Below are 144,179 nucleotides of genomic sequence, written 5' to 3'. Positions count from 1 at the left end.
CTCCACCCAGGGTGGAAGGGGCCTCGCTTCCTCCATTAGCATCACAAGAATAGGACAAAGGTAAGGAGCCAATGCAGGATGAGGGGCCTTCAGGTGAGCCATTAGGTGAATGAGAGACCGACTTCATTCTCCTTCATGATGATGATACAGATACGGGTCCACAAAGTGCCAAACTTAGAGAGATCATGCAGGAGCAGCAATCAGAGATCGAAGCCTTATCCCTTGACTTGGAGAGGGCTAAGTGGACCATGAAATACTTGGAGTAGAGGAACAAATAGCTTGAAGATCAGCAGGAAATCACGGAGCTGCAAAACATTCGCGAGAATCGCCAAGCTGCGTAAAGGAGAAGAGTTGAGCTCACGTCATTGGAGCAAGAGATGAATGAGGATCGGGAGGCCAATCTCGAGAGAGTTAACATGCACCTAGAGAGGCTATTGGACAAGGCTGACAAAGACCATGCATTGCTGAGACACATGGATTTCCACTACATGGCGCGAAACAAAGTGTGCAAGGCCCGAATCAGGGATTTGAATGCGAAATTGAGGAAGGCAATCAAGAAGCAAAAGAGGCAAAGGGAGCTCGATCGTCTTCAAATATTGGCTGAGGCCTCTTTAGCCCAGCATTACACTTGATAAGGAAGCTCCAGCCCAAATTTCAAGAAATTTGGGGCATTTTTGGTATTTTTGGAAATTTTTGTGCAAAAAACAGGGTTTTTCTCCCTGTGTGCTGCGCCACGTGGCGCGCGCTTACAATAGGAGGCTCCAAATGCAAAAACGTTTATAGTTTTGGACTTTTCATGGAAAATCATGACTTTTTGTGCATGGCCAAGAAATTTGGGCAAGTTTTGAGTCCTCAGGAGGTCAAAAACACCCTAAAAATGACCTCTCTGCCCCTAATTTCACACACAGGAAGCAGTCCTGGGAGATTGAGGTTTTGGAGGGGCAAATGGGCACCAAATTCAGAAATTCCACTTGGGTTGGAAAGTAGACAGGTATGGCTTTCCAACAAGAACACTTGCACGCAATTTGGACTTCAGAAGGTGCCTCAAAACTAGCTCCAAAGTGGTGCAATGCATACAGTTTTTGGCGCGGCGCACAGAGACCCAAAGGCCAAAATCACTCCCACTTCGCGAAATTTAGATTCGCAATTTTCTCCAAGTGGGCCCGCTCATTTACAATAAATTTTTCCTGGCATGAAAGGAAAAGTTTAAAAAACATTTTCGGCTTCTATCCAAGTGGCCAAATGAAGGTGAACAGTCACCCAAAAAAAAAATCTACGCTAATGTTTGCTTTTTTCTAATTGGTCCTCATAGAAAATTAAATGTAACTGCTGATGGTTGGCTTTTCATTCCCTGGGTTGATCGAATTTCTCATGGCAAGGCTTATTTATTGTATTGAGAGTCATTTTGTAAAGGGTTGAAATTTCTGGGAAACTGTGGGAGAGAAACCCAGTCACTCACTGTACATTTTGACAGAGAATTAATGAAAGGTTGCAGCTCTAGTTCACGAGATTCCTATGGCGTGAGTTTAGAAAATGTATTTTCTTTATGTTTCATATGTATTTCGTTATGTTTCATATTTTCATTCACATTCGTTTCCAGTGAAAGCTTTCTAGGTAAGAAAAGGTAGAATTCAGTGTACTGCTCTGCCTTGGGATAGTTTTCACATTCTATGTTTTCTTCTGTTGAAAAGGATTCATGTATTTATGCCCTTTTCACACTCTTAAACAATCTCTCCACTTCATATTATTTCGAATCTAATTGCTAAACTTTCCGCCTGTCTTGCCTCACGAAATAATTTGCATCTTTGAGTTAAATTCTCTACTCATGTTGTTCCTTGGTCCCACACATCCGAGAAAACTCAGTCATTCATCAAATTACCTCTATCACATTTATTTACCTAGCCTAAGATCAGTATTCATTTTTGAGTCATCTCATACCCTAGTGTTTATTTTCCTGAGTGTGACCTGAAGAGAGCCCTCTCTTGTTCTGGTAGGGCTAGCTACCAGACTGAGCGTGGTTTGTGGTTACCCTGAATTTTTCCTTCCTTCAGCCTAAGGCAGATTTAGGTGCTAACATAGTGGCGACTCCGCTAGGGAAACTCGAATTTCTTTGTTTGTTAGTCTTCTCCATTGCGTAAACGGTAGGCTTAACCTACAAACACCCCATACTTTTGATAATTCTAATCTTCCGGATGATAAGTTTAGGATTTGATAGGCTGAGTAAGTTGTTCATGTCCTTCTGATTTTTTCGAAAATAGTACGATGGCTTCAAGACAATATACCAGAGCCAATCCAGATCCAGATCCTCCTAATATATACGAAAACCCCAATTTGATTCCAAGACTCCTTCGTCAAGTGAGCTCTATAACTCCCGTGTTCAAATCCCATTCATGTCCTGACGTTTTTGAGTATCTTGAAGAGCTCGAGTTTGATGAACGATTTGAAATATCATTGTTTGAGACCAAATCCGAAAGGGCTGTTGACTCTACTGTCCCCAATCCATAGTTTCTTGTAGACCTAGAAACTGAAAGGGCTAACCAGTCAATTGATAATTATATTGCGACACAGCTTCAAACTCAAATTGTTAATTCCCTACAAACTGCACACACCCATCCAACACCTCCAAGACCAAACCCACCAAGAGTGATGGCTGCCCGTTTTGCACCTCTTGTGCTGCCTCAAGTTCTAGATGATATGCCCGCAGATTATCAAAGCAAAATCCCTTTGTTTGATGGTGCCCCTCACAGCGTTACCACTCAGCAACATGTGGACAGAATGGCAGATTTCTATGACCTTCATGAGATCGATGCAGAAAATGTAGCAATGAGACTCTTTGTACAGACATTTGCAGGTGAAGTTAGGAAATGGTTCAAAGGTTTGCCGGTTGCACGTATCGCTACCTTAGCCAAACTAAAAAGACAATTTTTAGACCACTGGGAAGTGAAAAAGAATCCTCTTCAAATTCTTGCTGAGTATGAGCAGATCAAACGAAACGCTGGTGAGTCGGTCCAAGACTACTGCATTAGATTCAATTCCATTTATAATGAAATTCATGATCATCTAAGGCCACCTGTGGGACTAGCTATGATGAAATTTCCAGATGGTTTTGATGTTGACATGGCTTATCAACTGAGAGAGAGAGAGCCGACCACAATGGAAGACATGCAGAAAATCGCAATCAGCGTTGAAGCAAATCTGTTGTCCAAGAGAGCTAGAGCAAAAGCAAAAAATAAGGTCATAGTCAGGAAAGAGTCTTCCTTGATGGATCAGTTACTCAAGAAGGTAGAGCAGATGCTTGAAAGGGTGAAACTCGACAAACTTGAGCCACAAGTTAGAAATCCTAACTTCCGTGGCGAGCAGTAGCCACAATATAGGATAAGGCAGAGAGATCATCGAGCCCAAGATCAAACAGCACAACAGCCAGTACAGACACCTCTTCAACAAAATTTTGTGCACGGACTGGAGTCTGATGAGGAATGGAAGGTAATAGGGGAAGAGAACCACTTCTTTACTCTGGATGATCTGCCTACTTATATTACTGAAGAGGAGGAGTATGCGGAAAGTTCAGCTGCACACAAAGACGTAGATTTCATTCTAGCAAGTGACACAGTTTTGGAAGAAGAATCAGAGGAGTATCAAAGAGGCTATATGAATGCTCTATCCACTCAGCTGCGTCAATATTCACTTAGAAATAGAGATGTGCCAGCTAACCCAATTCAGAAGAGGAAGGAAGTTTTGGCATCAAAGAATGATTCGTCAGTTACACAAAAGAAAGGCAAAGAGGCACTTGGACCTGACAGCAGCAATTCACCATCAGCAGAAAAATCAAATCAGCAAATTGTATCGAGAGAAAAGGAAAGGAAAGAAGTCCCGGTCAAAGAGGTAGAAAAGACTTCCATCTTTAGTTTAGAGAATGAAATTTCTAAATTGAAGGTATCCATTCCATTGACTGAAATAATGAAGAACAACAGTTATAGAGGGCAAGTTTCTAAAATTTTAAATTGTGATCCAATGTCTGATATGGTGAATGTCGAAGATGATCAACCCAAAATGATTTTTGGGCCAGCATTGAATGGTGAGTCTCTAGATAATGATGTGCCACCTTTTTATATCAGTTTAAGATTGCATGATTTTGTGTTACATAATGTTATAGACATTTTTGGGCACTGCAACCCCAATCATAAATGTCCATAAACCAAGGGATCTTAAGTCCCTAAAAGTGTTGTTCCAACCTCTAAAAGAACAAGGTCAACTGATTACATCTTCTCCCAGAAGTTCTCCATGAAAAACTACTCAGCACTGGTCAAAACTGGACCATCTCACCTGCTCCATCGTCAAAGTGTGCTGCATCCCACCTAAATACACACAGGAGGTATGATGCATCTTGAAAACCCCTTCTATGGGGTGCAATGGGCGAGAGTGGACAAATGGCAGGGTCAATCTGCAAGGTGGAGGATCATGGAATCTTCTAGAAACTTCTCCTGTGACACTTGCCTCTCTGCATTCGCCCAGGGATGAGTAAGAGATCATCAATCTCCAAGTGGATTCAAGAACTATCAGAGAGAGGAAACTAATCAAATCTCAAAAGCTGACTCACCCCCCTTACAAACATCTATATATGGATCCCTCATCCCAGAGATCCACAGGCTGGAATTTTGTATCTTGTAAGGAAGTGTTGTTGGTTTCTTGGTGCAACATCATAGTGTTGGGTGATCTAAGCTTTTCATGAGGTGAAGAAGGGCTTCTTGCTGAGAGGATGACACTGGGTCAGAAAAATTGGTTGTAATCCTCTTTTCTTTTCTTGATTACCAATAAAGCTATTCAAGTTTTCCTCCACATTCTTGTATGATTGATGATATATGCATTTGTGTGGTCAATATATATCTGGTCCTATGTTGTTTATGATAATAGATCTATGTTCTTGGATAGTGTTATGCTGCTTTGATTCTACAGGTGCTCTTTGAAGCTGGGTAGACGAGGAAGTGAGTGGTGAAGATCTATCAGAAGGGAGAGGAATCAAGCAAGGAACCAAGCGCAAGATAGAGGTTGGTCTCCTTTATTCCCCTCTTATCTATTTCTCATAAAGGAAAACGAAAGCAGTTTTAGTTTGTTTGTTTCTAAGGTAGCTACTAGCCTTAGTGGGACTAGCAGCTTTACATAGACACTAGATTTCCCGATAACAAAATGGCGACTCCGCTGGGGAGCGAATAGATTGTTTGTTTATCTACATTTGTTTACTTTATAAAATTACAGACGGAGCCTGAAGTCAAGCCAGCTAGCCTTCGAACTGCATTTGCTATGCAAGTGCAAAGTAGATCAATGCTACTTCAGTCTATCTCCGGGTTTTGTTTATGAACTGAACAATTGATTTACAAGCTCTCTAATTGCCCTTGTGGTGGCTCTAGTAACCTCTTTAGATCTACCCCTGTGATTGATTTACTGATTACCACTTGCTCGGCCTAAATCCCTGAACTGAGCTGCAAACTGTGACCTGGAACCTAGTTAAAGTCTTGTCCCTGGTTAAGCACACTGTCTCTTCTGTGAACTCCAGATGCATCGCACTTCCTGAGTGTAGTAGGTGCGCTGCATCTCTTTTTCATTGTGTTATAGGTGCGCTGATCAGACAAGGCCTTTCCTACTCCTAGATTTTGGTTTCTGTGTTCACTCTTTTCAGCTCTATTCAAGAGTTTTGCTGCCTGTAACCAGTACACCTCTGTTGAAACCCCCTTCCTTGCCATTATTCCGCCTCCATTGTGCAAAGGACTGTAAATTTTTTTATGTATTTTGAGTCATTTTCAGTTCTCCTTTACAAAAAAGTAGCATAATTGAACTGTCGTTTCTTGATTTGAAAGTGTTGCAAGTGTCGTTTTCAGTCATAGAAGAGAATCTGATTGTTCTTAATAGTTGATTACACTATTACTCTTGTATTTGATTTGAATTAGTAGTTTTTCAAGTGTCGAAAGCAAGTTTTCAATTCCAAATCGCAAAGTGTCGTCATTGTCTTCATTTTGTCTTGAAAAGAAACTTGTTAGTAATGTCGCTTTGAAAAATAATTCAGATTTGCGATTAGCTTTCTTTTTATCATTCACACAGTAAGAACGCTAAAAACAAATACATGCATGTGCATTTGCATTTAGATTGTTTGTTGGTTTGATTTAGGACAGTGCATATAGTGTGTGCTCTCTGCTCTTTGTTGAAAGAATGTCATCTCTCTTTCCTTAGTAGCTAGGATTTTCATTGCAAAAAGAAGACTAAACGACTGTTTATCATCTTAGATTGCATTTTAGGAATTGTACATCTACTTCACGCGGTGAACATGAAAGGAAAATTTCTTAAGCAAGATCAACTGTAAAATAAATTTAATGAATCTAAAAACACTTTGGAACCTAACGCACAACATTTAGAAGTCTAGGCTAGAGACGTATTCTGGCGTCGTAAAGCCTAGTAACTATTTTTTTCATTGATGGTTGGCTGATTCCTCCAGTTTGAGATGATAAGTGCCAGTACAGCTTTGTGCTCCCACGTATCGTCGAGTATATATTGGGAGACCACAATAGGCTTTATCCTTTATCCATAGGAAGCCGTGTCTACCGCCTTATTGATCGCAATGCACTGAACACAACATTCGGGAAGATTGACTGTCGTACCATAAAAAGTATTCTGTAGTTTTGCGATTAGTTTGGTAATCCCTCTGTCTAGATTTCCAGAGCAGTCTCTTTCGTTCCTTTTCAGACTCCTTAAAGGAAAAGTTCCATCTGAGCACTTGTCACTTCAAGCTCATTAAAAATCGAAGGCAACTAGAGTCATCTTTTGTTTTTCTCGACTCTTAAAAATAGAAAAAACAAGTTGTGTCCAAGCTTCTAAAATTTATTTTAATTGGAATAAATATCACCTTTCCTAAATTGGTCTTATGTTGAGAAAAATGGAGCCCACCAACCAAGGATTTCCCCTTGCAGGAAATCCTAGTCCTTTCTCCTCTTGGGGAGATGTTGGTGCACCCCATATGGCCACATTGTCGCTTCCAGGATTGACAATTGGTTTGCCCGTATGGATTTTCTCAACTTCTGTCGTCCAGAACACCGTGATTCCTGAACAATCAAGTCACCAACTACACGATACCAAAGTCACCCCCCAACCCTCTACTTCGTCCAATTCTTCCTCTCCTCCTTCCTCTTCGCTTGATGAAGCTGCTAAAGCCAAAAATCAAGTAACTGAGAAGAAGAAGAAGGAGAAGAAGAAGAAAGAGAAGAAGAAGAAGGAGCCAAAGGCGAAAAGGGGTGACCAGGCATCGTCTAGCGAAAATCCACACACTACACCATCCAGGCCTAAATCGCCATGTGTCATTTGCAAAGGAGACCACTATCATTGAGATTGTCCTTGCATCCCTCAGATCTTAAGGGACTGGTCTCCTCGTTTGCACAATCTGGTGTCGTCAACCTCTGATGATCATGTTGAAAGTACATCGTCAACTAGTGAAAGTGAAGCCCCTGGACAAAAAGGAAAATGTAAATTTCCTTGTAAACTATGTGAAGGTGATCACGCCGTCCATCGTTGTCCCTTCTTAGATAAGGCTAAAAGAGTTTTGAACGACCGTCCGTTTTCATCGTTACGGCTCCCTCCTAGATATAAGAAGCTCTTGCCAAGTCCATCACTAGTTGAAAATCCGGCTGACACGCCCTTGTGGTCAGTCGAAGCATCTACCATTGAAGATAAACCATCTGAATCCACACCAGACGAAAGTCAAAAGTTCGAGGCGGCAGTTGACCTGGTCTTGCCTTCAGAGGATCCATCTTCAGATGATAAAGTCACCAAAGAGAACAAGAATGACACCATTCAAATTATCTACGTAAGCACAGACTCCGATGAACATGGGGGCAGTCTACCCATTCCTTTACCACAGGAAGGAAGTTCGTCAGAGTCATATCCGACCGTCTATTCGGTCCCACCTCCAAGCAACCTGGTTGTTTCCTTCGATTGGAATCTACTAGGTAGACCTTGTTTATCGGCTAGCATACCATTTTGAATCATTGCTCAAATATATAGAATGGTCATGGCCGGTACCATAATAGATGAATGGGCTTCTATGAGTATCCTTTCCTCAACTACTTGGAAAGCGCTTGGTTCACCATCGCTTTTGCCTGAGATGAGAAATCTAACAGGCTTTGACAAAGGAACCAGTCGACCGTTAGGGATCCTTCCCAATGTGCCGATAACATTGAGAAGGAAAACCGTTCACATGAACGTAATGGTAGTCCAAGGACCCCTGGATTATAATCTACTCCTTGGACAAGACTATATTTATTGCATGGGAGCCATTGTCTCCTCACTCTTTAGAGTAATGTGTTTTCCGCATGAAGGAAGAGTGGTCAAGCTCGTAGACCAACTTTCATTCCCCAGTTCACACATAGCAAATAGTCATATACCATCCCTGAATGGTCTTTTCACGCAAGGAATGTCTCATCAATCCCCAGTCCGTCCACCTGATGAGTGCGAGTGATTCGGAGGACATGACTGAAACCCAGGGGGCATGCACCCTGGTCTGCTTCGGCAGGAAAACTTCAGGTATAGGGTAGGTTTCCGCGAAGGATATATGACTAGTTTATGAGATTAAAACTGGAATAATATTCCTCCGTCAAAGTTATGTGAGTGGAGGCGTCTGCGCCACTCACCTTTGTCTATTTCGGTAGACATCGCCGAGGAAGTGTTTTATCCGCAGTACGGATAGAACAATCTTTGGTAACTTGGAAATTTTTCGCTATACCTGGGGGCATGCAAACCTTTTGGCATGCAAGCGAAGAGCGACCATTTATTTTTTAAATTTGTAGGTCCTCTAACCCTTTAAACTCATAGGATTGGTCGTCTCCTAACTTGCATAAAGAAAGGATGCGGGGCAAAGCTTTGAAAAATGTCGTTTTATGTGAGACATCCTTATTATACGAATGGATTATTCGAGTAGTTTTAAAGCGGAATTCAAGCTCGTTAAAAAATAAACATAAGAAATGAGCAAATGTTCCCCAAAGTTTAAGCTCATTAAAAAATGTACCATTTTCCGATAAATAACCATTGTGAATGTATTGCCATCAGCCTTTGAAGCCTTGGTCGTGTTCTCATCATCACCTCCACTTTATTTTGGCTGATCATTTACCTCCATTTTATTGTTTACCCCTTTTGTGGAAAAACTGCGAAGAGTGATCCTGCTAGCCATCCTTGTGACACTGCCGTGATTGGAAATTCCAAACCTTACCTAGAATCAGCTGCTACCCGAATTTATCACTCGTTCCTCAAAAAATGAGTCTCCTTTAAGCTCTTTTCAACTGACTCGTAAAATATGAAAAGATTTCCGAGCGATTGGCCTCTCCAGCTCCTTAAAGGGACCGGAAGTGCTATCCCTCTTTTACATTTTAATATTTTTGGACTTGAGGGATTATTACACAAAAAGATTGAGCGCTTGTTTTGTTCGGCTCATTAAAAGTACCGAAAATTCATCCCTTTTGTATTATTTTATACTTTTTCGGACTCAAGGGATTATATGACGAAAAGGGATTATTGGAGTTTTATTTACGTCCCTTTTTCAGACTCTCTAAAATTGATAAGGACCGAGTTATCCTTGTCGTTAAACTCGTTAAAACCAAATAGCGACAAACTTGTCCATAACAGACAAGAACGAGTTTCACTATCGCTAGGCTCGTTAAAACATAGCGATGGGTTTGCTCGAAGGGAAAATTATAGAACAAACATATGTTATCCTCCTCAAGCTTGACAAAAATAAAGAGGTACTGGTCAGCAATGACTAGGGAAAAATTGGGAAGAAAACTTGAAAAAAACTTTATTGGTAGCAAGTCGCTCTTCAACATGACACTTTCACTCTGCATCCGAGTCGGGTTGGGTTGTTCCATTCACTGGTCACATCACCATGGTTCCGTCACACCATCCATATTTGGGGTTAATGCTACCAATCCATCATGTCAGTGTCGCCGATATGTTCAAGAGAAGTTGCTCAGAGAATTCACCTGTGTCTCACCCACTGCAATGCATTCACGCTCCATTCTTTCATGACCGCCACCCTGAACCTTATATCACCAGATCGTTTTCACCTCCATTAAAATCATTTGCTCCATTCCGTGTCATTGATGTGGGATTCACTAAGGCCCTCCTATGACGGATCGCTTCTTATTGACATCAGCTCATTATCCAAGAAGCCGATCTAGGAACAACCCTTTCAGTACTTTGAAGCTTGCATGCCTCAATGGCAAGTTTCTCACTTCCGGCGATAGGTTTACATCAATGGCCTTCGACCGAAAGATTTTGCGTGGTGTCCGACGCCAAGGCCCTTATTCACACCGCGTGAATTGTACTGTAGTACCTTAAGGGTCATCATCATTATTGGTGATTCCTCTCGTGCCTCTCAACAACTTACATCATTGGCTGGTAATCAGGCGATGTCCTTCCATGTTCGACTCCAGAACATCCCTCACATGGATCGACTTGTACTTCGAGTGAAGATCGAATGAGATTGAAGACCCCGGATCTAGTTTCATCCATCTGGGCTGCGATATATATTCAGGAAAATAAAGACATCGAATGTACATCATTACTGCATAGATAATCATCCAACCTAAGGGATGATGGCTTTACCAGAATCATCAGTCTACACTCAGATGATTGTCTGTCTTATGTACATGAAAATGAATTTATAAAGTTGAGCATGGGAATGCCCGCCTCAGCTAGATCATGAAAATATTATGAAGATAATGTATTGTATTGTATCTTATTACAGGTCTCCTTCCAGCTTGAAAGAACTTCAGATCCTCATGATAAAGCATTTCACCCGACATCAACAAATTAACGACCTCATGCTTTAGGGGGCAACTGTTATAGACATTTTTGGGAACTGCAACCCCAATCATAAATGTCCATAAACCAAGGGCTCTTAAGTCCCTAAAAGTGTTGTTCCAACCTCTAAAAGAACAAGGTCAACTGATTACATCTTCTCCCAGAAGTTCTCCATGAAAAACTGCTCAGAACTGGTCAAAACTGGACCATCTCACCTACTCCATGGTCAAAGTGCGCTGCATCCCACCTAAATACACACAAGAGGTGCGATGCATCTTGAAAAGCCCTTCTATGGGGTGCGATGGGCAAGAGTGGACAAATGGTAGGGTCAATCTGCAAGGTGGAGGATCACGGAATCTTCTAGAAACTTCTCCTGTGGCACTTGCCTCTCTGCATTCGCCCAGGGATGAGTAAGAGATCATCAATCTCCAAGTGGATTCAAGAACTATCAAAGAGAGGACACTAATCAAATCTCAAAATCTGACTCACCCCCCTTGCAAACATCTATATATGGATCCCTCATCCCAGAGATCCACAGGCTGGAATTTTGTATCTTGTAAGGAAGTGTTGTTGGTTTCTTGGTGCAACATCATAGTGTTGGGTGATCTAAGCTTTTCATGAGGTGAAGAAGGGCTTCTTGCTGAGAGGATGACGTTGGGTCAGAACAATTGGTTGTAATCCTCTTTGCTTTTCTTGATTATCAATAAAGCTATTCAAGTTTTCCTCCACATTCTTGTATGATTGATGATATATGCATTTGTGTGGTCAATATATATCTGGTCATATGTTGTTTATGATAATAGATCTATGTTCTTGGATAGTGTTATGCTTCTTTGATTCTACAGGTGCTCTTTGAAGTTGGGTAGATGAGGAAGCGAGTGGCAAAGATCTATCAGAAGGGAGAGGAATCAAGCAAGGAACCAAGCGCAAGACAGAGGTTGGTCTCCTTTATTCCCCTCTTATCTATTTCTCATAAAGGAAAATGAAAGTAGTTTTAGTTTGTTTGTTTATAAGGTAGCTACCATCCTTAGTGGGACTAGCAGCTCTGCATAGACACTAGATTTCCCGATAACACATAATGCCATGTTCGATTCCAGAGCTTCTCACAATCTCATGCCCAAGGCTATCATGGATAAGCTGGGTTTGGACATCACCTAGAAATACCATGGTCTCTATTCGTTTGATTCCAGCAGAGTAAGATGTATCGGGCTCATCAAAGACTTGGTTGTAAGTTTGGATCAAATCCCAGTGAAGAATGTTTTGATGGATATTGTTGTAGCGGATATTCCTCCCAGGTTCGGCATGCTTCTTTCCAGGTCTTGGGCAGCAAAATTGAAAGGGACACTACAACTAGATTTCTCCTATGCAACAATTACGGTGTTTGGCCAGATGAGAAAACTGTATTGGGAACAAAAAATGAAATACATGATTACAAGCAAGGAGAAACCCATTAATCATCCAATTAATTATGTACATGCAGATCTAAAGTCTTTTGTTTTGTATTCAGGTAGTTTTAATGATATTGATAGTCAGTTAGTAGAAGGAGAAAATATTCCAGGAATACTATACAATTTCAGAGAAGTTTTGAAGAAAAAAGGACGAGAACAGCAAGACACCATTGAGAAATCAACTGAAGGTAATGGACAGCAAGAAGGAAAAAACAGAGCCAGCAGAATTTCAGCACTTGGAAGGAGAAGAAGAAGGTTTGTGGACCATGGATTTCGACGGTGCAGTGGGAAATGATGGTGCTGGAATTGGTATTTGGGTACGCAGTCCTTTCTCCGCCCCGAACAAGGTGCCTAGTAATGTGCGGGTATGCTCCTACAAATTAGCTTTTGATTGTTCGAACAATGAGGCTGAGTATGAAGCTCTGATTGCTGGCCTAAAGATTCTAACAAAGCTGAATGATAAGAGGATTGCAGTATATGGTGACTCCGAATTGGTGATTAAGTAGGTCAGAGGCGAAGATCAAGCAAAGCATCCTCGGATGCGGGCTTACCAGAATGCAGTTCTAGACATCCTAAAATTATTTTCAGAATATACCTTGACATGTGTGCCCCGTGTTCAAAACAACATTGCTGATGCTCTTGCTAAGGTAGCCAGTAGTTTGAGATTCCAATGAACTCCAGTAATAAATTTGAAATCCATGTCAAGCATCGTCCCACTGTCCCCGCTAATCAGAGATATTGGCAAGTCTTCCAAGATGATGAGGAGATTGATGATTTTCTGCAAAACGAAGGTAAGTTCAAAAAGACCTCAATTGATGAAGAAAATGATGATGGCAAAGATGAGGTGCAGATCAATCAAATGGATGTGTTGCAGCTAAAGGATAACATCATTCCTAAAGGCTTGATACCTTTAGAAGAACTCTTTGATCAAGATGATGTAGCCCGCAAACCAACATTGCAACCAACAAAGAAGGGTGTTGAAGAGGTCAATATCGGAACAGCTGCTAATCCTAAAATAGTAAAATTGTCTAAAGCATTGCCACAAAAGATGAAAGACAAATACATCAGTTTGTTGTCTTCATTTGCCGATGTGTTTGCTTGGGACTATTCTGACTTGAAGACATATGATACCAATATAATTCAGCACACTATACTCATTAAGCCTAATCTGAAACCATTTAGACAGAAGTTGAGAAGGCTAAACCAAAAACTGCTGCCATCAATTGAAAAGGAAATAAACAAGTTGTACAAATCAGGAATCATCGTCCCCATCAGATTTTCGAATTGGATTTCCAATTTGGTGCTCGTGTGAAAGAAGACAGGTGAGATTCGCTTGTGCATTGATTTTAGGAATCTCAATAAAGTTTCATTGAAAGATAACTACCCACTGCCCAAAATGGATCATATACTTCAGCGAGTAGTTGGAGCATCTCGTATGTCACTACTTGATGGTTATTCTGGATATAACCAAATTTTTGTCCATGAAGATGACTAAGACAAGACAACATTCACCACTCCATGGGGAACTTTTCATTACGCTAAAATGCCTTTTGGTTTGAAGAACACAGGTGCCACCTTTCAGCAGGCAATGGATTTGGCTTTCACAAATGAGAAGGATGTCTTTTTGGTTGTATACCTTGATGATCTGATGGTGTTTTCCAAATCTGATGAAGAACACATGTATCATCTGAAAACTGTCTTTCAAAAGTGTAGAAAATATGGTCTATCGTTGAATCCAAAAAAGAGCTTGTTTTCCACGGAGGAGGGCAAACTACTTGGGCACATCATCTCAAAAGATGGCATTCGTATTGATCCAGCGCGTGTGCAAGCAATTCAGCAAATCGATCTGCCCCGGAATAAGAAGGAGATTCAATTGTTCAATGGTAAAATGAATTTTTTATGCCGCTTTGTACCTAATGTTGCTGAGCACCTAAGAGAGATCACAAACATGCTTAAGAAGGACAGCCAAGTGAAGTGGAGGGAAGAGGCTGTAAAATCTTTCAATTTAGTCAAATTGGCTCTTTCCTCAGCTCCAGTTCTAATCAGCCCGGAATACAATCAAGATTTTATATTGTTTTCATTCTCTTCGGAGCATACTATGGCAGCGGTGTTGATGCAGAAAAGAGATGATCACGAAAAACCAATTGCTCTCTTCAGCCGAACTATAAGAGATGCAGCCTTAAAATACAACATCATTGAGAAGCAAGCCCTCGCACTTGTGAAAGCATTGAAAGATTTTCGGGTATACATTCTGCATTCTCATATTTTGGCTTATGTTCCTAACGCTGTTGTCAAAGATGTTTTAGTGCAGACCGATCCGGAAGGAAGACAAGGCAAGTGGATTGCAGCTTTGCTGGAATATGATGTGGAAATAAAGCCCACAAAGCTTGTTAAAGGATAGGGATTGGCAAAGTTAATGGCCGAATCAAACTTGCACACCTTAGACATAAATCTGATCGCTGCTATGTCCGATGAGAATGAGGAAGGTTCGTCAATTCAGGTATCTGAAATGTTTGCTCTTTCTCCGTGGTATTCAGACATCATATATGTGCTTCAAAATTTGTCACCACCACCTGGCATGACTAGAAACAAAGCTAGAACTCTCAAATTAAAGGCTACCAAGTTTTGCATTCTAAATTCTCCACTTTACTGGAAAGATCCCAGTGGCGTTCTTTTGAATTGTCTGGGGGAAGAAGAAGCAAAGCAGGTCATGGAGGATTTCCACGAAGGAGATTGTGGTGGTCACCTTTTCTGGAAAACAACAGCAAATAAATTTTTGAGAGCGGGATACTATTGGCCGACATTGTTTGCTGATGTATATAAGGTTGTCAAGAGCTATCATAAATGCCAGATTTTTGAAGGAAGGCAGAAATTACAGCCTTTGCCGCTTAAGCCCATTGAGGTGAGTGCCCCTTTTCAGCAATGGGGGTTGGATTTCATTGGTGAAATTCATCCCGCTTCTTCTGGTCAACATCGATGGATTCTCACGGCAACAGATTACTTCACGAAATGGATCGAAGCAATTCCCACCAGACAAGCTACAGATGCGGTAATTATTTCATTCCTTGAAAATAACATCTTGTCTCGCTTTGGTTGCCCGAATAAGTTAATCACTGATAACGCAGCAGCTTTCAAATCAAAAAGGATGGTAGAGTTTTGTCATAAATATCACATCATTTTGGGTCACTCAACTACCTATCATCCGCAAGGCAATGGATTGGTGGAGTCCTCTAACAAATCTTTGGTCAACATCATTAAGAAGCTGCTGGAAATCAACAAGAAGAGCTGGCATAAGAAGTTGGTCAATGCACTTTGGGCAGATCGAGTCAGTCAGAAGAAATCCATTGGTATGTCCCCCTTTGAGCTTGTGTATGGAGTTGATGCCTTGTTTCCTACCTCTCTCGCAGCCCCGATAGTCAAACTTCTTCAAGAAGCCGACAGTGAAGATGATCCTATGCAGAGAAGATTGAATCAAATGATCCATTTGCAGCAGACCAGAGAAGAAGTTTTCCAAAACACATCCAAGTTGCAGGAGAAAATTAAGAAAATTTATGACAGAAAAGTGAAGGCGGACAAATTTCAGCTAGATGACGTAGTACTGAAGTGGGATGCAAGGAATGAGGAAAAGGGTAAGCATGGTAAATTCGAGAATCTCTGGAAAGGTCCCTTTAAGATTGCAGCATATCGGGGTCAGAATGCCTTTCTTCTGAAGGAAATGAACAGGGAAGATTGTCCAAGAGGGCCAATCAATGGTCGGCTGCTCAAGTGGTACCACTTCTGAGTTGTTTATGCTGTTTCCATTGTCACTATAAATACCATTTTATTTCAGTTTTCGTTAGAGTTTGTCAAGTCAGTCTTCGAGTCATTTTAAGATCAAATTTGAATCAGTTTCTCGGTCATTTTGGTTTCATAATTGAGTCAGTTTGAGTCAGGTTTTAGTCAATAAATGAGTCAGAGTCTTGTGTTGTTTGTCAAAATAATGACTCCATAGCCCAATGGATGAAGGCACTGTCTGCTCTCCCAAAGATCTGTCGTTCTTGGCACCTCCAAGGAGCTACCATCCCCCATTGGAGCCAATGTTAGAGTCAGTCTTGTCAGTCCTCCGTCAGAGATCAAAACTCTTTCTGCATTTCATTTTTAGGTGTCTCGCTCCATTCACTCAGCTGCATTCCGCTAGGGGCATGCCATAATCTGACGGAAGGGCCTTATCATTCATTCCCCTCATGTCTTGTACCTGCTAGCTTAGGTCTTTTCATCAATGTGTATTAAAGTCCATGACAGTCCATGTTTGATCTTTTAATGGACGAGAGTCATTTCGGTCATTAAGTCTAAGGATTAGTCATTTGGTCTTCAAACAATGTCCAATAAAGCCAGCAAGGCCAGAGGGAGGCTCTTATAAAGTTGTGATTCAAAGATTTTCATCGTCATGTTGATAGATTACGACTGTTCTTCAAAACTCTGTTTTGAAGAAAAGTCAACAGTTTGTCATTTGTAATAATTTTCAAAAGTTTCTCAGTGGATTTCTCCAAGCGTAGCCCTGGTCTCCTTAGCCAAATTCCATGTCGGCTACCCCTGCAAAAAATTGCCAAAAATTTCATCATTTTAGTCAAAGAAATCAAAAGGAAGTGTGAAAAGCAGAGTTGTATTAATTGTGAAAAAGTGCCAAAGTGAAAACATTACAAAATGGGTTTTGGAGGAAGAAAAAATCAAATCCAACTCTTGCAACATATTTCTCCAAGTTATATAAATCATTTGTGTCAAGTTACATTCATGAAATCTTATAGCAAAGTCGAATTTGGAGGTTGAAGAACAAACTGCAGTTTGAAAAGGCCGTGACTGTGTTAAAGGTTGGAGCGCGGCGCACAGGTGGAGTGGCGCGGCGCACTGGGGATTTCCGCCCAGTGTTAATTTGAATGGGCGCGACGCACATAGAGAGCATGGCGCACTGGGTTCTTGGCGCGGCGCACACAGTTCAGAGCCCGAAATTGTGTCAAATCTTTTCAAATTTCTCATCCCTTGCGTGGAGTTGTCAGGTAGGGCCTTCTATTTTGACATTGCTTCAGATTTTATGATAAGAGATGGTGGTGTAAGGGTGATAAAGGTTGAAACAAAAATTCATACCCAACACAAACAAATTTGCTGCCAGGGTTTCAGAGCTCACAGTTTTGTCACCAAGGACTCTCCTCCTTCCCCATTCTCCCTTGTTGCCTCATTTCCTACCCCCCCACCAAGTTGATCAATCCTACATTACATTCAACATCCCAAAACCCTAGCCCTTATTAAAATTTCCTCAACCCTATATAACTAATCCCAAACCCTAAACCTTATTCCCATATATAAAATCCCCCTCCTCTCCCTAATTAAAATTATCCCAATAATTCTCATTCCTCAATATTGTTTCCCCTTCCTAACAATCCCTAACAGTCCCTGTTGCATTTGTTTTTTCCCTTGGTGGCAGAAATTGAAATACAACACCAAAAAGAGTAGTTCAAGCACAGTTCATACATAGCAGCCATCTTGTCTTCAAGGTATTTTTTATAGCAGTCATGGCATCTGAGCATTCATCAGACTATGAGGTGGAAACCCAAAGTGACTCTCCCTTGGAAGAACAGGCACCCCGGAGGCCTCATAAAAGTGGCAGACATGTTAGAGAAGAACCGACCACCCTTACAGAATTGCAGGCCTGCCCTCTTGCTATGTCATGTTTTCAGCATCAGTCATGCTATGAGTTTTGTCAAAAGGTGGCTAGTGTCCAATTTCATCATGAGTTGGCTCATCTTTTTGTGTTGCACTTGCACGAAGATCAAGCTATCTTGGCGGGTGTCACCTTCACACTTACACCAGAATCTGTCTCATTAGCAACCGTATACCGAACATTGGTGAACCATGGCACAAGAAACAGAAGATTGACCGGCAGCATTATGAGCCATACATCAAAACTAGTTTCTTAAGGCATCTCAAGAGAGTGTTCCCATTCTGATATCTGAAGGATGAATATGCTCCACTAATGAGATTGATCATGAAATATTTCAGCTGTGAGGGATGGTTCTCTCGTCTTTATGCTTACCACGTTAGGTTGCTCATGCATTTCACCAGGGTACGGATGAGGAACATTTCGTATTTCATTTTCCAGAAAATAGAGAGGATGACCACCTTTATACAGCGCAAAACACCTAAGCAGCAACTTAACAGTGTCTATCATTTTGCTCTTATAAGATTTTGGTGGTCCATCAGCTTGGATTGCAGGGCATCACTTGGGATGATTTCATCTCATGTGATTTATTCATAGCTTCAAGGGAGTATCAGAGGTTAAGCATGATGGTGAACCTTATCATCGGTATGAGCGCCATGAGACTGCTAGTGTGCCAGTTTTCATCACATATCAGAAAGGCACCAGACGTTTGTTTGCAACGGCAAAGCGAGTGTTATCTCCACTCGGGGTGGAAGCGGCCTCGCTTCCTCCATCAACATCACAAGAACAGGACAAAGGCAAGGAGCCAATGCAGGATGAGGGGCCTTCAGGTGAGCCATCAGGTGAATGAGAGATCGACTTCATTCTCCTTCATGATGATTATATAGATACGGGTCCACAAAGCACCAAACTTAGAGAGATCATCCAGGAGCAGCAATCAGAGATTGAAGCCTTATCCCTTGACCTGGAGAGGGCTAAGTGGACCATGAAATACTTGGAGTAGAGGAACAAATAGCTTGAAGATCAGCAGGCAATCATGGAGCTGTAAAACATTCGCGAGAATCGCCAAGTTGCGCAAAGGAGAAGAATTGAGCTCACGTCATTTGAGCAAAAGATGAATGAGGATCGGGAGGTCAATCTTGAGAGAGTTAACATGCACCTAGAGAGGCTATTGGAAAAGGCTGACAAAGACCATGCATTGCTGAGACACATGGCTTTCCACTACATGGCGTGAAAAAAAGTGTGCAAGGCCTGAATCAGGGATTTGAAGGCGAAATTGAGGAAGGCAATCAAGAAGCAAAAGAGGCAAAGGGAGCTCAATCGTCTTTAGATATTGGCCAAGGCCTCTTTAGCCCAGAATAACACTTGATAAGGAAGCTCCAGCCCAAATTTCAAGAAATTTGGGGCATTTTTGGTATTTTTGGAAATTTTTGTGCAAAAAACAGGGTTTTTCTCCCTGTGCGCCGCGCCACGTGGCACGCGCTTACAATAGGAGGCTCCAAATGAAAAAAAGTTTATAGTTTTGGATTTTTCATGGAAAATCATGACTTTTGGTGCATGGCCAAGAAATTTGGGCAAGTTTTGAGTCCTCAGGAGGTCAAAAACACCCTAAAAATGACCTCTCTGCCCCTAATTTCACACACAGGAAGCAGTCTTGGGAGATTGAGGTTTTGGAGGGGAAAATGGGCACCAAATTCAGAAATTCCACTTGGGTTGGAAAGTAGACAGGTAGGGATTTCCAAAAAGAACACTTGGGCTCAATTTGGACTTCAGAAGGTGCCTCAAAACCAGCTCCAAAGTGGCACGACGCATACAGTTTTTGGTGCGGTGCACAGAGACCCAAAGGCCAAAATCGCTCCCGCTTCATGAAATTTTGATTCACAATTTTCTCCAAGTGGGCCCACTAATTTACAATAAATTTTTCTCAGCATCAAAGGCAAAGTTTAAAAACATTTTCGGCTTCTATCCAAGTGGCCAAATGAAGGCAAACAGTCACCCAAAAAAAAAATCTACGCTCATGTTTGGTTTTTTCTAATTGGTCCTCATAGAAAATTAAATGTGACTGCTGATGGTTGGCTTTCCATTCCGTGGGTTGATCGACTTTCTCATGGCAAAGCTTATTTATTGTATTGAGAGTCATTTTGTAAAGGGTTGAAATTTCTGGGAAACTGTGGGAGAGAAACCCAGTCACTCACTGTACATTTTCATAGAGAATTAATGAAAGGTTGCAGCTCTGGTTCATGAGATTCCTATGGCGTGAGTTTAGCAAATGTATTTTCTTTGTGTTTCATATGTATTTCGTTATGTTTCATATTTTCATTCACATTCGTTTCCAGTGAAAGCTTTCTAAGTAAGAAAAGGTAGAATTCAGTGTACTGCTCTGCCTTGGGATAGTTTTCATGTTCTATGTTTCCTTCTGTTGAAAAGGATTCATGTATTTATGCCCTTTTCACAGTCTTAAACAATCTCTCCACTTCATATTATTTTGAATCTAATTGCTAGACTTTCTACCTGTCTTGCCTCATGAAATAATCTGCGTCTTTGAGTTAAATTCTCTGCTCATGCTGTTCCTTGGTCCCACACATCCGAGAAAACTCAGTCATTCATCAAATTACCTCTATCACATTTATTTACCTAGCCTAAGATCAGTATTCATTTTTGAGTCATCTCAGACCCTAGTGTTTATTTTCCTGAGTGTGACCCGGAGAGAGCCCTCTCTTGTTTTGGTAGGGCTACCAACCAGACTGAGCGTGGTTTGTTGTTACCCTAAATTTTGCCTTCCTTCAGCCTAAGGCAGATTTAGCTGCTAACAGGTTGCATGCCTTTATGATGTTATCTTTCCCACAACTCCTCGGGATGATATCATATGAGCCATCTGATGCAAAGCCTTATTAACCATCCAATCTGCAGGCATTCAAGTCCCTTCGGGATCAGAAGACTTCAGACTAATGTGAGTTACAAAGTCGGGGTGAACCACATAGATGATAACTGGATGAGCGTATTGATGACATGGCGAATGACAGACAGCAACATGGCGGGTGACATGGATGTTGCAGCTGGGAGTGCAGAAGTTCTACATGGAGGTTGACAGGGCATCGATAGAGCAGTGGTGATAGGATGGCATGGAGTGGTGGTAGAAAATGGAGGCCGACGTGGCGGGGGACACACATCAACTTTCCGCGCATATTTGGAATCATCTTTTGAAACCACCCAAGGTGTGCGAAGAGCCTATCGTGCTGACACGTGGCTTCTCTACACTACCTCCATGTGCTAACCTCCATGTAGGTTGGAAGCGTGGGACACCTTGGGGCGTTGTATGAGAAAGTATCTCTGACATTTGTCTGGGTAGCACACATCTCTATCGGTGCCCTTGCCCGTTGGTTTTTTTTTTCTCTCGACCAATGTGCCCATGCTGGGCATGCCCGCCTGTTCCTAACACCCATGAGTTATGGAACGTAGTGGCCCAATTGCGTGCGCCCATGCCATAGAACTACTACTGGCACCCATGCCATAGAACTGCATTTGTGGATGTTATTTTAGACCCCCACCTTTGGTCTTGAAGATTCTTTGCAGGGGCGTTGCATCTGTCACCAACAACTCCATGGGGGACAACAGCCCCTACAGTCTATTGAGAACTTGCAATTACAGTGCCTTCCAACATTAGGTTATGGAATCTATTCCTTGAGAGAAGTGTATTCCTATGGCTTATTGGAAAAATGCAAATACAATGCATAACACCAAGGAGTAAGATGTGAAATTTTTTTTCCTATCACTTTTTTTTTTCTGCACTTAGGTGAAGAAATTATTCAAGAACTTTCTATTAACACGGTTCTCAAGGAAATCTCTCTCAAGTGTCTCCAAATGATAAATATTGTTATCAAGAACTTCTTGCACTCGAAATGGCCCAATCGATATATTATCAAACTTTCCATGCTTGCCTTTATAAGGTCTGATTGAGTCCCATTTCAGTGCAAGGTCTCTGACTTGTAGGTCACGTTCCTTTTCCCTTTTAACAAATACAACTTTCACCCTTTGTTGGTGGGCTTCAAATTTACTCAAGGCCTCTTCTCTTTGTTGCTAAACTTTTATCATCTAATAGATTCTTTTTTGCATGGGGCTAACATATAGTGTATCATCTTGTATCAACTTCATTATTGGAAAAGTGAGATTCAAAGGGAAGAGCACATCCATGCCTTACACTAGCTGATAAGGTGAGGTGTCGATAACTCTATTGGTATTGATTTTGTTTGGCCACAGGGAATATTTGAGATTTTCATCCCAATTATTCTTGTTCTCGTCTAACATTATCTTATTAATCCTTTTTAAATTCTTATTATATGATTCTGCTAGTCCATTCCCATGAGGATAATATGTTGTGGAATGCATCAATTCTATATTGTAGTCTTAACATAATTTCATCACCTTGAAATACTTGAAGGCCTAAACATTTTCTATGACTATCTTTATGGGGCATCAAAATCTAGAGAGAATGTTGCTTTCCAAGAAAGCTATAATAGCCTTCTCCTCAACTTTGTGGGTTGGAATAGCTTCTACCCACTTAGTAAAATAGTTAGTGGCTATGAGAATGCATTTGTGTTGCATGTTTGAATTCATATGTATCTCTCTAATGAAATCCAATCCCCATTTTCGAAAAGAATCTTGAACTTTGATCAGCTTCAGTGGTAGAGGTTGAAGCTTTTTCTTCCCTTGAAACATCTAACACTCTAGACAAGCTCGAACACCAACATTTGTATTTTTGAACAAACAAGGCCAATAATATCCTGCTCTCAAGATCTTATGAGTCATGACCTTCCATGAGTGATGTCCCCCGCATACACCTTGATGGAGTTCTGAGATGATCTATCACACTTGATCTTCAGTAACATAAGTAAAAAGATGATGGTAGGTTTCTTCCAGTACAAACCTTCATCCAAAATGTAGTACTTGATTTCTTTGAATTTCAAAGACCTACATTTGGGTGTAGGCAGTTCACGTGAACATTCCAAATTTTGTAGGAAGAATTTGATATCTTGATACCATGGAGAATTTTGGAACTTTGAGAGGTCCTTTAGGAAGGGATCTTGTAGATTCCTTCCATCCAGTGGGAAGGGTTCCTATGTATTTCTTCCTACTAGAATGAGAGGTTATTTTGGATTCTCTCTCTTAAGATGAAGAGCTTCTTGTGGATTATCCTCTCTGCATATATTACAAACATCTTCATTGGTACACATTCCCAATGTAACATGATTTGACTCAGTGAACAATTTGGATAATCCTTGGCCCCTAACTAGCTTGGTAGGCTTCATCTCCAAATCACATTCTTGTAGATTTTCTATCCATTTGACTCCTCGACCATCACTGTCGGGTTGAATAAGCATTTCCTTTACTGTTATAGATGGCACATACATTGTTACATTGGAGTGTAGTATGTATTCCCAAAAGCTTTGTAATCTTTCACCATAGCATAAGCCTTCTTTTCCAAAATAATATATTTCAACTCTGCATCTCTCAAGGAATGGATAAAAAACTTTGTAGGTTACTCATACCCTTCTTCATTGTTTTGTAGAAGGACCATTGTGATGGTGTGCTCAGATGCAAAGAAGAAAATCTAAAATTCCTTTTAAAAATTAGGACTTGCTAAGACCAGAGCCTCCATAATGGCCTCCTTGATTTTCTCAAATGATTATCGTGCTTCTAGATTCCACAAAACCTCATTTTTTTTAGCGTGTATATTATATGCTTCAAAAGTTCTGCATAATTTTCTATAAATATGCATAAAAAAATGATCTTCCCCAAGAATTATAGGACTTATTTCTTATTTCATGAGAGACCAATTTTTGTAATGGCCTCTACTCGCTCAGGGTCAATTCTGACACTTCCCTTCGAGACAATATGTCCCAACAACTTCCCTTCTTACAAAGAAAAGAATGACTTCTTAGGACTCAAGGATAGACTAAATTTCTTGCACTTCAAGAATATTTGCCTTAGGTGCTGTAGATGATCATCATCTGATTTTGAGAAAATGGTCATGTCATCTAGATAGATAAAAATGAACCTATCCCTCTCTCCAAAAAATGTGATGTCCATAGCCCTTTGAAAGGTGTCTCCCACATTCATCAACCGAAAGGGAATTTTTTCATACATAAAGGTACCCCACAGTGTCGTGAATTTGGTCTTATCTTTTTCATTTGGATGCATTTCTATCTAATTGTAACCTAAAAACCCATCCATCATTGATATTATGGATGATCCTATAACCTTTTGGAACAGGTGATCCATTTAGGGAGGGGATAGTTGTCTTTCCATGAACATTGATTTAGGGTTTTGAAATCCACATAAAGTCGAATATCTCCATTGTTTTCCTGAATTGATACCCAATTAGCCAACCATCATAGAATATCTCAGTGGGACAATAATCTTTCTGTCTAGTAGCTTTTTGATCTCATTTTCTATTGTTGGAAACAATATGGGGTTGAACCTCCTGAGTTTCTACACAAAAGGCTTAGTATTTTCTTTCAATGGTATTCTATGTTGAATAATAGAGGTGTCATAAGTTTTCAAATCTTTGTAACTCCATGCAAAAACATCTTTAAATTGTTTAAAGAACTCGATGTAGCTCTTTTTTATGTGGGTTTCAAAGACTTGGAAATTTTTACCTTTTGTGGGTTCTCTTCTATAGTGATGTTATGTTCTTCGACATTTTCAACCACCAACCTAAAGACTAGCTTGGCAGGCACATCATTATGATCGAAAATCTGCTCAAGAGGAACCAGTTCCTTAGGAATGAAATTATTCTTGAGTTGAATTATGTCGTGACATCCGATATGATTTAGGAACTTGTTACTATCCTCTTGGCCACATTCTTCTTCTTAGTCACCCTTAGATTTTTCATCATCAGAGTCAATGTTGATGGCTTAAAACTCATCCACCAAGGAATGAAATTATTTTTGAGTTGAATTACCTCGTGACATCCAATAGATTCAAGAAATTGTTACTGTCCTCTTTTCCATATTCTTCTTCTTGGTCATCCTCGGAGGTTTCATCATTGGAGTCAATGTTGATGGCTAAAAACTCATCCACCAACTCTAGGAACCTTCTTAGCTATTGGTCATCCTCAAAAACTTGCCAATGTTTGACATTGTTTGAAACAGAAGGTTTGTATCACATTTCCACTTCATATTTCAACTTTGGTTTAGGAGGTGGCCTAAAAGTACTTGTTGTGATTGCTAAAGCATTTACAAGTTGATTATCTTCCCTGCGCATAGTTGTAATGTTAAAAGAATCAAAATAATTCTCAATAATATCCCACACAGAGTTTCGATATGATCTCATACAAGGGTGTTTAGTGGTGTAGACATTTCTCACTTGTAGGACTACTAACTCTGAATCCCCAAATGTTGCAAGGTTTTTTACCCTGTTTAATATGTTGTCTCCAGTCCTAGAATTAATTCTTCATATTCGACAACATTTTTAGTGGAATCAAATTCTAGTTTATAGGATAATGAAATATTTTGTCCCATGGGTGATATTAGAATCACTCCTACCCCTGTCCCTTCTCGGGAACATGCTCTATCAAAGAACAATTTCCATATTGAACCCAATCTATATGTCTGTTCTTGTTTAGTGAGGGTTGATTTTGTCTCAATTATTAACTTAGGGCTAACTAATAGGCTATAGCAACCCATCAATTCTTCTACAACATAAACCGGTATATTCTTGGACTTCTCCATCACTAATGACATACAACAACTTGGCTTCATGGTATAGTCTTCTTTCTTTTCCTCTAAAAACAGGTATGGTGGCGTATGATAGGTCCATTTAGAGAGTTCCTCCCAGTTTCTCTGCCCATGATCTTGAAAGTAGCATGTCATATGAGGCAGGGATATCGGCCACCACTATATCCATGACTAGAATCTTGTTTGGTATCTGGGTGAGGGAAACCACTAAATCCTTAATAAGGCCAAGACATTTCACTCTCCTAGAATCGAATGAGTATAGATAATGATATGGTTTGGTAAATTCAACCATGACCGACTTGGGAATAAGGTTGTGAGATGCTCTTGAATCTAGCATACAATTGTGCAGTAGTTTATTGTGAACATTCAAGGTAATGTAGAAGGGAGGACTATCCTCATCTTGTTCTTCCACGTGAGGTTCACATTCCACATAAGGGTAGTCTTCTTGTATGTTCAGAGTGTCACTGTGGGTGATTTGTTTGGAAGGGATTACAGTTTTCTATATTAACGCTTGATAGATCATATTTTGCGTTAATTCTAATAAAGGAGTAGGAACTTTGATCTTGGTCAACTCTTGCTCAAGATTGAAAAGAGGTACTAAGCTTTGCTTTGCCTCTTTACTTGGGTGAGTGAGTGGTGGAAAAGGAAAGGGGTCCTTTTGTCCCTCTGGTTCCTGAGTGGAGCTCAGGTTCTGGCCCTGGGTATTCTTTCTCTTCTTAACTGGGATCTCTTACACTCTCTTTGAGGGTTAGGGAGGTGGGATACTGTCACCTTGAATCAGTTTGGGATCAGGTGATGGAACTACAGGCTTGTTTGGTTTTTTTTAGGACTCATACTAATGGGTCCTCTTTCTCTAGTTCGTAGTTCATAATTCACTCTAATTTCCACCATAACGGAGTTAATAATATTTTGATATTGGGATGGTGGGTTCTCATAATCTTCATATGCCTCAAAATCATATGGTGTATAATTATCTTGTGTCATAAGAGAATGTGTGTAGTCATTTTTTTTGATGTAAAAAGTGGGATTTAGATCTCCTACCTAGTTTATGTCCTCATCCTACATATTCTCATTAGGATATTCGTTATTCTATAAGTTGAGATTTCTCCTTACACAAGGAGGTTATATGGGTTGTTCTTAAGGCATTCTATCCCTATTCATATGTTGGGGATGGGATGGCTTGCAGAGTAAAAGGGGGTTATGAGGAGGTTCATTAGGATTCTTGCTCAGTCCTTTAGCTTCGATCTTGGGAACTTTGTTTGATAGGCTTCTGATCAATTGATTCATTTCCTTAATTTTTTCTTTAGATGGGTCCTTATGATAAGTTGGATGGTCAAAATCTTATTTTTTTTATTCTTGCCGTTGTCTTAGTTTCCTCCCCTCTTCCTTTATGGGCCATGGTTCTCCTTTGTTGTTTCTTCCCTTCTCATTTTTCCTACCATGGTTGGATTTCCTTTAAGTTGCATAAGATTGCATGTCTTATAAGTTCCTAGGTCATATTTCCCTAAGCACGACAAAGAAATCTTGCTCAAAGAAGCTACAAAGTTCACCATGGAAGCAATAGGAGTAGGTTTATTCTCATTTGGGATCTTGTTGTAGAGCTTATTGAATCACTTTTTGAATTCTTCTACATTTTTAGATGGCTTTTTCTTTACCAACTAAATTTCCATGAGGTAGTACTAAAATTCCTTTTTATCACCCCACTAAACACAAAATGTCCTTTCAAAAGCATCCGAGGAGTGTAATGAGTTAGTAGGAAGTGTGCGAAACCATTTTCACATGTCTCCCTTGAGGTTTTATACAAATAACCTCATGAAAATATCCTCATCTTGTAACATGAATTTGTCAGTGAAACGCACTAATATGTTCTTCAACAGTCCCTCTCCTAATTTTTAGGAATGTCATATAGAACCCAAGGAAAAGCCAATGGGGCATACCATGCTTCCACCGAAGCCAACAGTTGATTAGGTTGGTTAGGTTGATTGTGTAGTTTACCTTCTCCAACCATAATGTGTTGTAAAATCACATCCATAGTGGCAGATGATATCATAGTTTTGGTTTTCTCAGTTGTTTTTGGAGTCTACTTTTCATATTTATGTCTAGGGTTGAGTGACTCAGGGAGATCAAGTGTCATATTTAAAGGTATGGTGTTTTTATGCACAATTTTGAAACAAAGCAGTTGAGTGATTATTGTTCCCCAAGGTGGAGATGGGATACCAGTTGTTTGACTCCCTAAGGGTTCATCCCTAAATGTTTTGTTATGTTAGTTTGAGTCATGCACAAAATGCTCAGTGTCAAAGATGAAAGGTGTTAAATTCTAATCTGGATTACTCCAGATGTGTCTCCTTGATGAAGCTAGAGTGTGAACATGTGTGATGAAGAGGTGAATGCTAAAATGATGGAAATATGACTAATAGAAATGTGTATAGTAAACAAAATATTACAATGGAATTCATCTTAGTCAGTTAGTCGTTGTAGTGGGTGGTGAGTAAGATGATTGTAATGCAATTGGCATGAAATGAGGAATTCATATAGTGGAGACACCAAGTGGAATGCACAACTAATGAGTTTAGACTTTTTCCACCACCAAGGTCTCAATAGATGTCGTTCTTCCCAGGGAATGAATTCAAATCATCCCTGACAACAACGCCATGAGATGTTAGGGCCCCAGAATCACACTACATTGTGTTGTAGTGCATAGCTTGGGAACCTAAGTGTGATCTTATTTATTTCGTTGTTCTTAAAATTATATCTTAAATCTGTGTATAGGGCCATTTGTTATTGTAAATTTTCTTCATTATGTTTGAGACCTTTTGACTTCAATATACTAGTTCATCTTCCTTGACATAACGATGGTAAAGAGATAGGATGGCTCAAATGTAGGCAAATAAAATCATGTATTTCAAATGTTATTGTGAATATTTTTTGTTAATGACTATCTAATTCAAACCTGAACTCAATCATTACAGCAGAATTTGATTTGATGTTCAAGATGCATGAATTTAATTTTCCCCCATGAGTGTCACAAGAAAATGAGAATAAATAAATAATTTCATCATAACCATTAAATGAAAATCTCTATGTAGCCCCAAGGGTTAGCTCAATCGGTCAAGCCGGGGCCTCGCCAATGGGAGGTCACAGGGTCGAAACCCGAAAGCCCTTGGGGTTAGGTCTGTGATGGCCGAGGGGTGTGACCCCCTTCGGGTGGGGTCCACTCTAGAGACTTTCGATCCTGGACGTAGCGGACCACTGACCATGGTATCCGTGAACCAGCAGTGAAAAAAAAAAAAAAAAAAATCTCTATGCATATTTAAATCCTTTTTGTAATCAAATGTGAACATATAAATCCAGCAAAATCAAAATCACAATTATTTCGAGAAATCAGTTAATCATTCCTATTTAACATTTATGACATGTTCTCGAAAGCAAGTGATTTAAGCATGTTTGAGTGTTCTTCAAATTCAACTCAATTTTTATTACTTTTTGAAATATGTTTGGGACTCAAGGTTGAGGGAAAACCACTAGACATTAAAATGCATTTGTTGGGCTGCATTTTCACTGATCTTAAGTGGGAGCATTCATAACCCTTGGGTTTGGCATAAAAGGTTGTAAATGTAAAATATAGATGAGAGATGGAGAATTAGGCCTTACCCAATTTAAAGGAGTAATTAAGAATTCCTTTAAATCAACTAAGACCTGGTGGACAATTGAGCAATTAAAAATTCATCCATCAGAAAACATAGAATTTTGAAATTTACCATTTTCTTATAAAACCCTTGCAAGAAATATCAAGAAAGTCAAGATAATATTCAAAATATCTTGATATATATTGAAAAAATAAAAAAAAACCATCATACTAATGCCATAATTCATTCCATTTAATAATTCTCATACAATTCTACACCATTTACACAACAAATTAGGTTTTCAACTCAAAGTACCATGGAAATTCCATAAACTTGTATTTAATTGGTATTAAAATTCTATTGTGGCAGCTACAACACCCTCCACAAAATTTTCCTATACCCAATTTCAAAGCCTTCCTTGATCTTGTTGGTCATTGTCGCAAACTTTGAAACTCATTTCATTTGTTTTCTTAGAGTCTTGTGTTCCCCTTTGCAAGATGGGCAATGTGTTTTATTTTAGCATGTTGGTTGTCATATCATGTGTATAAGCCCATTCTAGTGGTTCTAAGAGGTCATATTTATGCAAATGATTTTTTCTAACCTTGTAAGTACCCATCACACTCATTTCCAAAGTTTTGAGCATTGTCGCACAAGTGTCGTCACGGTTGCCGCAAAGTACATCTTTGGTGTCACACTTGTCGTAACTTTTCATAAAGTTGTCGCACAGAGGGAAATACTTTGTTCATATGTCTGGATGATCTATGTTGTCCCATCATCAAATATTATAAGCGTGTGATAACATTCAAAGTTCATCATCATTCACACCGATCTCACTGATCCCACACTTAGCCATTTCTAGAAAAACTTCACGACCGGGCAACCTAACTTCACAAGGCCTCCCCTGAGTTGTGAACTAAGAAGTCTCTGTCCTTTATTTGTGACCTTGCTACTTGGCACTATGAAATACACATTTCCTGACTCCCAGGACTACTGCACTGCACAGTTTTTGTGCCCAAGCCTCGACCTTCACCTCCAAAATTGCGCAGTCATTCCTCCCAACCCAACCTAAACTGTGCACTGTGTAATCACAGGCCTCAAGCTCATCCCCTAAGCCCTTCAACTTCATAGCTCTGCAGTAGCCTTACCTCCCTTGTCCCCCAAAACTGTGCATTGTGTCCTCTCAGTGCTCATTCCCTCAACCTATCCCACTAGCTTCCAAAACTATGCAGTATTGTCCCCCAGCCCAGATTAAACTACGCACTTCACAAACACAAGCCTTAAGCTCATTCCCTGATCCCTTGAAATGTGCATCTCTGCACCATCCCAACCTTCCTTCACTCTCAGAAATATGTAGTGAGCTCTCCTAGTGCCCATCCCTTCAGCCTATCCCACTAGCTCTAGAAATTGTGTAGTCTTGTCCCTAAGACATGCCTAAACTGCGCAATACACATCCTCAAGGCTCAATATTTTCCCCTGGTTGTTGGAAATGTGCATTGTACAATTATTGGGTCCATCTTCCCAGCCTTTCACTTGTTATGGGCTCATTTGTTGGATCATAATGTATCATCTTAGACCAGGGGGCTTTCGGATTGATAGCATCTCCTCATGAGTGAATTGCAGAAACATGTGCCCTATCATGTCATGACAAGATGATGAAGAAGGAAAAGGAGGGACACTAGTTTGTGACCACTAGTCAATACTTGAGATCATTGAAGATTCCTCATTACCAAGTCAGTAGAGGTGGAAACTCTTCAAGAGGATATCCAGCACTTAGCAACAGTAATGACTTGAAATTACCACATCATCAAGCAATCCATGTCAGTAGTGTCATGTCATGAATGGTCATATTCCACCTCACTATTGTGGATCATGTATATTGTATACAAAATGTATTGTAAAGTGGAATTCCAAAGGACACGCATGGAATGTAAAGAGTGATGTAAGTTGAAAATTTATAGGAATTCAAACAGTCACGAGGGTAGTCAAAGAGTCACTCTTGGTTATATATACTCCCTCATTGTATGAGCAAAGGACTTTTCACCTTAGCTACCCCCACAAGGCACTAGAGAGACATTTTAGTTTTTTTGACGAGCAAGGAGTGGCTCCAACACTCCACTATTGGAGCTAGTGATGTTAATTGTATACAGGTGTCTTGTAACTTTTACTTAATAACAAAGCCTTCAAGGCCAGCATGTTCTTCATGCATGGATTATGGATATTTGTAATACTATTCTATGAATGTTTATAATTCATGTTTTCTTTCATCTGTGCTAAAGTAGTTGAACTATTTCGGTTATTTTGGTACTTATCATATTGAGAATGTGTTGTAATTTCTATTATCATTGTCACATCCTCATGGACTATTCCATTGGATATTAGACATATCTTCCTCATCATATTGGTTTCAATGACCATCGCATCTCTATGGAATATTCCACTTGATGTTGTACGGACCCTTCTTGTTCATGTGTGTCTCTACTAGGGTGGTACTACTACCTCTCTCTTAGAGGCTCACTTCTCCTCCCCTCCACAGTGAAAGAACTTTGACACACATATGATTGAACACTCACCAAGCACACCCCCTTTCTTTTTGAAGGTGCATGTGAACTCCTCTCTCTTGCTGATAATTAGATCCAAGGAATATCTATAAGAATATATGGCAACCAGGTCAATTTTCCAAATGGGGCTCCTACACCAAATAGTGTGAGGTCTAATTAGGACTTCACATCAAGGAGACTCCTTGGTTGATGGATTTCCAGCACTGTCAACAATGGTGATAGAAGGAGGGCTAGATGGCAAGATGAGCCCGTTGAATCTGGTTAGAACCTCTTGTCTAAAATGGGTCATACTCAAATCATACTCCTAGGGTGTTTCTCTAATTTTTCCCTTTATCAATTTTAAATTCCCAATGAGCCTCTCTATCACTTATCCCAGTTAAATTTTGATGGTGAGGATGGAGCATCCATAACCAAGCACATTTCTGATTTTCTTAAGTTTTGTGAATCTTACGAAATCAATGATGAAGAGTTTGCTTATGTGATTTTCTTCCTCACCCTTCAAGGTCGTGTTAATGGATGGTGCCATACCTTGCCACCTCCTTTCATCTATTCCCTTCATCAATTCCTTGGGGAGCTTCATCAATCCTTTGATAGGTATAATTACGAATATCTTTTTAAAATAATCAATCTCTTAAGGATGAAGCCTAATCAATAGATTGAGGATTTTTTTGATCGATTCCTTCACCTTTTTTGTGAAACTTATGAAGAAGACATGAATCAGGAATCCTTGAAGCAAGAGTTTGAGTACTTGGTCGTTATCTCTTTACATGGTCAACCTAATCCCCCTAATTTTCCTACTTCCCCAACTCTCGTGAGTCACGAGAAACCTCTAATTTCAGAGGAGGAACCTATTATTCTGTTTGTTCCTTGTCCTCCTCCATTTCTAGTCCCGATGTGGGTGCCTCCTTGCAGTGATTGTGAAGCTCGGAAATTTGCAAATCAAATTCATAATCCACCTTCTCATTCTTCTTTCGTTTCTCATAACTCAAATTCAATGGAGGAAATCCTAGAATGGCTCATGAAGCCCATGGGGAAGACTAACTTCCCCATTTCGCAACATGATGATACTCTAGCCTCCAATCTGATCTAAATTTCCATGATCCTCTATCATCTACATGCAATTTCTCTATGTACTATGATCTACCAGATCAATCTACTCCACTAGCTAGCCTTTCACACTCTCTTGATTTTCGCGTTGTTGGTTCAAATTTCGATCAGATACAAGGTAGTAACTTTACATAGGTAGAGGAACAGGAACGTGAATATGTTTTCAATCCTTCTTCTATTTTCAAAAATCCTCCATGTGAAGATGATGAACTTCCATTCTTAGATGATTTTCAATATGCTAATATCGGTAATGAATCAAATATAATTAATTCTTTCAATCAATATGTAGCCTTAGGCAAAAATCATTATAATGATGATGACTTTATTGATGTATGTAATCACGAATGCCTAGGTGCATCAGCTGATATTTTGGTTTTTCATGAAGATTTTACTTTGGATCCAGAATCTGATTCAATCAAAGAAGATGTGCTTATCAAAACTTCCTCTTCATCTCACTATCCCTTGTGCTCTACCATCTACGATGCATCTACTTGCAATGGGGGTACTCCATGTTCTTCAAGTCCATCATCCAATGAGTTAACCTCCCAATTGACACAATTTGGTGATAGTATCCACGATGCAAATGATGTTGAGAATGCAACAAGATGATGGAAATTAGTGGAAAGGAGTCGCCTTCACTAAGTGGGCCCGCAGGCTATTTTTGGCGCAAAGTCTATTTTTAGACTATGTCTATTTTTAGACATATGGATCATGGTCTATGAGTTGCAGGATGCTATTTGTGGATGATTGGTCATGTTGGTAAAAATAGATGGACTTCTATTTTTAGACATATGGGCAGAGTCTATTTTTAGACTGCTAGGCTAAAAATAGAACAATCGAATATTATTAGCTCATAATAATATTTGGACTATAAACATTATCTTATCCTCTTGGAGCACTTCAGTTTGAGCTACAGATGTGGCACATGCAGCTGTCAGAAGGAAATATGATTTTCTTATGGTTCAGTTGAGCTATTGCATGATGGACTTCAGTTAGAACTCAAGTGATTGAGTTTGGTGGAGTTGAATGAGGAGTTGATGGAGTTGTGTTCAATTTGACTTGGTTGAACTAGTTGTATTTAGTCTAACTGCAAAATACACTAGTGATGAGTGATGTGAATTAATTGTTAATTAATTCACTAATTATTAACTCATAAAGCAACTAAAGAATACATCAGTTAACTGAGTGCATGGACAGTTCAGTGGAGATAGGTGTTAGAGGTGGAGATTGCTATCAGTTGTAACTATAGTTGTGCATGAGATTTGCACAATCAATGGATTGAGTATTGCCAATGGGGATTGTGTGGTTCAGCCAAGGAAAATATGAGTTTGGATCAGCCATTCTCATCTATTCTCATGCAGGATTGCGCAGTGGAGGCAGGCAAGCAGTGGAGGAGATTTGAACCTGTGATTGATTCAGATCTGAGCTAGTTTGTGTGTAACAGATGGAGATAGTACTGAGTACTTGTGAGGAGTATTTTGCTATGTATTGTTAAATTTTCTCAATCATTATAATATACAGATAGAGTGGGGTTTTCAACTGTATGCTTTCCCTGGGTTACATACTGTGTTGATATGTGTTATTGATGTGTTTCAATGTGCGTATGCGAATGTTTTGATTTTGCAAATTGATGATCAACGTAGAGGAGGTTATGTATTGTGCATGCATTCTGCAATAGTGTATAATCAGGATAATCTTTGTGAATAAGTGTGATATTATTCAAAATTTCTACAAGTTCTTCAACTCCATGTTCTTCAAGTCCATCATCCAATGAGTTAACCTCCCAATTGACACAATTTGGTGATATTATCCATGATGCAAATGAAAACAATCAAATATTTGAGTACTCTGCCCATCCCTCATCATCTCTTCACTTACATGAAGACAACTCTTCAAATTAGCTTTCTCATGAAATTTCCTCGATACATTTATATTTGAATTTGTGATCAGAAGAACCTTTCAACTTGAGTAATCTGGTTTTTGAAGTCGAATAATTTGGTCAAACCAATCACGAAGATGGTTGACATTCGATGAGCAGTGGTCTTATTGAAACCAGTGTAGCTGTTATCCTCACATCATTCACAATTTGGTACAATATTCAAAATGTGCTTTTACAATTCTAGCAAGTTTCGAGACCTGCCGAGGAGTCGAGGCACTTCAACTTCCATTTATGGTTATTTCAGGATCTCGAGACTCTGGTAAGCTACCTGAACTAAGCCATATCTAGTTTCCCCCCCACAACCCTTCTCTTTGCATGGTTTCACTTGATGTATATTTGTTTTTGAAAAATGTTTGGTATTTTGGGTACGATCTTTCAAATTTTCAATATTTTAGCTCTGACCAGATTCAAGAATCTTTTTCAGTTTATTCATATTCATGCAAATCTCTCACATCAAACTCAAGTTTGGAATGTGTATCTCTCATAGATTCATGGAATTGCGAAGTTGATCATTTCAAAGACTATATTTGGCCAAAGGAATCATGCCTATCAAATTCATCTCTTAATAGTCAGCTCCCAATTTTTCTTGCGAATGTTATATTGCAAATCTTCCCCTTCATCGCACTTAATATCCTCTTAAATAATAATTAGTGAACAAGTCATCGCATGAATCAAGTTATTATTCATTCACCATGTCCTAACTGGTCTCATGTATTTGTTGTGCTGGCATCCCTTTTAAATTATTTTCATGATTACGATGCTTGCACAATTTGTCACCAATTACAGGAAAATGGTTTGTCACATTTGGCTTGCGAGGAACTTGGTTCGATTCTTTATAGCATTCACAACATTGTTCAAATTGATGTATCTCCATTTATTACAAACTAGGAATCTGATGCTTTAATCAGATCATCTAATCATTATTCTATCTTTGATAACTGTCATTCATGTTATTATTTTCCCACCATTATATCCAATGGTAGTTGTTTTACATTTTTCAATCTTCATCATTCAACATATTACTATTTGTATTTTTTCTAGAGGTCGAGGCACTTCATCCTTCACTGATGGTTATGTCAAGTCATCATTGTCTCAACATGATTTCTGAATATGATCATATCTATTTTCCCTCACAATATTCTCATTATAATTCGTGCCTCTAATTGAAAATCCATATTTTCAAAGATTTTGGGGTTTTCAAGAGGATCATCATGAATTTTATGATCCAATCATTGAATGGTTGGATAAATCTTACTCGGCAAGCTCCATTGCAATAAACATGTTTCAGCCTTTTCTCATGCTTGCTAATCAGGATGACACAGAAGAAGGTGCATTCACAAGAAGTCTTCGAGGTTTGTCTGATTATGCTTTATGTTGGAGAAGTAAGAACATGAATTAGATGAAAGTAGTGGTTGTGACACATCTTTCTACCCACAGGCAATACCTTCAAATTTTTGTGAAAATTATTCAAGCTCTCATCTTTTCTCTTGCACATTGCTTTATATATGTTTTAATCGATCGTATATTTTTTATTGCAGGTCGGGAATGATTATGGTGGATATATTGGAAATTCCATTATATGTGACCCTGACCTTCTAGTTGTTAGGTTAGGAGTAGGATTAGTTTCATCTTAGTTTTCCTTCTCTTGCACCCATCCCGTCTTGTTCTCTTTAGTCTCTCTTGTATTTTCTTACTTTTCTCTTGCATTATGCTTTGGTTTAGCTTCTTTTGCTTGTATTTTGGTTTTGTTTCCTTGTTGTGTGTTGTATTTCATTTCATTTCATTTCTTCTATTTGTATTTCTTATTATTTCTCTCTTTTTTTTATCATGTGAACAAGTGTTGGGCCTGGACCTATTTTTGGCTTCTTATTTTTGGACTTGTTTTCATCATGTGCACTTGTAGTTCTTGCCTCTGATTTAGGAGCTAGCACCACAAATCCTCAACAGTCAAAACATTGACCTGCCCAACTAATACTTGAATAGACTTTATTAATTCCAAGGACGCCATAAGTGGGTCCTATCCATTGATGTTCGCATCACATCAACATATTTCTTTACCCTTTCCCTTAACGTCTATATAGCTTCCTGGAGATGAAAATGTCATTTGAAAAGATGGAAAACGAAGGAAATTGATTTTTCAAGAGCATTAAGAAGGCACCATTGGAGTGATTTCACAAATTTTAGTAGTGAACAAGAAGAAGACACGTGTCCTGGAATGTGAATGATAGGTCATTGTATAATCCTCCTCAAATTCAAATCCTGAAAAAGATGGTTTTCACATGAAATAAAATATTAGGGTATATGAGCTTAAGGAGTAAGGATTTGATAGTTAAACAGGGTAATTCAACCTAATGATGTACTTATGACTCTAATGTCACTAGTTTATACAATTTCTTAGCCTAATGGATGAATTTCCTTGAAGTAGGAGGCAAAGTCAAACTACAAAACCAAACCAAGCTTAACTAGTTTAAATTCATGTGAATTTTGCACAATAGGAATGTTAACATGGGCATGAGAAATCACTAGCCAGCTTCATTTTTTCAATTTATGTGCTTACTTACCCGATTTGACAAATTTGAGAGTTGTAAGAGAGAAGGGGTCGAAATAGGTGGCGACAATGGGAAAATTCCAAAAATAGTCCTTTGCAAGTCTCGTTATACCAATTAACACATGACACATGTGGGGACCTCCTTGGTGGGAAAATGGGAGTGACGACACACCAGTGTTAGTAAGCCATGGATTTAGACATGTGACTAACTAACAGTGCATGGTGACTCAACATACACAAATTGTTTGATAGTAGGTGGTTGGGTGAAGCTCACATGGAGGGCATGTATCATCCTTTCACAAGGATGAAAAATCGATTGTTGAAGCATTCGGTTATGTATGGGATGTACTAGGTTGGGCACATAGCATTGGTTACACGCCTTTACGATGTTATCATGCCCACAACTCCTCGGTATAGGATTATCTGGTTCATCTGATGAAAATCCTTCTTAATCATTTGATCTGCAGGTGTGCAAGTCCATCCAAGCTCAGGTGACGTCAGACTGGTGTGAATCAGAAAGTAGGGGTGAGCCATGCATATGATGACTAGATGAATGTGCTAATGATGTGGCAAACAATGGGAAGTGATGTGGAGGGTGACATGGAGGTGGAAGTTGGAAGTGCTAAGGGTCCACACGGAGGTTGATAGGGTGTCGACTAAGCAATGCTGACAGGGTGACATGGATTGGTGGTAGGATATAGAGGCTGATGTAGCAGGGGACACGCGTCAACTTCTATGTGGGTTAGGAATCAACTTTTGAAACCACTAGAGGTGTGTAGAGAGCCTGTGGTGTTGACATGTAGCTTCTCCACACTACCTTCGTGCATTAGACTTCGCATAGTTTGGCAATGGGGGACGCCCTGGGCCATTGGATGAGTAGTTGTCTCTACTGTCATATCTAGGAGGCGTGCATCTCTATCGACGCCCATACCCACTGGTTTGTTTTCTCTAGCTAGACATGCCTACGTTGGGGATTCTTGCCTTGGGCATGCCTACTGCCATGATATATGGCACAGAGTGGCCCAATGGCATGTGCCCATGCCAAATAATTGCTACTAGTGTCCATGAACGACCACATCTGCAACTACTCTTTCTAACACTCACCTTTGGTCTTGAAGATTATTTGCAAGGGTGTTTCATCTAACACCAACACTATCCATACTGTAGTTACTCCATAAGTAAGCTTCTCTTCTACCTTTCCAAAATACAAAACCTAATTCATTGAACATAGGAATTGGATTAACTAGTTTCACTTCATCAGCAATAATAGGATTTAAAATTATTTCAATACCTAGAACTTCCTTTGATTCTTTTGAATGCTTGACATCCTAACTATTGTATTTTCCCATCTCTGCACTCAGAGATCTAGCTTCCAACTATTAAGTTTATACTGAAGGAACCAACTATGATACCAATTGTTTTTGAAATACTGAAAAAGGGGGTGAATCAGTGTTTTATATCAATTAGTATACTTTTAACTTCTTCTTCTCAAATTAAAATTTCTCAACCTTATGGATGGGAGGAGGCTATAACGAATACATTTTCCAAATAATTTTCTGATAATTCATTTTCTTTTCCAATTAGTGAAGATTATTGCAATTTAAATAATCAATTTGGTGAAATGGAAAATTTTAATTAATCAAATAATGTTAATAGTTGTTATTCTATTGATAACAATTTATCTAATAAATTGAAGGATGACATTCCATATACAATATTTGACTCTACTAACCCAATACTAGATGATTGTTTAACATTTCAATTTTCATAGACTTGTCAAGAAGATGATTCACATCAATCGCAACCTATCATTGTGATATATTCTTATGATCTTGCTAATATCTCTGATGTTAATCACAACAATATTTTTCCACCAAGTTTAAATCATTATATTTTACACATAATCTAGACTCATCTATAAAAAATTCTCATTTTTTCACACCAGCGACTATGCATATCAAGAAAGAATAAAATATTATTTAGAAGAATCTTTCCATGAAAAAATCCCTTTAAATAGTCATTGTTTTCATGCACATGTTTGATTCAGTTCTACATTTATTAGTGCTTTGATTTATGTTTTTAGTTTCTAGTATATGTTTAATTGTATTCTTTCACTTTCCTAATAAACGTTGTTGTCATGTCAACACTGACCATTTACTGGGAAGAGATGCATTTTTTGATTCAACCAATTTCCTTCAAAATGACGAAACAACACTGTAATTTCTAATCATGGCTATGCTTCAACATCTTGCTATTTCTTTAGGAATCCATTTTCATGATTCCACATAGACTTGAGTATTTGAAACCAATCCTAGTTATTCCTACCAGCCAAATTCTTCATCCATAAGCCTTTCTCAGTCTTTAATATCTCTTCAACTTGCTTTTTTCAAATTAACTAAATTTTGGTTGGAAGAAATATTGATGAAGAAACACTTGTTACATAACGATTTTCATGATACAATTGAATTATGGTTGGAGGAATCCTTTCAAGCAAATTTTTCTGTAAATAACAATACACTTTTATTGTACATGATGCATGAAATTGTAAATAGTCCAATTCTTTCTTTTCCTCTTATTATTTTGATTTTTCCTCTAATACTAATTTCTAATGTACATATGTTTGCAGGTTTAAAGCTACTTGAATGGCTACATTGGAATTATGATTTCACCTAATTCATTTTCAGCTAGTATAGAATAGGTTTAGGAATAGATTAGTTTTCCTTGTTTTTTAAATAGTTTCATCATGCTTATGTCAATATGTAGGTTTGAATTATCTTGTTAAATATTCATAATACATTCATTATTTTTTAAAATGAGAAGATGAATTGATTAAAAATTTCTATATAGATTTTCTTTAATTAATAAGCATTCTTTGATTCAACTTGATAAAACATTTTTACATTTGAATTCTCTTTCTTTTGAACAAGATTTATTAGAAAGTTATGAGTTAATATCATATTCAGATGTGATTCACAAGAAAATTCCTATCTTACTTCTCCATCTACATTTTCTTTTGATAAGAAAGAAATCTCTTGCACATAGGTTTGAGCTACTTGATTGTTTAAATCCTTGTAGAAGAACTAGTTCTGAAAATTAATTCATATTGATGATGGAACATTTATTTCCAACCAATTGTCATGCCAGTCTCTCATTGTTCATCTATAAACTAGAGTGAAAAATAGGAGAAGAAATCTCTATTTAAAAGAACCAAGAATAGATGTCACTCCTTTGAGCATTTAACAAGTCACTTGGTAAAAGTTTGAGGGAAAATCCTTCTCTTGTAATCAACATTCTCATTTAGAATAATTTTATTTTGTTCTAATGAATCTAATGAGTGAAGCTACAATTATTTGAAGTTAAATTCATGGACCTCCCTAATAATTGTCTCTTCAAAAATTTCCCGGATATTATTATTTTGAAAATTTATAGGATATTCCACATACTCTTTAACTACTTGCAGATTAAATCTTGATTTATACAAAAAAAAAATGAATTCCAATAATATTAAAATGGCATGGGGAAAATGCTATGTAATTAACAAAAGAAGTTATTTCAGATATACATGAGATTAAACATTATGTTATCTTGTTTAGAAGAAAATATATTTTATTTTGGTAGGATTAATGACATAAGTTATCAGAGATTTCTACAGTTATTGATATTGTTAGAGATTTATGGAAGAGAAATGTGAGATGGATTTTTTATCATTCCAACATTTCGGATGGTTACCCCATCCATCATTAGGGACCAAAGAGCTTTTTGAGTAAACAAGTGTTGAAGAGCCTTTTTATAGGCCCAAAGGTTCTTCAACACTTGTTTACTCACAAAGCTCTTTGTTCCCTGATGATGGATGGGGTAACCATCTAAAACTTTAGACGGATCAAAAATCCATCACACAATTCTCTTCCGATAATCTCTAACATGATTAATGATGTCAATTTATTTCATAGATGTAGGAAATGATATTTCTTCTAAGAGGAAATGATATTTCTTCTTGGTAGAAAAACTCATACCTTGATTTCCAAAAACCATTAATATTTATATCCTGAGATCTTTATGCTTCTCTTGCATAGATAAGAGTATCAATGATATATTTAAATATCGATGATTTACAAATGAGAAAGATGAAGTGAAACAAATGAAATTCTTGAGAAAGACATATCAAGCTAAAGATGAAACATCATCAAGATTTTTTCAAGGAAGTTTACTTTAGATTTTCATCTCCCTTAGTTATTTATCATCTTGCTCATGATTACATTCATCAAATATTTCTATTTAGGTTCTTATCCAGTAATAATTATAAGGACTTAGTTATGAAATGTTTATTTAGATCATTTTTTTATTGTTATGAAGCAAAAATCATTTTAAAAACATATTGATGTGACTAGATTGATGCATTTTAACATTGACATCATAATTGTGCATTTAGTTTGAAATTTATTTTCAGGATTAATTTAATTTTTATTTTAGATGCATTTGTCTTTTTATATTTCAATAAAATCCATGAATATCTCGACATCCAATCTATTGGTGAAATAACTTTTATCTATCTCAATCTTAATTTAAAGGAAATGAAGTAATTAAAGGATTTATTAGGGAAAAGAGTTCAAACTTTCAATTCAATATATCCCTTATAATCCAATTTTTCCTTTTCTATTTTGAATGATGATATGATATTTGTCTTCACATTTTCCTTATTGGAATTTTGTTATTTTCAAGAGGCTTAATTTTTAGTTCACTTTAGATTAAATAAATTTTGTATTTTTCTTTTCTTTTCACTCCCAAGTTTATTTGATTATTTTGGGTTTACTTGGTCATTTAGATTAATAAATTGCTTTATACATTCTTTTTGATTAGGTTATTGATTGAATTATGTTTCTTAATTCTCATTTGTAAATATTTTAAAATTTCTTATTTGTTTTTCATTTTCTTTTGCTTTGGTGTGATTTCCTCGTCTTTTGGTTAACATATTAGAAAACATGTCTTGCATTTAAAAAGGGGGTTTCTTGTTTAATTTACCACAAAAATAAGTAGCTTTTTAGTTATGGAGTAAATTCTTTTTTATCCAATATTAATATAGTGTTCATTCAAAAAGAAAATGTTTATCTAACATCATTATAAAGAACACCATCCATTTCATAACATTAAAACTGACATAAATAATAATTGGAAATGGGAAAGAATAGTAGGCTTGTTTTTATTGACGAGAATTTTTTGGCCAATAAAAGAAACTCTCTAGACACCTCGCTTCTATCACCTAATTGCATATAGCAATTCTTTATTAATCAAATCTAAAGGGTGAAATTTCTAAATGAGGAAGTTTAAAGTATTTAAAGAAGAACAAGCAAACTCGTCGGGGCTATGGACGCTTGCTAGCAGCGGGTCAATGTTTGTGATTCAAACTAAAGGGGATATACATCCTTGCAAATAGCGAAGTAATGAAAGTTTTAAAAGAGAGAGAAGGAAGAAATGTGTACAAAGATTTGGTTTGGATAAATACTTAGGCATTTGTTTGATTTCATAACTAATTAGAAACTTTGTGTTAGTATAATTAATGAACTTCATCTTTATGCTCTTTTGACCTGTTATGATAACTAAACAGTATTACTGAATAAATAACTAATCATTTTTATATATTAAGAATTGTACTCTTAAAACTAATAAGTGAAAAAAATAAACCAAGATTAATAATTTAAATGAGAAAATCTCAATGTTTTTATTAGAGATAATTGTTGGGGAAAACACTAAGAGGGGGGGTGAATCAGTGTTTTAAAAACTCACCATAATAATTTTCCTTTCTGAAACATGTACGCGACTTTACTGAACCCAACTCGCGTATGTACACGACTATTGTAAAAGAAACTAGTGTATGCTTAGTAAACTTATAAAACAACTAATTCTTTATCCATTAAACTTAAACCAGAATGTAAGAGATTTATCAGGCATTTGATAAGTAGTAAGTAGGTTCAGTAAGAATAGAATAAAGTATCACACATAAGAAACACACATGAGCACCAGGATTTAAGGTGGAAACCAAATGTGGGAGAAAACCACCGATGTTGTCGTCTCAGTCTTCAAACTTATTAATATCAAAAACTTCTTGTTAATCTTGTTGAAAATGGCAACAAGAAATACTAAAAATAGAAATGCTAAAAATAGCATTGCTATAAATAGAAGTTTGGGTACCAGTGTTGGACATAGCAACAAGGAATGAAAAATGGAAGTGCTAAAAACAACATTGCTATAAATAGCATTTCGGGATGGATTCCAATTTTAGTTAGTCCCTGAACTAAAATTGAGAAGTAAAATTTGAATTTGATCTTAACAGATGTTTGATTGATAATAAATTAATTCATCTTGAGTTAATTAGTTGTAGAAAATCAAACCAGAAGTCTATGTGAGGACATGCAACAATTATCCCATTGATTGAGGAATTTATCCCTTAGTTAAAGAGATAAGGATGAGTTGTAATTAGTTAGCTCAATTAACTGAGTTAAGTCCAGTTAGATTAGTTCCAATAGTTTGTGGAATTAATTGTGAGTTCAGTTAGTTAATGCATACATGCATGTAACTACTGCACTTCAGATAACTAAATATTCTCTCATAAATAACTCATGCATGTCAGTTCAGTCAGAGACCCAGTTGAGATCAGAGGAAGGGATAGTGTACTATCAGTTGGAGGATTTTTCCTATATAGGAAATTCATCCATGCAAAAGGAATTATCTCCTTCAGGATTGCGTAGTTACTTCTAAGTTTAGTGAGCAGTGTGAGAGGCTAATTCACATAGGTGGCAGCATTGGACCCCGGGAGAAACTGTGCAAGGAAATAGGAGGCTTGGAGGGTAGAGGAGAAGGTTTGTGAGAAGCCTTTAACTGTCTATGAGCAGCAGAGGGATTGTACTGAGAGCTGGATAGCTTTCGAGCTAAGGCTTTGTGTAATCTGGACATTTTTCCACTTGTATGATAATACAGTGATCGAGGTTTTTAGCTAAGGCTTTCCCCAGAGTATTCTTCTACGTTCATGTGTGATTGCTTTCTCATTCTCTATTATATGTTTTCTATTTGATCTTCCTAAAAATCAGTTAGGCTTCTGCAAGTTTGTTGTAGAAGTAGATCTTGTATTTTTCTTTAGTATATTGCATAATCTGTTGATCTACTGTGGGAATTTCTACATGGTATCGAAGCAAAGGTGATCAAAGCAAAGAACAGTATACAAGAAGGGAGAAGTTTGAAGTTTGAGGTTCTTGAATATAGAAATTGAGTTTCTATCACATCTCAATTTCACCAATGGCATTCAGTGGTTTAAGACTCGAGTATGCCCTTGATGGCAGCTCGAATTATATAGCCTAGAAGGATCGCATGGAAGCATTATTAGAGGATAACGGTCTAAAGGACTTCACTGATCAAGAATTCCCCAAGCCGACTGATGCTACAGAATTGGTGGAATGGAAGAAATGTGTGGCTAGAGCAAGGAGAATCCTCCTGGAGGGAGTTCAAGATCACATAGTCTCGAGCCTCCATGAGAAGGAGACACCGTTTTCGATGTAGAAAACATTGAAATATTTATATCAGAACAACAACGATCAGAGGAAGCTGGTGCTGAAAGACAAGCTTCAGAAAATCATGTGTGAAAAGGGCGACATGATCTGTACATATCTGAACAAGCTCACCACCTGCAGGGATGAGCTTGGAAGTGTAGGTATCATGACAGTCGATGATGACATGGTGAGTCTTGCACTCCTCGGTCTTCCTAAGAGCTGGCATAGCTACCAAGACTCGGTTAAAGGAAGAGAAAAACTACCAGATTGGGAACAACTTTGGTTGGATCTAATGCAGGAGGAGATAAGAAGAAGCACTAGAGATGGCTCTTCATCCAAGGAGGATGAAGAAAATTACGCCTTAGCGAGTAAGGCAAAGAAAGGGAAGGAGAAGGTTTCTCATCCCAAATCGAGTTCTTCCCATGGTGGGAAGAAGTTCGAGAAATCGAAAGTGCAATGCTTTCATTATCATGAGGTGGGAAATTTTGCAACAAATTGTCCACTGAAGAAATACAAGAAGGGATCCTTGGAAGGATCAGAAGGTGAGGCATTGGCCTCACAGTTAGAGTTGGATTTCACCCTCTTCACATGCATGGTTACATCCATGGTGGGATGTGATTGGATTCTTGACAGTGGAGCTTCTTTCCACATGACCAACGACAAGAGTTTGTTTAGTACCTTCGAGGAGAAAGATCTCTAGATACTCATAGTGATGGGTAATGATGAAAAGTATAGTGTCTCAAGTGTAGGCATGGTTGTTTTTTAGAGGGAGCATGGAGCTCGCATTACCTTGACTGATGTCAAGTATGTACTAGGATTGAAGAAAAATTTGATGTCGATCGTAATGCCGGAAGACAAAGTGTTAAGATTAGGTATGTTCTATGCTAGAGCAATTTATTTAAATTTTCACAGTTAGCAATCACATCAGCATTACGATAAACTGTAGATAGAACATAAATATAAAACGCAGAAGACAAGCCAAGACAAGAGGACAAAAGATATGGTGCGAGCCAGGGACAAACCCCATAATGTGTGGGGAAACCCTTTGATCAAATCTTCTTCTATCTTCAAAGTTCAGCAGTGAAGAGAGAGAGAGAGAGATAATACATTTACAATAGAAGTCAACACTTTGACTTATCTGGATTTGAGCATAGATAATTTCCTATCATGATGACGCCTGAGATCAGTTGAAGACATTCTAAGGTGACAACTTCACCTATCCATTTTTTCCATTTACCACACCTTACCGTGTAGCACTATCTCATCTGTTTTCATCATCATGCTGCCCATGCAACATCTTCCATCATTATGCAACTCTATTTATCATCATGCTGCTCATGCCCATTATCATACATCATCAGCATGCAGTCTCATTGATGGTGCCTCATACATCAGCATGAAGTCCCATTGTCTGATCACGCTGCCCCTTAGATCATCGTGATCATGCTGCCTTTTACTGATCATGCATATATATGATGCTTGTCACTGTTCTCTGAAACATGTAGAGAGTGTTGTGTGCTATGGATCTCTTCATTGAACCCTTATCTCATTAACACAGTTGCTTCTTTAGTTTTGTGGTTCCTTAACCAATCCGAGGACGCAGCCAAAACCTAGACCCATCCTTGACTGTGGTTGACTGCAACTTCATTCCTTACTGTGGCTCTATTATGACTGCGGCTTCATTTTCTTGTGCATATAGGTGTCATATGAATGACTGCATTTCTACCCTGTGTAAAGAACAACACACATAGGTAATACATCTCAGGACAACATATAAGTGTCGTGTAACTACGTCCTTAACTGCATTAATAATTGTCCCATTAACTGTGTGTTGGGGTTTAGCGTATGAGTGCAGATTTCCTTTTAATGACCAGTGTAGAACATTGACTGTCTTATTAATGATGTGCGTATATATATTTCTATTGACATATATACAAATAGCAATACCATGAAAAAGTTTATCTCTTCATCATTGAGGCTATGTACATTACGGCTTCATGTATTGACCCGATAGATTGTGGCTTCATATCCACGTTGAACTGCGAGTATGGAGCCCTGCGATATATCTATATATATATATATATATATATATATATATATATATATATATATATATATATATATATATATATTGAAGAGCGTATAGCTGTCTTGGGTCCATCGTGATGTCTACCTGAACAGCGTATAGCTGTTTCCATAACCAAAGTATATATGTCTGCCTGAATAGCGTATGACCAGTGTGTAAATATCTGCCTGAACAACGTATGACCAGTGTGTAAATATTTCCCTGAACAGCGTATGACCAGCGTGTAAATGTTTCCCTGAACAGCGTATGACCAACGTGTAAATGTTTGTGTTAATAGCATATGACCAGCATGTAAATGTTTGTCTTTACTGCCACTAGGTGACTCCATTACAGGACTGCGTTCAGATATATTGCTACGGCTAGGTCACAACGTATCATTGTCCATTGACCAGCATACATTGTTCTTTGATCAACATCGACTAGTATATACATACATTGTATCACCCCAGTACATATATGAACTCACATATTGCGTATAAGTGTTATGCTCATCTTCATATGCCTATGGCTTCCTGTGGTTAGGGCATCACCCTTGGGCCAGCGTATCTTTTGGTTCTCTCCTTCCAAAAACCCAGATGTGGAGAGGAGATCACCTCAAGAATACCTGTCCAAAATGACTTCAAATCCTCACCAATTTATACTAAAACGTGGATGATGAATAGACACGTCGGTTGGGCTTCTAGAGCCTACATAAGAGCTGGTCGGCTTGATAATAATTACATAAACAAAATAAATTCATATCTCCATAAATACTTATTGGAATCAGATGATCTTTGGATCAATCCTACACCTCTCGATGAGAGGGATCCAATAAAAATATCAGCTACCATAAATAAGCCGACCCACATGGAGTTTGGCCCTAGTTGCCAATTTAACACTCCCTCTCAACTAGGGAGAACTCCATCCATTGATCCATAAGTCCGACTGTACTATCTCTGCCATCAGTGCCCTGCACTATTCTGCCCAACTCTGCTCAGCTCTGCTAGCTCTGCTCTACTCTACTCAGCTCTGCTGGCTTTGCTCTGCTCTGCTCAGCTCAGCTCTACTAGCTCTGCTCTGCTGGCTCAGCTCAGCTCAGTTCTGCTAGCTCTGCTCTGCTGGCTCTACTCAGCTCAGTTCTGCTAGCTCTGCTCTGCTCAACTCAGCTCTGCTAGCTCTGCTCTGCTCAGCTCTGCTAGCTCTGCTCTGTTGGCTCTGCTCTGCTCTTCTCATCTCCGCTGAACTATGAAGAAGAAGAATTGATCGAGAATGTCTCATACCATTCTCCACTGACCCGAAGTTAGACTCAGAGTGCGTACCACTAGTCCCAGACTAGTCTCAACCAACTCGAAGTCAGCGTCATAGTATGTACGACTCTCACTGGTCCCAGACCAGTCTCAGCCGACCCGAAGTCGGCGTCATAGTATGTACAACTCCTACCATTGGTCCCAGACCAGTATCATTGATCCCAGATCAATGGATGTCATCCTAGCATAGGGAGTACGGTAGATACAACGATGCGTCCATCGGTACCACTATGGTCACTAACTTCATTTCCCTGCTCATTGATCAGATGAGAGGTACTTCCCATGAGTCCCAAACTGCATGGGTAGGATGCCTCGACAGGAGAACTTAATCAATCCTGTCCTCACAGGAGAACACATCAATCCTGCTACAATCGCCATGGAGAACACATCAATCCAGGCTGCCATGGAGAACACATCAATCCAGGCCTCATAGGAGAACACATCAATCCTGCTACAATCGCCATGGAGAACACATCAATCCAGGCCTCATAGGAGAACACACCAATCCTGCTACAATCGCCATGGAGAACACATCAATCCAGGCCTCACAGGAGAACACATCAATCCTGCTACAATTGCCATGGAGAACACATCAATCTAGGCCTCACAGGAGAACACATCAATCCTACTACAATCGCCATGGAGAACACATCAATCCAGGCCTAACAGGAGAACTAATCATCCTGCTACACAAGAGAGCGAATCATCTTGTCCCACAAGAGAGCGAATCATCTTGTTCCAGCGCGCACCACCAGGGGAGGGTGATTCACCCTGTGGTCGTATGTTGGTTTATTAGAACTGCAAGCCCCCCAAAGCTCCCAGAGCTCAATGTATGCAACATGCACGACCCTTTTACAAAGGTCTCTCGATGACTCCAAGTCATCCGTGAAAAATCACAAATTTGGTCTTTCCTCAGGGCTCTGTCCTGTACATCATCTCAATGCGATGGAGCCTCCTTGATCATCGACTTACCATATCCCAGATAAGGCAGTATTTGATGTCTTTTTGCTGGAGCAATTGTCAAATACGGGATTCCTCAATAATCGAATCCCATCTCTGGTTGTCACAGAAAATCACAGTGGTATTCATCATATGTACAAACAGCTCACTGAAGAGCTTCAGCAATCAGACTGCCTCGCAGAAGGCCATGCTATCAGCAATGTATTCTACCTTGGTGGTGCTTAGAGTCACCGAATTCTGCTTCCTGCTCATCCAGGATATCGAGGCAGATTCCAAAGAGAAACAGCACTAGGAAGTGCTCTAGTGATCCTCCATACTGCCTGCCCACTCATCATTCGAATAATCATGTGGTTTCATATTTCTGGAAGTGCATCTCAATTCATGAGAGATTGTGCCCTGAAGATATCTTAGAAGATTCTTGGCACCAATCTAGTGAGGCTCAACCAAATCTGAGTTCACCATGCTAACTGCAACACAAATGTCCGAACGGAGGTTCTCCAAGAACATCAACGTGAATGAGTTTATGAAATTCACAGGCATTTCCCAAATCTGGTCCGACATCATTACCATATAACTTTTGAAAGTTAAAATCCTCAAGGCAGTCACAAGCTTGCAGCTTATGTTCCCACATTCAGAATCCAACTCCCTCTGTCTCCTATAAATGAGAGGGTCTGCACCTGTCGGACATAGGTGCCAGTACGAGAGGTTTATCATCCACAACCTTCGAGTAATGGTTTGGATCAGTTTCACTCCTAGTGAATCTCAGCTGCATTAGACAGCTATCAATCCTCTCATACTATGCCCGAGGTGTTTTTCTTCAAGCCATAGAGGGCTTTCTTCCACCTGTATACATGAGATTTCTTGATCATGATTCTCAAACTCCTCGGGTTGTTCCAAACCTGTGAACCTGCTGCATGAGGGGAATGGTCCCCTTATAATATTTTCCTTCGGTACATTTCAGACATGCACCTTCATGCTTCTTTTTGAATTCAAGCATCCTAGTCACCATCTGACTCACAGACCTCTGGTGCTGAGTCAATGGACATGGTCCCCAGTGGACTTCCTGCAACTTGATACAACCCTGAACTTAAAAACATCTTTAAAAGATCTATTTTCAAACACGTACCTTTCCATTGATAAGTGCCACCTTGTAACCTTTGACTTCCATTTCCGAGATGGACATCAGGTTCAATCAGGTACATAAAAGAGATTTTGGGGTTCCTTGCTTTCGTGGAAGAGTCAACCATTTCCTTGATGACCTGCATTACCAGTCATTCTTTTGATCATTGAAGATGTCCCAGGAATGATTGTTATCCTCATCAAGAGATGTGTCTCTGCCATTTGGACACTCCTTCGCATAACGGCCAAACTTATTTCAACAAGGCATCTGCCTTTCCTTCCACCCTTAGATCCGAACTTCCCAATGAAGTGATCTTAAGATGGACCATCAAAATCTTCCACTGCGCCATTCTGATAACATTCTCTGCTTTGACTTCACCCTAGGTGAATTATGAGGAACCAATTGATCCTTCTGTCTTGTCCCAACTGCCTTTGGTGATTGCTCTTTCACTCTTGCTTGGGCATTGTCTTCACCTCAGCTCCGATACCATGTTAAGATTAGGTATGTTCTATGCTAGAGCAATTTATTTAAATTTTCATAGTTAGCAATCACATCAGCATTACGATAAACTGCAGATAGAACATAAATATAAAACGCAGAAGACAAGCCAAGACAAGAGGACACAAGATATGGCGCGAGCCAGGGACAAACCCCACAATGTGTGGGGAAACCCTTTGATCAAATCTTCTTTTATCTTCAAAGTTCAGCAGAGAAAGAGAGAGAGAGAGATAATACATTTACAATAGAAGTCAACACTTTGACTTATCTGGATATGAGCATAGATCATTTCCTATAATGATGACGCCTGAGATCAGTTGAAGACATTCTAAGGTGACAACTTCACCTATCCATTTTGTCCATTTACCACACCTTACCATGTAGCACCATCTCATATGTTTTCATCATCATGCTGCCCATGCAACATCTTCCATCATTATGCAACTCTATTTATCATCATGCTGCTCATGCCCATTATCATACATCATCAGCATGCAGTCTCATTGATGGTTCCTCATACATCAGCATGAAGTCCCATTGTCTGATCACGCTGCCCTTTAGATCATCGTGATCATGCTGCCTTTTACTGATCATGCATATATATGATGCTTGTCACTGTTCTCTGAAACATGTAGAGAGTGTTGTGTGCTATGGATCTCTTCATTGAACCCTTATCTCATTACCACAGTTGTTTCTTTAGTTCTGTGGTTCCTTAACCAATCCGAGGATGCAGCCAAACCCTAGACCCATCCTTGACTGCGGTTGACTGCAACTTCATTCCTTACTGTGGCTCTATTATGACTGCGGCTTCATTTTCTTGTGCATATAGGTGTCATATGAATGACTGCGTTTCTACCCTGTGTAAAGAACAACACACATAGGTAATACATCTCAGGACAACGTATAAGTGTCGTGTAACTGCGTCCTTGAGTGCGTTAATAATTGTCCCATTAACTGTGTGTTAGGGTTTAGCGTATGAGTGCAGCTTTCCTTTTAATGACCAGTGTAGAACATTGACTGTCTTATTAATGATGTGAGTATATATATTTCTATTGACATATATACAAATAGCAATACCATGAAAAATTTTATCTCTTCATCATTGAGGCTATGTACATTATGGCTTCATGTGTTGACCCGATAGATTGCGGCTTCATATCCACGTTGAACTGCGAGTATGGAGCCCTGCGATATATATATATATATATATATATATATATATATATATATATATATATATATATATATATATATATATATATATATATATATATATATATATATATATATATATTGAAGAGCGTATAGCTGTCTTCGGTCCATCATGATGTCTGCCTGAACAACGTATAGCTGTTTCCATAACCAACGTATATATGTCTGCCTGAACAGCGTATGACCAGTGTGTAAATATCTGCCTGAACAGCGTATGACCAGTGTGTAAATATTTCCCTGAATAGCGTATGACCAGCGTGTAAATGTTTCCCTGAACGGCGTATGACCAGTGTGTAAATGTTTGCGTTAATAGCATATGACCAGCATGTAAATGTTTGTCTTTACTGCCGCTAGGTGACTCCATTACAGGACTGCGTTCAGATATATTGCTACAACTAGGTCACAGCGTATCATTGTCCATTGACCAGCATACATTGTTCTTTGATCAACATCGACTAGTATATACATACATTGTATCACCCCAACACATATATGAACTCACATATTGCGTATAAGTGTTATGTTGTCAGATCCATTATAGATTAGGGCTTGTGTGCCTTGTTTTCGACTGTGTCTTCTGCTCATCTTCATATGCCTGCGACTTCCTGTGGTTAGGGCATCACCCTTGGGCCAGCGTACCTTTTGGTTCTCTCCTTCCAAAAACCCAGATGTGGAGAGGAGATCACCTCAAGAATACCTGTCCAAAATGACTTCAAATCCTCACCAATTTATACTAAAAAGTGGATGATGAATAGACACGTCGGTTGGGCTTCTAGAGCCTACATAAGAGCTGGTCGGCTTGATAATAATTACATAAACAAAATAAATTCATATCTCCATAAATACTTATCGGAATCGGATGATCTTTGGATCAATCCTACACCTCTCGACGAGAGGGATCCAATAAAAATATCAGCTGCCATAAATAAGACGACCCACATGGAGTTTGGCCCTAGTTGCCAATTTAACATAAAGGCTATGATGTAGTCTTCAGTAAGGGAAAGGTTTTCCTTCGACACATCACCACTAGACAGGTGAAGCAGATCGGTTTACGAATCAAGAACCTATATGCTCTTAAGGTTAAAGATGCATGCAAAGCCTTGAGGAGCAAGGAAACTGATGGAGACTTGGTGGTTGAGAGGGAGAGTGCATTACCTCTCAACATGCAACGCCAGAAGACGTCTCAGACAATTGTGGAGGAGCCACAATTGGTGAAGCAGCTTCAGGAGGTTGTGGAGTAGCCATAACTGGAGAAGCCAAGAGGAGATCGAGTGGAGGCATCCACTCTTGCAGAGACCTCTAGTAGGGGGAAATTTCAAGCCAAGTGGGTAGAGGGAGCACATGCATCCATACCTCCAGGTAGGAGGTGGGGCGATGTGGAGTGATATTCCCAAGATAGCTGGAATAGGGGCAGGATCATTGAGGTACCCAACCTCTTTGATTAGACCTTGCTACGGGAGCCCCAATGAGGAGTAGCAATACTGGCTAAGTGGGTAGAGACAGATGTGGATGGAGCGGCAGAGAGAGCTACAGTGCAGGAATCCCAAGACAGTGCAGAGCTAATAGGTTGCAACAATGCGAGAGGCATAGGAGTGATGCACCAGTGCAGGATGGCACAAAGAGGTGTGCAACGGTGTGAGATGCATGGAGTGTTGTAGCAGCTCAGAGGTTAGAGAGGGAGCACTTGTCAGTGGCAGAGGGAGCTTCAGCATCAGAGGATATCTCTAGCCCAACAGAGAGGTTAGTTGGGAGTTTTTTTGTTTCTAGAGTTGTTGGAGTAACAACACTTGGGAGAAGTGTTGCAAGCAGAACATTCCAAAGGTTCAGGATTGGGTTTGAGTTGAATGCCTTTCTTGTTGAGAGGGAGTGTTGAAAATGGCAACAAGAAATGCTAAAAATAGCATTACTATAAATAGCAGTTCAGGTACCAATGTTGGAAATAGCAACAAGGAATGAAAAATGGAAGTGCTAAAAATAGAATTGCTATAAATAGCATTTCGAGATGGATTCCAATTTTAGTTATTCCCGAAATTAAACTTGAGAAGTAAAATTCGAATTTGATCTTAGCAGCTGTTTGATTGATAATTAATTAATTCATCTTGAGTTAATTAGTTGTAGAAAATCAAACAAGAAGTCTATGTGAGGACATGCAACAGTTATCCCATTGATTGAGGAATTTATCCCTTAGTTAAAGAGATAAGGATGAGTTGTAATTTGAGTTGTAATTAGTTAGCTCAGTTAACTGAGTTAAGTCCAGTTAGATTAGTTCCAATAGTTTGTGGAATTAATTGTGAGTTCAGTTAGTTAATGCATGCATGCATGTAACTGTTGCACTTTAGATAACTGAATATTCTCTCATAAATAACTCATGCATGTTAGTTCAGTTAAAGACCCAATTGAGATAGAGGAAGGGACAATGTACTATCAGTTGGAGGATTTTTCCTATATAGGAAACTCATCTATGCAGAAGGAATTATCTCCTTCAGGATTACACAGTTACTTCTGAGTTTAGTGAGTAGTGTGAGAGGCCAATTCACACAAATGGCAACATTGGACCCCAAGATAAACTGCACAAGGAAATAGGATGCTTAAAGGGTAGAGTAGAAGGTTTGTGAGAAGCCTTTTAATGTATATGAGCAGCAAGGATTTTACTGAGAGCTGGATAGCTTCCGAGCTAAGGCTTTGTGTAATCTGGACATATTTCCACTTGTATGATAATACAGAGATTGGAGTTTTTAGCTAAGGATTTCCCCAGAGTATTCTTTTATGTTCATGTGTGATTGCTTTCTCATTCTCTGTTATATGTGTTCTATTTGATCTTTCTCAAAATCGATTAAACTTTTGCAAGTTTGTTGTAGAAGTAGATCTTGTATTTTGCTTTAGTATATTGCATAATCTGTTGATCTACTATGGGAATTTCTACAAATCTAGGTTGTCATTGATGTCAATATGGTATGGTCAGAATGGAAAATATTCTTGATATGTGAGAGGATGACTATAACTCTTGGTCAATCATGTATAATACAAGAAGTGTCAGTCATGGCCATGATGATCTAGAAGCCCTTGAAGACCTTGATGACATATGTGCACCACACTTGATGAACATGATTGGAAGACTACCTTGGAACATGTACATCACTATGACATACACTTGATAATGGAAGACTATATGATGATGATGAAAGATTACATGTTTCATATTATGCTATCAATGACATTTATGAGCCTATGAGCTTTGATGAAGAATCCTAACAAAATGAAGCCAGCCATGAAGAAGAAGTCCTACACTTTATTTTTGCACTCATAAAGGACTAGTCATGTTAAAAAATATTTTTCACCACCTTAGAGGCAAAATCTCACCATGAATTCACCATCTTAAAGAGAATAATATTTCGTTAACAATGAGATATTACTCAGTCTGAAATTCCAAGCGATTTGGGAAAAATGAATTTTTGAAGTTAAGTTAGTAATTCTCCCTATTGAGTTGACTTGTGTTAAGACAATTCATGTCGGCCTGCCCAAGAGGACGTGACTGTTCATTGTGAGGAAAAATAGGTATATATATAAGAGGTTAGACCTCTGTTTTTGTCAAGAAATTTTGGTGAAGATAAACAGAGGAGCATAGGGACAACAAGGAGACTGAGGAGGATTTTTGAGAGGAATATTTGCTTGGTTTAAACTATGAATCGGACAAGTATGCATCTCGGACTCCTATGGTGAACCCTTTTTGAGGCTCGGCCTACCTCCTATAGCTCGAATTAGATAGTGAACAGTAGCTTGGATTGAGCCTTCATTACACCACCTCAGATTCTCTAGAAACGTCTCGGACTGTGGTGTAGCATAGAGATTAGTGCTTGGACCATTCGTCAGTGATCTACTTCCCTACAGTGACATTCTTGGAGCTGCTATTCGAACTATGGCTTGGATGCTAACTGTGGCTTGGCTGCTCATAATTGCAGACTGTTATAAGGTTATCACAAGTGGATAAATGGCTCAGGATTATAGGCATACTTTTGTGGTGTAAGCATTGATTGTGGGTTATCTTATGGTGGTCTAAGCTACGGTTTTCAATTCTGGTACCTCTCCTAACATTATAGACAATGCAGTGAAGTGAAGAACTTATACCTTGACTCCAGTGCCTCTCAAATAGTGTAGTGACATCTAGTACAGTGAATACAAGGAAGAGAAATAATGGGTGCCATAAAGAAGATAAATTTCTTAGTTGGTACGTTGAAGTAGTCTTGGAGAAAATTTAGGAGAAATCATTAAGAAGTCTTCTTAAGCATTGCATGGATCATTTTGGTGAAGCATTGATTGAATACTTGTTGGGTCTTTCACTGGAGAATTGTTGAAGAAATGTCGGAGCATTATTGAAGTTCTTGTTGAGCTTGTATAATCCTCTTTGTTGAAGAAACCTCTTCGAAGATTTGATTGAAGAACATGATGCATTAAAGACATCATGAGGTGATTTGGAGACTTTACTTGGGTATAATGAAGTGCAATGGCGATGCCTTCTAATTGATAAGGTTTTCATTGATGATGTATCATGGAGATTACAGTGAAGTTGAAGATTGATAAGGCTCGGTGAAGAAGACTTTGGGAGCCGTGAAGTAAAATCAAACATATCTTGACAAATAAAAGCTATAGGATTGGTGTCCTTGGAGTTGGTGCTCCTAAAATCAAGGTTGGTGCCTTGGATAAGATAGGGTCGAAGCCCTAGAGGTTGGAGCCACACTAAAGTCCAAGTATGTGCTTGGCACATCCCAGGTTGGAGCCTGGGTGTCTTCATGAAGGGTTGGAACCCTACCCATATTGTACTTGATTCATTATAAAGATTATATTAATAAAATCATTTTATTTCTATTGTTCATTTTGTGTTCTAAATATAAGTGATCTAACTGGTAAAAGTAACAATTGAAAAGGAATATTGATTCACCCCCTCTCAGTATTTCTAAAAATTGGTATCAGATCCAGTACCTTCACTCAAAGCCTAACATCTTGAAGGTTTGTCATTAGAACACAAATGGCGAAGCCAAGGAAGAAAGTCTCCAATCCTCCTAAATATGTGTCTCCCTCAACCACCGAAATTGAACTCAACCAATTTGTGAAGGCTCCATTGTTCAATGGAAAATTTGATATATGGGAGGCAAGAATGAGGAATTTATTAAAGACTCAAGGCATTGAAGCCTGGAAATTGGTGATTGTTGATAGCATGATGGATGGAGAATCCAAGGAACATAATACAAGAGAAATGAAAGCAATCTTGAATGGGCTACCTGACTTTATGAAGGCCAATTTTGAAAAATGTTCATCAACCAAAGGGATATGGGATAAACTTCATGATCTTAACTCAAAAGGAGCATTAGCAATGATCTCTAGTCATGAAAATGATGGAAAACAGGAAGGAAATCTAGAGCCCATCAAGGAACCTAAAGATAAGAATGATGACATCAAGGTTAAAGAAGACCTAGAAGATGAAGAGAATGAAAAATATTTTGAAGAAGATCTCCTCACTAAACTTATGGCTACCATGGAAGAGACTATCAATTTGAAAAAGGAAAATGAGGAACTTAAGAAGAAAGCACTAGCTGGTGACCAAGACCAAACAAGGAAGGAAGTTGACCTTGTCAAGCTTCAAGTACAAGAAATGAAGAGCTCACCAAGCTTAAGGTGGAATTTCATCAAAATAAGACAAAGCATCACAAAGAAAAAATATCCATGAAAAAGCAATTGGACAAGGAAAAGAAACGAGACGATACCTTGTCAATCCACCTTGAACAAAGGCACAAGAGCTTGAACAAACTTGAAGCGGAGGAAGAGGTCTCCTCCCTTAGATCTCAACTAGAATAAGAAAGGAAAGAAGCATAAGGAGATGAGAAGGTGATGGAAGCTTTGACATTCATAGAAGGACAAGTTGATGAAGAAGAAAAGGAGAGAAACACCATGAATATGCCAACTAGAAGAAAAGGATGATGACATCACCAAGTTAAAATTAGAAATCATTTCTCTTAAGGCCCAATCATGTGAAGAAAGAAAGATGAAGGAAGAAATGGAGATCAATCTACCAAAGAAGGATGAAGAATGCAAGAAATGAAGGAAGAAATTGTCTTTCTTAAAAAGGAAGTTGACTTGCTAAATAAGAACTTGAAAAGTTCTCAAACCCTAAATGACATCCTAAGTCATCAAAGGTCTCCTCTCGATAAATCAAGTCTTGGCTATGCAGGTGAATCCAGAAGAAAGGATGATGAAAACCCTAATGCTTCAAACAACAAGGATGTGAGGAAGCCTGGAATAAATGTTGATCCTCCCAGTTCTAACAAAGGCAAGGAGAAGAGTCAAGACAACTATGGAAGAAACCTTGCTCCAAGAAGAAATGCATATGGTGTCAAGGATGCAAGAAGAAATGATTATCATCAAAGGATCCCAAGGCAAAAAGACTTCAGAAGTACATCAAGGAAACCTTCTTCTCCTAGGTATCAAAGTATATTTCTTGGTTATTTCTATTCTTGTACAAACTTTGGGCCCATGGAAAAAGATTGTAGGGCATATTACAAAGATAAATATAATGGTCCTCGTCAATCTCTGAGAAGTAATTTTGCAAGAAGTCATGAATTCTTATTCATGAACAACATAGAGTGCTTCAAGAAGTATATTATTTGGTTATTTCTATTCTTATACAAACTTTGGGCACATGGAAAAAGATTGTAGGGCATATTACAAAGATAAATATAATGGTCCCTGTCAATCTCCGAGAAGTAATTTTGCAAGAAGTCATGAATTCTTATTCATGAACAACATAGAGTGCTTCAAGTGTCATAACATTGGACATATGGCACATAATTTTAACTTGACTTGGCCACCTACACAAGCTAGAACCATGCCAGAGAAGAAAGTCACACAAATTTGGAGAAGGAAGCAAATTGAATCTGGAAGTCTCTTAAACACTCCAACCAACAATACACGTTGTTGACTTGATGAAGTCATCTTTGATATTCCAAGAATTTGATGGGGGGATTGCCAAAATGAAGATCATGCATACAGTTAGGGGGAGCTTATGATGATTAGGAATTCTTGCAGAATCTATCCATGAATGGGCCCTATGAAATCCTTGATGAGCCACATGGAAAATCATCCTTTGATAGATCGTCTCTTGGGATAAATTACATTGAAGAACATGATCCGTATTCATCCATGAACTATTATTAAATATCTATTCCACTTGATCACTAAGAAGGTAATCTTTCATTAGCTAGAGGAGGTCTTGTAGACAGGGGGAGTTGATTCATCACATGAATGCATGTAAGCACATCTATCATGGACCACATTGCTAGAAAGAAGATAAAAATACTGACAAGGGGAGTTCTTAAACACCCCATTTTCCATTGATGTCAAAGCAAGGGAGAATGTTTGAAAGGGAAATAATACTGCCATCAATGACAAAGGGGGAGATTGTTAATCTAGGTTGTCATTGATTTCAATATGGAAGTGGCTGGAATGGAAAATATTCTTTAAGATGCCAGAGGATGACTATAACTAGTGATCAATCAAGTATAAGACAAGAATTTTCAATCATGCCCATGATGATCTAGAAGCCCTTGAAGACCTCGATGATATATGTGAACCACAATTGATGAACATGATTGGAAGACTACCTTGCAACCTATACATCACTATGACATACACTTGATAATGGAAGACTATACGATGATGATGAAAGACTACATGATGTATATGATGCTATTGGTGACATTTATGAGCCTATGAGCTTTGATGAAGAAACCTAATAAAATGAAGCCATACGTGAAGAAGAAGTCCTACACTTTATTTATGCACTCATAAAGGACTAGTCACGTTAAAAATTATTTTTCACCTCCTTAGATGTAGAATCTCACCATGAGACCTTCACCATCTTAAAGAGCATAATTTTTCCTTTCCAACGAGCTATTACTTAACCCGAAACTCCAAGCGATTTGGGAAAAATGAATTTTTGAAGTTAAGTTAGTAATTCTGCCTATTGAGCTGACCTGTGTTAAGACAATTCATTGCAGCTTGCCTAAGAGGATGTGACTGTTCATTGTGAGGACAAATAGGTATATATATAAGAGGTTAGACCTCTATTTTTGTCAAGAAATTTTGGTGAACATAAACAGAGGAGCATAGGGACAGCAAGGACACCGAGGAGGATTTTTTAGAGTATTTTCTTGGGTTAAACTATGAACTGGACAAGTATGCAACTCAGACTCCTATGGTGAACCCTTTTTTAGGCTTGGCCTACCTCCTGTAGCTCAAATTAGATAGTGAACTATAGCTCAGACTAAGCCTTCATTACAGCACCTTAGATTCTCTAAAAAAGGCTCGGACTGTGGTGTAGCACAAAGATTAATGCTCGTATTGTTCCTCGGTGATCAGCTTCCCTACAGTGACATTTTCGGAGCTACTATTCAGACTATGGCTTGGATGCTAACTATGGCTTGGGTGCTCAGAATTTCAAACTGTTCTAAGGTTATCACAAGTGGATAAATGACTCAAGGTTGTAGGCATACTTATGTGGTGTAAATGTTGACTGTGGGCTATCTTATGGTTGTCTGAGCTACGGTTTTCAAGTCTGGTACCTCTCCTAACATTGCAGACAGTGCGGTGAAGTGGAGACCTTATACCTTCACTCCGGTGCCTCTCAAATAGTGCAGTGACATCTAGTACAGTGAATACAAGGAAGAGAAATAATGGGTGCCCTAAAGAAGATAAATTGTTGAGTTAGTACGTTGAAGCAGCCTTGGAGAAAATTTAGAAGCATTCATTGAGAAGTCTTCTTAAGCATTGCATTGAGAATTTTAGTGAAGCATTGATTGAATACTTGTTTGAGCTTTCACTGGAGAATTGTTGATGAATTATTGGAGCATTATTGAATTTCCTTTTGAGCTTGTATAAGCCTCTTTTTTGAAGCAACCTTTTTGAAGATTTGATTGAAGATCTTATTGAAGACTTTGATTATTGGAGACTTTTCTTGGGTACAATGAAGTGCAATGGCGATACCTTCTAATTGACAAGGCTTTCATTGATGATGTAGTGTGGAGATCATAGTGAAGCTGAAGATTGATAGGGCTCAGTGAAGAAGACTTTGGGAGCCATGAAGTACAATCAAGCATATCTTGACAAAGCAAAGCTATAGAATTGGTGTCCTTGGAGTTGGTGCTCCTAAACTCAAGGTTGGTGCCTTGGATAAGATAGGGTCGAAGCCCTAGAGGTCGAAAACTCACTTAAGTCCAAGTAGGTGCTTGGCACATCCCAGGTTGGAGCTTGGGTGTCTTCATCAAGGTTGGAGCCCTACCCATATTGTACTTGATTCATTATAAAGATGATATTAATAAAAGAATTTTATTTCTATTGTTCATTTTGTGTTCTAAATATAAGTGATCTAACTGGTAAAAGTAACAATTGAAAATAAATATTGATTCACACCCCTCTCAGTATTTCCAACACTTCTTACATTCTTGTACTGGTGTAGACTCATGCAAGTACGCAGGCACCCACCTACTGAATGCTACAACCTTCACTCATTGTCCGGCTCCTACTGGAAGGGATCTCCAACCCCCTGATCTAATTACCAACTACTATTGGTAGGAAGATTTGACTTCCTCACTAAAGGCTCCAATACTCAGCAACATCCGTGGACCACGTTTCATAAATTTTCACACTAGACCGACCTGCTTTAATACATCACCACTTGTAGATCAACTGAAGCAAACACCAACTTAATCCAAACATAACAGTGAGATCACTGTAACCAAAACACAGAACTGAACTCAGAATATTGCATCAACACACATAATCAACTACAACCCTGATCATTTATATGCCAACATGTATACGCTACTTCATTTAAGGAAACCCGCATGTATACGTGCTTTTCTGTAGAGCAACCTACATACAAATCTCAATATGCTAAAAACTTGTAATTTTGAATAAAATGCAGAGTTGACCAGAGTTATTTTGAAATATTCTGTTAGCTTATAGAACCCTCATACAATTAGCAGCATCAATAATCTTTTCAACCAATCAACATGTAACCAAATTCAACTTCATCATTCAATCAGTTCTACTTCAAACATTATCACTCAACCCAGATCAACATGAGGACATCATTGATAGATAACAGAGATATAGTAGCACTGATCAAGTTGATCAATCATTTATGAACAGAAACCCTTCCTTTATGTATGCAACTTTGAATAAACGAACCCACATGTATACGCGACTTCACTAAGACCAACCTGCATATAGATCCGCAAATTTTGACCTAAAATTGTGCAACTCTTCAGAACTTCAGAAAGACCCAAGTCATAATATTCAGAGATAAAAACATGCACCAATACTTAGATCTAGTCAATCCATGAGCAGATCATACAATGGAAATTCATTTCAGGTCTCATGATCTTGATCCATCATTGTATACATTGGTACATAATTATTTCATATCTATGTGTTAACTATGGCCCTTACAATTCAAATATACTTCATATTGAAGTATTCATCAAAAACCCTTTCACATGCAGACTTAGCACTTTGATCTTCACCTCCTTATATAGTTAGAGCCTTAGCCTATACCATGAGTCAAACTACACTAGTGCCGGTGGTAATCTTGGACGGGATCAAGTAACCTTTCTTCTTCTCAATGTTGTGGGCTAATACCATGGTAAGGACCCTTGGTATTCTTAAATTAGTGCGCCATCATGTACGCGACTTTTCTTCTTTGTACCTGTGTGTATACATGACTTGGCCTTAATGAACCCGTGTATAGATCTTCAAATATTCACCTTTATCAAACTTTTGATTATGATCTATAAACCTTTGTCCCATCATTCTGTTATTCTATTCCATCACTCTGTCACCTTTGAACTAACCTGTGGATTCATCTAGTTACCATATACTTGTTCTGTTACAAGTGAGTTGCCATCAAGGACAACACATGCATCATAATGCCAACAATCTCCCCCTTTGGACTTGATGGAAACCATGTTGGTGTTGATCACCTCAACCTATAGAAACCTATTAGATACATCAAATAACCATTATTCAAACACCAAGATACTCTCCCCCTTTGACATCAAGGGCAAAGGGTGGACCAAAGCTCCCCCTTTGGATCTGATTTGCACTATATTGTCCATGCTCCCCCTGAGCACATGCTGAATCTTCAAAAATATTTTCAAATGAAGAACATGACTCTATAACTCAACTGAGTATGACCTTCCTATCACCAAGGACTCATACTTACATCAATCACCCAACCAAGTGGGGATACATATTTGACTCAACCACCCAACCAAGTGGGATTACAGTTTTGATACTACCGCCCAACCAAGTGGATTACATATTTGACATGACCTCAAAAGTCCATACATGACTGAATACGACAATTATTGTATAATGGGTCTCCACATGACCTTTACATCAAATGACAGATATGACATTAATAACTGAGACCAAAAGATCTTAATAGTAGCATAATTCAGCAACCATAATGCCAACAATGCATTATATTCTGCAAGGCTAATGCTCCCCTTGAACCTGTGCTACATGTTCATTGTCAACAACTCATTCATCAAAGCATCTTCATCAATCAAATAAATATCAATGAGAAAAACATAACTCAATACCATATAAGTAGACTGTACCCATCAACACCAGACCAAGAAAAATTAAATCATAGCTGTCAATAGAATGTCAGAGGCTGATCTTGATTTTGTCCCACTGTATTTCTATGAGAGAAAAACATATGCGATTGCCTGTAAAGAAACTCGTGTATATACACGACTATACCTCATGAAACTCGCATAGAGAAAGAAACCTTCTAAATTTTCACCTGTAGACTAGATTAACAACAAAATGAGGCAGAGACAACTCCCAGTTTCTATCTGAGATATTCAAATGCTTCTCTGGGAAGAGGTTTAGTAAATATATCAGCAACTTGTTCTTTGGAGGGAACATACTCCAATTTAACCTTTTTCTCAAGCACTTGTTCTCATAGAAAGTGATACTTAATTGGAATATGCTTGGTCTTGGAGTGCATAACAGGATTTTTTGAAATACTAATAGCACTTATATTATCACATAGGATGGAGATGGGTGGAGAACATTTGATTTGTATATCTTGTAATGTTTGCATCATCCAGAGAAGTTGTGTGCAACAAGATGCAACAACCACATATTCTACTTCCACTGTAGATAAGGCAATGGAACTTTGTTTCTTTCTGAACCAAGATACCAATTGGGGCCCCATGTAAAATGCACCTCCACTAGTGCTTTTCTGGTCATCAACATTTTCAACCCAATCCACATATGTGTATGCATGAAGGGTAAGATCTGCATATTTAGGATACCATAGACCAAAGTCTTGGGTTCCTTGGATATATTTGAATATTCTCTTTACTACCTAAAGATGTGATTCCTTTGGATTGGCTTGGAAACGTCCAACAATCCCAACTGCATGCATGATATTTGGTTTGGTACCTGTTAGATAAAGCATACTTCCAATCATAGACCTGTACTCTAGTTAGTTTACTGCTGGAGAATCATCAATAAAACTGAGGCTACATCCTATCATCATGGGAGTAAATACAGGTTTGCAATTTTCCATCCCATACTTCTTCAAAATCTTCTTGATATATTTTGTTTGTGAGAGAAATATGTCATATTTTGCTTGTTGCACTTGTAGACCAAGAAAATAGGTTAGTTCTCCAAGTAAATACATTTCAAATTCTTATTGAATAACATAAGAAAATTTTTTACTCATAGATTCTTCATTACTACCAAAGATGATATCATCAACATAAACAACAATAATTAGCAGTTTATCACCCTCAATTTTTGTGTACAAGTTGTTTTCTATAGATCCTTTTTTGAAACCTTATTATTGAAGATATTTTTCAAAATGATAATACCATGCCTGTAGAGATTGTTTTAGCCCATATAAAGCCTTTTTGAGTTTGCATACAAGGTTTTCATCATTCCCCAAAATGAACCCTTCTAGTTGGTCAATATATACTTCTTCTTCTAGATCTTCATTAAGGAAAGAAAATTTTACGTCCATTTGATAAACTTTAAAATGTAGAAGACTTGACAATGCAAGAAACATTCTTATGGATTCAAGTCTAGCTACTGGTGCAAATGTTTCTTCAAAGTCTATACCTTCTTGTTGAGCATAACCTTTACAAAAAAGTCTAGCTTTGTTCCTAATTACCTCTTCATTTTCATTCAACTTATTTTTAAATATCCATTTTGTCCGAATAACATTTTTATCATGAGGCCTTCGAACCAATTCCCAAGTATCATTCTTTTCAATTTGATCAAGTTCTTCATTCATGGCCTTAACCCAACATTCATATTTACTATCTTGATTTACATTTTGTGGTTCATTGGTGGATAATGAAGCTAGATAACTAGGAGATCCTACAAGGGTTCTTCTTGTTTGTACCTCATATTCCTTTTCTTCTAGAATTTGAGTTTCTGGATGATTCTTTTGAACATACCTAGATGGACCCTTTTCTCTGTTTGATGTGTCTTATTCTACTGCTTCATTAGTTTCTTCTTCTATATCATTGCGATTTGATGTGGGAAAGAATTCATCATCATCATTCACTTTTGTTGATGTTACCTTTTTGGGATCTGTGCATGATTCATCAATCACAACATCAATGCATTCAACAATTTTCTAAAGTCTCTTATTGTAACATTTGTATCCTTTACTTCTAGATGAGTAACCAAGAAGTATTCCTTCATCTGCTCTAGCTTCAAACTTACCAAGTTTTTCATCATTATTTTTTATGAAACATTTGCTTCCAAAAACTCTAAAATGCTTTATAGTGGGAGGCTTACCATACCAAAGTTCATACAGAGTTTTATCACTATTCACACAAACATGAGCCTTGTTGAGAATATTTACTATAATATGTGTAGCTTCACCCTAGAAGGTGTCAGGAGTTCCAGACTCATCAATCATAGCATGAGCCATTTATTGAATAGTTCTATTCATTCTTTCTACCATGCCATTTTGTTGAGGATTTTTAGCTACAGAAAAATTGTCTTTTTATGCCATGTTGTTCACAGAAATCAAAGAATTCATCTGATATGTATTCTCCTCCTCGGTCAGATCTAAGACATTTGATTTTTAGATCTAATTCATTTTCAACTAATGCTTTGAAGACTTTAAATTTATCAAATGCTTCATCTTTGTGTTTCAATAAACCGATCCAGCACATTCTAGAAAAGTCATCAATGAATAAGATATAGTATTGTTCTCCACGAGGTGACTTTTTCCTTACTGGTCCACACAAATCAATATGTATAAGTTCAAGAGGCTTACTTGTTGATCCTTCTTTGGCATTGAATTGAACTCTGGTTTTCTTACCGAATTGACATGACTTACATATGGTACTTTCTAGTAGGGTGATGTTGGGTAGATCACGAACAGCTTTGAGCCTGCTTGATTTTCTTATTTGAGAGAAGCTTAGATGTCCCAACCTTTTGTGCCATAACTAGTTTTTCACTGCCTTGTCTAAGTAACATTGTTCTTGGCCACCTTTCAATATATACATAAAGCTCAGGGTTCTTGTTCCTTTTATTGTGGTCTTTCCTGTGTCAAGTTCACAAACCACACATTCTTTTGATCATAATACCACCTCATTTTCTTGGTCACACATTTGGCTAACACTCAACAAGTTATGCTTTAATTCATCAACATACATAACATTACCAACTTTAACCTTTTATTTTACAAAAACAAAACCTTTACCGTTAGTGACAGCAGGTGAGTCATTTCCAAAAGTGACATTCTTTTCTTTCTCTAAAGCCTTGTATGAAATAAGTTTATATTTATCACCTGCCATGTGTTTTGAGCATTCTCTATCAATGTACCATTGATTTTATTGTCCTTCTACAAACAATGTTATTCCACAACTTTCAGACTGTAACTACTTCCTTTTCCATACCTTAGAATTTGTTGATATTTTCTATTTTTTAGATGTTGGCTGTAATTTTCTCTTGCATTCAGATTCTTCATGTCCAAAGTTATTGCAAATGAGCATTCAATTTCATCTTTAATAGGTGAGAAATTATTATAAGTGTTCTTGACTCATGTCTCATTCCTTTGTTTTATTTCTTCTCTAGTCATGATGGTTTTGTATGCAACGTATTGAGCAACCTTATGACCAACATTATGACATGAGAAACATTGTTCATTAAAGAAGAAATTCTTTTGATCATAGAATCTTATGGTGTTGTTTACCTTTTGACTGGTTCTTCTATTGTTGTTCATCCTTGTATTAGAGTGAACATGATTTACTTGAGAAATGCCTTTATTCTTTTGTTGAGGGCTGAATCTTTGCTGACTGGTTTTTGTTGCATTTAGATAGCTTCCAGTGGTGGTTGAAGACTTTTTTATTTGAGATGTTTCTCCAGTGTATCCAAGACCTGTCTTCATAAGAGGAGAGCATTGTACCTTGATAATTTCATCTAAGGTTTCAGATCCTTTAGCAAATCTAAGATTCAGAGTTTTTATTTTCTCAAGTTCCTTTCTTAGACTTACTACTTCACATTCTAACTTCTCATTATGCTTTTCCTTTTCTATGAGTTGATGCTTCAATGTATCTATGGCTACTTTGTTTTCTTCCAAGCAAATTTTGAGTTGAGTAATTTCTTCAAAGAAATATTTTTCCTCTAAAGCATCCACAAATTTATCATTAGACTCATTAGTATTTTTCTCAAAAGCCATGAGTAATTTAAGATCTTGATCAGATTCTCCTTCTTCACTATTTGACAAGCCATCACTATCTTCATGAGTATAATAAATTCTTCTATTGTCAAACCATCTCCTATTACCTTTTGTAGTATCTTTCCCTTTGTCATGGTTGTCTTTATGAGGACATTTAGCATCATAATGACCAACTCTACCACAAGAAAAACATTTGAAGGGAAGCTTACCTCTGAACCTTTTGATGCCCATTTGAAATTTATTTACAAATTTCACTTCATCTTGTTCTGATATATATCATGATTCCCTAAGTTCTTCCTTTTCTTTTCCTTTTGTAGATGCTTTAAATGCGACTTCTCTGACTTCTAAGGGACCTCCTTTCCTCATTTCAAAAGCAGTTAGGATCCCATGAAGTTGAAAAATAGTAAGAGTCTACAGATCCTGCTTCTCTTCAATGGAAGACACTTTTGACTCGAATTTAGGAGTTAGAGATCTTAAGATTTTCTCTACTAAAGTGGTGTCCTTTATTTCTTCACCCAAATTTTTCATGTGATTTACAATCTCATCTATACGTAGAAAGAAACTAGCAATACTTTCATCATTATGCATTTTGAGAGTTTCATATTGAATTCTGAGAGTTTGGAGTTTAGCACTTTTTACCTTGGTATCACCTTCATAGCTTTGAATGATTTTGTCCCATATTTCTTTTGTTGTGTTTAACTGCATAACTTTGACAAATTTTGATTCTGTCAGACTTCCCAATAATGCATTGATAACTTTGGCATTGGTTTCATACATCTTCTTTTTTGTTGCATCTGTGGGAACTACGACTGGATATTGGTAACCTCCTTCCACAATTGCCCAAACATCTGCTCCAAGGGACTGAAGATAGGATCTGGTTCTTGTCTTCCAATATATTAAATTATTTCCGTTGAAGAGTGGTGGTCTGATAGATGTTGTTCCATCTTGATTGCTCATCTTGGGAGATCTTCCTTCAATTGATCATGCTTCTTTTGAAAGACCTACTTTGATTCTAATTATTGGGAAAAATACTGAGAGTGGGGTTGAATCAGTATTTTAAAAACTCACAATAATAATTTTCCTTTCTGAAATATGTAAGCAACTTTAATAAACCCAACCTGTGTATGTACGCGACTGTTGTAAAAGAAACTAGCATATGCTTAGTAAACTTGTAAAATAACTAATTCTTTATCTATTAAACTTAAACTAGAATGTAAGAGATTTATCAAGCATTTGATAAGTAGTAAGAATGTGCAGTAAGAATAGAATAAAGTATCACACATAAGAAACACACATGAACACCAGGATTTAAGGTGGAAACCCAATGTGGGAGAAAACCACCACTGTTGTCATCTCAATCTTCAAACTTATTAATATCAAAAACTTCTTACATTCTTGTACTGGTGCAGACTCATGCCAATACACAGGCACCCACTTGCTGAAGGCTACAACCTTCACTCATTCTCCAGCTCCTACTGGAAGGGAGCTCCAACCCCCTGATCTGATTACCAGCTACTACTGGCAAGAAGCTTCGACTTCCTCATTGAAGGCTCCAACCCTCAACAACATCTATGGACCACGTTTCATAAATTTTCACACTGGATCCACCTGTTTTAATACGTCACAAGTTGTAGATCAACTGAAGAAAACACAAACTTAATTCAAACGAAACAGTGAGATCATTGTAACCAAAACACAGAAATGAACTAAGAATATTATATCAACACACAGAATCAATTCCAACCCTGATCATTCATATGCCAACATGTATATGCTACTTCAGTTAAGGCAACCCGTGTGTATATGCACTTTTTTGTAGAGAAACCTGCATACATATCTCAATATGCTAAAAAATTGTAATTATGAATCAGACACAAATTTGACCAAAGTTATTCTAAAATATTATGTTAGCTTACAGAACCCTCATACAATTTGCCGCATCAATAATCTTTTCAACCAATCAACATGTAACGAAATTCAGCTTCATCATTCAATCAGTTCTACTTGAAACATTATCACTCAACCCAAATAAACATGAGGACATCATTAATAGACAACAAAGATACAGCAGCACTGATCAGGTTGATCACTCATTTATGAATAGAAACCCTTCCTTTATGTACTCGAATTTAAAGAAACGAACCCGCATGTATACACTACTTCACCAAGACCAACCTGCGTATAGATCTGCAAATTTTGACCTAAAATTGCACAGCTCTTCAGAACTTCAAAAATACCCAAATCATAATATTCAAAGATAAAATATGCGTTAATACTTAGATCTAGTCAATCCATGAGCAGATCATACAATGGAAAGTCATTTCAGGTCTCATGATCCTAATCCATCATTGTATTCATCAGTGTATAATTATTTCAGATTTATGTGTCAACTATTGCCCTTACAAATCGAATATGCTTCAGATTGAAGTATTCATCAAAAACCCTTTCACATGCACACTTAGCACTTTGATCTTCACCTCCTTATATAGTTAGAGCCTTAGCCAACACCATGAGTCAAAACTACACTAGTGTCGATGGTAATCTTGGACAGGATCAAGTAATAGTTACTACGCTCAATATTGTAGGCTAATACCATGATAAGGACCCTTGGTATTCTTAAATTAGTGTGCCATCATGTACACGACTTTGTGTCTTTGTATCTACGTGTATACGCAACTTGGCCTTGACAAATCCACATATAGATCTTCAAATATTCACCTTTATCAAACTTCTGATTCTGATCTATAAACCTTTGTCCCATCATTTTTTTATTCTGTTCCATCACTCTAACACCTCTGCACTGGCATGTGGATTCATCTAGTTACCATATACTTCTTCTATTACAAGTGAGTTACCATCAAGGACAACACATGCATCATAATTCCAACAAGAACTACTTCATTCCAGTGTGTCGCCATTTGTTGTTTCCCCAACAACCCCCCCTTTATTTTTTGTCAAAAATTAAAGGTCCCACAGATAAAATTTTGGAAATATTGCCTTGATTTGCATTTGGTTCCTATTTTTAGTGATTTTTAGTTTGATTATTTTTGCATTTCTGATATTTCCATCATCTCTGCGTCATTGAGACATTTTCAACAATATAAAAAGTTTGAATTTCGACTCATGAATAAAAAAAATGCAGTTGCTTGAATTTTTGTGTCTTTAACTATTTTTTATTAATTTTTTTATATATTTATTTTACTATTTGATTTTTTATATTGGTCGGCTTAAGAATCAATTAAAATTCATTTTCCATTTTAATTAGCCTCACCCCTAAATTATTGATTTCTTTTAATTTATTTTTATTTTTAATAGATCAGATCAGAGGTAGACCCAACCTCTATCTTATAGATATTTTCTTTACCTATGTTTTCCTCCATACCAAACACATATCACATCGGTACCTTCCTCGAACCTTCCTCCATACCATACCTCTCATGTCACTCAAATAAAAATACAAACCATTAAAAACCAAGAGTTTTACTTTTCCCATGCATGTGGGATTTCGTTAACCATTCAACAAAATTCACAATCGATTCTACAAATGGTGCATAAGTTGTTAGAGGACTCAAACTTCCAGAGTGAATATATTGAGCTACAAGGCACGAAATCAGGCCCTGAATAACTCATTGTAAAGAGGAAATTGAGGGAAACAATATATAAATATTTATTTCAACAAATATGCACTCTAAATAGCCCATAAATTTAGAAGAAAAATGGGTGCATTCTTTTTAATTAAATCTAAAATTTTGGGTTATTTTCTGGAAATAAAACTTGATGCTAAAATTATGTTGTTTTGATCTCATCAATATATTATCCATCTATCAAAATTATAACAACAGAAAATGATTTGGCTCAGATTTTGGAATTTGTTGCTAATTTACAGGGATCAAGTTTTCTTCAAATGATTAGTTTCAATTATTTTAAATTGAGATTTTTCTTTAAAGTTTTTATGGATTTTTAAATGATAATTTTGTGAATTTCTTTTGTAGAATTTGTAGAAGATTTTTACCACATGGAGCTTCAATATTCATGGATTGATCTTGTATATGGGAAAGAAAAGATTATTCAAATCGCAAGAAATCATAAAACAATTTTTCCTAAAGTTGTCAAGAAACAAAATTTTATTTTATTTTATTTTATTGTTAAATTGAACTATTTATTTATAAATAGAGGGTTTGTAGAATATTTGGGAGAGGTTGAACCAAACATAACGAAATTACAATATTGTGGGATATTTCTTCTCAATCCATAGTCCTAAGAGAGTTGGGAATCATTGCACTTCAAGACTCTGGTTTTATAATCAGTGTTTTACAGTCAAATTTTGAAGACCAATCAAGCATTGGTGTTTATTGATTGATGTGATCTAAGTAACGTATGATATTTTAATTATTTAAAATACATTGATAGTATTTTCCTCAATTGTTTTTCTTTATATCAGTACTTATTGAATTTTGGAATGTTCTTCTGTCATTTCTTTTGAAATGGTAAAGTATATTGTATTGTCGAATTGTTTCAATAAACTCATATTTATCTCATTTTATTTTAAGTTAATCAACATTCATTTATGATATTCAAAAAGGTATTTTATCAATATTTCTCTCATTATCAAGATAGATTTATTTCATTATATATAAATAAACATTAAAAAGAATAAAAAATATAATCAGATCTTCATAAGCTCTTTAAAGTAGAGCCCAAAAATCAATTCAAGTGGTTGACTGGACCCACATTCCAGTCAAGGTTACTACTAATTGAGACATCTATAGTATTTTCTTTAAGTGATGAATTTTAGTGATTTCCCCATCCCCTATTGTTAATATTGTTCAAGAAGATCCACTCATACACAGTAGTTTGTATATTTGTTTATATTTACTTGTAAGTATTTAGAATGATTAGATTATATTAGTTTTATTTTTAATTGGATTTTATGTATATATTTGGAAGTTAGATTAATATAGGCAATCGAGCCTTTGTTCCAGAGAGTATATAGCCACACAAAAGGAATAGGGGTCGAATTGGGACCCTAATCGGGCCAATACTCACTCCTTGCAGGAGGAATTCTTTTTCCCATCAACACCACCCTAAAGTGTTCTCATGCTCCAACCTAAAGGAGACTCCACTCTCCTACCTTTGATGACCCTGCCACCCTTATCATCCAGTGGACCATGTTTCACAATTTTTAGACTGGATCCACCTATTCTCTATACCAAAATAAAAGAACCAATAATACAAGAAAATGACAATAAATTATTACTCTATTAAATATCCACATCAAACCCTAGCTTTATTGCTCATCTCTCTATAAAACATGCATAAAGAATTCTGCCAAAACATTGTCTCAACATGTATATTGTTGGAAATAATACTGAGAGGGGGGTGAATCAGTATTATCAGATCAATACTTTAATTTCCCAAACATATTTATATACGCTACTTCAGCTAAGTGAACTAGCGTGTACACGCGACTATACTTAAAGCAACTAGTGTATATGCAGAGAATTTTTTATTTGGACAGTTTATCATGTATTGAACTTTAACCAGTATATCAGAGATTTATTAGACAGTGTAGTAAAAGTAGAATAAAGCATCACAAATAAGCAACACACGTGAACACCAAGATATAAGGTGGAAACCCAATGTGGGTAAGAACCACCTGCTGATGTCGTCTCTATCTTCTTTTAATAATAGTAAAATCTGTTTACAATCTTGTACTGGTGCAGACTCATACCAGTACACAGGCACCCACCTACAAAAGGCTACAACCTTCTCTCATTCTCCAACTACTACTGGAAGGGAGCTACAACCCCCTAGCTCTTGTACTAGCTAATATGTTTACTAGTACGTAGGTGCCAGCCTATAGAAAACTCCACTCTTCTACCAAGGACCACGTTTCATGAATTTTCAGACTGGATACTCCTAGAACACAACACCACAATCTAAAGGCCATATTTCATTCAATTTTCATACTAGACCCATCAACAACATCATAATTGCAATACAATCATCAAGTACATTTGCATCAACCAATCACTAAAACTCAATCACCATAACCTGAATCTGATCATTTAGAACACTGTCACCAGAATACAGTCACCAGAACCCAAAGCAGAACCCAGAACTCTACAACAGCAAACAGAAACAACTGAAACATACTTCATAAGGTATACACTACTTCCATGTGTCGAACCAGCGTGTATATGCGCTTTTATCAAAGCCAACCAGCATACACATCTGTAAATATTAATTCATAATTTTGCAGCTATTCCAGACTTCAGTTATACCTAGATCATAACATTTACAGAATAACACATGCATTAGTATTTAAATATAGACTATACATGATCAAACCATGTAATGATAATTCATTTCAAGCCTTAAGATCTCGACTCATCATTAGATCTTATCCCTCATCAACTGCTAAGGTTCATCCTTGGTTCGGATCAAGCAAAGCACCATAAGCCAATAACCTGCATACTAGATCTCACACTTCATCAGATATTCAATACTTGCACCACTTGGCCTAATGATCTTCTCCTCCTTATATAGTTTTAGGCCTTTCTCAATACCATGGATCAAAACCACTTAGGACCAATACCTTGGACCAAATACCTAGGGTCAATACCTTGGACCAAATACCTTGGACCAATACCATGGATCAAAATACCTTGGACCAAATACCTCAGACCAAAACTTAGTTTTCCAACATATACGCGCTTGTCCTTCTGTGAAAGTGTGTGTGTATGTATACGCTACTTGTGCTTAGTGAACCTGCATATATACGCAACTTGGTCAAGGTGAACTTGTGTATACCTCTCTTTCTTCATTCTCTGTAGTATGATCTATAATTCTTTGTTGTTGACATGCTGCACCGTGATCTTTCATCTGAGTGAGTTTCCATCAAGGACAACACCTATATCATAATGCCAACAATCTCCCCCTTTGGACTTGATGGCAACAACAACACCAAGTCACTCTCCCCCTTTGATATCAAAGGCAAAGTGTGGACCAAGATAATTTCTCCCTTTGACATACATTATGCTGGTCATGCTCCCCTTGAGTACAAGCAGAGTCTGCAAAAAAAAAAAATTCTAAAAGAATAACATGACTCTATAACTCAACTATGTGAGGATGACCTTCCTATCACCAATGACTCATACATACATCCATCTCCCAACCGAGTGGGGATATACCAAATTTGACTCATCCACCCAACCAAGTGGGGATATACCAATTGTTTATACATGATAGAAACAAGAAATATTACATCATCCATCCCATGTAAAGTGGGGATACAAATTACATCATTTTTCCAAGAGGACTCATATCACTTCCTAGACTTTTACATGACTTGAGTAACAAATGGTATAAATATCTGAAGCCATAGCTGGACTCAGCAACCATAATGCCAACAATGTTGAATGTACGTGAAGGCTAATGCTCCCCCTGAACCTGTGCTACCTGTGCATTGTTAACAGGTCAATGATCAAGGCATATTTGTTAGTTAGATAAAATTAATGAACAGAGCATATAGACATTAATCATCAATATCAGTCAGAGCACCCATATCAAATCCTGCCCCACTATTTTTCTTGTCTGAAACACATATACGCTCCTTTACCCATAGAAACCTGCGTGTGTACGCAACTATACTTCATGAAACACACGTATAATAGCCTTTTTCTAAAAAAGTTGGATTTAACAGCAGGATGATGTAGCAACTACTCCCAACTTTTGTCTGAGATATTCAAATGTCTCTCTGGGCAGTGATTTAGTGAATATATCAGCAACTTGTTCTTTGGAGGGAACATACTCCAATTTGACCTTTTGTTTAAGCACTTGCTCATGTAGAAAATGGTATTTGATGGGTATGTGCTTGGTCTTGGAGTGCATGATTGGATTCCTTCAAATACTGATGGCACTTGTATTATCACATAGAATGAAGATGGGTGGAGTGCATGTGATCTAAATGTCTTGCAAGGTTTGCATCATCCAAAGTAGTTGTGTGTAGCAAGATGCAGTAGCCACATATTCTGCTTCAGCTGTAGATAGCGCAATTGAAATTTGTTTCTTGTTGAACCAAGACACTAACCTGGAACCCATATAGAATGCACCACCACTAGTGATTTTTCTGTCATCAACACTTCCTGCCCAATCTGCATCTGTATATGCATGAAGAGTGAGATCTGTATCTCTAGGATACCATAAACCAAAGTTCTGTGTTCCTTGAAGATATTTGAAAATTCTTTTGACTACCTGAAGGTGTGATTCCTTTGGATTTGCTTGGAATCTTCCAACTATTCCTACTGCATGCATGATGTCAGGTCAGGTACCTATTAGATAAAGAAAATTATCAATCATGGATCTATAAGTTGGTTGATGTACTACTGTTGATTCATCATTTGAGATGAGACTGCATCCTGTTACCATTGGGGTACATACATGTTTAGAGTCTTCCATGCCGTACCTTTTCAAGATCTGTTTGAGATATTTCATTTGTGAAAGAAAAATACCATTTTTCTTTTGTTGAACTTGTAGACCAAGAAAATAGGTAAGTTCACCAAGCAAGGACATTTCAAATTATTGTTGCATTACTGAAGAAAAATTCTAACTCATGGATTCTTCATTGCTACCAAAAATGATATCATCAACATAAACAAAAATAATTAGCAATTTATCAGTGTCAATATTTGTATATAGATTTCTATCTGTTGAACCTTTTGAAAAACCTTGTTGGTGTAGATATTTGTCAAGATCGTAATACCAAGCCCTTGGAGCCTATCTCAGACCATAAAGAGCCTTTTTTAGTCTGCATACATGTTTTGCATCATTTCCAAGAATGAATCCTTCTGGTTGTTCAATATAAGATTCTTCTTCTAAATCTCCATTAAGGAAAGAATATTTTACATCCATTTGGTATACTTTGAATTTCTAAAAGCTAGAAAGAGCAAGAAACATCCTTATGGCTTCAAGTCTAGCAACAGGTGCAAAAGTTTCTTCAAAATCTATACCTTCTTGTTAAGCATACCCTTTACAAACAAGTCTAGCCTTGTTTCTAATGACATCTCCATTTTCATTCAGCTTGTTTTTGAATATCCATTTAGTTCCTATAATATTTTTATCATGATGTCTAGGAACTAATTCCCAAGTATTATTCTTTTCAATTTGCTCAAGTTCTTCATTCATGGCCTTGACCCAGCATTCATCTTTGCATGCTTCATTTACATTTTGAGGTTTGCTAGAGGATAGTAATGCTAGATAGCTTGAAGTTTCTGTAATAGTTCTTCTTCTCTGCACACCTGCCTCTTTTTCCCCTAAAATTTGAGTTTCTGGATGATTTTTCTTAACATACCTAGACGAAGTTTTTTCTTCTACTGTTATCTCTTCTTCTGGTTCTTTATTGGTTTCTTCTTCAATATCATCGTGATTTGATGTGGAAACATACTCCCCATCTTCTTCATTGTCATAATCTTATGTTTTTGTTTGTTTTGGATTTTTGCATGCTTCATCAACTACAACATCAATACTTTCAACAATTTTCCCAAGTCTTTTATTATAACATTTATATCCTTTACTTCAGGAAGAGTAACCAAGAAGAATACCTTCATCTGCTCTGGGCTCAAACTTACCAAGTTTTTCATCAATCCTTTTGATATAACATTTTCTTCCAAAAAATTTAAAGTATTTTATAGTAGGAGTCTTACCATACCAAAGTTCATGTGGAGTTTGAGTGCTATTTACCTGAACATTTGCTTGGTTGAGAATAGTTACGACAGTGAATGCAGCTTCACCCCAGAAGGTTGCAGGAGTTCCAGATTCATCTAGCATAGCTCAAGCCATTTGTTGAATAGTTCTATTCATTCTTTCTACCACTCCATTTTGCTGAGGAGTCCTTGCGGTGGAGAATTGCCTTTTTATTCCATGTTGTTCACAAAAGTCAAAGAATTCATCCGAGGTAAATTCCCCTCCTCGATCAGATCTAAGGCATTTGATTTTTCGATCTAATTCATTTTCAACCAAAGCTTTGAAGGCTTGGAACTTTTCAAATTCTTCATCTTTATGCTTTAGCAGACCTAACCAACACATTCTGGAAAAATCATCAATGAACAAGATAATGTATTCTTCTCCACGAGGTGACTTTTTCCTTGATGGTCCACATAAATTAGTATGAACAAGTTCAAGAGGCTTACTATCTGACCCTTCTTTTTCAATGAAATCAGCTCTGGTTTTATTACCGAATTGACATGGTTTGCATATTGTATTTTTAGGGATGCTGATATCTGGAAGATCATGAACAACCTTGAATCTGCATGCTTTTCTTATTTGAGAAAAGCTTAGATGTCCCAATCTTCTATGCCACAGCCAGTTTTCATCATTTTTTCTTAGATAACACTGTTGTTGTCCTCCCTTGAGTATGTATAAGTTGTTTGGAGTTCTTGTACCTTTGATCATGGTCTCCCCTGTATCAAGTTCATGAACAACACATCCATTTGATCAAAACACCACTTCATTTCCTTGATCACACATTTGACTGAAACTCAACAGGTTATGCTTTAAACTGTCTACATACATAACATTTCCATATTTAACCTTTTCTTTCAAGAAAATAGATCCTTTACCTTTTATGATAGCAGGAGTGTCGTTTCCAAATGAGACATTCTTTTCCTTTTCTAAGGCATTATATGAGTGAAGTTTTTCTTTGTCACCTGTCATGTGTTTTGAGCATCCACTGTCAATGTACCACTGATTTTCTTGTCCTTCTGCATACAAGGCTATACCACATCTTTCTGTTTGAGATTCTTTCCTTCTCCATATCTTGGGATTTAATGGAGTTTGCTCCTTTTGAGATGATTGCTGAAATTTTATCCTGCATTCAGATTCTTCATGACCAAAGTTGTTACAGATTTAGCATTCTATTTCATTTTCCAGAAGAGAAAAGTTACTATAGGAACTTTTCTTGACCCCTGTTATATTCCTTTGATTTCATGCTTCTGTAGTCATGATGGCTTTGTAAGCAACACATTGAGTAGATTTGTGTCCAAAATTATGACATGAAAAACATTGCCCATTAAAGAAGTTCCTGCGACTATCGAATCTATTGACCTGGTGATTGTAGTTTTTATTGATATTCATCTTTGGAGAAAATTGAGTATGATTTACCTGAGATTGGTTGTGGCTTCTATTCATCCTTGGAATAAATTGAGTTTGATTTACTTGGTGATCTGCTTTATGCCTTTACTAACAATTTTCATACTATTCACTGGTCTTTGCTACATCAAGTTAGCTTTTAGTGGAGGTTGATGGCTTATGTGATTGAGATGCTTCTTCAGTATATCTAAGACCGGTCTTTATCAGAGGAGAATGTTGTACTTTGATAATTTCATCTATGGTTTCTGCTCCTTTAGAAAATATAATATTGAGAGATTTCGTTTTCTCAAGATCCTTTCTTATACCCACAATTTCACATTCTAGTTTTTCATTGTGTTTTTCCTTTTCAGCAAGTTGGTATGTCAAGGTATCTATAATCATATTCTTTTCTTCTAAATAGATTTTGAGTTTAGAAATTTCTTCATGAAGGTCATCTTCTTCTAAAGCATCCCAAAAATTATCATCGTCATAAGCCATTAGAAGTCTATAGTCATTACTATTTTCATATTCATCACTATTTGATAAACCAACTCTATCTTCATGAGTATAGTAACATCTTTTATTTACAACTTGTTTTCTATTCCATTTTTGCATATTCCTTCCATTTTTCATATTTATCTTTATGAGGACATTTGGAAGCATAAGGACCAACTCTGTCATAGGCAAAGCATTTGAAAGGTAGCTTACCTCTAAATCTTCTGGAACCTCGTTGAAGCTTCTTGACAAAGTTTACCTCATCTTCTTCTTCTGAAATATGTCCTAATTCATTGTGTTCTTCCTTTCCTTTTGCTGAAGATTTAAATGTGGCTTCTCTCATATCTGATGGACCTCATTTTCTCATCTCAAAGGCAGTTAAGATTCCGTGAAGCTGTGTCATAGTGATAGTCTGCAGATCCTGTTTTTCTTCTATGGCAGACACTTTTGATTCAAATTTAGCAAACAAGGATCTCAAAACTTTCTCAACTAAGGTAACTTCCTTTATATCTTCACCCAGATTCTTCATACAATTAACAACCTCATCTATACGTAAGAAGTAACTAGCTATACTTTCATCACTGTGCATCTTAAGAGTTTCATATTGAATTCTGAGAGTTTGAAGTTTAGCACGTTTTACCTGAGAGTCTCCTTCGTAGCTCAGAATGATTTTGTCCCATATTTCTTTGGCTGATTTGAGTTGCATGACTTTGACAAACTCTGATTGTGACAGACTTCCCAATAAGGTATTGACAACTCTGGCATTGGTTTCATATTTCTTTTTACCTGCCATATCTGTAGGAATTGTTGTTGGAAATGTATATCCTCCTTCCACAATTTCCTAGACATCCATTCCAAGTGATTGTAGATAGGTTGTGGTTCTTATTTTCTAATAAACAAAGTTGCTCCCATCAAAGATTGGTGGTTTGATGGATCCCACGCTTTCTTGATTACTCATGATGATGGATCTCCTTTCAAGCGATCAAGCTTCTTCTGAAGGACCTGCTCTGATACCAATTGTTGGAAATAATACTAAGAGGGGGGTGAATCAGTGTTATCATATCAATAATTTAATTTCCCAAACAGATTTATATACACTACTTCAGCTAAGTGAACTAGCGTGTACACGTGATTGTACTTAAAGCAACTAGCGTATATGCAAAGAACTTTTGATTTGGACAGTTTATCATGTATTGAACTTTAACTAGTATATCAGAGATTTATTAGACAGTGCAGTAAAAGCAGAATAAAGCATCACACATAAGCAACGCACATGAACACCAAGATATAAGGTGGAAACCCAATGTGGGTAAAAACCACCTGCTGCTATCGTCTCTGTCTTCTTTTAATAATAAGAAGATATGTTTACAATCTTGTACTAGTGTAGACTCATACCAATACACAGGCACCCACTTTCAGAAGGCTACAAGCTTCTCTCATTCTCTAGCTACTACTGGAAGGGAGCTAGAACCCCCTAGCTCTTGTACTAGCCAATATGTTTACTAGTATGTAGGTGCCAGCCTATAGAAAACTCCACTCTTCTACCAGGGACCACGTTTCATGAATTTTCAGACTGGATACTCCTGGAACACAACACCACAATCTGAAGGCCACGTTTCATTCAATTTTCATATTGGACCCATCAACAACATCATAACTGCAATACAATCATCAAGTACATCTGCATCAACCAATCACTGAAACTCAATCATCATAACCTGAATTTGATCATTCAGAACACTGTCACTAGAATACAGTCACCAGAACCCAAAGCAGAACCCAGAACTCTACAACAGCAAATAGAAACAATTGAAACATACTTCATAAGGTATACGCTACTTCCATGTGTCGAACCAGCATGTATACATGCTTTTATCAAAGCCAACCAGCGTAAAAATACGTAAATATTAGTTCATAATTTTGCAGCTATTCCAGACTTCAGTTATACCCAAATCATAACATTTACAGAATAACACATGCATCAGTATTCAGATTTAGACTATACATGATCAAACCATATAATGATAATTCATTTCAAGCCTTAAGATCTTGATTTATCATTAGATCTTATCCCTCATCAACCGCTAAGGTTCATCCTTGGTTCAAATCAAGCAAAGCACCATAAGCCAATAACCTGCATACTAGATCTCGCACTTCATCAAATATTCGATACTTGCACCACTTGGCCTAATGATCTTCTCCTCCTGATATAGTTTTAGAACTTTCTCAATACCATGGATCAGAACCACTTAGGACCAATACCTTGGACCAAATACCTAGGGTCAATAACTCAGACAAAATACCTTGGACCAATACCATGGATCAAAATACCTTGGACCAAATACCTCAGACCAAAAACATAGTTTTCCAACATATACGTGCTTTTCCTTCTGTGAAAGTGTGTGTGTACATGTACGCTACTTGTGTTCAGTGACCTTGCATGTATACTCAGCTTGGTCAAGGTGAACTTGCATATACCTCTCTTTCTTCATTCTCTGTAGTCTGATCTGTAATTCTTTGTTGTTGGCATGCTGCACCATGATCTTTCATCTGAGTGAGTTGCCATCAAGGAAAACACCTGTATCATAATGCCAACAATTGTTTCTCTTAATATAGTAGCATCATATATCATTGAATACAAATGTCAAATCCAAATTATAAAGTCAACAACCAGTCCAATGTAAGTGACATATACCCTGTTCAACTTGTAGACCCTAGCAGTAAAACCTATCATCAATGCTCAAACTCTAGAAGCATGATAAATTAGGTATATATGTCATTCTACTTGTTATACTCCTATAAAAATAGGTGTCATATTCGATGATTGACTGGTTGAGCTCTGTAATATGTTCATCCTTTCCTTGCTGTAAAGTTTTCCATATTATAAAAAAATAAAAATAAAAAATAAAAAATGTAAAGAGGGTATACTCTAAAAGAAAAATCAAAGGGTAAAAAGAATAAAATGGTCAAAAGAAAAAAATGAGAAGAAATGAACCCCAAACAAAGAAAAGACCAGGAAAGTGTGCAAGTCCAAAATGCCACTACTATTTCATTTTTTGTAAATAAAGCATTGTGTGCAGCTTGTTAACTTTTTCCACAATTGATGAGTGGTCAAACAGCTTAATCTTGGCTAGTTCATGTTTGAATTTCCTGTTTTAGAGATAGAGAATAAATCTATCCAAACTGTTTAATCTTGGCAGATATGTAGATAGGTAGAGAAGCAAAGGAGCTCAACTATTTAAACTGAGCCCTTGGAAGAAATAAGTGCAGACTTAGGTAGGCTTACCATGCAAAGAAAATAAACACTGATGAAGGTTTGCCAGTCTAAGTGCACCCAATAAAGAAGGAAAAAATGCTAGGCAAAGCAGGCAGGGTAGGTAGATTGCTGTTGCAAAAGGATACTTCTGATGGATCATGTTTCTCAATGTGTTAACTCTTACTTTTATCACAAGTGCTATGGCAAACATTACTCTTGGAGCAGCTCAAGCGAGGCAGATTTCATAACTAATTTCCGTTCATATTTTTCCCCAAATCACTTACTAATTTCCCCCTCCAATATTAAGGATTTGTTCTTAATATCACTAAAAAACACTATTTCATTTCATAAACATTTGCCTAAGTGAATTTCCATTTTACTTAGGAAAAATGCATAGTATCACCTCAAAACCCCTGTTTTTCCCTTTTGCCTAAGTTTTCTAACATTATGGCTTAGCGCTGGTTCATTTTCATTTTCATATTAACTTTAACTTTATTATTTAAATCCCGCCCCATTACCCTTTCCCATATTGTATTATATGTATATAAAAAAAGCCCCATATTTTAATATTCCCGCCCCCGGTTAATTATAACCATATATATGTTTTCTAGGGATTAAAGGTTTATCTAAAACCTTTTAATAACCCCCACACGCAACCTTGGGATAATTAACCATCCGGGTTAATTAGAACCAAACCTTGAACCAATAAAATTGCACCCAAAACCATTAAAAAACATTGTTTATTTGTGTTGGCCCCGCACATTAACCACCCGCCATCTCCGCAGTGCACCCACCGTCTGATCTCCATTCCACCATCCAACGCTTGATAGCCTTTTCATGACCCCCTCCACTGCCGAACTTTAACTCCCGGGGAACCGACAGTTTTGGCACCGTACCTCTGCCACACATCGCACTCTCACTGCGATCGCTTGCCCGCCGCCCGAAACCGCCTAGCCCTAAAAAGCGGTGTGGGCCAAAACAGCTCACCACCCTCCCACTAACCCTTTGCTGACATCATCTGTTGACGTCCTCCACCCTGTGTTGATGTCACTACCACATCACCTACCACGTTACTGCCATGTCATCTGCCTCATACTCCTGTTGACGTTAGCCATCCTTCAAGTCAAATTTTCTTGCCAAAATTCATTTTTGTCAATTAAAAGGGAGAAAGGGTCATTTTTTGATATTTTCCGCTGCAAAAGGCGCTCCGGGCATACAATCAACCAGTTCACAGATTAGTTTCGACTGCCTCTAGACCACAAAAGCTCCATCAATCAGCTCGCGGCCTCAGCCAAGCTGCCAGTTATAGTTTCCTTCCTTCAAACACAGTTGAAATCAAACCAAGGGACTTCAAAGCTTACAGAAGAAAGAAACAGAGATATACATGGATACTTGCTACCCTAGCCAGTGGAAACTTTCAGAAACATGAATGGCCAAAGAAAAGGAAATGAGGAGACACGTTAGCAGTTCCATTTTGCCAGACAGTGGTGAGAAGGGGTCAGTTCAGCATTAAAGAGCATAAAAAACAAGTCAAAGAGTATCAGTTCGAGCATTAAAGTGTATCAGTGTAGAATTAAAAGCAAAGAAGATCAGAATTAAAGGCAGGAGATAAGAGTTAAAGACTATTAGATCAGAATTAATGAAAAGTTAAGACAAACAGTCGGCACAGAGCTACTACAGAGGACAGCTGCAGGCCGATCCCTAAAGGCCTGCCTCTAGCACAACATCAGTTATCTTTCTCGAGCCGCTTCTATATTACTTGTAAACTAATTTAGGTTAAAACTAGATATTATCTCATAGCTTTTATGAGATATTTTTTGTACATATTTTGTTGTATATATACCCCCTTCATTAGAGTTTTGAAGAGGTTGGGTGTGTGTGGATTTCCTAGACTTTGCTGTAACTCAGATACTTTGGAATAAAAAGCTATTAGAATCAACTGTTATCTGGTCTACTGGATGAAGAATTGAAGCAGAGGACTTGTCACAGAATTCTTGAATCAACCTCTAGATCAATAAGTCCCCTATATCTTGTGTTTTACAGTTTTCTGGTTTACTATATCATCTGTGTTTCATAATATGAATGATAAAGAAAAAGATTAATTTCAGAATTTGCTTGATTGCACTCTGTATTCAGCCTTTATTATTCTCTGTGTTTTCTTCAGAATTAGCATAAACAGTGAATTCTTAATTGCTCCTGTTTCTTGATTCTCTCATATTGTTTATTTGCTAAGGAATTCTTAACTGCTCCTTATCAGTAATCATCCATTTTCCCTCTTTCAATATGTTGAAGGATTCTTAACTGCCCTTCACCCATTTGAGCCCATTCCATCTGATTCCAGCCTTTATTTGTTCCTTGTTTTACTACCTTGCTTTGTGATACCATCCTCTGTTAGAAACCAAATCCAAAAAACCATCTCTTTTGACTCCATCATGCCCAATGGACTGAACTATTCTATTTTACCTCACTGTTCTATTTGAATCTCACCACCCAAACTCAAAACAAAACCCTTGAACTTCATAACTAGCCTAACACCTTTAAAAACAAAGCTAAATCATAAAGAGAGAGCCCTCTCTGGATACAGATTGGCTAGATTCTGTGTCTACAAGATTGGTCTATGGTTACCTCCACTGTATTCCCTTTCTTACAACTTTTGGGAACAACCTGAGTGATAACATCATTGGCGACTCCACTGGGGATCCGAATAATTGTTTGTTACCATTGGTTTATTTCATAAGCTACATATGGAGCCTGGAGTTAGCCATGTAGCCTTTGAAACTGATTTTTCTTTGCAATTGCAGAAGTAAATGAATGTTGCTTCAGTCTATCTCCGGTCTAGTTTATGTATTGAACAGTGCGTTTCAAATACTTGATCAGTTCCTCTTTCCAAATAAATCTTCAGGATAGTTCAAAATTCCTACATCTAAAACCTCCTAGAAGAGACTGTTAAAGTTGTATTATCAAAACTATTCCAAGAAAAAACCAAAAACATACCTAGAAACTAGCTTCGGAAAGGATTCATTACACTAGATCAAATCCTAATCCAAATCCTCCACCTGTGTTTGAAAATCCTAATCTGGTTCCCTGGATTCTTAGAAGTCAAGAGAGCCAAGAAAATTCTGCTAGTTCACACCTTCACAAACATTTGTAGAACACCATTCAATCTGAGCTTACCTCTGAAAAAACACCAAACCTTTCTATAATTACTGTAGCTTTTCCAAGTTCACCATCAGCACCTCCAAGCACTCTTTCCACTCCTCCACCTACAACACTCATTTCCATTGTTATCCCTACTCCTCCAGTTGTCACACTTATTTCTGCAACCATGGCAAACCGATATACTCCCCTAAACTTGCCTGCCAATCCAGGGGCTATGCCCCAAGACTATCAAAGTAAAATCACCTATTTTGACGGTACTGGCACTTACACAGCTCAACAACATACCAAGAAAATGACCGACTATTTTGAAAACTATGAGATTGATGATGATGATGTCAGAATGAAAGTATTTGTTCAAAGTTTAACTGGAAATTTTAGAACCTGGTTTAGAGCCCTCCCGGCAAATAGTATCAATGACCCACAAGCTCTTTATCAAACCTTCTTAAACAGATCGGAAAAGAAGAAAGATCCTCTCCACATTTTATCAGAGTATGAAAACCTAAGAAAAGGCACATAAGAAACTGTCCAAGATTACTGTACCAGATTCAATAATATCTACAATGCTATTCCTCAAAATCTTAGACCTCCTCCTCATTATCTGTTACAATACATTTACATCATGATGACTCTGCTGAGGGAGGCATACCCATGCTTGGCACATAATATAACATTACATGTACAATGATTAAATAGACATGTCCACTGATGACAAAAGGTGAACCCATGAATGGATGACTATATATATGATCATAACCATCATACACTGTGATCTTTTATTAATCCTAAAATTGCATCCCAGATGGATGGAACAATATTTGGGGTCTTCTATCTCATTTGAACGATCATCCAATGTATGACTCTAACCATGTGAATCAATGAGCTAGAGTTGAACATTGTAGACACCATCTAATTAATGGAGAAAGATGTAAGTTGTTAACAGACGTGAGAGAAAACATTGATGATGTTAATGGCTCTCAAGGTACTATAGTACAATCTGTATGGTGTGAATGAATGAGTTGAAGTAGAACATCACATAGAATCTGTTGGTCGAAGTCCAATGATGTAAACATGTCACTGAGAGTGAAGAAACTTGCCATTGATGTATAAAAGTCCCAAGGTACTGAAAGAATATTTCCTAAGTCAAATTCCTAGATAGTGAGTTATTGTCGACAGGAAGTGACTCATCGTAGGAGGGCCTTGACTTATCCCCCATAAACGACATGAAATGGGTATCATTATTTGAGTAGAATGATCAAATTGATGTTGATATGGAATTGGATCAAGAACATCAGACATGGAATTAAAGCTTAAGAATATTTTAGCAACTATTGACCAAATGACTTCTCTTGAACACATCAATGACGCTGAATAGTGTTGGAAGCATTGACCCAAAACCAAAAATGGAGGCTTTGAAAAGGTATGATGAACCAAAAGACAAACATGTTTCCCAACCCAAAAACCATGAATATGAAGTGGAAGAGTGTCGTGTTTAAGAGCAACTCACTGCCATTAGCAAGTGGAGTACCCTGTTTTCCCAATTTCGCTAGCCATTTTTGGTCAGTACATTTTTATTTTTTACAAGATTGAGGAGGATATCATATGCTTGATCTGTAAGTTCATCCTTCAAATGAATCCCTCTGAGTATATTTAGCGAACCCTGAGGAGTGGTTTGGTTCCATCATGATTGACGAGTCCATTGTTGTTTGATATTTTAATGAGTCTAGCATAGGTGTAACTCGACATCTTTTTCATGTTTAGAGAGCTTGAAAAAGAGGAAAAAAATAAAACTCCAAAGGTTCCTTTTTGTACATATTCCCTTGAGTCCAAAAAGGTAGAAAACAATACCCAAGAGAACCTTTTAGCCATGTTCAACTAAGGTATTCATTTTCTGTAGTTAGTTTATCTTAGTCTGGAAAGGGTTAAACTTATACTGAGTAGATTTCTTTTCATTTACTTTAACGAATTCGAAAAGACAAATTCTTAGTAATATTTTCATATTTTGGAAGTATGAAAAGAGATGAAAGAGGACTCCAATGGGGTTCCTTTTTCACGAGTTTACTAAGCCCAAAAAAGCGATAAAATTATGCTCCTCGGTCAAAATGATTTGTTCAAAACATGACAAAATCCGTCAAATAGCTGTCAACCTACTCAGAACACCAGTAAAAGATTTAAAAATACTTGTTTCATGATAAAACTGAATTATGACTAGGTCAAATCATTAAATATGAATAAAATAATGAAATAAATGACCATAAATAATCAAAATGACAATTCATTTTTACCATTTCACATTTACCTTTTGATGTTAGAGTTCTAAGTACTTTGTGCCCTCGATCTTCTGCAGTTGATTATGATCAATCTGGTGGACCATTCCAAGTGTTGTCACTTCCAGGTAGGAGAAAAAAAAATTATCTTTCATTTCATGGTGGAATTTTGTAATTTCATGCATATTTTTTGGGTTTTTTAGGGTCCTAGGGCTCAAATATTTCGCCCTTGGATCAACACACCCTCCTAATGTCAAAAGGAGCATTGATTCTAGTCAAAATGCACTGGATGCAGTGCTACAACGCAATGTATCCCTTTGATGGGGTCCATTGGGCACAATTCTCTAGTGTGCTATGCTAGTTCCCTTCAAAATTTGTCAAGTTTTTTGCATGGAATGAATCCTAATGAGTCTCCTTGTGATGTTTCAAGACTTCATTGGAATAAAATGGCCTTAATATGGAGAGAAAGAGAACATAGAGAATAGGATATGAATGAAAAAATGACCCTGCTACCATCGAGACACTAAAAAACTGTGGGATACTAAAAAAAATTTGGCTTCCTGGAATGAGGAAACAGATGAAGCTACTAGAATATCTTATTCATTAATGGTATTTTCAAGCTCGAGCATTCAAATAAGGAGCACATCTGCTTGAGATGACGTTAGACGACATATCTTTTGATTGGTTTATCTATGACAGGTTCCCCCATTTCCTTCTTAGGTAGGAAAAGGGGTGGAGAGACAGTCAAGGATTAGATTTCCACTCATTGTAGACCTTGAGCCCAGCCAACTAGGGATGGGAAAATCAACATAAAAGATGTGACCCTATTGCCTTTAAGAATGATCATATTCATCATTTCCAGATTGGTTGGTAGCTCTAGACTTCACATAACAAATAGGTCATACATGCAGTATGTCCTAGAATGTATCGAGGCAACAATTTTCAACTGGAGCAAGTGAGTATTGGTCAACATGAAAGAATAGCTGACTAAAACAAGAAGTGAAAAATTGATTTTTTTTTTATATGGTTCAATATTAATCTCCTTTTCTTTAGAACTGGTTCCATTGCTATAGCCTCAACATATCACACTTGAGCCCATTGATCCAAGAGTTTCATAGATGAGGAGGTGGATAGATCTTATGTCCCGACATGTAGGTCTTTCGGCGATCAATTTCTCACTAGCCTTATTTGGATGGCTATGCAAGAAATTCAATATGATAGATGATTATCCATACATAGGGATGGAATTCGTGTAGACCCTTAGCTTGTGCTTCCTGAGGGTGAGAAGTGAGGTGCTAAAGGTACAACATTTCAACCATTTTTTATTTTAAGTTTTACATTTTTTTGTGTTTTTAAATGTATATGAGACTAAACAATTGATTTTTTCATGTAGATATTGGGCCCATTCAACCTACAAGTGCTTCATATCTCCATCTTGTGGGAGACCCACAACAGGCAGTAGCGTCAATACAGGTTGTTGCATTAGGACAACATGTACTACAATATCTCAATGTAGATGAAACCTTAATAGAGGTAGAGTGCCACATGGAGGGGATGACACATGGGATAGATGAAACCACAGTCAACCAGCTTCCTATATGACTTCAGCAACACACTATTGGAGTGCCAAGCCATATTGTTTGGCTACCATGCAAGATAGCTCATGCAGTGGCATGTTATCATGAGCACTATGATTAGTCTACTAGGAGGTTGATAGCCATATTTGCATGTAGTTTTTGATATGATAGGTCGTGTGGCCATATGTGTCTCAAGCACAAATTTTGTAAAACCAAACCTTTTCATATAAAAATATGTTCAGTGTTTCCTATGTTCCTATTATTACTTTTAATGGATGTGATATGTATTGAAATTTATTTACATATGTCGCAAATGTCTATCTAACACATGATTAGCTATTGTATCTGTCAATGTGTTTAGATTTCTAGAAATGTGTTGATATAGAATGAAATCAAAGTGTCTTTCTAGAAGGAGAACCCTTAAGAACATGTGAAGAATAGTTGGACTTCTAACCGAATAGACATTAGTTAATTGTAGTACTACAAGTTGTGAGTCAAGTTTGATGACTAAATGGTGGATACCATGTGAAATAGCATCAGACAGAAGCTCGACCATTGTGTTATACTCAACGATGTTATTGGTGGAGTGACTGATACAGATCCCTCGTAGACTCACTAACTCACCATTTGGAGCAAAGATAACCCATGCTGCGGAAGATAGGTTCTGAGTACTACGACTAGTGCCATTAGCATAACCAACATATGGTTCAGAGGATGTCAACATCTGTAAGACGAACGTAAATAGGATCAACAAAAACCATAGGAAACTCTAAAGAGACACACTGGGAACACATCTAAACACCTATATATAGTATGTACACAGTTCACTACACAAAAATCAAGCATATTATTTTTTAAGGTACAACCCATTTCTAGGTTGTGCTAGTGGAACTCCATCAAAATCGACTAGCTCATAGGCCCCTTTAGCAAGAACATTCTTGACAATATATGGACCTAGCCACATGGGTTGGAAATTTCCTGATCCTAATTTATCAAATTCTTGGTTGTATAAAAGGACAAGATATCCTTCTGGTGAGACATGAGGCTTGACATTTTTGTCATATTGCACCTTGACATGTTTCTTATAAGCTTCATTAGCCATAGCATCATCTCACCAAGTCTCATCTAAGCACGTCATATGTAAGAGATGTTCCTCTTCTACATATGTAGCAAGAATAATTTCTAAAGCAAGTTTCAGTGATAGAATCTCACATTCAATGGGAAGGATACCTTCCAAACCATAAACAAATAGAAATGGTGTAAATCCAGTAGCAGTCCTAATAGAGGTTTGGTATGCCCACAAGGCACCGTAAAGAAGAAAAGGCGAGTCCAATTTATGGACCCCTATCATATGTTGAAGCATTTTTTTGAGAAATTTATTAATAGCCTCAACTTTCTTGTTAGCTTGAGGGTAGTAGGGAGTGGAACTTTCATGAGAGAGTCCCAACTTGGTAGTCAGTTTGGACATCATGTGATTATGAAAGTGTTTCCCATGGTCTGTAACTATGGCTTGCGGAACACCAAATCATGCGATGACATGGTTAAAGAAAAAATATGCAGTTGTTTCACCAGTATTATTAAATGTAGGCATCGCCTCGACCCATTTAGTAAAGTAATCAACTTCTACAATGATATAGCCATGCCCCCTGGCTGAGTGAGGGTTACATGTCATGAAATTGATACCCCATTTCACAAAAGGACTTATGGCAATAACCAGATGGATAAGAACAGGTGGATCAAAGGTATTATGGTTGTAAATATGGCATGCATGGCACTTTTGGACATCGATAGTGCAATCACGAAATATGGTTGGCCAAAATTAACTAGCACGCAGGATATTTTATGCGGTGGCATAACCAGAAAAATGAATGCCACATGCCCCCGAGTGGCATTCATTGAGGACTTTCTCAACCTCCTCATGGGTGAGGAACCTACGACAATTGTGTCGATACCACGGTGATAAAGGGTGTTACCAATAATGATGTATTGCTTGGCTTGGTATTGAATACGTCATTATAAAGAGAGAGAGGTATCAGACTAGAAATTTTGGGTCTAGAGATGTATTAGAATGTCTCCATACCATGGGTCAGATGATGAAAACAGAAACAATGACTCATCTAGGATGGAATTTCCAGGCATCAATTCAAAATTGGCAGTGGGAAGGTCACAAATAAGCTCAACAAAAACTAAGGATTTCTTAGATTTGGACTTGATAAATTCCAAATCAAACTCCTGCAGGATGACAATCCATTTGGAGTATTTCCCCCCCCAACAGTTGACATGACAAAATATAAGTCATAGGGTTTCAATCTGAAACAACCATAGTTTTCCAGAGCAATATATAATGGTGAAACCTTTGGACAGCTTGGACAACCGCCAAAGCTAACTTTTCTACATGGGTGTACTTGATTTCGGTATCGTTAAGATTCTGACTCAAATAATATATTGGATGTTCAGTCCCTACATCATCTTCCTAGACCAATAACATTTCTATGGTAGTAATTGCAGTAGAGAGATACAAAAAATAATCACACTAGTAATCAAGGGGATATAATAGAGATGCTCAAATTAGTATATGTTTCAAGGCATCAAATGCATGTTGAGCAACGTTATCCAAATGGAAGGGAACCCCTTTATTAAGTAGGGGATTTAATCCTTTGGTCAACTCAGTGTAATTAGGGACAAACTTCTAGAGAAAGTTAGCCTTCCCCTGGAGTCGTTGAAGCTGAACAAGGGAAGAAGGAGCAGGAAAATCGATGATTTCTTGAACTTTCAAGGGATCGATACAAATTCCATGTTTTTAAATGACAAAACCAAGAACTTGACCAAACTTAATACATAACACACATTTGTGAGGATTAAGTCAAATATTATAATGTCTACATTGTAAAAATATGGCCCGAAGATGCATCGGGTGATTAGTTCCGTGTTTAGAATGAGAAGGTAGATCATCAAAATAAGGCTACATGATATTTTTTATATCATGGAAGGCGTAATCCATTTCCCTTTGAAATGTAGCCCTAGCATTCTTTAAGCCAAAAGGAACTTTCTAGATGTACTCTACGGACAAATGAATGTAGTCTTCGGTTGATCCGCTGGGAGAATGCTGATTTGATTATAATTGGAGAAACTACCCATAAAGGAATATATCTCACAATCAACACAATCATCAAAATCTGGTCAATGAATGGGGTTGGGTAATTTTCCTTTGGACAAGCATGATTTGTATCTCGATAATTGATGCATACATGGATTTTTCCCTATTTCTTCATGACACGAAAAATATTTGACACCTAATCAGTTAAAGGAACTAGGCACATGAAACCAACACATAGAAGCTTTTCAACTTCATCTTTAATAATGGTAGCCTTCTTAGGATGGATCGGATAGAGGCGTTTCCAAACTGATTTTGCATTAGGATAAGTTTTAATTTTATGCACCACTATATTTGGATTAATGCCTTGAATTTCGTCATACGACCAGGCAAAGACATCTCGAAATTCCTGGAATAGGTCCTTATAGATCTTAATCTCACCTGGAGAGAAAGACACATCGATGTGTATATTATTGACAATACTCAATTTAATTGAGATATCAAGAGGTATCGTCTCTTCGACATTCGACAGATTCTTTTCAGAATCTACTTCGTGGATTGAAACGGAATTTGTAGGAAACTCAACAATATTGGGTTGATACAGGTCACTGAGATTATCCTCAATGGAATCTAGTAAGGAGGAATGATGGTGATGATCATCCCATGACACGTCATTTGGCATCATGATCTCCATGATTCTCTCATCGGTAGGGAATGTGCGAGAGAAAATATCAGAAGACATGCCATAATCCAATGAATTATCAATCTAATTGATCGAAGAGGTAAGATCAGGATGAGCCGCACAAGTAAAATAAATGGCTTTGTAACCAAGCTCAATAGGGTTCATCGAAATTCGGTCACCAAATTGTGGATGTTAGTTTCATCTGGTACAATCTAAGTATTGGTCGAAATAATAGAATATGATATCATATTGATATAAGCAACCGAAAGAGAGTTGTCAAGAAGCGAAGGCGAAGGAAGTGAAAAGTTTCTCATGAGAGAGGAATCCTTAAGAAATCCAACACCGACATGTTGATATGGGTGTAGATTTGCCCCTCCAAGAGGGACACTTTTTGTAACCTGAGAACTAGATGCAAAGAAGGTGATTTGGTCGATGGCTACAATCATGCCTTTATGGAAAAAGGGGATCATCTGGAAATAAGTTGAAATGACAGTAGCCATGGTGTAAAACCACGTGAAACCCAATAGAATTTTATAGTGGAGTGGTCCATCAATAAATTCAACTTATATGGATACATATTTACCTCCTAATTCTACATGCAAGGAATTCAAAATACCACATGGTTTATACATTCATCCGTCAAAAGCCTTCAAGGTGGTGGGTGACTGACTCAATTGAGGAGAACCAATCGCCTTCCAGCAGGATAAAGACATAATGTAGGTTGAGGCTCCTTCATCTACAATAGAACGATGGATGTTCTTACCATGGACGAAAACCTAGATCATAAAATCCAATTGAGTCAGAAGTCAAGGTGAATATTTCTCATGATTGAAAATGACTAAGTCAGAATCTGAAGAATTAATACATGTGATGGTAGAAAGAAAAGACTTATTTTGGGCAGGATAGTTTTGTAGCACCTCATGTGTGGACATAGCTGATGTAGACTGAGCCAGGTCCTCAACTGTGTTATAATTTTGGGCAGCTTGCACACGAGGGTTGAAATCATATTTATGAATGACACCCTTCAAAGGCTTAATGGTTAATTTTTTAGGAATCGTAGGCAGAGTAGGGTCCAATGGAGATGGAGTCAAACTAGTAGGTTGATCATTACCCTAACCATTAATAATATTCACATTACCACAGTCTTTACTTCGAGTGGCCACCATAACATCAGATTTTGACTTTGCAAAAGAAACCATTAAAACCAAGTTGGAGGAAGTAGGGTCCCGAGCAACCATGTGAGTCTCCTACTTGGGAAACGGGTCGGCTAACACAATGGGAGAAGTAGAAGATTTCAAGAATTGTTTCACTTCTATGTGGTGAGGACAATCATGATGAAGTGCTCCTTGCTACATATCAAACATGGATTGTGAGGCTTCTCTTTCTCATCAGAGCACTTATTTGTTTGTTTATCCTGCAGAGGAAAATATTTATTCTTCTTGCCTTCACCTTTCTTTTTACTTCCTGGTTGTTGTTGAGATTTTCCTTTATTGGACTAAATGGTATTAACCAGGGAAGCAGAAGTCATAGGAGGATTGGATGTAGATTTTTGGGCAGTCGTGAGAGAAGTACCAAATGTTTTTCTCTCAGATTTTGAACTGGCAGAGCCAATCATACCGTCAACAGCATGTGATTCTTTATTAGTAGGTTGAGGAACAGTATTCAAGGATCTTAGAGTGTTCATTATTTTCTCATAAAGCATGCCAGATTGGGTATAAATGAGATCCAAATATTGGGCATGAGAAATCACTTTCTCTTTAGTCACAACTCCACCCTTAGCTACATCTTCTGTGATTGATGGAAACAGAGATTTAATGAACCATTTTGCTAACAATTAATCAGGAACATAAGTCTTAACCAACCGACAACAATGTCACCACTCATGAATATGATCAGAAATGTGAGTAGCATTATTATGTTTAAATTTGGTCAAAAGTTTCATTCCAGTCTCATATCATATGGGAAACTAGAAATTTGTTAGGAATGTAGTGGCTAAGGAACTGAAATTATTGAATGAAGATCTAGGTAATTCAATGTACCATTTAATTGTCAAAACCTGTAAGTGTATGTTGGAAAAGACATAATCGAATGGAATCATCAATCAGGGAATTTGAAGAACACCACAGATGATAATTCATCTCATGCGTAGATGGGTCTTCTCCAGGATTACCATTTAATTTTGGGATCTAAAAAGGAAATTTAGTAGGAGTTATCAGCCAAAAAGGAGAATATACAATAGGATCATTCATGAGCCGAGTCAAATCTAGCAGTTCAAGAGTTGCCACAAAAGGTAACTACCTATTAAAATCCAGAGGAGGATATCCCGAATAGGATGGAATAGCCTAAGAAATAGGGAAAATTATGTATTGGATGGGTTTGGACTTGTTGTCCTTGATAAGGTACCTGAGGGATACCTTGAAAAGGTTGATATTGTTGTCCCATGGTATTTTTTCATAATTCCAACACAAGGCGGAGTTGGTGGAGGTTGTGTCATACCATATGTAGTCTATCCTACTAGGATTTGAGGAATACATTGTCCAAGAGGTTGAGACTGTGAGGCACCTTGTAGAGGCTGAGTATATGGGATCTGGGAGGTACCAGATACCATTGGAATAGATTGAGTCATAGAGACAACCTATAAAGGTTGGCTCACATTGATTTGAGCTTGTTGAGGTATAGATTGATAGGTAGGAATTTGGGATGCAGATGGCATAGATTGAGAATGCATGGATGTACTCACAACCGAACCAAGTTGGATTGGAAAAGTAGGTTTCCAAACATTAGCATCCAAACCAGAATAAGGAGGATTCAAATAAGGCAGAGCACTAATCAGTGGCATATCGACAGAAGATTCCCCCCTACCAAAGGAGGAGAGGATGATGGAGGCAACTACCCACTAAGTGAAGGGTACCCAATATAAGGAGAATTAGGTTATTGAAGGTATCCACTAACATAAGGACCATCCTATTGTTCGATTATAGGTGTAGGTGGAGGAGAAGGAGCAGAATGTATAGTGCTCATTAGAGAAGTGCCAAACATAATTCTAGAAATAGATGTCATGGGAGAGGCCTAGTGATCCAAAATGGATCCTAAAACCTCTAAGTCTAAGTCTTTAAAACTATCGGAAAACATTATCGCAGGGGAAAACACTGAAGAATGGCAGAAACCCAACTAAAGCAAAGGTTGAAGTAACGTTGCACCGAAGCCATCGGATTGGCCAGATCAACGGCTCGAATTAAATTGGGATATCGCATCAAAGCATGCCAGCAAAGTGTATCGGAGGCAGCCTTATGGGAATTGCGATCACGATCCAGCGACTTAATGTGGACCATTGATCAAGCATGTAGATCAACAACGGAGATTACACATTGCATCACAGATTTTCCAAAAGGAGGACTTAACTTGCAGGCCCAAAGACCATGCGATATGTGATTTGCGACTTATCGCATCGCAACATAACAAAGAGAAATGACCTGAAGCGATAAAGCCGGACCCAAAAGGTTTATAAATGTGGCTTTATGTTATTTGAGTTATGTGGTAAGTGGTAATTCGAGCAGGCCTCAAGCGATAAGTGGTATTGGAAGGGCTTTGCCCGATTCCATACACTGCCCGACACGTAGCACACCGCAGGAGAGAGAAAACCGCTTTTTCGGGTGGGTAATATCCATGCACGTAAGCCACCTGAAATGGCCGTCATCCGTTGGATTAGCGATCATGGATCAAATGGTGAGGAAGGCATGAGCTAGTTGGGTGATCAGGTTGGATGCGAACCATCCGATTGAAGGCAAATCAATGGTGGGCTTGCGACAACAATATAACATAGACCCGACATGATTATAGGTCGGATTCAATATCTTTTGAGTTCTGGATTTGGTCTGTTGGTCAGATTTTCCATTGTTTTTAGTGTATTTCTATTTTTGAACAAGAAATGTATTCCCAGGGATTTCAACCGTGCTAGTGGTCCTTTCCATTTGAAAACAGGTGGCCACCATACCTTAGAGCATTTTGCAATGACTGTTTAATGCTTAACAGGGATTTGAATGGATAGCGGTCGGGAGCCAAGGAGCCTGAAAAGGAATGCAAATCGACAGCACCGATAGGCTTAAAAGCCATTCAATGGAAGCACAGAAAGGGGGAGTCAGTTGGAGACAGTAAGAGAAAGAAGTTAGATTGAGGTAGATTAAATAGAGGAACAAGATAGGGGGAGAGTCTGCGCACTCTTTTAGACTCGAGGTTTTTGAGCAGATCCCTCTTTGATGTCAGTGTTGGTTGAGACTCTATTTTGAGCTCACCCTTGTAATAATATGTTCCTAAAGGCTTGATATAGAGGTCGAAACTGAAAGCTAGACTAGGAGACGTAGCTAGGAAGTTTGGTGAACTCCTTCATTATTTTGCTTATGTTGATGTGTGTGTCTGTTATGTTTTCTAACTGCTCATTATCTATATTATTCGCAATCTTTTTGATCCATTGCACTAAGTAATATAGGCTTTTCTGCACATGAGTCTATAATACCTTAATATTTATTTAAGATCTCATTTTCAGATCAAGTGGTATCATAGCATTTGGTTTTGTTAAGGTTAGACAAGCTTATGTTGGATTTTGAATTCTAACTAGATTAAAGCTCAGACTAGGTTAAGGAGAACTTGTTGAGGCTAATCCAGAGATTTTAAGAGTCTATTCTCAGAGGAGAATGGCCGAAGAAGCTCCATTGGGATCAGAATCTCAATTTATAGAAAGCTTTATGACAATTCGAGCCATGGTGGAAGAGATGTATCTGGAATTTAAGAAGTGTCGAGGTGAAAGCACTTAGACACCCAAACCAGACAAAGGAGTAGAGGATCCTTTTCTAGTTGCCCCTCCAGAAGGCAAAGGAAAAGGAGGTATTCCTTCTCCTCTATCATCACCTTCATCATCCTCATCATCTTCTTTGCATAAAACTAGCCCTGATAATAAAAAGAAGAAAACTTCTTTGATTAAATTATATGTGAAGTTTGATTTGCCAATTTATGATGGAGAACTCAATGCAGAAAAGCTAGATAATTGGATAAGACAAATTTATGTATATTGCAGGGTACAGAATGTTGATTTAGAAAGGAAGAAGATTCAGCTGGCTAGCCTTCAACTTGGAGGAACTACACTAGTATGGTCGGAAGGCAAGACACAAGCGGATCTACAAAAACATGGTAAAATAATTTCTACTTGGCATGAATTTGTTTTTGCTATCAAAAAGAAATTCTATCCTTTAGCTTACATGCAGTAGGCAATGATGAGTTGGCAAACTTTTCGTCAGTTGAAGGGTCATAGTGTACAGAGTTATACTCAGGAATTCAAAAAGAGAGCTTTAACTCTAGGCATATCATTAGATTCACTTGAGACTTTATTGAAGTATATAGTTGGTCTTCATTGATATTTAAAGCATACTATTCTCATGTTTAATCCCACTAGCTTAGATGATGTATCAGTTCAAGCCACACATCTAGAAGCTAGAGGTAAGAATATAAACCCAAAGGTTGGGGGATCATCTAAATATTCTGTAAGAAAGAGTAAGGAAAAAAAGAACCTGAAATGGAAGGAGAGGAAAGCAAACACTGTAAAGAAGGATAAACCTTCATGCACTCATTGCAAGAAAGAAGGACACGATGAGGCACACTGCTAGTTTTTGCATCCAGAACGGAGACCTAAGAAGTTTGGTGGAAGGAAGAAAAAGAATGTTGTAGCTATTCAACAGGACTTGGGATCAGATTCAGGCGATGAAACAACAGTTACAGCCACAGGTATTAAAGGTAAAGATTCTGAAGCATCCACAAGTAATTCTGCACAATCTGTTGATAATGAAAGTAATGAGAGGGAAAGAAATGAGCTTTTTCGTATTAGAGTAATTTCCAAGCACAATAAGATTGATATTTTGTTTGATAGTGGATCACAAGTAAATTTGATCTTTGAAACAATTGTAAAGAAGTTAGGATTACAAACAAAACCTCATGAGAAGCCATATCCATTAGGTTGGGTGTGTGATAAAACAAAGCTACAAGTAACGAGACAATGTAAACTTAGGTTTGCTATTGGATCAACATTTGTAGATGAGGTTGAGTTAGATATAGTTCCATTGGATATATGTGGTATTGTTTTGGGAAGTCCATACTTGTATGATAGGAAATCTATTTTCTATAGATCTGAGAATAAGTATCAACTCACTAAAGATGGAATCGAATATATTGTAAGAGATCATAAACTCAAGGGTAACTATTCTCTCATAAATTTAGGGCAGATGAAAAGAATTGTGAATTCAAGTAAGCAGTTTTTACTAATGGTTGTAAAGGCAAAGGATCCTGAAAAATCCAATGCATTTGAAGGTTGTGATTCTAAACAGAAAGTTGATTTAGTTAAAGTTGTTTCAGAGTATGATGTTATATTTCAAGAACTGAAAGGTCTGCCACTCAAGCGAGAAATAGTACATGATATTTATTTGCAGCAATATGCTCCATTACCTAACATTGGAATGTATAGGTTGTCAGCTTTAGAGAATGCAGAGATAAAGATGCAAGTACAGGAGTTGCTCGATAAAGGGTTTATATAACCAATCACATCACCATGTGGATCTCCAATCGTGTTGGTGAGAAAGAAAGATGGTTCATGGAGAATGTGCATTGATTATAGAGCACTAAATGAAATAACGATCAAGAATTGTTATCCTCTTCCTCGTATTGATGATCTATTAGATCAATTAAAAGAAGTAGTTTACTTTTCTAAGTTAGACTTGCGAAGTGGCTATCATCAAGTTAGAGTTGCAAAACAGAATGCAAGGAAGACTGCTTTCAACACAAAGCAAGGACTGTATGAATGGTTGGTTATGCCTTTTGGCTTAACTAATGATCCTGTTACATTTATGAGAGTCATGAATGATGTACTCAGACCATTTATTGATGATTTTGTAATTGTTTATTTAGATGACATTCTTGTTTTTAGTAAGACATGGGAAGACCATGTAAAGCAGACTTTAGATGTTTTAAAAAGAGAAAATATCTATGTAAAACTGTCAAAATGTGAATTTGGTAGAACATCTTTAAATTATTTGGGTTATATTGTAGGGGGTGGTGAATTGAAGATAGATCCCTCTAAGGTTGAAGTCATTGTGAACTGGCCTAAACCCAAATCTGCTACAGAGGTTAGGAGTTTCCTAGGGGCAGCACAATACTAGAGAAAGTTTATTGCTAACTTTTCTTTGATTGCAGCTCCATTACATGCTTTAACAGGATTGAAATAGGTGTTTCAGTGGGGAGGCAAACAACAGAAAGCCTTTGACACCTTAAAAGAGAAAATCAGTACAGCACCAGTACTAGCACTACTATATCTTCAACATCCATTTGAGATTGAGATAGATGCCAGTGACTATGCCATGGGAGCAGTGTTGATGCAACATAGAAAACCCATATGCTATCATTCTGAGACATTTACTTCTGCAATAGTTAATTATCCCACATATGATAAAGAATTGTATGCATTAGTACAGAGTGTGAAAAAGTGGAAACATTACCTAATGGGTAAGGAAACAATCATACACACAAATCATCAACTACTTCAATATTTGCACTAACAAACTAAATTGCAGCAATCAATACATTATAGGTGGATGGGTTTTCTACAGCAATTTCATCTTGTCATCAGATATAAGAAGGGCATACAAAATAAGGTTGCAGATATGTAGTTAAGACCAATCATAAATACATCTACTATACTTAAGCATAACTCAGTAATGCATGAAAGTTACATTGAACAACATGCTCAAGATGTAGATTTTAAAGATGTATATGCAACTTTAAGTCATGGAAAACAGGTAGAATAATTGGATTATTATGTAAAGGACCAACTCTTATATCATTTGGGAAAGTTATGCATTCCACAAACTGAAAGAGTTAACATAATTCGAGAAGCACATACTTCTCTTATATCAGGTCATTTTGGTGTAAGTAAAACAGTTGCACAATTGCAAAGGTTCTGTTATTGGCCGAGAATGCATGAGACAGTTTCTAGATATATCAAAGGGTGTACTATGTGTGCTACAAGCAAGCCCAGTAATAGAAAATTAGGCTTGTACACTCCACTTCCAATTCCTTCTCGTCCTTGGGAAAGTGTTTCCATGGATTTTGTTGGGGGATTGCCAAAATCTAGAAAAGGTCATGATTATTTGTATGTTGTTATGGATAGGTTCAGTAAAATGTGTATTTTGATACCATGTAACAAGCAGGTTACAACTGAACAAACAGCAAAGTTGTTCTTTCAGAATGTATGGGTTCATTTTGGGTTACCCACTTCTATTGTATCTGATCAAGATTCTCGATTTGTTGGGAAGTTTTGGTCAAATCTATGGGAGTTGATGGACACCAGGTTGAATAAGAGCACATCATTTCATCCACAAATAGATGGTCAGACAGAGGTGGTCAATAGGATAGTGATCCAGTTGCTCAGAGGCTATTGCAGCAAGCATCCCAAGCTTTGGGATGAGCATTTGTGTGATCTCCTTTTGAGACTTGTTTTGGTTTTATACCAAAGTCTCCCTTGGATTTTGTCTTTGGTAAAGACATAGCAGTTGATGGACACAGTAATGTGGACAAAGCAACCAAGTTCATTGAACAAATCCAAGAAATTCACCAGGCAGTACAAGAATAGCTGGAAAAAAGTCAAGCCAAGTACAAGGCAAGACATGACAAGCATTGGGTTGAGCATAGTTTTCAAGTTGGTGATCAAGTTTGGCTATACATCAGCAAAGACAGAATGCAGGGTGAAGGTAAGAAGCTAAAACCAATAAGGTATGGAGTTTTCAAGATACTTGATAAAATTGGTGAAAGTGCTTTTCGCCTTGATTTTCCAGCTTATATGTAGATCTACTTAGTCGTTAATGCAGAAAACTTGAGATTGTATGAACCTTCATTGATTGAAGATCCTGAAGAGCAAGGTTAGTTGCCTTCTATTGGGGATTTGTTGCCTGAGTATCTCAATGAGCTATAGGAGGACACAGTTCTAGACAGGAAGGTAAGAACTACATGTCAAGGGGATGTTGAGTACCTAAGAGTGGGACTCAAAGGTTAAAATCCAAGCAAAGCATGATGGATAGAAGTTAAACAAGTGAGGGAGTTGTATCCTCACTTGATCAATGCCTAAAATCCAACTTTTGGTGGTCCAAAAGCTTTTCAGTGGGAAGGTGTGATCCAAAATGGATCCTAAAGCCTCTAAGTCTAAGTCTTTAAAATTATCAGAAAACATTATCGCAGAGGAATACACTAAAGAATGGCAGAAACCCAAGTAAAGCGAAGGTTGAAGTAACGTTGCACTGGAGCCGTCAGATCAGCCAGATCAACGGCCCAGATTAAATCGGGATATCGCATCAGAGTAAGCTAGCGGAGTGTATCAGAGGCAGCCTTATGGGAATTGCAATCACGATCCAGTGACTGAATGTGGACCGTTGATCAAGCGTGTAGATCAATGGCAGAGATTACACATCGCATCGCAGATTTTCCAAAAGGAGGACTTAACCCGCAGGCCCAAAGACCATGTGATATGCGATTTGCGACTTATCGCATCACAACACAACAAAGAGAAATGACCCGAAGTGATAAAGCTAAACCTAAAACGTTTATAAATGTGGCTTTATGTTATTTGAGTTGCGTGGTAAGTGGTATTTCGGGCGGGCCTCAGGCGATAAGTGGTATTGGAAGGGCTTCACCCGATTCCATACACCACCTGACATGTAGCACGTCGTAGGAGAGAGAAAACCGCTTTTTCGAGCAGGTAATCTCCATGCACGTAAGCCACCCAAAATGGCCATCAGCCGTTGGATTAGCGATCACAGATCAGAAGGTGAGGAAGGCATGAGCTAGTTGGATGATCAGGTTGGATGTGAACCATCCGATTGAAGGCAGATCAACAGTGGGCTTGCGACAGTGATATAACATGGACCTGATAGGATTATAGGTTGGATTCAATATCTTTTGAGTTCCAGCTTTGGTCTGTTGGTCAGATTTTCCATTGTTTTTAGTGTATTTCCATTTTTTAACAAGAAACGTATTCCCGGGGATTTCACCCATGCCAGTGGTCCTTTACATTTGAAAACAAGTGGCCACCATACCTTAGAGCGTTTTGCAATGATTGTTTAATTCTCAATAGGGATTTGAAATGATAGCGGTTGAGAGCTAGGGAGCCCAAAAAGGAATGCAAACTGACAGCGTTGATAGGCTTAAAATCCATTCAATGGTAGCACAGAAAGGGGGAGTTAGTTGGAGACAATCAAAGAAAGAAGTCAGATTGAGGCAGATTGAATAGAGGAACAAAACAGGGGGAGATTCTGTGCACTCTTTTAGACTTGAGGTTTTCGAGCAGATCCCTCTTTGATGTCATTGTTGGTTGAGACTCTGTTTTGAGCTCACCCTTGTAATAATCTATTCTTAAAGGCTTAATATAGAGGTCGACATTGAAAGCTAGACCAAAAGACATAACCAGGAAGTCTGGTGAACTCCTTCATTATTTTTCTTGTGTTGATGTGTGTGTCTGTTATGTTTTCTAACTGCTCATTGTCTATATTATTCGCAATCTTTTCGATCCGTTGCACTAAGAAATATAGGCTTTCCTGCACATGAGTCTATAATACCTTAATATTGATTTAAGATCTCATTTTCAGATCATCTAGGGATTGGATGTCGCACTAGAGAAGGTACCAGAAAATGATTAATAATGAGATGGGATGGATGGGCCACCATATAGATGCGTCTTTGGTGTTGTCGCAAACATGGATGAGGAAGTAACAGTGGTTGTCTCAACCAAAGTAGTAGGTTGGGAAACCATAAAGGATTCAATCATGGTTAACAATCCCAAAGATGGTTGTTGCAAAAAACACAAGGGTGAACTAGAAGGAACAAAATCTAATGAAGGAGGCTGAGATGGAGTCTAAAGAGGAGGAATAGGATAATTTTGATAAATATGAACCCCTCTCAAATGAATAGGAGAATAGGGACAAGGTTCTTCCTGTAGAATCTCTTCAATACTCACGAGACCAAGTGGAAGGGGTTCACCATCGGTTCCAAGACATATAGTCGGTGGTTATGTCTGAGAAAAAGGAAGAGAAGCAGGATGTCTTGAAGTAACATGTAAAGATGGCTAAGGTAACTCCAATTGAATAACCTTAGGTAATAAGGTATCGAATTCAGAAAATTCAGACTCAATAACCTTAGGTAATAAGGATTCAGGTACTTCTATTTCGATTGTGTCATATTCACCAGGAAGAGAAGATGTAATCTCGGGCTTAGAGTTCAAAGCGAAAGATGATTCTGGTGGATCAATTTCAAGAGGAGGACCATAAGTAGTTCCTGAAGTCCTTGATTTAGTATTTTACATCTTCTTATGCTTTTGATAATGGTCAGGAGTTGCCTCTGGTGGAAGAGGAGGCTTATGTTTTATTCTACATGAATGACGGGGGAAGGGTGTTTGTTCTTCCATGTTGGATTAATAAATTTTAAAAATTAACAAAAAAATAAATAAACAAAGGGCTAAACTAGGCATAAAGGTTTATCAAGCAACCGTGAACTCCAATATACACCTTGGAGAACCAAGGACTTAAGGTAAATGCAGGCAATCTCCCTGGATGTTGTGTTCAATGTATCACAATATACAAGGCGGTTGACTCGGTTACCTATGGAGAGGATACCAACCTGTGGTGGACTTCAAAAATATACTCGACAGTAATTGGAAGTATAGTCTGTAGTAGTGTTGTCTAATGTGTAACCGTTCCATGAGATTGTTCCCATATACTTATCATGCATGGAGCGCCATCCAATATGCCCAAAGGTATGCAGAGAATGATCTGATACACTTACATACATGGAAAAATATATTACCCCTAAGATACAATGTTGGCAAACAATGACATCTCCTAAGCTTAACGACGTTGGAACACATCTCTAGCCTAGACCTCTAAGTGTTTGCGTTATTGTCACAAAGTCTATCTCTATGTCACCCTAATGCATGGAATAATGACTCTCACAACAATAGCATGAGGGTAGAATCTATCTCCAAAATCCAACCCATAGCTTTTGGATGGGAGTAAATATATAGGAGAGGGTGGTTGTTTAGGAATTATGTTGATGGTGCTGGACTTGCCAACATGTCAAGTGGATCTCCCCGGTAAGAAGTCCCAATTAGACCTCAGACTGTTTGGTGTACGAGTCCCAGCAGTGGGTCGTATGGTAATGCCTTGACCGCAACGTCGCACAGAGGCAAGTAGAATAACTCTGTCAGTAACAAGGGTGTGACTGATGCAGTGAGTCAAGGAAGGTGTATGAGAGGTTCCAACACTTCAAAGGGGGAAGGAGGTGAATGTCAATTCCAAGTTGAAAGGGATCAGCCCCAACTTAGCTAAGAACACACAACACAAAGGACATGCATAGCTTTCGACGGAGCAATTGACTTGGATGCGGCAGTCACATCATACAAGGTAATTTAACACGTACAACACTCATGGATCAGTTCGAGACGAGTGTGATGGTTGTTATGGAAACGTTCAAGTGAAAGTTTTGTCTGATGTCTGACAGAGTAGTTGAGACGGACCGTGACAACATTAACAACATATGCAACAAATTAACAAAAATATTCATATAATTGCATGTGAATCAGTTCATACACAAGTACGTAAGTTAAACAACATATATCATTAAAGCAATCGAAGCAGTCCAACTACAATAACAACATATGCATGAAAATGTGTTGGCTCTTATTATATAAAGAAGTGTAAGTCACAATCATACAATACATCCATGTAAACCTTCTAGCCCCAACAGTGGAACGTTACAGCCACATCCACCTGCTCCTCCAAAGAGATGTACTAGCTCCGTGCAGTGGAGAAGCCAAGGCACATTACAATACTGTCCAAGCCTTCTTCAAGATAGTCTTAGTAGAAGCTTGGTTGACCAAAAGCCTATACAATGAGTTATGAGGGACTATTTATAGCAAAGGGTGGGGTGACCCTTAACATTCCCCCTTATGACCATTAAACTACCCTCGTGACTCTTCACCTACTCTATGACGGTTACATCCACTCTTGACACTTGACATGACTCAACATTAAAATGCACATGTAGCCATGTGAAAAATGGCTTGGACAAGCCAAACTAGACATCATTCGGACTTAGACAACCATAGAAGTCCAACTGCTCGACATCCTCATGTTGAACAACAGTGACATATTGATGCCAAGATTGGTAGTCCCTGATAGTGTCCGTGTGTTCTGTTGTGACATCTGTCTGAAACCTGACATCCATCTCTTATTATCCCTCTGCCTTCATGTGATTCGCTTGTCACACTGCTACCTCTTTGCCTAAATAGCCATAGCTTCTTGTTCTACAAGTGGATTTGCTCGAAACTTGCATCTTTGCTCCTCCTCCATGCGGTCAACAATCTTCCTCTTCCCTTTGTCGTGCATAGGTATGCTTGGCTCTGCTGCCTCCGCTATTGCTGCTACTATTTCTATTGTTGGTGTTCTCTATGATGTTGCTTCATGATGCTTTGCTAACCACTCTACAACAACACCAACATGTTCATTGGGTCTGGAGGAATTGTAACAGTATCTCCATAAGTCCTCCTCGACCCAATGACATGCCCCATGGATCTAGTCGAACTGAACTCTTGCACAGTGATCCTTCACAATGCAATGTGGGTCATACGGGTTGAAGCTTTAGAGGTCGAAAGGATACGTCCTCATCTGCTCTGCTTTGACATCCACTTTCTTGATACTCTGTATCTCATATAACCCAATCCGTAACGGAAGAGCAGACCAAGGTGCCTTCTTCTTCCACTGCAGTCTAGCTGTCAATCCTATCTAGATGTGGTATGCTACCTCCTGCATGAAAAGCATGTCCAAGGAGAAATTTGGCAGAACATGCGGAGACTTCTCTACACTGAACACTCAGGTGAATGTGCCGGACGATGAGGCATACCAATCTGCAATTCCTAGAAATGCCTTCATCGCTTCCTCTGACATGCAAGGTGGATCCTATTCGAATATCAACCTATACACTAGGGTGACAAAATGGTCGGACAGCCGTATGATCACTCCTTTGAAGTTGCATTTGGACAACATCTTGAAATACATGTTCACAATAGTCTCTGCTGGTGACCATGCCCACTTCAAGCCCGGGAACTCATGTCGGGCATAGACTACATCTAGAATGTAAGTGGACATATAAATCTCTGCATGCATACCATCGGGTTACTGTCAAGCCTTTGTGACTTATTCCTTCAGAGAGTGAGCCAGTATGCCGGACCAGTTCCATGGTCTTCCTTCTCTAGCCAGTTAGTCCAGCATGATCATCCAACTCTGACGGAAGGTCTCAGTGCTTGCTTGGCCACCTAATCGGCATGCGAATATGAACAAGTATTGGTATGCCTTCCTCAATATCTTTATCTTATAGATCTAGTTGGGTGTCATCCTTAAATAGGCTGGCTCCTTTACCCAATCCTTCAGAATGTCTCTGGAGTGATCTCTGTTTTTGGGCAAGCTAAATGGAGGAGTCATGACAATCATGGGCTCGGTCATCTGATACATCTTGTCAGAATTTTGTGCCCAAAAGGTTGCGAGCTTCATCCCACTGACACTGATCAAGGTCATCATCCCGGGGTCAGTGTGAGAAACGATAAAGTGAATCATGTGCGTGCATGGTAACGCGGGGTATCTGCATGCAATCTGGTACAAGCCGGACTTATGAATGTTCACGTACACCTGACGATCTTCAAGGTCTTCCCCAAAAGTACCTGCAAATGTTTCATTCACCTCTTTCCACTTCAGTTTGATGTCCTTGTCTAGATACAACTTCGTATCTTCGTAGATCGGTAGATTAGAGGACACCTGCTCAACTTCTACTCCAGCTGCAATAACATCAGGGTCCTGAGATCCTATTCTCTTGGAAGCCATTGAGACAGATGAACACCTAAAATATTTAGAAACAAGCAACGTGCATGGAAAGAAATATGTCATTGAAAACAAAGCAAATCTTGGGAAGGACACATCACATACCTAGGGAACTGATGACCAAGCTTGCGCAAATTTTACAGGGAGGCTGAGTGATTGGATTCCAGAACTGCATAAAAGGTAGTATCAGCTATCTAGGAGGCTAGACTAGCTGCTCGATCTAGGAAATGTACAATCCAGTCAGGCAGCTGGCTACTAGAATTGTGCAATACGCAATTCTAGATGGGAAGGACTACTGGCTCAGGGACAGATTTGCATAAATTTTTTGGGCAATCAAACATTGTCCTCTAGAAATGCGCAAAAAAATCCTAGAGTCCAGTGCTAGTTAATAATGCACAAATCTAGAGAGGAAGGTGAGCCTTCCTTCACCAGATTGTGCAATGCAGCCTTGGTGAAGGTAGAGCTCGGGCCAAGGTTGGCCCGACTCGGCGACATGAAACTGAAAGCAAGTAAGACAATGAAATGCATGGCAACACTAAGGGATAGCAGCAGTGATTGACAGTGCGTACAAAACATGAATGAAAGATTCATCAGATAGATCAACATGCATGTGGGTGAGGCAGTTCGTCGGTTGGGAAAACATCCGTGCAAAACAGTTTCATGCATGCAACAGTAGTGAGATAGCAACAAAAACTGAAATAGATCTAGGACAAGCTAGAATATATGTAAACGATAGCAGGTGTTCAAATAAATCAAGCAAACATCACTCACACAAGCGAATACACAAAAAGCGACAAAAATGTTGAAAAAGACAAGTTGAGGCCACTTACCGGTGAATAGCTTAGCCGGATGTGTCGAATATTCCTGGATGTGATGTGGGATGTCAGAGCTCCAAGATCGATGTGAATGAATGAGCTCTGATGCATTAAATAAATAGGTTTCGTCTCATGACATGCATGCCACAAATATAGGAAAACGTGACACTTGGAGGGAAACTTCTAAAACAATTTTGCATGTAACCCAGGTCTTCGGATACTTCTGGTTTTATCCCCTAATAACTGCACAAAATCCCTATTGACTACTTATGTATACCTATTTGTCTGTGGATGGAATGTTGTAGATCTCTTCAACTTCGTGTCCCCTCGCTGCTAAAAATAGCTCCCTGAATCATGGGATGCCTTTTGCATGTTATCTCTTGCTATTCCGAGAAGATCAATTCATGCATGCATGCAAGTCAAGTTTCCTTGGCCCCAGGTGGAACTGGTCAATTGGATTGTTCATGCATGCAAGTGCTCAACTGCTTGGGAAAAATGCGCATTCCTAGCTGGGAGTTGGGCTGACTGCCTAGGAGGTTTGTGCAATTTCTAGGTAGAGCAGCTAACTGCTACCCAGATTTGCACGAATCTTGAGCTGAATAGCCTGTTGCTGGGAAAATTTGTGCAAATCCTGCTGGGAGGGTTGGCTGGCAGGATTGCGCAATCTTAGAGCCCATCAGGCTATCAAAGAGGATTGCACAATTCCTGGAGGGAAGGCTAGCTACCCTCTAGAAATGTACAATTTTCAAGGGGATGCTTCCCAGCGTGTAGTTGGACCAAGTTTGGATAAGCAACTTGTGAGGGGAATGGATCAACTGTGATTGACAGGCTACCTTTGTGCGAGGAAAGCACATGAAGCTTGAGTACTTGACAAAGCAAGACAAAGTTCTATGAGAGGTTGGTAGGGAGGCTCCAAAACAAGCTAAGGAAAAATTTTGGAGGGTGGTTGTAGCCGCTACAACACTTGGAGACAAACTGGTAGAACTCGAGCTCCCTGAAGGGACCTTGTTCGTGAAAATCAAGTCTAACACCTCCGGAAGTATTGTTCAGCTCTTAGCTCATCTTGGCTTCACACTAGCTTGATTGTAAGATGTAGCATCCGCCATACTCCTGGTAGATTGACACACATTCCAAGCCAAGGAAACACAGTTGTTTCGATTGGGGTTGATGGTTATATAGGTGTACAAGCATTATAGTCATCAGAGTCTTACTTTCATCTCCGATGTTGCTCCACTGCCAACAAGTCTAGACAGTACCCCGATGGAGTGACATAGTAACACAAGCATGGCTCTGCTGCCAGTGAGCCTAGTCAGTACCTTGGTGGAGTTACTTGCATCTCCTCCCTGCACAGGAAGCCTTTCTCTTCTTTTGCCTTATTCATTTTTCATTTTTTGACTTTTCATTTTTTCATTTTCATTTTCAAAGGAGGAAGAGGGATCCCGACTTATTTAGAGTAGAGGAGGTTATTCTAGTAGAGAAGTAGTTTATTATATCTCTGACGTGCCTGTTAAGGTTTTCCTCCTCACCTTACTCTACTTGATTGAGCTGACAAGGGTTAACCCAAAAACAACCGACTAGAGAAGGTGACACTAGTTAGTGCACAAGCATTGTGTTTTCACCAAGGTTCGCTTCGAACAGTATGTATTTTCCTTTGACGTATCATGGACTAAGAGTAACAAGCTCATCATACAGAGGCAAGATGATAGATAACCAAGTAGTGATAGTTGTACAAGTCCTCTTGTACTTTACCTAGCTCGCTTCAAGAGTCATACATGGTTTCATGCAAGACTAACCTACGGACGAAACAAATGAACTAACAAACATCAAATCAAATCAAAACCAGAAGTGAAAGTGAAAGCAAAGCAAGTAAGAAAACAAGTGATCAAACAAACAAGCAAACAAAGCATATGAGCAAAAAAATATGTAAGCAAACAACTGAAAGCAAACACTACTCCTACTCCTACACTAATGGTGCATGGGCCTGATCACATGAAGTGATACTTCCAATGTAGCCATTGGCACGTTGGTAGACCTATGCTGGTGAAGGCTTAGTCCGCGAGTAACCCAGTGGTGCAAACCAGCAAGCAAGAAAGATATAACAATGAATACAACCACACTTCGTGTTTCAAAGTGCCCATAGAACATGAGTGAGTGCATGTGCATGACGAGCAATCCATGGACTTGTCATGGTGTTTTGTGACACTATGTGCAACTTTGGAGCATAAGCACACTCTTGACTATGACATGCAAGCAAACTAAGAAACAAAGATAACTTGCATCTGAACGAGTGCTTGCAATGTAAGACTCCTCCAATGCATGAGAAATGGGATAGTGTAGTTCGAGTGGAAGAAGTGTGATCTGTGAGTGAGATGGATCTTCAATGCATACAGATGAGTGATGAGGAGCCTTGGGTGATTGAACAATTTCATGATCGGAAGTGAGACTAACCTCAAGAGAGGGAGGGCCTGACAAAACCATCAGCTCAGGCTAAAGTGCCTCAACAGTCTTAGGTGTCTCAACTTCATCATCAGGCAGATCATCATACACTGGTGGCTTCGAAAGATAAACTGTGATAGATTCATGATCGTGATCAAAATTGGAAGCAAATGGATCACGACCGCTACAGTCAGAAAAATAAATGAATTCTTCAGCATCCTCATGATCAAATGAATCAAACAGAGGGGTAGATGAAAAGCAAACGAACTCATCCTCTGTGTTTCCGGAAAAGACAGATGAAGGATCAAGTGGACCTTTAATGAATAGCTTATCCTTTCCATTGTTGAATGATGGACTAACATCTGGTGAGTCCTATGAGTGATAAAAAATGGGTGCACCTATGGACAAAGACGGACATGCAAAATCATGGATGACAGGCTCACCAAAGAGGTTAAGAAAGAACGGAGGGGGCTCAGACCGAAGGTAGTCATCCTATTGATGTTAAGGCTCCTTCTCATACTCTTCATGAATGACAGCGCATGTTGGTTGTGCAACACCAACTCCGTAAGTGGGTTGTTCCTCATTCACAACAACTGAAGAGTTCAGAATGAACAAACACAAGACAACATCATTCGTAGGAACACCTGAGTGCGAAGATGGAGTTTGAAGAAAAGAATGAATATGAGAACTCAAAGGACTCACAACCACATCTGCACAAAAATTGAGTGGAGTGATGTTGGGAGAGTGTGAAGGATGAAAAGGTGTGTGAGCATGATCCTCAACATCACTGGGCAGTGGTGGAGCTGCTGAATGAGAGGGAGGCAAACAGTTAGTTGAGACAGTGCTCGCTCCCACATGAGATTTCACAGTTCCATCAATGAAGAATGTTGAGCGAACCTTGATATCAAGCTTCCTCTTGGGACAGGAAGATTTCTTAAGGCAATACTTGAACTGGTCCCAAAGATAAGAAAACTTCATTTGGCTCCTTGGAGCTTGAAACTGCAAATCACAGAAGCGTTGCCAAAAATTAATAATGGATTCATGCAAAGCCCTCCATTACTGTAACAGTTTCCAGTCAATATGGTCTAGATCAAAATGATAGAACATGTCTTCAATAAGATCATAGAAGTGCTCAAATGAGTGCATGGTGTTAGCTGAGAACCCAACAAAATGGAGATTTGCGAAGTGTGTATGCAAGTAGCAAACTGGCCTGTTCATCAGAAAACTCATCTTCCTCATGAACAATGGAAAGAAAGTTATGTAAGTTCTCAGGCCATGCCACTTTGCCTTCACCATCATATGTGTGAGTGGACAAGAGATCTAAAAGCTTCCCTGAGATAAAAACATATTCATGATTTGAAAAACACCTTGGGGGAAGAAGAGTGCAAGATTCCATGAAAGATATGCAAAGGTTCAAAACTAGATGAGAGGACACTGCTTGTCATCAGGCCCTCCTTTTAGTGCCAAAAATGTTGACAGTGTTGGACCTGCCAACATGTCAAGGGTATCTCCCCAGTGAGAAGTCCCAGTTAGACCTCAGACTGTTTGGTGTAGGAGTCCCAACAGTGGGTCGTAAGGTAATGCCTTGACCGTGATGTCGCACAGAGGAAAATAGAATAACTCTGTCAGCAACAAGGATGTGACTGATGCAGTGAGTTAAGGAAGGTGTATGAGTGTTATGAAACCAACTCACAAAAATATAGAAAAGATAGATGAATGCCTTAGAAATAAGCCTCTTCGAGGGGGAAACCTCCTTTACATTACACAAATGAACAATTCTTAGATGATTCAAATAACAAAGCCTCCTTTCTATATATAGGAGTCTACGGGGTCACAATATAACCAAGCCAACCTAACAATAATAATATAAAGGCACAATAATAACAATAGAGGGATTCTATGGGGCACAATAATAAAAATATGGGGACAATAGGGGCACAATAATAACAATAAGGGATACAATGACAATAGTAAAGGGGGGGTCACTAATATTATAGGGACCTAACATGCCCCTCTCCTTCAAAAAAGTGTTGTCCTCAATGCTTGAGTAGTTCTGGATGCTTCTATATAAAATTCTCCCATGGATAACTTGATATTATGGCACTTTCCAGAGAAATTTATGGTTCCTCCACTTGCAACCATCACTTTACACTTTGATGCTGGATATAGGAAGCAATTCAATTCCTTTGCTATCTTACAATGAATAAAATTATTGGTACTTCCTGAATCAATCAATACTATTACCTTTTTCTTCTTAATATGTCCTTCTATCTTGATAGTTTGAGGAGTGGTAATTCCAGCCAATGCATTACAAGATATGGTTGGATTCATTTCTTCTTTATCTAGGGTTTGTTCCTAGAGCATATCTTCTTCTTTTGACATTTCTTGTTCATTTTCTTCCTCCTCTTCACAATCTATGTAGAATAATTTCTTCTCAACACACTTATGACCTTTAGTGTATTTGCTATCACAACTGTAACAAAGCCCTTTTGCTCCTTTTTCTTCCAATTGTTGTGGTTTCAACCTTGTAGGTTGTGGAAGGCTAGGGGAAACAACACTTCCATCTTTATAGTTGTGAGTGGTAGGCTTCTTGGTTTCCATAATTTTTCTTTCCATTTTTCTTGCTAACCTGAACACCTTCTCCAATGAATCGAGTTCCCAAAGGTGAACCTCATGTTGGATATTATCCTTTAAAGTCCCTATGAACACATCAATCCTATGCTCCTATGGAATATATTTTACCCTTATGTTCAATTTTTGGAAGTCCTTAATGTGCTCCATCATTGAACCCTTTTGTTTGAGATTTATCAATTGGCTAAAAAAGGTGATTCTTTTTGTATCCTCATAATGTGCTATCATTTCTTCAGTAAAAATTGCCCAAGTGACAATTTGTTTATGAGAGCAAAGTCATCGATACCATACAAACTAATTTGGTTCCAAATATAAAGTTTCCATATGTACCTTGATGAGCCTCATAAATGGGTAATTATATGGGCTCATTATACCTCCTAACCTAGTCAAATCAACCATTCTCTTAGCTTATTGTATGATTTTTTGATTATATTTATGCTTATAGGGTGAGTTGAGTTAGTTATTATGCCATGTGGTCTAACATGTATTTAATGCATATTATTGATGGATTTCGAGGTCAAAGTCAAGGATCTAGTGGTCAAACTACAACAATAACTCGAAGTAGATAGAGGAGAGGACTTATAGGAGGGAATACCCCTCATTTATTTCTCCTCACTTCGAATTCCCCTTCATTCAGCTCGGAGTACAAGCAGCTGAATCATGCACAGGAAGGCATCCGAGCAAGTGGAAGAGGATTGATAGTTATCTCGAGTTTTGGGAGCCAAGCCTCCCTGATTTTAAGGAAGTTGTTGGTAGCTTCAAATGTATAAGTAGAGAGGCCTAGGGCCTCACTAGGGTCGAATTTTTTCTTGTGTAAACTCTGCTCAAATTTCGAGCTTACTATTTTATGACAGTTTTATGTAATCTTGCTATTTTTTTATAATGAAGATGGAATCATTTTTGAGCTAGCACTGAGTTACCACAGAGGGATGAAGCTCTTGGGTTAGGGCCCAATCCAAGCAGCCAAGCTCCTCTTTACTTGTATTTGTATGTTTTACTTTAGTTTGTAGATTAGTTTGCTATTAGATGTATTTCTCTTATGGTTAAGAATAGGTTGCTTTTGATGATTTATGTTAGGATATTCCGACACATAGGAAATAGTTAAGTTCAACTTGGTCTAGTATAGAGTTAGGTATAGAGTTAGGTAAAGTATGTTTCTTTACCGTTGTACATTTTGTAACTTACAATCCGATGGTCACGATATGTAGTGATCCGACGGTTCACTCTCTCCTCGGTATTACCGACACTTGATCCGTGGCTTGACACTCGATTGGTCCATGAGTTCTATTTAAAGCGCATGGAGGGTCATTGTTCGGGTAATCCGTCTATGAGAGAAAGATTATGTAAATTTTTATTCTTTGATTAATAAATTGCCTGAAGTGGCCACGTTGGCTCAGGCCGTGGATTGTTTCCCTCTTTGAGGGTTTTAACCACGTCAAAAATACTGGTGTATTGATTTGAGATCTGGTTGTGAGCGGTGTCCTTTTGGTGTTCTTTCTGAGGAACTTACCCTGTAAATTCCTACATGGTATCAGAGCTATTTGAGGGCCGCGTCCGTTGGTGATCCAAATCTGAAGCCGGTAGAACTGCATGCGGCTGTCGTTTCCTAGATCTACTATTTCTGACTGCTTTCGGGCCGAGAGGACTACTCTGTTGTGTTCATAGCATCTGTTCCAGTGAGGAACCCCTTTCGTTTCAGGCGAAAAGGTTTCCGGTAGCCCTATCTGCGTCATTTTTAAGATCTGGAGGTATACAATGTTTATCTGCAGTTTACTGTTATTTTCTCTCTGGTTATTTTGGTTTCTGTTTATTTAGCTTTTTTTATTACCGGATTTATACCTTTCATTTCTGCGTATGCTCTTTGCCCTGCGACTCTGTGCGATCTGGGCAAATCAGAAACAGAAAGGAAGTTTTTTTTCTCATGCGTATGCTCTTTTCCCTGCACCTTAGTGTGATCTTGGAAAATCAGAAACATTGAGAAAAATATTTAGTTTCTGGCTAAAGCTAACTTTGAGCCGTAAGGTTCGTTTTTCTTTGCATATTCGTGTTGGGTTTTGTGTTTTTGTTTTGTAGGAAAAAAGAGCTTTCTCAAGGCAAGCACGCAACCCAAGGCCCCCCCCCCTCTCTCTATCTCTCTCTCTCTCTCAAATTTTCTGTATAGCTCAATTGGTTCAAAGCTATTTTAAGAGAGTAGAGGTCTTGGGTTCAAATCTCCATTTTGTGGGGGTGTTTTTTTATCATTCCCGCACATTCGCGCACTTTGCTGGCAACTTCAATAATTTTTTTTCAAAAAGCCATAACTTCTTCATCCGGAAGCCTTTTTCAAAGCCGTTTTTTTTAAAACAGCCTAATTTTTCGAGATCTATCCATTGGAACACTTAATTTCAGCATCTTCAGCTTCAGTTTTTTTAAAAATGGAAAGTCCATGCCAAGTCATTCTTGACAGCACTAACTACTTCCAATGGATATCCTACATGGAAGATTTACTTAGAAGTAAAGGTCTCTACAGAATAGCCACAGGCCAAGAGACGAAACCAAAAGATGAAGACAAGGCTGCAAAATGGGAAAATAGACAAGATCAAGCACGTGGTTTGATAGGGATGTCTATTTCTCCTGATCTTAGATTCCATATTGCAGAACTTGATACTCCTCATGAAGCATTGGAACAAATCACTAAAGTTTTTGGGATTAAAAATGAAATTAGAGCCCATCAACTTGAAAATGAGTTGCTTACATTGGATCCTAATAATTTTTCTTGCATTGAAGATTTCTTGTCCAAATTCAAGACCCTTAGATATCTCTTGGAAGGTGTTAAGCTTAAGAAAGAATATAGTAACCTTATTTATTCCATCCTTACTAAGTTGGGACCAGCCTACTCTGTATTTGTTTCCACCTTCCATTCTACAAGGGAAGCTTTCATTTGTCAAGGAAAAGACTACAAGGCCCCTTCCTTTGACTCTTTTTGTGATTCTTTAATAAGAGAACAAGAAAAACTCTTACACCTTGGTCTTCTTAATCTTGGAAACTCTTCCAAGAAAGCGTTAGCCGCCCAGCAGCAACCAAATTCAAAGAATCCTAAGAAGTCATATCCTAAAAAGAATGGTCCTAAACCAAACAAGGGTCCTAAGCAAACTCAACGTTAAAATGAAAGATCATTTCAGCAAAATGATAAGACCAATAAAAACAAATGGAAGAAGACTGATAGACATTGTAACTTTTGTAATCGAGATGGCCACTTAGAATCTAAATGCTTTAAGAAGATGGAAGCCTTGGAAGCCGCAATGAAGAAACATAACATCCATGTGGAGCATTCTTCAACTTCAACTTCAACTTCATCTTCAGGAATGGCACTTTCTGCATGTTGTTGTCAATTATCTCAGTCTGGTTATGCATTAAATGTATCTTCTTCTTCTCATTCTCATGAGTGGCTCATTGATTTTGGAGCCTCTTATCACATGGCCAAAAACAAAGCCATGTTTTCTTCTTTAAATGATTGTAACACCAAAAATATATATGTTGGTGATGATAGATCTCTTAATGTTGTAGGGACTGGAACTGTTCATCTAGACAATGGTCAGTTTAATGATGTATTATGTGTTCCAACCTTATCCTGCAACCTTCTATCTGTATATCAGATAACTCATTCAGGTGAAGGTAAAATTGTTGAATTTTCACCTCATGATGTTGTAATCAAGGATCGAAGAGATCCTAAACAGATTCTAGCTACTGGTATTGCTGATGATTCCACAAGGTTGTATAAGTTTCACAACTTTGGGTCATCAAATCTTCCCTCAGTATTTGTTGCTCATAATGATGAAGTGAGCAAACTTTGGCATGAGCGATTTGGTCACTTAGAATATCGCTCCCTTCAGCATCTATGTAAAGAAAATATGGTGATAGGTCTTCCTATGGTATCTTGCAGAGATGTTGTTTGTTCCGGATGTGTACTCGGAAAACATCATCGGGACAGTTTTGAAAAACGTGCCTCTTGGCATGCCTCAGCCCCTTTACAGCTCGTGCACACTGATTTATGTGGTCCACTTCCTGTTGCTTCATTCTCTGGCTGCAAGTATTTCTTAACTTTCATTGATGATTTCTCCAGACGCACTTGGGTATACTTCTTAAAACTCAAGAGCGAAGTATTTAACACATTTTTGGCCTTCAAAGCCTTTGTTGAAAAACAATCTGGACATCAAATTCTTAAGCTAAGAACTGATAATGGTGGAGAATATGTTAAAAACACATTCATCAACTTTTGCACCGAAAATGGAATTCAAATGCAACATACTGTTCCATACACTCCACAACAAAATGGTGTAGCTGAAAGGAAAAATCGCACCTTAAAGGAAATGGCTAATTGTATGCTGCAATCTAAAGGACTCAGTCTTAGTTTTTGGGCCGAAGCAATTAATTGTGCAAATTATATAATAAATCACACTCCTACTAAGGTTCTAAAGAATATCACTCCAGAAGAAGCTTGGAGTTCCATTAAACCAGATGTAAGTCACTTTCGTGTTTTTGGAAGTGAAGCATGGGCCCATATTCCAGATGAAAAGCATAAAGCTTTAAAACCTAAGAGTGAGAAATGTACTTTTGTTGGATATTCTGAAGATGTAAAAGGTTATAGACTTATTCCATTTAAGTCCAAAAATGTTATCATTAGAAGAGATGTAAAATTTGATGAAAATAAATCGGCCTGCGAGCCTAGTCCAGCGGATGTGCCACCTCTTCCTATCTCTTCTACTTTTGAAAACATTTCTTCTTCAGATGATGAAAGTGAGGATGACAATCCTCCCCCACCTTCTCAGGATCCTCCTTCAGCTCCTCAACTTCCAAGATGGGTCCGTGCTACTCGGGATGCAGCAGGTGATCTTGCCGGTGATCCTACAGATCAACGACGTACACGTTCTCAGTTTGAAAGAGCCTCTTCTTTACTGGCTCAAGCTCTAGTAAATCATGATCCTGACACTTTTGCAGAAGCTTCAGGCCATCCACATTGGGAAGCAGCTATGAATGAAGAATATCATTCATTGTTGGCAAATGATACATGGGATCTTGTTCCTCTTCCAAAGGGACGCAAACTTGTTAGATGTAAATGGGTTTACAGAACCAAGTATGGACCAGATGGGAAAGTTGATAAACATAAAGCTCGTCTTGTTGCTAAGGGCTTTTCACAGGTTGAAGGCATTGACTACACTGAAACCTTCTCCCCTGTTGCCAAAATGAACTCTATCTGCCTTGTTCTTTCCCTTGCTGCCTCTTTAAAATGGGAAGTCCATCAGATGGATGTTAAATCTGCCTTCTTGCATGGGGACTTGCATGAAGAAATCTATATGGAACAACCCATTGGCTTCATCCAAACAGACTCCAGCCTTGTATGTCGACTTAAGAAATCTCTTTATGGTCTCAAGCAAGCTCCTCGGGCTTGGTATGCCAAAATGGATAGCTTTCTTTTAGAATCTGGCTTTTCTAGGTGTTATTCTGACAATACTGTCTACACCAAGAAAGTGGGCAACTCTCTTATCATCCTTGTTCTTTATGTTGATGATCTTATTCTTACTGGTAGTGATCCCAACCTTATAAACCATGTGAAGTCCAGCATTAAAAAGAAATTTGAAATGACAGACTTAGGACACTTACATTATTTTCTCAGTCTTCAAGTCTTGCAATCCAAGGAGGGTATTTCCCTTTCCTAGTCCAAGTATGCTTGTGATATTCTTCGTCATTTTCACATGGAAGACTGTAAGCCAGCCCCTTCTCCCTTTCAGTCTGGAGTCAAACTTTCAGTCTCTTGTACTTCTCCTGAAGTTGATGCTACCTTATACCGTCAACTTGTAGGAAAACTCTTGTATTTAACCCATACTCGTCCTGACCTTTCCTTTGTTGTTGGCCTTGTTGCTCGTTTTATGAAAAACCCCCGTGAAAGTCATTGGAAAGCAGCTAAAAGAATACTTCGTTATGTTCGAGGTACAGTACAGTTTGGGATTCATTACAGTGCCAAAGCAGCTCCTCTATTAGTTGGTTTCACTGATTTTGATTGGGCTGGTGACCTTGATGATCGGAAGTCTACTGCCGGTTATGTCTTCACTCTTGGTTCAAGACCTATTACATGGGCTTGTAAGAAACAGGCTGCCATTTCTCTTTCGTCAGCAGAAGCAGAGTATCGTGGTGCCGTGGAAGCTAGTAAGGAAGCCTTGTGGCTTCGTCAGATCCTATCAGAGTTTGGCTTTGAGCAGCAGCATCCAACCACACTTTGGTGTGATAATCAAAGTGCCATTCAGCTATGCAAAGATCCAGTCCAACATCAGCGCAGCAAACACATTGAACTACACATGCACTTCATCAGAAAGCTCATTCATGACCATGTTCTTGAAGTGCAATATTGTTCAACAGATGATCAGGTTGCAGACATCTTCACAAAGGCTCTCACAGAGGCGAAGTTCACTAAACTTCGATATATGCTTGGAGTTCAGGAAGTTGTCACTAAGGGGGGATAGGCTCTAGTGCCTCCTTCCTTCTCCTATTGTGTCATATTTGTAAATCCTTCAATCCTATCCCAAGTTGTTCTTAAGGGGGGATGTTAGGATATTCCGACACATAGGAAATAGTTAAGTTCAACTTGGTCTAGTATAGAGTTAGGTATAGAGTTAGGTAAAGTGTGTTTCTTTACCGTTGTACATTTTTTAACTTACAATCTGACGGTCACGATATGTAGTGATCTGACAGTTCACTCTCTCCTCAGTATTACCGACACTTGATCCGTGGCTTGACACCCGATTGGTCCATGAGTTCTATTTAAAGCGCATGGAGGGTCATTGTTCGGGTAATCCGTCTATGAGAGAAAGCTTATGTAAATTTTCATTCTTTGATTAATAAATTGCCTGAAGTGGCCACGTTGGCTCAGGCCGTGGACTGTTTCCCTCTTTGAGGGTTTTAACCACGTCAAAAATACTGGTGTATTGATTTGAGATCTGGTTGTGAGCGATGTCCTTTTGGTGTTCTTTCTGAGGAACTTACCCTGTAAATTCCTACAATTTAGTAGTTTTCTTCCATTTGTGCTTTCTATAGCAGGTTAATAAGTGATCAAAAAAGATTCAAAAGGCTAGGAATAGTGTCTTAGCCTCTCTTCCTCCCTCTGGGACCATGATTTGAGACAAAGACTCTCTTTCTGCCCCAAAAACATGGATTTTCCTCATTCCTAGGACTTCCAGTGTTTGCAGCTCTCTAGTAGGTTTATAGTCCAGTTTTGCTTTGCTTTAGATCTTCTTTATCATGTTCACTTCCTGATTTGCAATAGTCCTTTTGCATGCTTTCCTTTCTTACAACATTTCATAACATTTTCTTCTATACATCATAGTTTAGGCCATTTTAATGCAAAACTCCGTTTTTCCTAGGATGCACTCATTTCATTGGTTGCTTGATTTTCTTGGTTGACTATCAGTTTCTATGCAGTAGATCTCTTCTAGCAATAGACCAACTTACTATTAAACACACCCTCCATCTGATCCATGCCCTATAGGTCTCCCAAACCTCACCTCAATCCTGCCCTAGTTTCCTGCATTTTTCATAGAATTTATTCCTCTCTCCTTGAGCAAACCCAATCATCTTTCTCTCTCCTAGTGATTCATGGTAGACCTTAGGTGCCCTAACACCTCACTCAAACCTTTATCCACCTTTTTCACCCACTCTCACACCCTTAAAACAGTGAAAATTTCTCTCGGCCTCCTCCTGTAGGCCTCCTGTAGTTTCCCTGTTTTCCTCCTGTAGTTTTCCTGTGCCCTCCTATAGTTTTTCTTGTAGGCTTTATTTTGAAGGCCGAGTGTGGGAAAATACTCTAGAAGGCCACCTAAGACCTCCTAGGACCCGTCCACACCATCCTACATCCTCCCAAGCTCCAAAACCGCCCTCTAACGCCACCTGTTCGCTGCCACACTCACACACAATAAATTAGATGCATGATAAATTCACATAGAAACACATAAAAATCCAAAAATATATTTTTTGCTTATTTACTTCCAGAAATAGCATGATTAGATGTTGTTTACTTCCTTGAGTAGGTAATGGCATTTATTTCATGGTTTCCATAGTGTTTTTGGAAAACGTAGAATTAGCTTATTAACTAGGGCTTACTAGGTTTTACTTTACATTCCAGTCTTTCTCCTTTCTGCAGTTAGAATAGCATCTATAAAGTAATCTTTCTCTCCTTTCAGCACACATAGAGCTTCTCCTGAAATCTATAGAAGTTGGCTTGAGCTCCCAACAATCTCATTCCGGTTGACCAAGTGACAACCTGCAGTGGGAACTAGTACTTGTGCATATAGCACCAACGCTTCCAAGTTTGTTACAAACTATCGGGTTGATAAAAGTAAAGTTGGTAGCCTAGGAGTTGCAGCATTCTTGCTGCAATACTAGCTCTCACCACTTTTTGGCACCATTGCTGGGGAAGCGTCAGAGTATTCTGTGATTACTGCTTTCTTCTATTTCCTATTGCAACATTCTGCTAATAGTTTATTTCAGCAAAAGTAGACTAGTCATTTCTTTTCTTTCAGTTTTGCATTTCCTTGCTTTCCTTTTCAATTCTGCAAATTTCCATTCAGCAAGTTCATTTTAGCTAGTTGCAATTTTTTTTGTTCAATCACAATTTCAATTTCTGTAGGTACTTTCAGTGTGGGGAAAAATAAACAAGAACCAACCAAAAATATTTCCATTCATGCCTCGTACGAATAGAGATAACTCAGGAAAAATTTTGCCCAACACCCCCACTGCTTCACACAGCCAACCTTCTCTCTTCTTTAGTGGCTGCAATAAACAATAACCCTTAGGTGAACAACCAGATATATTTGAGGAACCTATAGGGGAAGAAGAAGAAGAAAACATTCCTCTGGAGCCAATGGCTGAAAATAGAAATGCTAGGGGAAATGGAGAGAGAATAGAGGGTACCTTCCCCATTCGGGAGACTAATGGGGACACCAAAATGAAGAATATAAGTCCTTCAGCCCTACCTTACTTCCATGGTCTGACTATAGAAGATCGTGACACCTTCTTGTTCGATTTTGTTGTCATCTGTCAAACTTATGACTATGCCAAAGATGAGAAAAAGTTGAAATTGTTCCCTTCTACTCTCAAGGACACAACACTGCACTGGTTCATGGGATTACCTGGCAATAACATCACAAATTGGGCTCAGATGCAGCAGGCCTTCAATGACAAGTATCAAGACTATTGCAGATCAACAGATACTAAAGAAGAAATCTTCAGAATGACCATAGGAAGTGATAAGTCCCTAGAAGACTATGAAGAGAGGTTCTAGCTCAGTTCCAAATGGGCCAGGTGTACACTTGACCCTGAGTCTCTAAAGTTGGTTTTGCTTAGGGGAATTTGGGAAGACATTTTAGACACCCTCCATCTACTAACCGGGGGATACATCTACCAACTATCCTATGAGGACATAAACACTATTTTTAGAAACCATTCTAGAGCATCCAGGAAGAAAGGTAGGGGGAGTCAACCCATAGCTAGTACCTCTTCTTCCAATTCATCCATTAAAGGTGAAATTGGAAACATGGTGGAAGACTTCAAGAGTAAGACGCTGCAGACTCTTGCCATGCAAATGGATACCTTACATATCAAAAGAAAACAAGAGGAAGCAGAGAGGTCTTTGGCCATTTTTTGCCCTAGATGCACAAGGAGGCATCCTAGGAATGAATGCCCATTGAACTCTATAGAGGTTTGTTCAGTCTGTGAAGAAGATCGTTCTACAGATAAGTGCCCTTCCTTGCCCAGACTTAAATTTGTATACCAAGGGGCTAAAGGAGTCAATGAATAGATCTATTACATAAACCAAAGGAGGCCGCATGGACCTAGACTATACCAGTAGGGGATGCAAGGGACATCTTAGGCATACTACAACCCCAACCAAGTCACCTCCATACATTCTTGGGGCCCCCCTACTCATCCTTCCTGGTCCACGCCTCCTCCTTGGTCCTTCACATCTCAATATCATGCCCAACCAGCCACCCATTCATTTCAATCTATGCTCAATCACAACCTCAATGGAATGCATCTCATCAGGGGTGGAGACCCCAGTACAACTCTCTTCCCACTCCTCTACCTCCACCACCTGCCCAACCACAACCGTTACCTTCTACTCCACCAAGGCAACCCCAAATGCCTGCCCAGCCAAATCCGAACCTGAACAACAGACAGGCTCAGCAGGTGTATAGTGGGGAACCATCATGCCCAGCTTATGCTGTGGGGATTCAAGAAATTAACTTGCGATCCAGGAAAGTTCTCCTAGATATCCAGCCTCCACCAAGGAGGCTGAGGAACATAAAGAGGAAAGCGAACCTAACAAAAATTCACCCTTTCTTGAGAGACTATCCATGACAATCCAGCCTACCCCAGAGGAGACTGAACTCCTGGGAGAATTGAAACATTTATGTGTGAAGATACCACTTCTCCAAGCCATAAAAATTGTGCCTATCTATAATAGGTTGATCAAAGAGAAGTGCTTTAGGCATCTAGGAAGGCATAAGATAGATGCCCCAACCATCAATGTCATAGGACAACTATTCGACCTAATGTTGGGGCAGCTAATCTGTCCAAAATATCCAGACCCTGGAAGCCTAGTAGTTGATGTCAACATCAATCGCACAATGGTCCCATGTACCTTGATTGATCTGGGAGCTGCCATTAATGTGATGACAAAGGACACAATGCTCAAACTTAACCTCCAAGGCTCCTTGAGGAAGACCACAACAGTGCTGCAGCTAGCAGACCGCTCCATAGTGACCCTTGAGGGGATTGTGGAAGATGTGATGGTCTCCATTGATTCTTGGGAGTACCCTGCTGATTTCTTAGTTCTCCAGCCAAAGGCAAAGCTCACTGGGTATCCTCTCATTCTGGGAAGACCCTGGTTGGCTACAGTCGATGCCTACATCAACTGCCGAGCTGGGAACATGACCATAAAGAACGAGCACATGTCCAAGTAGTTAATCCTATATCCTCCTGCCCAACCCTTGCTAGAACATGATCTACCTCTCTGGTTGGAGGAGGAGGATGAGGATGAAGTTTATTCTGCACCACTTTGTACATTAGAAATTGCCATGGGGGGAAAACCGCAAGATGAGGATGATATGATTAAAAATTTGATTCAGAATCCACCTCCCAGTGTATCACCATTAGAATACATAGTAAGAGAAACCCAAAACAACCCCTCAACTGATCTCTGTGTGGCCGACCCTACTTCTCTCCATGTTAAAAATATAGAGTTCGGCCTAGAAAGAACATTGAAAATCAATCCATCCCTATCTACTTCTCAGGAGAAGGAGCTATGTAGCATACTGAGAAAACATATAGATGCCTTTGCCTGGAGTTATAAGGAGATGAAGGGAGTGCAACCTTCAGTATGTGCTCATCATATATACATCAAGGAAGACTGCAAGCTAGTCAGACAGCCTCAAAGGAGGATGAACCCAACACTTAAAGATATTGTTAAGGAAGAACTCCAGAAATTGCTTGATGCAGGATTCATCTATCCCATCTCTGAAAGTGAATGGGTCTCTCCTTTGGTGCTAGTTCTGAAGAAAAATGGTAAGTGTAGAATCTATGTCGACTATCGAGAATTGAACAAAGCCACTAAAATAGACCATTTTCTTTTACCTTTCATAGATCAAGTGTTAGACGGTCTGGCAGGGAAAAAGTTTTTCTCCTTCCTAGATGGGTTTAGCCAGTACAATCATATTCAAATCAACCCAGAAGACCAAGATAAGACCACTTTCACTTGTCCTTGGGGTAACTTTGCATACTAGGTCCTTCCTTTTGGTTTGTGCAATGCTCCAGCCACTTTCCAAAGAGCGGTATTAAGTATATTTTCTGAACTGGTTCATGATGCAATAGAAATATACATGGATGATTTTACTCCTTATGGCTCTGACTTTCAGGAAGCTTTATCTAACCTAGGAAAAGTTCTAGATAAGTGTATTGAGATGAACTTGTCCCTCAGTCCAGAAAAATGTGAATTTTTGATGACTGAAGGGACCGTGCTAGGTCATGCAATATCTCAACAAGGACTGCAGGTGGACCCCAACAAAATTGCCATCATCCAAAGGGTCCCACCTCCTCAAAAGGTGAGAGATGTCAAAAGCTTCCTAGACTTAGATGGATATTACAGGAGATTCATTAAAGACTTCAACAAGATAGCCTCTCCTTTTTTTGGCCTCCTAGGCAAAGATGTTGAGTTCATATGATCGGAAAACTGTCAAGAAGCCCTAGATACCTTGAAGAGCAAGCTAGTGACTGTCCCAATTCTCAGAGGCCCAAACTAGGCCCTACCCTTTCACATTCACACATATGCCTCGAACAAAGCAATAGGGGCAGCCTTAGGACAAATTGATGAAAAGTTACCTTATGTCATATACTTTATAAGCAAAAACTTGTCAAAGGTAGAGTTAAACTATACAATGACGAAGAAGGAACTCCTAGTTGTCGTGCATTCCTTAAACAAATTCAGACATTATATCATAGGCTATCAAACCTTTGTGCACACTGATCATGTTGCAATTAGATATTTAATGAATAAACCAGATGTAAATGCTCACATTATTAGATGGTTTCTTTTACTATAGCAGTTTGATTTGACCATTATTGATAAGCTTGGTAAACAGAATGTTGTTACTGACTTTTTGTCTAGAGTAAATTTTCCTGTAGGTGAAGAAGGAATGGTGGATGACCAAATGTGAGATGAACACCTATTTGCTATATCAGTACTCTCTCCATGGTTTGCTGATATAGAAAACTACTTGGTTTTAGCATAGTTCCCACCACACCTATCCTCAAAAGAGAAGAGCAAGATAGTAAGGAAAAGCGCCCCTTTCATCTGGATTGGAGGCAATCTCTTCAAACTTGGCCCGGATCAGATCTTGAGAAGATGTGTCAGGGAGGAGGACGTCTTTGACATCCTACTGACCTGTCATGATAGGCCTTGTGGAGGTCATTTTACAGAAAAAAGAACCGCCTTCAAGATATTGCAAGCAGGCTACTACTAGCCCACTCTTCATCTGGATGTGAGGAGATACATGAGCCAGTGTGATTAGTGTCAGAGGATGGGGAAACCCACTCCAAAGGATGAAACTTCCATGCAACCTCAAGTGACTTTTGAGCCATTTGAGAAGTGGGGCATGGAATTTGTGGGGCCTATCAACCCCCCTTCAAAGCAGAAGCAGTACATCATTGTGTGCACCAACTACCTGACAAAGTGGGCGAAGACAAAGTAATCAAAGCAGCGACAAAAGAAATGTTAGCTGAGTTTTTGAGGGAAAACATATTCTACAAGTTTGGGTATCTGAGAGAGTTAGTCACAGACCAAGGCAGTCAGTTCACTACCAACCTGATTGAAGACCTACTCACACATCATAAGATCAAGCACAGGACTTCTACCCCTTACCATCCATAAGCCAATGGGCAAGTGGAGGTCACTAATAGAGCATTGGAAGAGATCCTAACCAAGGTAGTGAGCAGTAGCAGAAAAGACTAAGCAGACAGATTAGTTGAGGCCACTTGGGCCTACAACACAACATGGAAGACCACCACTGGGTTCACACCTTATGAACTGGTCTATGGGAAGAAGGCTTTGTTGTCAATAGAGTTTGAATTCAATACCCTAAGGATGGCAGCTTAGCTTGACCTACACCTCAGCCATGCACAGAAAGAGAGATTACTTCAGCTCAATGGATTGGATGAATACAGATTGCAATCCCTTCTCCACACAGAGGTAGTTTAGCTTCAGAGAATGATATGACATGACAAAAATATCATGGAGAATCAATTCCAAGAGGGAGATTGGGCACTACTCTATGATTTAAGATACAAGGATTTCAAAGGCAAGCTGAGGACAAGATGGCTGGGACCCTACACTGTGGAGAAATGCAATGACAATGGTTCAGTTCTGATTAGAACCATTGATGATGAAGCCATCCCCATACTTGTCAATGGACATCGGTTGAAAGTCTACAAGAAACCCCTCTCCAAGCGAGAGTTTATTGAATATTTGAATAAAACAGTGATGGTAGTGGAGCATGTCTTAGCTTCCACTTCACCCACTCACTGAAGAAAAAAGAGAAAAAAATAAGGACTCAAGTGAAAACCTCCATGAGGTGCTTGAGTCCCATCATTGGGTTGAAAACCTCTTTTGAGGCGGCCCAGTGATGTCAAAAAAAAAGGGGGGAAAAGAATAAGATCCCTGGGTGAAAACCTCCCTTGGAGGTGCCCAGGGAAGGTAATTAAGGTGAAAACCTCTCTAACGTGCCCTAGTTGTTTTCAAAAGAAAAAGAAGGCAAAAATGAATTTTTATTGCATTGCAGGTTTGCAGAAGGACTCCAGGGAGTAGAAGAAGCTGCCAAGGGGACTGTGAAATTCATACCAGCATCCATTTCATCTTCTCCACACCTTCCTCCATCATTTTTGGCATCTCTTTCAACCCACTGTACTTGTTCTTCCAAAACTGTGTTTTCTACAAGAGGCTCCTACAGGAATTATAGAGAGCCAACAATGTCTACAGGAGGCAGTTTGAGGGACAAGAAAAGCTTCATGAGGAACCTATAATCCCTTTTACCATCTTCAAATCTCCTTTCCATCATTTCCAAGCCTGCATCACACTCCAAGCATCATTATTATTTTTTTCCCTTTCCAAGCAAAAACACAGGAAAACAGTTTTTCAGTTTTGAAAAAAAAACAAAAATAAAAGGAGGAAAAGACACCATCAACTTTACCTGAAGCTTACCTACTATCCCTCCATCATTCATCTACACCTCTAGCATCATTCTTGAGCTCCAAGCACAAGGAAATAGCTAAAGTTTCAAGGGGAGAAGTAGATACAGGAGCTCCTGTAGGAATTCCTGTAGCAGCTAATCCCATAGAAGTCCAGCACCAGTAGCAAGGGACAGCAAATCTGAAGGTTGAAAAGGCACACGCAGCTCAGCTCCAGCAAAAGAAGAACCTACAAAAACACACAACAACACATCAGCAAGCAGATACAATAGGCATGAAGGAAAATGAAGGCATGCAACAGAGAAAGCCACGACATCTCACAGTTGATGGTAGAAAATACACTTGGATTACAGGTAAGTAGCTAAGTCACTCCTCTATCTGCATTTGTGTAATTAGGAATCATACGAAGGCAAAGAGATGGTTGAAAATGAAAGAGGGAAAGGTGGCCAGTTAACTTGGCCACCTTCATTGAATTGACTCTACTTAACCAAGATATCACCCACACATGTGCACAGTCAACTCGAGCAAAAGATGTGAAGGACAAGTAGTGGGAGGAAGAGTTAACTCCGATGCAATAATGAAGTATGATTACGAGGAGGGGTCATGATGACCAAGTAGGTGGGGACCAATGGTCCTAATCCGGGCAATGTACACCTTGCCAGCTCAGCACTCATAACCGGAAATAGCCATAAAAGGTAACGAGCACTCCTCCCCGTGCATTCTCACCACCTTTTCTTCAGCTTCCCCTTGTAACTCAGCCACACAGCAGTCTTCTTATGCCCCCACAACCTCATAACCATCATCCTCCATTGATTACCTCCATATTTTTTCTCTCAACATTTTCTACAGGAGCACCTACAGGAAATCTACAGGAGGGACAACGGGCTTCTACAGGAGGGGCAGTGAGTCATTTTGAAGGGGGGAAATGTGATTTGTGGCACGAATTCCAGTCTGAATAGGTAGGGTTCATGAATTCCCTTTGTTGAGTATCGAAATGTGAAAGAGTTAGTCTCAAATTGAAGATAAAATGAATCTTTAAGAGGGTAGAAATACATAGAAAAAATTTCTGGTTTTTTTTTTTAAACACAGTCCCCTCTATTTTTCTATTTCACTCAAAATTCTTTGTCTCCACATCCATATCTGGTTTTTAAAAAAGAATTATAGGCATTATGACAGGGGGGTTTATGAGAAAAGAGCCTACTAACTCCACTAGACTCCATGCACATCCTCAAGTGGTGGAGATATTTACAAGGGCAAACTGGATGAATTTCTTTGAGAAGTTTAGAGGGTTTGATGATGAAATTGGCCATGAATTTTCTCTCTCTCTAGTCCGTCATGTAAGAAATCATTTCATTGAAACCATTAGAGGCTTCTCCATCGAAATAACCCTGGAATTCATCAGTATGGTCACTACCCTTCCTCTTGGGCTGCCTTGGAGTAAAGATGAGAAACCAATTGGCCAGGCTACCAAGAGGAAATTTTTCCAAGATAATGAAACCCCTGTTGAAGATAAAATTGGAATTAGGAGGGCTAGTGTACCATATCCCTGGGATGAGGTTAGCTACCAAGTGATCAAATACATTTCTTGTGAGGGGAGGCACAACACTGTTTATGGATATCATTTCAGAATCCTCCAAGAATTGAGATATGGCATGGATACCCTAGCACATCAAAAGTTCAATATCCCTTACTTTCTCCTTTAGACCCTCATTGAATCCAGCACCAAGGTACAAGAAGGAAATTCACAACAGCTAGCTCACCATGGCCTAATCAAGATCCTAGTAGAAGAAGCCCTCCATACCCTTACACTCCCTATAGCATGGGAAGTTTTCAAAAATATGACAGTTGAGGATGACATCAAGGCATTAACCTATGATGTCAGTCCTGCTATCAGTGAGGAGGGAGAACAACAAGGAGGAGAAGATGAAGCCAGTGGTGACATAACAGAGCAAGAGAGGAAGGAGGTAGAAAAAGAGACAGAGCAGGAGGAGGAAAAAGAGACAGAAGAGGGAGAAAAAGAGGCAAAGGGGGCAGAGCAAAGAGAAGAGTCCCCTGAAACTTTGGAAAGAGAAGTAGCAACTACCCTCACTGCCCTCATTACACCATCCAAGTAGAAGCAGAAAAGGAAAAGAAAAACCTCTATGTATTTCAGGGCAAGGAAGAGTACCAGAATTAAAACAAGCAAACCTTAGCCCTCATCAAAGACTCCCATTAACATTGAAGATTCACCATCTGCCAAGGTGAAAAAATCTCCTTCCAAGACAACCATAACCTATGAAAGGAGGACTACAATATATTATACATGGAAGGAAAAGGCAATTCTACAAGACCTCAAACCAGACCTACAAGAGGCTAAAACAGTCCTACAGGATACATTGTCAAAACTACAGGAGACACAAAAACTTGAGGAAAAGATAGGAGGACAACTAGAGGTGAAAGAGGAAGCACAAGAGCTACAAGAATCTGACCCCTAGCCTAATATTGACTCCTATTACAGAATACTTGAGGGAGGCAAGATAATCCCACAGAAATTTACAATTCCACTGTTTTTTGAATTTGAAAAAGAGAGTGAGAACGCATAGGTGGATGCAGATAGCCAAGTCCAAAGGAGTTGAGGATATTGGCCACATGGAAAATAAACCCAGGGATATGAGTAGGGAATTGAGTGCTCTTAGAGATAGAGAAGCCATTAGAAGAAGCTTACGACTACGTTTCAGAATGGAACAGCAATGTCTATAGATCCAACAATCACAAAGAACATAATCGCTAAGATGAATTTTGTAATAAGTGCACATCACAGAGGCTCTATAATTAAACAACAATAATATTCTGTAAAGACTGAAAGTATTATATTAACACTTAGAAGAACAGTGATCAATGCAATAGTTCTGTCTTAGTAAAGTAAACATAACAGAGCATGTGATGTAAACTTACAAAACACATCAGATTACCAAATAACATCGATAAGCAAGCCATGCATAAACCAAACGTAATGGTACAGAAGCAAGTGTCCTCCAGGGCCGTGCCCTTAGCCTCTAGGGGTACACGGCTTGAAGTTATTCTAGACTCAGAGATGAAATAGTAACCAAGTTTGTATTAATGCATAAAGCGAAATTACAATAGATCAGTTCTTAACGAGACTCGATGATCAAAGTTTTGATCTTAAAGGAAATTACATAAAACATAACCCATTCCTCTTTCAAGCTAACAGTGCTGCCCGTTTTATAAGGGTGAAGGCGGAGATATCTAAGTGCAGAAATAGATAAAACAGCGATCCCTCAGGATCAAGGATCCTGAGGGATTTGCCGAACCGTTAGTTGTCAGTCATCTCTTTCCTTTCTTGCACCGAGCTGATATCTCGACTTCCTTTCTAGGGCTGATTCGCTTTGATTTGCTTTGCCTTGTTTGCATACGGTCTCCCGTCAAAGGCACAATGGTTAACCTGTCCTTGTCCTTTCCTTTGGAACGACAACTTCTCATTTTTTCTCCTTCTTGCATAAGGAAATGACAATTGTCAGTGTTTTCGTTTTTCATATTAATCTTACATGTTTTATTACAATTCCTTATCGTTTTCTGAGTTCATGATGCAAAAAGGTTTGTAAGTTCTAATGAAAAGATGCTGAAATAATTACCAAAAACATACCTTCTTTAGTACTCCACACAAGGTGCAGCAGATGCGTGCAGCAAGTGCTAGAAGATACTGTTTCAAGGAACTACTTTTATTTAAGAGGTTGGTTCGTGATCTTTTCTCTTGATCTTTGGTTCTCGATCTTTTGGTTTTGTCTGTTGGCTTCGTCTTTTGGTTTCGTGAGTTTCTGGTTCGTGATATTTTCTGTCTGAGTAGTTTCTGATATTACAGAAAGCGGGGTTTTTAGTTGAGGCTTTCCCCAGAGTATTCTTTTGTGTTCATGTGTGATTTCTTTCTCATTATTTGTTATATGTGTTCTTTTTGATCTTGCTCATAATCGATTAAGCTTCCACAAGTTTGTTATAGAAGTAGATCAAGTATTTTTCTTTAGTATATTGTATAATATGTTGATCTACAGTGAGAAATTCTACATGGTATCAGAGCAAAGGTGATCAAAGGAGAGAACAATATACAAATAAGGGAGAAGTTTGAAGTTTGAAGTTCTTGATTATAGAATTTGAATTCTTGTCACATCTCAAATTTCACCAATGGCATTCAACAGTTTGAGACTTGAGTATGCCCTTGATGGCAGTTCAAATTATATAGCCTAGAAGGATCGAATGGAAGAAATATTACAAGACAACGGTTTGAAGGACTTCATTGATTAAGAAGTCCCCAAGCCAGTAGCAACTAAAGCTATAGAATTGGCGGAATGGAAGAAATGTGTGGCTAGAGCGAGGAGAATCCTTCTGGAGGGAGTTTGAGACCACATAGTCTCGAGTCTCCATGGGAAGGAGACATCATTTTCAATGTGGAAAAAATTGAAAGATCTAGATCAGAACAGCAGTGACCAGAGGAAGCTTGCGCTAAAAGACAAGCTTCGGAAAATCAAGTGTGAAAAAGGTGACATGATCTCTACATATCTGTACAAGGACACCACCTCTAGGGATGAGCTTGGAAGTGTAGGGATCATGACAACCGATGATGACATGGTGAGTCTTGCTCTCCTCGGTCTTCCTAAGAGTGGGCGTAGCTACCAATACTCAGTAAATGGAAGAGAGAAACTGCCAGATTGAGAACGACTTTGGTCAGAGCTAATGCAGGAGGAGATAAGAAGAAGCACCAGAGATGGATCTTCATCAAAGCAAGATGATGAAGAAAATCTAGCCTCAGTGTGTAAGGTGAGGAAAGGGAAAGGGAAGGTGTCCCATTCCAAATCCAGTTCTTCCCGTGGTGGGAGGAGGATTGACAAATCGAAAGTGAGATGCTTTCATTGTCATGAGGTGGGCCATTATGCTACGAATTGTCCATAGAAGAAATCCAAGAAGGGATCCTAGAAGGGATTAGATGGCGAGGCACTGGTCTCATAGTTGGAATTGGATTTCTCCCTCATCGGATGCATGGTTTCATTGATGGTGGGATGTGTTTGGTACTTGGACAGTGGAGCTTCATTCCACATGAATGGTGACAGGAATCTTTTTAGTACCTTGGAGGATAAGGATCTCCAGATGCAGATCAAGATGAGTGATGATGGAAAGTACCATGTTTTAGGTGAAGGTACGGTTGTGTTTCAGAGGGAGCATGGAGCTCCTCTCACCCTGACTGATGTAAAGTATGTACCAGGTCTGAAGAAGAATCTTGTGTCTGTCGCTATGCTAGAAGATAAAAGCTATGATGTAGTCTTTAGTAAAGGAAAGGTATTCCTGAGGCATATTGGCTTTGGACAGACCAAGAGGATTGGGATTCGAGTAAAGAATCTCTACAAGATGGAGGTAGATGACTGTGCTACATTGAGTTCCAAAGCAGAGTTGGTGCAGAGCCAAGATGTTGGCGAGCTATGGCATAGAAGACTGGACCACTTGCACCATGGGGCCTTGAAGATCATGCAATAGATTTCTACTAGACTTCCCAAGGGAAAAATGGAGCAGACGGATACATGCAAAGGTTGTACCTTTGGTAAGTATGCGAAATCTTCCTTTCAGGATCGAGACAGTAGAGCGGAGAAATCTTGGAGCGAGTTCACACATATGTGTGTGGACCTGTTATGAAACCAGCTCAATAAAAGATAGAAAGGATAGATCAACGACTTAGAATTCAGCCTCTTTGATGGGGCAACCTCCTTTACATTACATAAATGAACAATTCTTCGATGATTCAAATGAAAAAACCTCATTTCTATATATAGGAGTCTAAGGAGTCACAATATAACCTAGCAGACCTAACAATAATAATATAAAGCCACAAAAATAACAATAGAGGGATTCTATGGGGCACAGTAATAACAATATGGGGGCTATAGGGGCACAACAATATTAATAAGGGGTACAACTACAATAGTAATGGGGTAATCACTAGTATTATTGGGACCCAACATGCCCCTCTCCTTCAAAAAAGTGTTGTCCTCAATGCTTGAGTAGTTCTGGGTACTTTTGTATAAAATTCTCATCCTCCCATGTGGAATTGTCAACGGATAAGTTCTTCCACTTGATAAGATACTCCGAAATTGATAGATTTCGTAGCTGTCAAGTTCTTGTTTCGGTGACTGCTTCCAGTTCCAATATAATTTTTCCTTCCTCTTCAAGTTCTAGAAATATTGTTTGAACTGGGAGCTTGACGCCTATAACCTTCTTTAAACATGAAACAAGGAAAATTGGGTGCAATTGAGAACCTGCAGGAAGCTCCAATTTTTATGCCATAGTACCAATCTTTTGCAACACCTTGTACGGACCATAATACTTTGGTGATAATTTATTATCCTTCTTAGTTTGCTTGAGGGACATTTACTTATATGGTTGTAGCCATAGGAATACCCAATCACCTACATCAAAACTTCTTTCATTGCGATGTTGATCTGCCTGTTGTTTCATTCTATTCTGTGCCAACATGAGGTTATCCTTTAGGAGTTGGAGGACTTGTTGTTGATGTTCGATGTGATGTTCCACTGCCTGAACCTTAGAATTTTCTCTTAAATATGATGTGATGGATGGTGGTTGATACCCATAAAGTGCCATAAATGGGGTCATTTTTGTTTCTGTATGGAAGGAAGTGTTATACCACCATTCAGCCAGAGGCAACCATTTGACCCATTGTGTTTGTTTATCAGATACAAAGCAATGAAGATATCCTTCCAAACATTTGTTTACTATCTCAGTTTTCCCATCAATTGAGGATGATAAGATGAGCTATGAGCTAATTGAGTACCAAGACAAGAAAATAATTCTGTCCAAAAATTTCCAGTGAAAATGGGATCTCTGTCACTTACAATAATCTTTGGTTTCCATGTAGCTTTTGAATTGTTTCCATAAATGCAGTAGAAACTGTACTGGCTTTAAATGGATGTGATAATGCACAAAAGTGTGCATACTTGGTAAGTCTGTCAACTACCACCATGATGACACTCTTTCCCTCAGACTTGGGTAAACCTGTGATAAAATCCATTGAAACCTCCTCCCAACGTTGGCTTGGAATGGATAAAGGTTGTAATAGACCCGACGTCTTAATTGTTTAAACTTTATTTTGTTGGAAAACCAAACATTCCGCCACAAAATTTTGAATATCTGATTTAAGGCCATCCCAAAAAAATTCCTTCTTAACCCTGTGGTAAGTTTTTAAAAATCCTGAGTGCCCTCCTAAGGGAGAAGTGTGCAATTCCATAAGAATCTTTTGTTTTAGCTGGGAATTCTTACAGAGGTATAAGCGATCTTTGTACCATAACAAATCATTTTTCCAGCTAAATGTATCAGATGTACTAGAATCTTGTTGTAACTTTCGAATAAGTGCCCACACTTCTTCGTCATTCTTCCATTCCTCCCTTGCTTGTTTATCCAATCTGGTTGGATAATAGAAATGGCGCACAACAATGCTTCCACATCCTCATCCTTTCTTGAGAGTGCATCTGCCACCACATTTTGCTTCCCTTTTTTGTAGATGATTTCAAAATCATAACCCAACATCTTTGTGACCCACTTTTGTTTCTCTTTAGAGGATAATATTTGTTCTAAAAAGTATTTAAGGCTATCATGATCCGTTTTTACCTTGAAGTGTCTTCCCATTAGGTAGGGTCTCCATTTCTTAAGTGCATGGAGTATTGCCAACATTTCCTTCTCATAAATAGCTTTGTGTAAAAAATTTCCCTTGATTGGACGACTTTCAAAAGCAATGGGTCTTTCATCTTACATTAGAATAGCACCAATTCCATTTCCTGAAGAATCAAAATCCACAATAAAGGTTTTTGTGAAGTCCGGTGTAGCTAAGACTGGTGCTTGGCACATTGCCTTTTTAAGATGTTCAAAGGCCTTTGTTGCTTCCGGAGTCCATGAAAATGCATCTTTCTTCAATAATGTTGTTAGAGGTGCTACTATTCTCCCATAATTCTTAACAAACTTGCGATAATACCCTGTCAACCCGAGAAATCCTCACAGATGCTTTATGGATGTGGGGATTTTCCATTCCTTAATGGCTTTAATTTTGCTAGGGTCTACCTTAACTCCTTCATGAGATACAATATGACCCAGATATTCCACCTCCTGGACTCCCAAGAAACATTTGGATCTTTTTGCATATAATTGTTTCTCCTCCAATAGTTGTAGCACCCTGTCAACATGTTCAACATGATCCTTCCAAGACTTGCTATAGATTAGTATATCATCAAAAAATACTAACACAAATTTTCTAAGGAATGGTTTGAAAATTGAATTCATCAAACCTTGAAATGTTGAAGGTGCATTGGTAAGGCCAAAAGGCATGACCAAAAATTCATAATGACCCTCATGAGTTCTAAATGCTGTTTTTGAAATGTCTTCAGTCTTCATTCTGATTTGATGATATCCTGAACGAAGATCCAACTTGGTGAAGTAAATTGATCCATGCAATTCATCCAGTAATTCATCAATGATAGGAATGGGAAACTTATCTTTAATAGTGAGCTTGTTGAGCTCCCTATAATCCAAACACATGTTCCATGATCCATCCTTCTTGTGCACCAATACTACTGGAGCAGAGAAAGAACTTTAACTCAGTTGAATTATACCAACCTCTAGCATTTCTACAACCATACGTTCAATTTCACTCTTTTGGACATAGGGATATCTGTGCGGCTTGATGTTTGGAGGAACACTTCTTGGAATCAAATGAATAGCATGATCATGATCATGCATAGGTGGGAGACCTTTGGGAGTCTCAAATACCTTGGAATGATTGTCCAAGACATTTTGGAGATCTGGAGAAATAGATGATTCCTATGTGGAAACATGTAGCGAACATAATTGTGCAATTACACCTCTTTGTTCCTTTTTTATAAGCTTTGTCATACCATTAGAGCTGATTATCTTTCCTTCTTTCCCTGCAATACCGCTTAATTCAACTTCCTTTCCTTCCATAGATAATTTGATGAAAAGTTCTTGAAAATTAAAAGCTATTGTACACAAGGATTGTAGCCATTGGACTTCTAGTACAAAATCAACACCTCCCATTGGAATGGAAAGCATTGGGCTAGTCAATACATATTCTCCCATGGATGGCTTGATATTATGGCACTTTCCAAAGAAATTTATTGTTCCTCCATTTTCAATTATCACTTGACACTCTGGTGCTGGATATAGGAAGCAATTCAATTCTTTTGCTACCTTACAATGAATAAAATTGTGTGTGCTTCTTGAATCAATCAACACTATTACCTTTTTCTTCTTGATTTGTCCTTCTATCTTGATGGTTTGAGGAGTGTTAATTCCCACCAATGTATTACAAGATATGGTTGGATTCATTTGTTCTTAATCTAGGCTTTGTTCCTGGAGTATATCCTCTTCTTTTTACCTTTCTTGCTCCTATTCTTATTCCTCTTCACAATCTATGTAGAATAATTTCTTCTCAGCACACTTATGACCTTTAGTGTATTTGCTATCACAACTGTAACAAAGCCATTTCGCTCTTTTTTCTTCCAATTGTTGTGGTGTCAACCTTATAGGTTGTGGAAGACTAGGGGCAACAACACTTCCGTCTTTATAGTTGTGAGTGGTATGCTTCTTGGTTGCCATAATTTTGCTTTCCATTTTTCTTGCTAACCTGAATGCCTTCTCTAATGAATTTGGTTCCCAAAGGCGAACATCATGTTGGATATTATCCTTTAAAGACCCTATGAACACATCAATGCTATGCTCCTCTGGAATATCTTTTACCCTTATGTTCAATTTTTGGAACTCCTCAATGTGCTCCATTATTGAACCCTTTTGTTTGAGACTTATCAATTGGCTAAAAAAAGTGTTGCTTTTTGTATCCTCATAATGTGCTATCAATTCTTCCGTAAAAATTTCCCAAGTGATAAATTGTTTACAAGAGCAAAGCCATTGATACCATACAAACTGATTTGGTTCCAAATATAAAGTTGCCATACATACCTTTTGTGTGTTTTGCACATTATTGAGATAGAAAAATTGCTCCATCTGTAATATCCATGTTGCGGGATCCTTGCCATCAAACTTCCTCATATCGATTTTTGGAATATGGTGGGTCTTTGATCCAACATTAGAGTCTATGGAATCATGATTAACATTTCTTTTGTTCTCATCATGAGTTTCCTTTAGTACCCTTTCACCATTAGTGACCATTTCTTGTAGCAACTTATTCATATTTATCTTCAATTCTTCCATCTTATCATCCATGCCATCAATTTTAGCATCCATGCCATTCATCTTAGCTTCCATGCCATCCATATTAGCTTCTACGCCTTTCTTTAAACAATCCATCTTAGCTTTTACGCCTTTCTTTAAACCATCCATCTTAGCTTCTACATCTTTCCTTAAACCATCCATCTTAGATTCTGTTGTTTTTTGTGTAAGTGACACTCGTTGCACTTGTTCTTGTAATTTTGATATATCATATAGCATTTCTTCTTCTTCTTCATGAGTCATGCTAGAGCTTTTAGGTTCCTTACTAGGTGTTTTCTTTTGCTTTCCTCAGGGCATCAGTTACCGATAATAATGCTCTAGTAGCCCTTTGAATTCCTTCAAAATAAATTTTCAAACCAATCTTAAGAAAAAATTTAAAAGAATTTACACACCTTTTGTTTTCACTTTGTAGGAGCTCGATATTGCCTCTGATGTATCTTTGTACTTTTAGATCTTCCAGTTCTAAAATTACAGCTTGTGGTAGCCCTCTGTGTCCTCTTTCCAATGCCACTAGTCTGATCCAAATTGGATTCTCCAAGGAAGAGTTATGCGAAATCTCCCACAGTGACCTGATTATAGACTAGTTCAGGAGAGCAAACTTGTACGACGTGCCACGAGTCACTGTTTCGACCTTTGGCTCTGAAAAATATATACAAGAAACTAAAGTCCGTTCTATTTTTTCACCTTCTTACAAAATTTTAATCCAATGCTCAGAGAAAAAGTTATGATGATTTTCCCCAGGTCACCTGTTTGGAATGTAATTCAGGAGTCCGCAAAAAGACCAACTTCCTCAGATCATATCTCCGCAAATATAGCGCAAAAAGCTTTGAAATTTGGGCCTGAGATTAAACGTGATGCCTTCTCAAATGGGTTTTTGTTTATCTTTTGAGACGTCACAGAAAAAAAGTTATAGCGAAAATGCCAAGATGACCTATTTGGAGTAGCAAAACCCTATAATCCAAAGCTCTCATACCAAATGTTATGAAACCAGCTCAAGAAAAGATAGAAAAGATAGATCAACGACTTGGAATTCAGCCTCTTCAAGGGGGTAACCTCCTTTACATTACATAAATGAACATTTCTTCGATGATTCAAATGACAAAACCTCCTTTCTATATATAGGAGTCTAAGGAGTCACAATATAACCCAGCCGACCTAACAATAATAATATAAAGCCACAAAAATAACAATAGAGGGATTCTATGGGGCACAGTAATAAAAATATGGGGGCAATAGGGGCACAACAATATTAATAAGGGGTACAACTACAATAGTAATGGGGTAATCACTAGTATTATTGGGACCCAACAGGACCATTCTCTATAGCCCCACCGTTAAACAAATGTACTATGTTATTTTTACTGATGATTTTTCTCATAGACGTTGGATCTACTTTATCTAGAAGAAGGATCAGACCTTCTCAAGGCTTTGTGAGTTTAAAGCCTTGGCAGAGAAAGAAAATGGAAAGAAAAGAAGTGCCTTGCATAGTGACAATGGTGGAGAGTATGTCTCCCAATAGTTTAAGGACTTTTGCGTAACAAAAGGAATTAAACGAGAGTTGACAACATCACATAACCCATAGCAGAATGCGGTGGCCGAAAGGAAGAATAGATTGATTGTGGGAGTAGCTCAAGTGATGTTGCATGACCCAAGCCTACCACTTCATTTGTGGGATGAGGCATGTAATACAACAATATACTTGCAGAACATAATCCCGCACTATATACTACGAATGAAGACACGAACAGAAGCCTTTTCTGAGAAGAGACCAGATGTGAGTCACTTTAGGATCTTTGGATCATCATTTTATTGCCATGTGACCAAAGATGCTCGAATGAAGCTAGATCCAATAGCTGAGTTGGGGACACTTGTGGGGTACACTGATACACCCCACAATTATTGGGTGTTCCTGCTTACCAGTCAAAGGACAGTGGTATGCAGATATTTGAAGTTCAACGAGCAGAAAGCCATGCAAGTATCACTTGAGTGGGAGCTCATGTTGCATGCAGAGGAGGAACATTGAGTTCTTAAGGAGGAGGAGCCTCAAACTAATGTAGAGTAACCGCATGCATAGGATATGGGATTGGAGACATCCACTCATGCTTAGTTTTCCAGAGATGGGTGGAAACACTTAAGGGAAGCTGACAGGTTGATGTTGGATGTGCGAGAGAATGTGGGACAACCATCTTCTAAGTGTAAACAGAGGAGGTCACCCAGTTGGTACACTAGTTACATGGCCCTGGTTGGGGAGTGTGTAGAGTTCGAACCTTCTTCATTTGAGGAAGTAGTGTAGCAACAAGTCTGGGTTGATGAAATGGTGGAGGAGTACGACTCCATCGTTTAGAACTGTGTTTGGGATGTTGTACAAAGACCTAAAGACAAGCCAGTGGTGAGTTCCCGATGGCTTTACAAGGTAAAGTAGGCAGTTGAAGGCAATGTTAAGAAACATCAGGCAAAGTTTGTTTCCCGTGGTTTCTCATAGGTAGAGGGATTGACTACGATGAGACTTTTACTCTTGTAGAAAGGTACTCATCTATCAGATTGATGTTGGCACTATCATCTCAGATGGGTTGGAAGATCCATCAGATGGATGTGAAGATTGCATTCCTCAATGGGAAGATTGAGGAAGAGGTCTACATTGAGTAGCCAGAAGGTTTTGAGACCTACAATCATGAGTTGCATGTGTGTCAACTCAAGAGGGCTTTGTACGGGCTGAAGCAATCACCTCGTGCTTGGTACACCAAGATCAACATCTATTTCACCGGGTTGGGCTTCACCAAGAGAGAAGTAGATGCAAACCTTTACCACATCATGGTAGAAGGTAAGCCATTGATCATTGTTCTTTATGTTGATGATCTGATTTTGACAGGTGATGATCAGTTGATCAAGTCTTGCAAGGAGGACCTTGAAAGAGACTTCGAGATGAAGGACATGGGTCTTATGCACTACTTTCCAGGCATGAAAGTGTGGTAGAAGGATTGGGAAGTGTTTGTGTGTCAAGGCAAGTATGCCAATGAGATACTCAGGCGGTTCCACATGGAGAAGTGCAAGCCCATGCAAACTCCTCTAGTTGGTAATTGGAGGAAGGAGGATGCTACTTCAGGTGAGGTAGTAGCTGCTATTGTTTATTGAAAACTTGTGGGTTCATTGATGTATCTAGTGAAAACATGACATAATCTATGGTTTGCGGTGAACTGACTGAGTCAAGCTATGGTTCAGCCTACCAAGTTGTTTTGGAAGGCAGTGAAGCATGTGCTGAGATAACTCAAAGGCACATCTCAGTATGGATTGTGTATAGACGGATAGAGGGAGTGAAGCTTCAGGGATTCATAGATGCAGATTGGGCAGGAAGTCCATAAGACTGGAAGAGCACTTTAGGAAGAATCTTCAACCTTGGTTTAGCTGCAGTTTCTTGGTACAACAGGAAATAGAGGTCAGTTGCACTTAGCTCAGCAGAGGCTAAATACATGGCTGCTAGTCAGGCAACATGTGAGGCCATTTGGATGCGGAAGATTCTAGTTGGATTGTTTGGTTAGAGGATGGATCCAACTATGATCTACTGCAATAATCAGATTTGTATCAAACTCTTTGAGAATCCAATATTTCATGACAGGTCCAAGAACATAGATATTTGGTACCATCATCTTTGAGATTGTGTGGTGAAGAGGATCATGTTGTTGCTGTAAGTTTTGATCGAGGAACAGGATCTAGATATTTTGACAAAGGCATTGTCAAAATGCAAGTTCGAGTTCAACAGAGACAGGATTGGGGTGAATGATAACCCCTTTCTTGTTGAGAGGGAGTGTTGAAAATAACAACAAGAAATGCTAAAACTAGAAGTGCTAAAAATAGCACTACCATAAATAACATTTCAAGATACATTCCAATTTTAGTTAGTCCTAGAACTAAAATTGAGAATTAAAATTCGAATTTTATCTCAGCAGTTGTTTGCAAAATAATTAATTAATTCATCTTGAGTTAATTAGTTGTAGAAAATCATACATGAAGTCTATGTGAAGACATGCAATAGTTTCCCCTTTAACTGACGGAGTTATCCCTTGATTAAGGAGATCAGGATGAGTTGTACTTTGAGTTGTAATTAGTTACTCAATTATCTAAGTTAAGTCCAGTTAGATTAGTTCCAATAGTTTGTGGCACTGATTTTGAGTTCAGTTAGTTAATGCATGCATGCATGTAACTTTTGCACTTCAGATAATTGAATATTCTTTCGTAAATAACTCATGCATGTCAGTTCATTCAGAGACCCAGTTGAGATTAGATGATGGGACAGTGTACTATCAGTTGTAGGAATATTCCATTGAGGATATCTCTTACATGCACAAGGAATTCATTCCTTGGAGATTGCGCAGTTGCTTTTGATTTTGATGAGTTGTGTGAAAGGTAAATTCACAGAAGTGGTAGCATTGGACCCCAGGAGAAACTACGCAAGGAAATAGGAGGTTTGGAGGACTCGAGGAAGGCATATGCTGTGTCTATTCATTGTAAGAGCAGCTTTGTAGGATTGAGAGCTGGATAGCTTGTGAGCTAAAGATTTGTGTAATCCAGACATATTTCCACTTGTATGTTATTACAAAGATCGAGGTTTTTAGTTGAGGCTTTCCCCAAATTATTCTTCTATGTTCATGTGTGATTACTTTCTCATTCTCTTTTATATGTGTTCTA

This window comes from Pinus tabuliformis, chromosome 6 (genome assembly GCF_031772625.1).
Source record: "Pinus tabuliformis cultivar Carrire ecotype Pingquan chromosome 6, CPIR1, whole genome shotgun sequence".
NCBI lineage: Eukaryota > Viridiplantae > Streptophyta > Pinopsida > Pinales > Pinaceae > Pinus > Pinus tabuliformis.
Note: the sequence above shows the minus strand (reverse complement) of the source record.